Raw genomic sequence first — 130,915 nt, forward strand, 5'->3', positions numbered from 1 at the left:
CATCTGGGTTGGGGTAATGGGCAAAGCCCAAAGGCAGCAGCAGCCATTGATAGTTTAGGATTGGAATAATCTGTTGCGTGCCGTTGAGTTTTGTGAAAGGTAGGAAGAAAAGGGAAAGGGTGAGGGAGTGGGAATTGGACCCAGCTGGGCAGAAGCAGAAACAGAAGAAGAACCCAAAACAAGAGAATTCGGGGGGAAGCTGGACTGATCGTAAGTTCCAAAAAGCAAAACAATATAAAATCCAGAAACAACACGAAGCTTAGAGACTGATACAAGAAATGACAAGAATGACAATGTGGGAGCTAGACGAGGCGCGTTTTGGGTTGGGGGTGGGCCTTAGCTTGTAAAGACAAACACTTTCACTCACCCATCTTATCTCTTTCTTCTCTCTCTTCTCTGTGTGTGTGTGTGTCTCTGTGGATGATGAAGCGAGCGAGCGCATGCATGCAAGCAAAGCAATATAAGCTGAAGGATACATCACCAAAACTGTGCTTGACTGAAGCTAAGCTCTGGAGCTGGGCTGGCTGGTCATCGTCAGGTAAGGTACACTACTACAACAACTACTATAACAATTTTTTTCTAGCGTGACGACACGTCGAGCCAATTCCGATAGCATATGCTGGTTCAGGCTGCAGAAGTAACAGCAGCAGCAGCAGCAGTAGTAGCAGAACTGGATATTGGGGTTTGCATCGGTTGCATGGCAAAGTGGCGTCAAGTGAATTTAGGCATCAGACAAACAGAAACACCCTTCTTCTTCACAAACCATGCAATCTGCCCCTCTCCTCTGCCTCGGCCACAGCCACTCCTCCATCCCACCGGAACGCGTGCAAGCTTGGAAGCGTATGATGGGGATATCGCATTTAATGCTCCTTTATCTCATCTCTTGGACTTATCTCAGCCAGCTCTCGGCGGCAGACAGATAGAGATAGTAAGAGAGAGAGAGGGAGGGAGGGAGAGAGAGAGAGAGAGAGAGAGAGAGAGAGAGAGAGAGAGAGAGCGGTGGTTGAATCATCTCATCTGGAGGGCCTGAGGGGGGAGGGTGCAGGGTGGGAGACTCCAAATTTCAGCAGCTGTCAAGTGTCAATCCGTTCTGAACGCGTACGGTTATCTATGGAAGTCCGCCACAGCCCCATCATTGTCCCAATAATCAGTCCGAGAGCGAGAGACGACGACTTACAGTGAGCAGCTTAATAAGCTTTTTTTACCCATGCAACCCCAAGAAACAGACGAACCAACAAACGTCACTGATCACTCTCCTCCTCCCTTCCATTCATCCCAACTCCCAACTGAACTAACGTGCGCCACTGGGTTAGCTGGCATGAACCATGCGTGCTTGTGTATTTGGTGAGAGGGTTGATAAATATGGAATGGAATGGATCATACCCCCCTCATCATCTCAGACCCGGAGTGAATAGTCAGGCCTCGTTCAAGTAATGCGTTTTATTATCTGGTCAAATTGCAGTGTGGGTGCAGTGTTGCATGCTTCGATGCTTATTTGGGTGAAGACTTTAACGGGAGATTTTAACGTTTTTGGTGGGTGGATAAATAATAAATAGAGTATCATTTACCTAAGCATTAATTCTCTTCCGCCTCGTATCTGAGTTTGGGTACGCAAATGTTTTTTTTTGGATAATTTTGTTTCATTCAAGTGTTGATAATTTTTTATATAGAGGAGATGAGTATCATTTATTCAAATAAATTGATTATTTAAAAAAACATAAATTTTTAGAAAATCTCACATAAATCTTAAAAAAGAAACATATAAGTAGTACCTTGATAAAAAAGAACCAAAATTCTAATAACCGACTTTCCTCATTAGACAGATAATTTCAATGAAACCTATTATACCAACATTTAAACATGAGAAATTGGTCAATTACTCCGATTGGCTAATTCAACCCCTATAAGATGCGGACAAACAAACGAGGCCTCAATACTGAAAAGTGATAAGGAAATTCTAGGCCGATGCCGGTGCCATTGTGCCAAGGACCATCAACTTAGACTGGTCCCTGGCAACACGACATTTCTTGGTAAATCCCCCAAAACACGCTTGGAATTGGAATCTGCGGCCAACAATTCCTTAAGGCACGTTCTGGGCGGTTACCAAAGAATGGGCTTCTCATCTGAATGACTCGACTCCACTTATCATTTCTGCCATACCAAGGAATCAGGTACCAGCCCTACATCAGCCACATATAGGGGACCTCTCTGCCTCACTTACTACTACATATTGATCACTTCACCAGTCTACATCACTTCTCTACCAATGCCTCTAATTAGCTCCAACTTTCAACATTTTATTAAAAAAACTCATCATTTTAGACTAAAAGTTCTAAAGCTAATAAATATAGATTGAGGGGGGTTGGGAAGCTAATAAACAAGGATGGGGCCGAAATACAAAGTTCAATATAAAAGGGAATTGTGGGGAATTTGAAAGTATAGGGGGACCATGGCTCCCCTCCACCCCTGGCTCGGCCCCTGCATGTGACCAACTCCATATGGTTGGGATAGTGCTTGGATAATGATGATGATGAACCCTAGCTTTCACACAAAAGTTGAATATGACAATTTATAAACTTGTTATTATTTCATTAGAGAAAATCTATAATATCAGAAAAGGGTTCGACTATAATATGGGAAAGATATCGTATGTGATTTTTTTGACCAACCAATTAGTATCATAAATGTGATAGCTAATTAGGTGTTATTTATCAAAATTCATGGGTGGGTTTTGATTGATCAAAACTCTTCCTATACTATATCTTTCCCGTATCATAGATTTTCCCATCGGAAAAACATGATACCGGAAAAGACATTAACCGATCAAAACTCACCTTGATTGGTGACTACTTTTATGATGCCGTTTCTCCCGGGTATCATTTGTTTCCAGCATCATAGTTGAACCCATTTTATTAATATAACATTCTTCGTAACTTTCAACTGACTGATCACTATAATTTTTAACGGTTATGGTGCCATTCTTTCTTCTAGTAACCCTTTATGACTATGCATGTAACACATTGAGAATATTGTGCCATTTTGGGTGGTTCATTCAGTTATCAATCAAACTAAATACATACACAATTATGAATGTGTGGTAGGGGTGTCAATTGGACTAGATTTGGTGCAATCCAATCCTGTCCAGTGTGAGTCCATTACAAATGGACCTGGTCCAATCCAGTTCAATGAATATTTTGTATCAGTTCAGAGACTGTCCAATCTGTTCAAATTCCTATTAATTTAGATTGATTTCAACTCAAATAAGGTCCATTGACACTTATGTTTTTATCTTCTATCAATGGATCAGATAATGGCTCAATCCAATATAAATTAGTTATGAATGGACCAGGTCCAATCCAGTTCAATGAATATTTTGTATCAGTTCAGAGACTGTTCAATCTGTTCAAATTCCTATTAATTTAGATTGATTTCAACTCAAATAAGGTCCATTGACACTTATGTTTTTATCTTCTATCAATGGATCAGATAATGGCTCAATCCAATGTCTCCAAATTCAACATGTCTTGTTCGTCCATCCAATCCATCCAAATTAGTTTGGATTTGGACAGAATGTAACCCAAAACCGATCCATTGACACCCACACATAAAAGAAATTAAGACTAAATGCATTTGTAAGAAGCATAATTCAAATACTAAAAGTAAATCTATATTCTTGAACATTTTTCAAGGATGATGATGCCGTCCTTGACAGTACAACTCAGTCTTGGGTGAAAACTGTTGGATTGTGACTTTTAATCTCAGAGATGTAACACACGTGTATTGATGAGGCCTTGCTTTTATGAATCACATCCTTAGATTTTGAGACAAAAGATTCCATTTCAACAGTCTTTGTACATTATCATGAAATCTTAAATGTGCTTTCTCGTTTTTGAAGAAAGATCCTCTAAGTCTGTAATTTTATCAATTTCCTAAATGTGCTTTCAAACTAAGTCTAATCTGCATCATCTGATGAACCTAATTTAATTAACATTTAGCGACACGCTCTACTAAGGCTGTATTTCGTTGCAATGCCAATAAATTTGCACTGATGCAAAACAGATTTGAGTGTAAATCCTGATTAAATTTTGTTTCAAATTTTAGCTTATTTTGTTTGGTTGAAGTATAAATGAAATAAAAGAAAAGAGAGATATCACAAGCCTAACCTCATCAAGTATGAATTGAATTTGTAACAATTTTTTCAAAGGTTTTAAGAACCCAATTGGATATGGAACCGATTTTTTCCTTTGGTTCTTGGTTTGTGGTTCAGCCATCTGGTTCGAACAGGTCAAAATGGTTGATTTCAAATTCCATTATTTATTGCATCTTGACCATTTGATTGGGATATTAGGTTAGGCATTTTTATATTAGGGAGGAGAGAGTGAGAAGGGTTGATGAAGAAGAAGAAGAATAAGAAGAAGAAGAAGAAGAAAAGAGTAACTCCGACCTAATTAATTCCTTTCTCTTCCACACCAATCGATCAATCTTCTTGTTTATAACTTTAAACCATGAACCATTACTCAAGTTGAATGGTTCGATGGTTCAATTGTTCGTATCAGCAATTTTGTTGGAGGGAGATTCAAAATTTCAAGAATCTCTCTCCTCCCTCTCTTATTTTTTAGTTTTATCTTTTCCTCTCCCCACTCTTGAAATATATGGGAAAACTTCTTATCCCACATTGTTTGGGAAAGGAGTAGAGGTAGAGTATATCTATAGTTTTGTTCACCATATGGGTTGGGTCAGGGTGTGTGTGAGGGTGTGGGTATGCGTATGAGCGTGTGATGCATCGGATCGGGTTTGCTTTTATCGGTTTAATAATTTTGACTTTTGAATTTAAATTTTAAACAATTTTCTTTTTCTTTTTTCGCGTCTCTTCTTTTCTTGGTCTCTTTGAACAGGTGCACTGTTCTAAAAAGGTCCCTGTCTAAAAGGACACCTCTGTGTCCATTCGGGTCTGAGAACACTCTATAGAAAGAGTGTTGGTCGACCTAGTCTTCATACAACAACACACCAACATTTTTGAAATTCTTCTTTTTTGTCTTCTCTGCAAATTTGAGCATCACCTCTCTATGGTTCGTGGAGGTCTAGTAAGCGAGTTTACACTTACCGCTACCAGTGGCCTGTGGGTTATTTTATCTTGGTGACCGGTTTGCGATCACTCGGTTGCATCGTAGCGGGTAAATGCGGTTTTAAGGAGAGTGACCAAGTGGCACGACTTAACCCTCATTTTCTCAGTTTCACAGTTTTACAACACCACACTCTGCAAGTTTTCGATTTGGAAAGTGATTACCGATAAGTTTCATTTGCCTTCTTTATTATTTTTCAACAAATTTGTTGATAAAGTCAATGATTTTTTAAGAAAAATCTGGGCCATGCATAGGATAAACGAAACTTGATAGGTGTGTAGTTTTCGGATTAAGCGGTTCATCCACCCAGGTGAATGATGTTTTCATTTGCCTTCTTTATTATTTTCGAACAAATTTGTTGACCAAGTCAATGATTTTTTAAGAACAATCTGGGCCATGCATAGGATAAATGAAACTTGATAAGTGAGTAGTTTTCGGATTAAGCGGTTCATCCACCCAGGTGAATGATGTTTTGAAAACCATGCATGCATGCTTTCTTCCATAGATCTATGGCATTGGTTTGGGCCTTTCCATAGATCTTCCATATCATTTGTTTGTGACTTGACTAATGGTGTACGTAGAGATATTGGATTAATTATGAATAATTAGGCTTTAGTTTGCATAGTCAGGAAAATATATCCAATTATTTTCGAGTAATTTTGAGGCATGGGAAAAGAAGAAAAGACACCATTTTCACAGGCAATTACAATTATATTTGGAGAAGACATGAGTCAATAATTCACTTGCATAAATGATAGGTTAGATAAAAAATTCAGAATAATTAAATGCTCACTTGGGAGAAGCCATGAATGAACTCTCTAGCATAAGTGATTAGCTTGGTTTCATGCAAGATAACGCTTAGGCTTGGAATGGTGACAATGTATGTGGCACTACACCACTGACCACTCACATCAACATCACCCATTAGGAAGAGTTGTGAGGTACGACTCACATGGGTGAACCTAATACCATTGCAAGAAGCGTATGAATGTGTGGGTGAATGGGTATATGCATGCTATCATGCAAATTTGCTTATATGGTATAGGGATAGCCAAGAAGCTAAAATGTGATTTGGACCAAAATAGCTTTTCACTTCTTAGATTCTTTGAATCATTCAAATAAAATGGAGTGGATTATTTCCTTTTGAAACTAAGCGGAGGTTTGGCAAGAAAGGTGGTAGGAAAAGCCCTTCAATGGCAGAAATGCTTACTACATGTACATATATATAGCAAGTGCATGCATGGTTGAAGACATAGTTGCATGCATTTTGTAAGCATTTATGAAATGGGAAACTACAGTAACTAGTAGACAACAATTAGTGACTGTCATATATATATATATATAGGCTATGACCTAAAAATATGGTAAAGTTTAGATTTGAATCCCAATGATCAAATCATCAATAGAATATATATATCTGAACCATTATAAGGAGGAAGCCTATCAGCCTAAGTGCACACAGAGATTCAATGTTTGTGAATGTGGTGAAAGGAATTTTTGAGAGCTATCTGAATTCTGCAATCTGTACTACCCCAATAGGAATTGCCCATTTTGCAGTTGTTTGCATGTTAGTCAGTGTTCATGCGATGAGGCTAACATGTGCCACAAACAAGAGCTCTGACTGAGTCACGCAAGTTTCCAAAACAATATTGTCACGGAAGAGTCCAAAATACATGCGGTGTAAACGTGGTTTCAAGTGTCTACAGCAGACCCACAATCCCTAGCTTTTGGCATAGTGATAGATTAGACAAGTCATCAACTCACCCATTTCAAGAAAATTAAGAGAGGAGATGGGACTATGACATTTTTCCTCAATCGATCAATGAAAAGCAAAGATATGGGCAAATGAGAGCTTCGAATTGCCATTTCTACAGGTTGAAAGAAGCTTGGCCAAGTTCATGAGATACTGACCGCACGGGAAGCTTTCAGGCTTCTCAAGTACAATATCTCTTGAAACTAGCTAATTCAATACGACACTAACCAAAGACTAGTTTTTGTTTGCTGTAGTACTACTACATCATCTTGTGCCTTCCTAGCTTGGAATGTTGAAATGCAGCTATATATGGTGCAGCGGCCAATTGATGATGAGATTAGGCACTTTTGGTTGCAATGCAAAAGAATTTATTAGTTTTTATGCATGTCCCTTCCACAACACACAAAATGGGGAAGACTCGGTATAATCTTCTTTAGCATATATACTACATGAATGATTTAAAACTTCGTCACGTATCTTTGACCAGTTTTAATTTGGGGGTTGGCAGGCCTAAGACCTACACCGACCTATTTTGTAAATAAAAAAAAAATAAGGACTTTCATAAGAGTATAAAGTACTCATACACCCATTCAGGAGATTCAGAGTGTATCAATGCTTTGAACATTTTTATATATGTATCATTTTCTTGTGTGTCTGTCTGTCTATTTGTATGTATGTATGTATGTATATAGAGATTGGTTTCCTTTTAGGTTAATGGTTTGGGACCCTAAAGCTAAAAGAACCCTCCCCACCCTCTGTTTCAACACTTTCCAACCTTTACTTCTTGATGCAAACAAGGTTGAAAACCTTGACATACGCCCAACATAGGCCTTCTATATGGGATTCTTTCGTACGGATTTGGGCACCTCATGAAAAAAAATAAAAAAATAAAATAAAACTTCAATAAAAAATGAGTTATGGAGCTGATGCGGATTGTAGGAGTAAGCATATAATGGATAACTCCATAATTTCATGAACGTTCTAAATTAGATATTGTATCCCTCCACATTGTAGAAACAAGTATAGTAGAGCTACCATGCGAGCTTCACTCATCAACCTGATTAAGAAATCTATATTTTGATCACGATTTCTTGCTAAACCCACAAAAAAAAAAAAAAAAAAAATTGCTACGACTTTTACATTAAGTCTGCTTTACTTAATTTTTACTAATTCACATTTTAGGGATTATATTTTCATGCTTAACATGCTGTATTTATCATCAATTCAACCAATCAAGTCTGTTACGTTGCTGCAGATAGATCTAGTGGTGTGAATGCACCACAGGTTTTGTCACTTAAGTTCCACTTAACAATTTGGCGAATTCTCATCCAATTCTATTATCAAGAAGACTCTAACCCATCTACGGTTTTCCTAGGCAGGCTGAAGTTCAGTGAAAACCCTAAAACCTAATTTCGTCCTTTACGTGGAAAGAAGGTCATTCCATCATTCATCTAGCTCATATGATGACTGCTGGCATTATGCTAAAGACCCATTCTGGCCGATAAACCCGCCACTTGCAACCCTTTCTGTGTCTAAATTCTGCGTTTCAAGCTCTCATTAGCTAGGCAACGTCGTCTTTGACCCATCAACTCCCTGAAAGCTATCGACTTTCTTCACCAGTTGATTTGAACATTTTTTTATCTGTTCACTAATATTTTCCAAATAATAAAAATAATAAATTCTACCTACTATTATTATTATTATTATTATTATTATTATTTTGAATTTATTATCTCGATTAATTGCATTTGAACCTAGAAATCTAGAATTTCATCATCAAAAAATGTAAAATCAAATACTTAGAGTCATTACGAAGGCTTCCCTGGGTTGGTTAAGTAGCTTATCCACCCTTGAGAAGAGTATGGTTCATGATTCTAGAAAAATTGTTTTCTATGGGATCCATTACATTAACACCCAAACATGGGATATCGGTCAATTACCCAATTAACTATTTTATCCCCTACAAAATACTAATTAATAAATAAGGCCTAATGATTAAGTAAAACCATTTCTCAAACCATGAAAACAATGCTAACCCGGTTCTTACTTTTTAGAACCAACTATCCTGACTCGGTTCACATTTGGGGTGGTCTAGATACCGTCACCATAAGTGATAAATCCATAACTACTCAACCAAATACACTATGAAACAGGTAGAAAAGGCAATTTGTCCCATCCCCGTGAGGTCCTGCCATGCCCTACCCCAATCGAGGTTTGGGGAAAACCCAAAACTCTGGGGGTTGGGAATGATATTTGTCCACCCCGCCTTGATTCCAGCCCTGACCTTGTAACTATATTTTATAACATAATACACATAAAATTATTAATATATGACAATGTATATTATATTATATTATATTATTATATTATAATATAGTATAATATAATAGTCAATAAGATGTTATTTATCAAAATTCATGGATAAGTTTTGATTGATCAAACCTCTTTTCATATCATATCTTTTCTATATCATTGATTTTCTCAATTTATAAAATACAAAATAAGAATGATTAGAACGGGTGGAATAAAGTCGAGGATCCCTAATCCCTACGGAGACGAAAATAGGTTTAAGATTTTTAATCCCTCTGGAATTCGGGGGAGAGATGGGGCGGGAAATTTCAATTCGGGGTCGGTACGGGACAGGCAAAACGTGGCCCCGCCCCGCCCCGCCCCATTGGCATTATCAAAAACAGGACGGGGTCGACCGTCGAGTCAGGCAGATAGGACTCAAGCAACAAATAAGCAAAGCAGGTCCCCCACGGGTGGCCATGGTTAGGGCCACAGCTGTCAAGTGTCAGCCCTCGGATCCTTATCTGAAAAACGTCTGATATGCAGATATCGAGAAATTCGGAGCCCGTAGGGTGGGTGTTGACTGTTAATAGCCCAAGTTGGGCTATAAATATATAGAGTTTGAACTAATAGAGGCGAGCGTGAGGTAGGCTTCATCATGAGATTTGCAGCACACTTCAGAGTTCAGATCCACATAGATTTTTATGCGCACGCGTCCAGTGATGGTGCCACCATGTCCCATGTTACAGTTGGGAACCCTCCCTAACTGTTTTAACCGCTTTCCAAAAGACGAATCTAGCCCTGCTGGATTGATTGCCAATTTTAGCCCGTTGAAAAGGGCTTTGTCACACTCACACTCACACAACCAACGCCAAGTGCCAACACGTTGATGAGTTGATCCCCTCCCCCGTTCCACAGTTTTAGCAAAACCGAGGATTTTATTTTTTATTTTTATGTTTATTCCTCCTCCCTCCCTGTACGTCCATCGCCAAAAGGCGTAAATAACTAAACATCCCAACTTTGACCCAAACGTTGACCCATAACCACATTCCATGTCACATCAATACACCAATGGGTAGCTTGGTCACTTCGCATCTTCCCTCCCCCCACCCGGGTTTGGACTATGGAAATCCGAAAACGTTACGTGTTGTTCTCTCTTAACTTGCTCACCGACCCAGCCCATTCAACTGGGCCCATCAATCAACGGGCAACCCTTTTTGCTTTGATGGGACATGCTCACTTCATCCGGCAATCGTAGCCGTCAAAAATAAAACAACTGAAGACTGAAGAGTGAAGAGAGAAATTTTTCTCTATTTGCAAATTAATATATTACAGAGAGTAAAGCCAACAAAAATACATAATTTATCATGAACATCGCAAGGAGGAAAGCAGGAGAGATCTCCTCCAAAGCAAAATTGGGTAATAATTTACAAAAAAGAAAGGAAAATAAAAAAAGAGGAAAAACAAGGATGTGATCCGATGGAAATTGGTTAAGATCCGAGGACTGAATCCGTTTGAACCGCCCGAACCCGAATAGTAGCGGATCTCAATCTAATCCCGTGTGTATAGAGTGAGTGAGACAAACCCAAGAGTTCAATCTTATGGCTTCCCAAGTAGGATAATATGGGTGTTGCAGCTACTGTTGACGTCCTTAATGGGCCTCCACCGAGCAGCGATGTCTTTAGCGATTTTAACGGCGTCTGATGACGTTCCCAAGATGCCTCGCCTCGTAAATCCCACGCTATACAATCTGTTCTCTCCTTTCCAGCCGTTAGGAAACGGCGTTTTCGGCATCCCTTGTTCCGTAAAGAAATCGCTGCTCTGTCAAATTAGCAGCAAGAAGGATTTTTACTCAGGTTACACAAGTAACGAACTTTCAAATATATTCACGTAAACCTCATCTAAAGCCTAAGCAAACCAACTTCTCAAATCGAAATCTCTAAAGAAACCCTCAGCAGTAGAAAGTAGAAATTAGACACAGAGGTTCAGGTTGATATTCTCCTGGTGGGGGTGAACCCATTTGTTTATTATTTCTTCTTTAGTTAGAAGGAATAAGAAGGAGATCCTTTGCGAGAAGCATCTGGGCCATAAACTACAACAACCCAGGTTTTGATATTCAAATAAATCTCTCTTTCTCTCTCCACACAGAACAAAAATTCCATAAAAGCAACACATCAGCGGAGCTCCACGGAGTACTGGTTTTCTTAGTACAAAGTGGATTTGGCTTTTTTCTGCGAAAGAGAAAAGAGACACTTTGTAGGTTGTGCTTCCAGTAGGTTTCCTAACCTTCCCAAAATTGTTTTAGATGTACACATTATGATGCTTTAGATTAGTTGAGCATGGAAAGTTTTGCCACAAAACCCAATATTTTCATGAAAGTAACGCATCAGAATTCAGAACTGCGTAAAAAATTTCAGTTTGTAGGACAAACGTCACAACCCCACAACACAGTCTACAGAACCCATTTGATTTTTTCTAGAAGATAGGAAAGAGGCGCTTTGGCATAGATAGGCTATTTGTGTGTAAGCGTGATAGCGATGGGAGAGTCGATAAAAAGATGAGAGAAAACGAAGATGTAATATGAGAAAAAAGTTGGAGCCATGCTATATGCTGCTAACCTTGAGCCAAGAAGGGACATTGCTCTTATAGCCTGTCGCTAAGATTATGGAGTCGAACTCCTTCTCTTGTCCATTGACGAACTTGGCTCCTGTTCTCGTTATCTCTCTCACACCCTCCATCACCTGCAACACCAAAACAAACTGGTTAGCTAAAGACACGCAATATGAAGCTCGAGCTTTGACGTGAAAAACCAGGAAATATCTCGGTTTACCTTGATTTTTCCCGCTTTGATTTCTGATAGAGCTCCGACGTCCAGTACTGGAGTCTTCCCCGTCGCGTTCTTGAGCTCAATTGGACCGGTTTTGGGTCGTCGGAGGCCTAATCGGTCAGTGTTGCCTATGATGATGTTTGATGCTAGTAGGAGAAACTTGTCTACCAGCCTTAAGGGAAGCCATTTCAGAAGAGCCATGGCTATTCCAAAGGTTGATAATCCGAACATCTCTCTCGGTAAAACATGCACCTGAACCGACAAATTTCATTGAAAAAGGACGAATTGAAATCAGATAAACCCATATGAGCAGTTGAAGTATTGAACTCGAAGAGTCCAGTTTCATGGAACACCGAAGATATGAGATGGAAAGGATTCGGAAACTTACAGTGCTTCTAACTACCATATGAGGGACTGCATGGTGACTGACTAGATCTAAACTGACTTCCATGCCGGAATTGCCACACCCAACTACCAAAACCTTTTGGTTTTGAAAATCTGCACCAGATTTATAGTCACTTGAATGCATAACAGGGCCGCGGAACTTGTCAATCCCTGAAATTTCAGGAATTACAGGCTCTGCGTTCTCCCCGGTAGCGACGATGAGCCACCGGGAGAAGTACTCGATGTCCTGGGTTCGAACCCTCCAGAGTCCACAACTCGAGTCGAACTCAGCCGTTGTGACCCACTGTCGGAACCTGGGCTTGATAGAAAACTTGGCAGCGTATGACTCAATGTAAGAGATGAAATGTTGCCTCGACGGGTACTCTGGGAAGTCCTCCGGGAAGCCCAATAAAGGGAGCTCACAGAACTGTTTGGGAAGGTGAAGCATTAATCGATCGTTAGTCCTGTACTGCCAAAGAGAAGCTATGCAATCGCTCTTCTCTAGCAGAACGGAAGGGACACCGTGCTGGGATAAGCAAGCGGCGACAGCTAGACCCGAAGGGCCTGCACCGACGATGATGGGTCCGAGAACCCAAGCACATTTCATCTGTGGCTCGTTTGCTTTGCAAGAACCCATTCAAAAGCTCCCCTGTTTGCTCACTCAGGAAACCTCTGTTCTCCCCTGTTTCCAGGTAATGCGTTCGTTCCTTGTTTCCAACTTTGTATTGGGTATCGAAGGAGGGGAGAAGTTACGGATTATTTAAGAGGGGGAGAGTATGTTTGAATGAAACACAGGTGTCTGGAGACGTGGAGCGAAAGATGAATGGAGTAACGAAACTTTAGCGTATCTCAGAGCAGAAAATATAGAGGGAGGGCCTTCATCATAACTGATGAGTAGGGGAGAGAGAGAAAGGAAGGTTAATGAGGCGTGAAGGTTAAGAAAACGATTCGGTTCTCTTTCTCAAGGCTCCTCTTCAGACTCAGTGAGAGGGATGTGGACATGGGCAAAGAGATGGTATAAATATGTAAATCCTGCGGTGTTTATTATCAGAACAAATAAATAAAATAAGCAAAAGAATTGTTTATTAATTAATTTCTCTTTTTCTCTCACCAATTTTTTTGTGTAAGAGCGTTGGGCGGGTGGTACCGTTATAGTGACTGGTGAAGGCTGCACACTTGAAATTATGGACCGATGGTGAGACTAAGATGCCAGGTCATATGACACGTAAACTGTTCCATGATAGGAGACAGACGGTGAAGCAGATCGTATAATATATACGATAGACACCAACAACACACACTCTCTCTCTCCCCCTCTCTCTCTCTCTTAATGTGTACTGTATTACTCTTATCTCACACAACAGAATTTATCTCCTGCTATTCACCTTTCATATTGTCTATACAAAGCAATAGTCACATACACAGGCACATACAATCTCCCATTGGAAACCAAATATCATCCATTACTATTCATATTCATTCCCGGGGTTATTTTGTTGCCTCCAACTCTGCAACTTAAAAGTACAGGGATTGCATCCAACTAACCTTTTCGACACTTAGGAGAGTACGACTCCTCTATTATACCGAACTGGGTCTTTCACCTTCTCGGTCTCTCTCTCTCTCAAGGCATGCTTATATATGTAAGCTCACGATATCAAAGGACATATATTGATGGTGAACTGATCATCTGAAGCAACTTCACTGAGCAAAAATGGGTTACTTTTAGATTTGAGTGGTTTAGAGTGAAATTTGGTGAGAAAATCTAATGAAAAACTTGGTTAATTTCAAGTAATATAATGATGGGTAACTGTATCTGTATGAATGGTTTGTATGGAAACCCAATTAGGGGCTAGGTCTTAATAATAACAAACAGTTACAGAGTTAATCTTGGGATATTACCCAAAATAGCTAGTCTCGGGCAAGAAATGGGGCAGCACCCCTTATCATGCAAAGCAGAGCGCACGCGTAGCAAAATAAATGTGACACGGTATCCCCTAATGCGTGCATTGCGCACCCAATTGCAGTATAGAGTAGAGCAGCATAAACAAAAAAACAAATAGGATGGGTGGATAGGACGTCGTCTCGATCGTCTCTACTCTGTCTGTCTATCTATCATCTGGTGCTGGTGCTGGGTGATCGGGTCCTTTTGTTCTTCTTCTTCTTCTGCTGGTGGCTGGGTCTGTGGACTCTCTGGACTCTGGGCTGGACTCTGGAGGGTGGGTTACTGAGATTTACTTCTCTCTCTCAGTTGGGTTGGAGCCTGGAGGGAGTAAATGCCGATTTGCCGTGGGATGTCTGGAGCCCAAGTAAAAGATCTTTTCGCCACCCGAGGCCTCCAAACCCTACGGTACGTGACAACAATCACTCACGAGATCTTTTTCATTTTACGATTTTACCCCTCTATCACGTCTCCGTGTTTTGTGTGTAACCGTGTATGGTATGTATATATAGGACTATATGAGAGAGAGAGATTGCAGAGGAGCTGAGAGAAAGAGAGCGTGTTGTACGGATAGCTTTCCCACTGTCAAAAATATAGAGAGGGGAGGACGGAGGGGGAGTCAGGTTGACGTCACGGTGCACCCGACCGGACGGAAGGACGAGGTCACGTGACCTCAGCCATCGTCACCCCTGCAAGTCACGTGTCTCTGACACGATTGAATCTCGATATGCATATTTGCCTCTGTTGGTGGTGAGGGTGGGGGGCGGGGGGCGCGGGGAGGGGGGAGGGGGGAGGGGGGCACGTACGGTCACAAGTGTAGGGCCCACGGTTCTAAAATGACCAAAACAGCCCCCTATCATTCGGCGTTGATTGCTAGGAGTGGATGGGGTTTGGCGGTGGGTGGGTGGGTCAGACTGTCTCAATGGATGGTGCAGGGTATTCTCGTCATTAAGACCCTGAGAATTAGGTTTGCCAGGTATTCTTCTGCGGTGAGACCGTGAGAAAGATGCATATATGTACGTACGTAAGCAAGTATAAAAATCTAATCGGGTCTGGGCGTGGTTGCTATTTTTAACCAATTAAGGAAATGGACCAGAGTTTCGTTAACTTGACGTTTAGCTTGGCTCATAAGTAAGAACTCCAGAACTCAGAACCTCAGAAGATTTTCATTCTCCAATGAAACATTTATTTTCCATTAATTAATTAATTAATTAATTCCTTGTCAAATCAATGGATTAGGTTAATTAATAACGATTGGTCTCGCCATCTCATCCTCGTCTTTTTCATTAAAAGGAATGCATCATCGCCTTCATCATGAGCTGGTTGGAATGAATGCGATGGCTCATTTTTTATTGTTTTCATTTCATCACACAACTCGCAAGATTTGCATGTCAGATGATGCAAGCTGGGAAGTTGTATTTTGACATTTGGCAGCTGAGGTGGCAAGCAAAAGTGGTCGACCACTCAGCCTTTGCTTATTATAATTTGCCAGCTGGCTAATTTTGAGCTCTATTATAAAACACAGGGAATTGTTATGGTGAACGCAGACCGTAAGCTTTGCTCGTTGAATAACTCTTCCTTGAAAACAGGAGTGTTGTGTTGCTCGATTTCCTTCACCGAAGAAGGGGTGTGATTTTGCTGGCTCCTAAATGTTCTCCACCTGTGTCTGTGCTACTGAACCCAACCATGATGATTAATTGCTTCTCTAGCAGCTGCACTAGCTTCAGAATTGCCTATAGTGGTGCTCTCAATATCTCATGCTAGAATTCTTGCTTCTGAGTCTCTCTAGCCACGCATCATCTATTTCTTATAGGATTGACGTCGATCTGCATGGATCGAAGTCGGAGTTGATCATCAGTGGGTGGCATGTGGTCGTCCACTTCACCATCCTTTGTTTCCTTGCTCTTGTTGTTTCATCTTTCCTGGTTTACATCAATGACGTCGTAGCCTTCAATGAACTCCACTACAGTTTGTCAAGGCAAGATCATTCCCTCTCTTTTTTTTCTCCTCCACATCTCAAGAAGCTGGCTGGCTTCCCCTTAAGTCCCATCGAGTTAGGACATTGACAATTTGGTTAACGAATTCGCATTTGATTTGCAGGGTTGGAGCTCCTGAGAATATGTTCCACGCATTCAAGCTCATTCCCACAAACCCTACATTTGGCCATTTGGGTGGGCCCACTTGCATTCCCTGATAGCTTAGATATTTCTTTCTTGGGAGCTTACAGAGTAGTAGTACTTCACAGAATTAGTGCACTCTCACTTAATTTGACAAACCCTAATATATTCATAATATATCATCATCTCAAAAATAGAAAAAAAAAGAGTCACAGTTGTTTTCTTGTTTAAAATATTAACCCTATGAATTGATAAGCACAATAGGGTGCTCATAACTTGATCAGTATTCATTGTATCATCACTCCTATCAAAAGCAAAGAACGTTTTCTGGTTGAAAGGGGAAAAAGAAAGAAAGGATGAAGTAATTTAAAGAACATGGATTTGATGTCAACAAGGACACCATATGTGGGTTGCAGATCCCAAAAAAGCCTAATCTAGATATGCTTGGTTCATCCCTCTACATTACAGAAAATCCTTGTGGATCTGCATTGTCACCTTTCCACATAACACAATGGGGGTTTTTTGTATTAAAAAAAATTAAATAATGTTTGAGATCAGGGTAATATTATTGGCACTCATCTTTTTGGATTTTACCTCTCTTATCAATACAAGGAGCAATGCAATTTACTAAAAGCAGTTAAATTACTGTTATAGTTGGATAATAACCTCATCAAGGGGATGTAGGCAACTGATATTGGTCATATATCACACATTAGATGGTGATGTGGAGGAATTTGGGTCTGATGGAAAACTGATTATTGTGAACAAATCAAAACCCAACAGCTCTGCAATAACTGTGTGGAGATCCGGGTTCATGAGAACATGGGAGGAGGGCTTTGTGTCCTCTCTCCATTAACCATCTTCAATTTAAAAACATTGCAGAAAAGATGAGCACAAAAGCAACAGAGGGGGATTGAAATGCCAGCTATAGCTCCAGCGAAGTGGAAAGATGACAACAACAAATGTTCAAGCAATGAAACAGACAACTTCGTCGTGTTTGTATCTCTCACAGCTCTAGTGTCCAACTGTCGATCGCTTGAGCTGCAATGATACAACCCTTCATGTTTCTACTCAGTTGACATTGGAAAAAAACACTCAACATACATGTCGATGGACACAGTCTGTGATTGCAAGACTTTTAATATTAGTATGGCTACAAGTTGGGTCGGGTTAAGTCGGGTTGAGGTCAATTCAAACCAAACTGAGCTGTTGAATCCCCAATCAGGCCAATCGTTTGGTTCGGATTGGCCTGAACTTCTCTACTTTCCTTTTGCCAAATGTTCCTAAGCTATTTTCTAGATTCAAGGGTTGAGATCAATTCATTGTTGCACGTAAAAGGACGTGAATCATAATTATGATGCTTTAAAAAATTTACATCTAAATTTAAATTTATTGCCAATAATTTTAGAACTATTTGCAATTAATCATGGCTTTACATTTTATTAGGCTCAATTTGGAAGGGTTACAAATGCAAATATGTTAAGTGCAAAACCTTGTATTTTGTATTGTTTTGTATGTATTTGTGCTTTTATGGAAAATGGGAAGGAAAAAATGAAAATTAAAACTTAGTGCTGGACGGCTAGTAGCTTAGTAAATTATTAAAATAGAAATACAAGTTATTATCTAATATATATTATTTATTATTTATAATATTATACAGCCTAATACTTACATCATACATGCATACATTTAAGGATTTATTGTTACAATATATTTAAAAATTCCAATCTTGGCTCAAAAAATTCCAATATATTGTTACATCTAATATTATTATTAATATATATTATTTATTATCTCGTGCCAAGTATATTTAAAAACTCCAATCGTGGCTCAAAAAGTGATCAGCTTAATACTTACATCATACATGCATACATTTAAGGATTTATTGTTACAATATTTATGAAGTTAAATTGGATTTGGGTTAACTAAGGCCTCAGCCCTAACCCAACTCAAAATTAAGGCAGATTCAAATCTTTCAATCCTATTCCAAACTAGATTTTTTCCGGGTTGAGTTCGGGTTAGCCTAGCCCAAATTGCACCTTTTGTCAGTGTAGGCCTTGGTGGCAGACATACACCTATCAAAGTGATTGTAACTTTTATTTTCCTTGAATTCGACCCAAGCATAGATAGTTTGGCTAGGGCTTCGACCCAAGCATAGATAGTTTGGCTAGGGCTATCAATAGACTGGATATTGGTCCAACCCGATTCAGTCCAATATGAGTCCATTCCAAATAGATCGCGTTCAATCCAATTCGGTGAATACTTTAAATCATTCTTGATTTATCAAATTTAATGCCTAGACCATCTAATCTTTTAAATTGGTTCTAGCTTAGATTGGGTCCAACCCAAACCTGGTCTATTGACACCCGTAGTCTTATCTTTTGTTAATGAATTGAATGTTAGTTCAACCTGACCCAATCCAATATAAATCCATTAAAGATGAATCGGATTCAATCCAATCCAATAAATACTTTGGACCATTAAGTCTGGATTGGTCCAATTCATATATCTTATTGGTCAGCTCAAATTCGTTTAAATCGATTTTAATTTTAATTCTAAACAAAATCCAACCCAAATCCAATCCATTGACACCCCTAAGTTTGGCCATGACACACTGCCCTAATGACAAACCCTTTCGTGAAATTCAATACCTGGCCATCTATTTTAGGACTCGTTTAGTTAACTTTCAAAAACTCTTTTCTAGTTGATTGGGGAACAAATGGCTGGAATAGTATTTGGTCGGGCTTTGAACTTTATATTTTTATTTGAGATTAATGAGGAAAAGTTATTTTGCACTTTGGCAAGATTTGACAAGAAAGAATTTTTTTTAAATATTATATAACGAACAAATATATGATGCTTTTATAGCAAATAATAACATTATATGCCATTTAATATTATATTATATTTCAAAATATTTATTCCACAATATATATGGTTATTGAATTCTAAGTTTTGTCATTATTAAATTATTCCACAGATAAGATTATATGGCAATGGAATGGGTGGTGGCATTGGAGAAAATGCCAAAAAATCGTTGGATAAGGTGGAGTTGGAGAAGATGAATGTGGGGCCAAAGCTCGGGCTTGGGTTGATCTAGGAGAGCTCTTGAAGCCTTGATGAACTTATCTGTGGAGTGATGAAGGAGGTCGAGAACAAAAAGAGATAGAGAAATGCATGCTGGTGCAAGTGGCACTTAAGACTGCATTTGGCATTCCTTATTTTAAGGATTTATCTCCCTATTGAATACTGAGTTTTTAATTGTAAAAATGAGATATTTCCTTAAAATAAGGAATGCCAAATACAGCCTTAGAGAGCCAAAGTTGGAGAATGTTATTACCTTCACTGCTGTTGGAACTGTTGGGACATGCCTTCAAATGATGGTTGAACGGGCTATATGGAAGGGATAGAGGAATAGATGAAAGCAAGAATTTAGAAAATTTTGGTTGTTTATTCCCTTTTCTTCACTATTTTAAATTGAAATGAAATGAAAAAAAAAAGTTTAACAAAAGCTAATAGCTTCCACCTAGTCATAAAGGAAAGCCTTGAGACTAGAAAGCTTCTATTTCAAACACAAGTGGTATACTACCTTCTTAAAATTAAAAAAAGAGTATTTTGAGAGTAGTTATTTTCACTATGAAATTAAAACTTTCTTTCTCAAACATATCTATTGACTCTCTCACAAAAAAAAAAAAAAAAGAGTAATTAAATCCACTTTCAAAAGTAAAAGTGACAACATAAACATGCTAATTTAAAACATACAATTTAAATATGCTAACCAATCACAAGTGAACATGCCTGTGTTCTAAACACTGGCATGTGGGCTCCATGGGTACGATGTGTTCACTCATGATTGGCTACGTAGCAAGTGATATACAATCAAGTGAGAAGGAGATTCTGAATGAAAAGTAAACCCCACTTCAAAAGATGTAAGATCTATATTAAAAAATATAAAGGATAAGTGAACTGTAATCCACCTCAGAAATCTAAATTCCAACCCCCTCTTAGTCTACTAGTAGCTCCCCCACCCCCCCACCCCTATAAAATGTATCATACCCGTAAATTTAGCATCAATCCACGGGTAGGATTCAGCCTACCCCTAAAAATCCTAGCTCCACCCTAGGGGTAGACTGAACTATGAAAACCCCAATTTTTTTATGAATTCAAATGAAATATACTAGGTAAATAAATAGAGAACCTCAAATAAAATAGAAAAAATAGGTTATTATTTAGGAATAAAGAAACAAGGAGTGTCAAACCAAGTAAATGAGAAATAATAGAAGCGTACTTGGTATGGCGGTAATTACCTAGTATTGGCACAAGCTTGAGACTCTGCTCCACCGGTATCATACACATGTTCAACTTTGATGGGATGTAAATATTGTTAGTATGAAATTCGGATGAGGTAGCTAGGTACACTCAATAAGCACACTAGTGGAACAGGTGTTGGCAAAATGTTCATGTACTTGTTCAGTGTGCAACCGAATGTGCCTACCAGATCAGTCTCTTGTTGGTTGGTCTTTGAACAGGGGACCCGACTATATGTGAAGTTGATGGATATTAGTTAAACAACAATCAACCTAATATAGCGTCTACTATTAATTAAAGAGCTCACAACCTCTTTAATAATTCATTCATCAAGAACATACCCTTAACATTTTGTTTCTCTCTCTCTTTTCCCAATCAACATGACTTAAAAGACAAAAGCAATAAGGGTCCATTTGGTTCGCAGGGTCAAGAGCCAACCGTTTGATTGGGTGAACATTTTCATTTCTGGTGGAATGATATTCTTTCATTTGAAGAAATGGTCATTTCCTCTCCCTCTCCTTCTCCCTTTTCCTACTTTGGGAATGCGAATCCAGTTAATTCTGATTCTTGCTTGAACCAAACAGGCAGGAGGAATAGACTATTCCAATTTCGATTCCAATGAATTTTAATTCCCATTTTAACTGCAAATCAAACGAACCCTAAATCAGGCAAAGTTGGGGAGTCTATTTTGAAGTCTATTTCAACCTTAAGTCCTTAACCTCTATCTCCCACCCATCACTTCACATTGATTTGAATGGGCTCCACACGTGAGGCCGGCGGACCCTCTTCATTCCCAGCCAAAGAAAGCTGCAAGCTTTTCTAGTCAATGATTTCAGATGATCCAAGCCACCCAAACAGGATTTTTTTTGGGGGGGTTTCCTCCTAGCTTGTTTTCCTTTTGCATGGAAATTCACAAAAAGGTCAAACATGGATCATGAACAGCAATATGAAATGCATGGAAGTGTTAATAATCAGTAGGCTTATTCGGCCATGGTGAAGTGAACTCCACAAGTATTACACACTATGCTAGCACAATTGCAGGTCAGTGGGTTAGCAGGAGAAGCCATGAATTTCATTTTGGACGCAAGTCTTTGCCGTATCAGAACATAGACAGATTCGCTGCAAAGGCCTTGCTTGTGGATGAGGATGGGAATGGGGTGGCTTCTTATTGAAAGATCAGATGGAATGTTTTCAGAAAGCCTCATTTCTTTGGAAATTGAGACCAAAAATCTTGTTTCCATTTAGTTTAATGAAATACTCATCGATTGTGTACATATAAAGACCAAACCCCCCTTTTTTTTTTCTTCTGATGATCAGAAAGAAATTTGTTTGGAAACGTTTTCGACTTTCGACCACTGAAAGCTGAGCAAAAGTTTCAGAGATATGTACACTAGCTAGGACAACAGAGGCTTAAGAGGGATCCTCGATGACCCACAATAACCTGCAAAGAGATCTTCCAGTATCATTCATCGTCGTTTTGCCCCAAAAGAATATATGCATTACAACGATAGCATTGGATAACCATATTTTTCTGGGCTGAATTATTGCAGCAGGAGTTTCAGAATGATGGAAATATTCCTATATAGCTTCACTAGCTTGAGATTCTAGTGACAAACCCCGAAAGTGTGTGGTGGGATCTTGACATTCCTTGTTCTTGGACAATGATATTCTGCAATCAACTTGAACACCTCTATCATTGCAATAACTATGCGTCCGGAATTCAATTCTCTATCCAATCTTGTCAAGTCTTTTGTTCAGGTCTTCTTCTACATGGACCTTTCTTTGGTGGGTATCATTTCTTTTCTTTTTTTTTTTTTTTTCAGTCTTCTGTTTGGAGTAATGGTGTTTAGTTCATCAAAAGAAAAGAAACAACAGAACTTGATAGATGTACCCTTTAATTAGAACAGTGAGTGCTGGATGGGGGTGGAGAGAGTGGAGAGGTTGGCTGTAAACCAACCAAGCTAAGCCAGCCAGCACTCTCATGTTTGTCAGGCATCTGAATTGTACGCACCTCACCCCTCCCCCTCTTGTACTTGCCATATTCTAACTAAGATTTAGTAGGGAAATTTTCCTTAAGACTTGCTTTATTTGTCTTTACACTTAATCTGCAGAGAGAGAATAGTTGGATATATACTTGTTTGGAGGAGGATATTGATCAAAGGTCAAAGTAGAATGATAAAGTAGTCACGATAGTTTGATATCATACAGAAGCAATAGTTACTAAGAATGGGAGGCACTAAATTACAATGAACCCCATCACACAAGCAAACAAACATCATTTGAACTCCTTTTCCAAGTACCATTTAAAATTCATTGTTGCTTCCTCTCCCCATCGCAAGATCCCACTCTGTTTCTTGAAAGTGAGATGGTTCATGACATTGTGTCATCACTCCCCACTTAGCTACTACTGTTGTCCTTTCTCTCCTCTCCCTCTTCTCTTTCCACCTCCTCTCCTCTATCTCATCTCTTGTACTAGCATACTTTTAGATGCTATGGTCAATAATGCTAAAAAAAGCATCTTTCAATACTTTCACTAGTTTGAGGCTTTCAATCTCTCTCTCATATCTTCCTTGAGAGATGATAGGGGCTGCTGGCCCGAGACTTCTACATGGATAGAGGTAACATGGCCAACACATGAAGCTACCACGTTGAATATTCTAAGCCACTGCCTTGGTAGGTTAATTGGCTACATGTCCCCATTTATGCAAGAACACAGAATAGGGTGGTGATTTGGGCACCCATTATCGACCATTACTCTTTGACAAGAAAGAAGCTAGCACCAATTTCTTAATTATTGTTGTCATGAATAGGAGTTTGTTATGTCTTTCATATGGTATATGCCCCATTTACCATTGCTGGAGTGAGCTCAAAATTAACACCCCTAAAACCAATTCGGAAATAAGTATCATGTCTCCTACTTTCAATGCTTATTTTTAACTAGTTTGAGATAAAAGAGACTGAATTTTGGGTGTGATTTGGGCACATCCTATTTTTGAACAACCAGACATACCCCATAATTATGAGTGAAAAGGGGATAGTTAACAAAAACAAAACAAAACAAAATAAAACACAACAAAAGTACCCCCCTTGTCACCTTTACTATCATAAGCAAGGGAATCTTTTGTCTTTTCACTAGGGTTGTACCTGACTGTTTAAAAATGGGATGTGCCCAGATCACCACCATATATATTATTCTAACAGTATTTCTCATAAGAAAGTTCATATCTATATCTTCCAAATAAAATATAGTAGTAAATCAGCATTATTGATTTTCCTTAAATCAGGGAAATTGCTATTAAATCTGTAACAAACCAAAGCATTTAATTAATATCTCAACATCTTAAAAAAAAAGCGGATCAGTATCTCACATTATTGCTTCCAATAATATATATTATTGTAGATGTTATGATTTAGGCCCTATCTGGTTTTCAACCGGAATCGGTTGAAATGGCATCCCTCTATTTGAGGAAATGGCCATTCCCTCCCCTTTCCTGAAAATACAATTCCATTCCACCTAATTCCAATTCCTTCCTGAACCAAACAAACTATAACAGATCATCCCAATTCCAATTCCAAACGATTTTGACTTCGATTCCAACAGCAAACCAAAAAGACCCTAATTAATATTATGAATAATGAGTATCTAATTTAGTTTAAACCCATTATGGTAAGCCAAATTTTACATAGAACACTACTCTGGTAAGCATATGTGGTTTGCTACCAAATGGAACCGTTTTTCCTATTAACAGTATGAAAGATTTGCATTGTCATGGTTGTATGAATAGAAAAAGATTTTATTTTCCTTAGAAGAAAAACTGAAGTTCACCAAGGAAATATTGCGGCTACTTGTTTGGATTGCTAAATCAAACCCATCTCAGTGTAATCAATGATATCTCCTATATAATCACACATCTTCTATAGTCATGAACTCCAAAGATATATAAAGTAATTGGAGTTATTAGCTTTGCTTTATAACTAATTATATAAAAGGTTTAGCTTGAAAAACAATAGCAGAGAAAAAAAAAAACAGAAAAGTCAAAAACTCTCTTATCAATTATCATCATCTACCCTAGTGTAATTGTTTCTCCATTAAAGGACATCTAGTTCCTACCCTTTTAGGTAAAAAGAGCTACTGGATCTTTTCCCGTACTGGGAAGTGGGAATTCGATATTCCTCCTAATCATCACTTTTCTTTTTTTTGTCTATTTTGAGCTTTAACTTTCATCAAATTAGTTTATCGGTGCATCAATGGTCGCTAAACTATCGCAATCAATGTTCTCTTATTTTGTCATTAATTAGTGCCTCCTCCAAATCAACTCCCCAATATACTCATACCAAGTGTTTTTTATCCCATCCATCTTACTATATATTCTGCTGATTCTCCATTTCTCCATGGCTTATTACGTGTGAATGAACAAGACTCGTTGAAGCACAAATTTTCCATTCAACTCTAATCCTTTGGTTAATATACCACACTTGTCTCCCCCTTGCCCATCCATGGGTGAAACTGAGAGTAATTAATAAGGAATTTCTTGACCATCGACTCTCATTAAATTTTCTATTATAGCCCTAGTTAATCCAATTCAACCAATTTGAACTTGTGTTATACCACTGGAAACTAACATAGAGGGTCCTATCAATAAAATTTTTGCCAAACTCTCATGATCATTGAGCCCTTATTTTAGGCCATCCTAGTTATATAGTTGAAACAAGACTTAAATGATGATAAGCACAAATTAATTGAACCCATTCATATGTGGATGTGGCACGTCATCCATTCCTTTTCCTCAAGATTTTTGTGATTCTTTCACATACAAACTTAACTTCATTGATTCCCCAATTAATATTATCATGCGCTTAAAGCTAGTAGTTTGGTGTAGTTCTTTTGCATGGTGGGAAAACAATCTATTACCACTTAGTACCCTAGAAATGAGAGGACTAAAATAAATTAATCCACCTATGCTGATTTTGGTACATAGCATGCCCTAAGTGGACCCAATTAAAAGGTGGGTGTCAAATATCTGTCCCTATATACTGGTTTTTAGGGCTTGAGTTAAAAGCCATCCATTTTAGCCCCCAGCTTTTTGCAACTTTGCTATGACATTAATACCCCACATAACCACCATAATTATGCATGACAAGAAAATTATTCAGACCTATATGCCTCCAAGATCCACATTACATATTTATTAATTTGAACTAATCAGTAATCCCCAAACAACAATTTAGCTAGGGGCACCCTATCAAAACTCCAGTAGTGTGTTACTTGAGCAATTCGGAAGCAAAAAAAAAAGACAAGACATCATGCACTTTTATTGACGAGTGTCTCTGATGCATCATCCTTTTCACAGATGCAATGACAAAAACACCCATTCTAGAATTAGTAACTCCACCAATTTCCTTGGCATTCTCCATTTAGATTATCTTCTCTCAAGGGGTATGCTTGTGACCTTCTTGGCTCTAAATTTTACTGCCCCCATATGTTCCAAAAAGGAATATCCTTGGATTACATTTCCAGATTCGCTTCTTTTCAAATCTGGCTAGTTTTCATTTGGTGTTGTCGTAGAGTTACTTTTTTGTGTGCCACCTTTTACATCTTGTTTGTTAAGCAAGAGTGCAATTTTGATTTTGTGCTTGTTCAAGTGTTATGTAGCATGTGGTTTACATGCTTTGTATTTGTTATAAATCTACTGCTGCATAGTTATCCTAAGACAATTGGTCAAGTGGGAATAGTTTTGTATCAACAAAGAAATTTTAAATTAACTTGTGTTCAATAAAAGAGGCATTTGCAGGGAAAGTAATCCATGGGTGAAGCCACCCCCAACCCAAATTGAAAGGGGAATCAAGAGTGAAAAAAAAAATAGTTATAGAAATTGTAATGGACATGCAATATTATGACTAAAATTTTCTCACTTTGCTTTTGAAGCAAAAAAGAATTGATATTAATTGGTGTGTGGGAGTGGGATGGGGCTCAATGTTTGATCATTTGCATTATATATCCTAGGTATAATGTATGAATTGACATCTCACCTAATAAAGTGCCCCTTCAGTACCCCCTCTAGTAATATAAATAACTGAATAACTTATACATGAAAGAGGGAGTTTGACCCCCTATTTGGTAGGACTACTCCAACATTTTCTTCTCCTTTAAACCATCCTGCTTTTATCCTATTCTCTTTTTATGCCCTTCAGTCTTTGTTTTGTTGGTTCTCTTTGTCCTTGCTCTCCCTCTCCCAACATGTTTATTCATGTCAATCCTTATCAGCCAATTAACATTGTGTCTGGTGGCATAAGTGCCTTATATTTATATGAAAATCTTTTGGAAAAAAAAATCCATCTTCTCCTTTAAACCGTCTCACTTTTATCCTATTTTCTTTTATGCCCCTGAGTTTGGTCTGTTGGTTCTCCTTGTCCTTGGTCTCCCTCTCCCAACATGTTTATTCATGTCAATCGGTTCCTGATCAGTCAATTAACATCGTGTCTGGTGGATAAAATTGGCTTATATTTATAAGAAAATCTTCAGGAAAAAAAAAAGAACCATCTTCTTCTTTAGACCAATCTCACTTTTTTCCTATTTTCTTCTATGCCCCTGTGTCTTTGGTTTGTTGGTTCTCCTTGGCCTTGCTCTCCCTCTCCCAAAATGTTTATTCATGTCAATCAGTTCCTGATCAGCCAATTAACACAGTGTTTGGTGGCAAAAGTGGCTTATATTTATAAGAAAACCTTCAGAAAGAAACCCATAATACTGCACTACTTGTAGAGTGAAATTAATACAAAAGAGGTCATGGAGAACAAAGGAACTGTAGATGTTCTCTCTTTTATAAGCTTTGTTGTGGAATGATAGAACGAATTCAAAGTATTGAGACATCATATGGTTTTTTGTTGTTGTTTTCCTTTTGTTGGACTAATCATGTAGACTGGCTATTTATTTACTTCATTATTAATCCATGAGCTAAGAGTTCTTTTTCTCTTCTGTATTCGAGCCATTTAACCTCAAAATTAATAGCATTATTGCATGAACTTGACATAATGAGAAGTTTGACAAGTGGTATTCCCTTTGTTATAGCCCTTTTGGGTTTTAGGCGGCCAAAAAAGCTGTCAAATGGAATATTTTTGGCTACCCATAAATATTGCTAATGAAGCATCTAAAGTCATCCATCCCAAATAGATTGTTTATAACTAAAGCATACAGAATGACCACTTTTTCTATAATTTAGATAGAATTATGATATCCTCTTTTCTTAAAAGAACAGCACGTCTATAACTGAAAATCCTTTCTTTTGTCATATTTCTCTCTGTATGTTTAGCCCGCCCCCCCCCCCCCTAAAAAAATAAGATTCTTCATTCCTCCTTTGCATCATTTGAAAAAGAGAACCCTCAGAGTTGGCATTGCAAAAGCTGAGGCTAGAAACAGATTCAATCCTATAAATGCAGAAGGGGGATGTATCTGAGATAGAGATCTCTAGTGTTTTTGCTTCTTTAAATGTATTATGTGTTATTTCAAATAAATATTGCTTCCCAAGTCCCAACCATGGGTGGCATTAGTTGAGTATTTGTGAAATTGCACCTGCTGTCTGGCCTTCCAAATTAATCTAGTCTCAAGCTGCAATTCTTCTTGCAAATAAACTCTAATCACCTGAATTTGTGTTCTTTTATTTCTTTATATTATCTCTAAGCTACACTAAGAGGATTGCAGCTTAAGCAACAAAACAGGGCTATTGTGGGCTATTTGATTAATAAATTAAACATACCCTTCTTCCCTGTTCTTGTGGTTTGCATGCGCATTTGCTAATATTCTCTATATTTTATGATCATGATCTAAACTAGAGAACATTAGAATCCCTTTTAGCTCCACAGTTGATAAGCTAAATGTTCCAAAAATATATATGATGAAAGAAAAGCCAGGGGCATGCTTCTTGCCTTTAGCTGGCTAGCTGCCATGTAGCCTTGAACACTCACCACCAAGTTGGATGCCCCACAGCCATAGTGTTCAAAGCATTAATAGTAGTAGGCTAGCAGCTAAAGCCTAAAGCCAAGAAACTTAACATAGCCCCAGGCTTTCACATATTTGTTTAATGAGAAGGATTGGTTTATTTAATAGAATAGCAAGGCCATGATGCAGTAATGTTGGGGACCCCCTCGCATGAGTAGAACTTTTTACCACCGCTTTGGTGTCTGATAGGACATATTGTCACCTATGCGTCAAGTAGATTCTGATCTGTCGTCCAGAAAAGTTTCCCATTTCATTGTGTGGGTCCCCATTGAATCGTCACTCTGTGTGAAATGCTACCTCCACCAGGAGCTTGACTGTACATGTGTCGGGTTCCAAAAAACAAGCCTCAAAGGTTAACCAAGACAATCGCCTTTTCTGTTAATATTCTTTTCCTTCTTGGTTATGGGAATCTCACCCTGCTCCCTTTTGTAGCTGCATTACGAGCAAAAGAGGGGAGATGGGTGGGGGAGAGGAAGAAAGAAAGCAATCTGCTAGAGAGTTACAGCAGAAAGGTCAAAACATTAATGTGGCCATATATATATATATATAGCTGCCATGAACCAGATCCCCCTCCACCTGATGTGATAGTCTGGGTTGTCCAGATCAGCCCTCCAAGTGTACAGTGAATGCATCCACGTAAGCCCCAAACAGCTGTACCGTCTACTTCACCTTTCCACCTATGAATTATAACCCCATCCTACATCTACAAGAGTAGAAGATTGTTTGGGCTTTATCACAATTCACAGCCACGTTCAAAGCTTGGAATTTAGATGAACCCATCTCAGCCGTTTCACCAAGAGACTCGATTCACTCGGTTTGTTTTACCTTTTGCCCGGCCTAGGTAGACCGCTTCCCAACCTTCATTTGGACCAGGTGGTGGGACTTGGAATGGACCCATTTGACCCTCCCCAAAGGAATTTTTTCAACTTAAAAAATTGGTTGCAAAATTGATTATGCCCGGATCCTACTACACAGAAGGGAATAATTCAAGAACCGAATATAGTGTCAAGTTCAAAAGAATAAAATATACTTGGGGTACTCCAATGGGTCAATCCACTATCACACTTTAGGTTGATCTTTCTTCTGCAAGATGCTTGGTTTTGTCATTTGTAGTACTATGTGACTATGTCTTATCACTAAGAAGGCCCTTTTTCTGCTCTTATAGGAGAAGGTGGGCCATGGGCCACACTTTCGATAAAATCTAGGCCCATCATTGACTTACACGGAAATTGCACTTTAATATAATCCACATTCAGTTCACTGAATGCTATACTAAAAAGGGTTATTCCATTTTAGTGATTGTTTCTTTCACTCTTGCTTTCTGAGATCCAGAGTTCTAGAATACATCTAGCCAGGTGGAAGAATAAGAAGCTGCCACCCATGCCACGTGGCAGAAGGCAACCCTCACATGAGAGGGTCCATTTTAATATGTATCCTCCACATATCGGTCTGGAGTCTACTTAACGCTCATGCCCAACTTGTATTCAATTGGATTTGAATATCGACCCTCATATGAGGGGGGAGCACCCTCAAGCCCATACCTCACCACCTGAGAGGACCCCAGTTGATTCCTGACCCTTCTGGACCCTTGTCAAGCTTCAACTTGAAAGATTCCAGCCTCATTGCAGTTAGCCCAATCTAGGGCACCCGTACCAGGACTTTTTGGCCGAGGAGTAGTGCTTGCTAGAGCCTGAGAACACTGAAGCGACCCCGTAATGCAACAAAGGAGCTTCTCTCAATAAGTTTTCATCAGTAGATTAGTGTCGGATGGGACATATGGCTATGACAATGTGTCGATGTGTGGTAGGGTATCACTGTAAAGTGGGGCCCAATCTGACACTGTAAAAAGCTTCTCTTCATTTGATGCCCCCCCCCCCTTACAAAATCGCCAAATACCCTTTATTGAACTTTTGCCCTTCTATGGTTTACAGGGCCAAATGACCACTGAAGGTCACTTGGGCTGCCATGCATTTAGTCGTCCTAAGTTGCGGTAGCTGTCAATGACTCAAGCCAGCTCAATGTACCACTACATTGAACAATGTACCCCTAACTTGGGCTGCCATGCATTTTTCCATATCATGAACATTGTAGAGGTTGAGCTTTTCTTTTTCTTTTTCTTGTTCTTTTCCCTTCCCTTTTTCACTGAAACAAATGTGGAATTAGATTCATGTGGAAGTACTGAAGTACTTTCATATAATTGATATATAAAAGACAATAATAATGGAAGTTTTTTGACTTTGGCATTCTGGGATCGATATTAAAGAATTTTTTTGCTCTTGGGGGTCTCGTGACTGAATGGAGAGCATGGTTTGGTACTGGCCTTATGGAAGGTTAAACATTACAAATTTTAATTCACAGGACCCAAACCCTCATTCAAGTTTGTATAGTCTTTTGGATTCTCAGGATGCAGAAGCCTACTTGCTGGAGATTAAATGAAGTGGTAGAATATGCCCGCACGTTCTAGCCGTAAACCTTAGTTGCATAGTGGATTGCAACTAATAGCTTTATGGCAACTAGAGAAAAAGAAACTTTATTCTCAAGGGAAAAAAAAAAAAAGAAAATAAGGGCCTATTGAAAGGACAGACTACCCTGAGATAAACCACCAATCTGGTCTAAAGACCTTGGCCCATGCCCACAAGTCCAGAATAAACACCAAATTAGTCGATCTTCATTTGCTTCTTTTTAGTTTTTTTAACCACTCATTAAAGTAATGCACTGACCAACATAAAATGATTGTTCGAATGGTTCATAGCTTATAGATGGTCTGAATCAATGAGCATATCTGCTAAAAGATGACAGCAACAATGGTGCTGGTGGACCATTTAACAATAATCTTGGGTTTTTTTTTTTTTTTGATACTGATAGGAAGCACTTACTTCTAAAGGTCTTAGTTAAATGTAAATTAAATATAAAGATGGAGCTTTGTCATCAGAAGAATTCTAAAAAGACATGACAACTTTTCTGATAAATACTGGCATTGAGGGCCACACCCCAAGAAGTCAGCAGCAATTTTACCAGTATGACAAATATAAAATGCTAATCGATTTCAGCAGAAAAATGGCTCTTGACTGCCTCTCATTTGCATTCTTTTCCTCTTTCTAAGCCTTTCCTTACGATTCTCTTTTTCTTATATAATTCTCCATCTTGCATTATGAATAGATAAGGAAAAATATTTTAACAAATAAAACAAGGCAAAGATACTCCAATGAGAATAAAGGAATTATTCTTCACTGGGTATTACATACCCAAAACCAATTTATCTTCCTAATTCTAGAAACAGTATCTCAAATTAAACTTTTCTAGTTGACCAGCAAAAAAAAAAAGCTTTTCTACATCCTATAGTAACAATCTAACTATCTAAATGCAATGTAAATACAAAATTGTTTCCTCACATTAAAGGGGAAGTTTAAATGATATCTCCTATAGGTTGTACTCTAAGCGGAAAAGCTCTGAACTGACACATAATTTGAAACAAAAATGTACCAGCAGAAAAGGCCAAAGAATTCTCATTCCTTGAAATCATCCTTGTCATCATCTGGAATTGGACTGTTCCTCCAGAAGACAGCAAGGGCACTCCCACCAAGCTGTAAAGATGATAATGAATGAAGTGGGTAAGGAATTCCTACACATACCGGTAAATGTGAAAAAGAAAAAGAAAATAATAATTATATGTTTAATGAGAGTAAATTAGAGTCCCACCGCCATGCAAACAACACTGACAGCTGAAGGAACAGCAACAAGGGGATTTGTGAAGTGTTTTTGAGCAAGTAAGAATCCCAAGGCTGAACTCTGTAAAAATGGAATAAACAACTGAGCAACTTTTATGCTTATTTGAAGTATAGCATGAGTACATGAGTTGATAAATATTCATTTATTGTGGGCTATTTGAACTTTCTTCCTACTTTTGATGAATACTGCTCCATGGTGTTATGAATTCAAAAATACAACTCTAGTAATAACAAGAAAATGCAACAAATTGTCAAACACCCATGCTAGCTGATATTCAGTTAAATTTGTTACAAGTTTCACAAGTAAACCATCTTATCAGGATGACGTGAAAATAAAAATTAGAAACGCACAATTCATTCATGAAGTTGTGAAAACATAGAAAATATACAAGGTGGTGCTAAAAATGTTGAAAGTAATAGGAAATAGGAACACATGCTTTAGACTAGCCAACCTAACATGTGAGCATTGCTCTCATCTTATTCCACATGTTAAAGAGGAACAGCTTTAGAACATTTGCACTTTCGCATAGAATAAAATATGGGTAGAATGTAATGTATATACACAAGGATATAATAAAATAAAATGATTAAAAAAACTTATAAAAGTAGTGCTTGAAACAAGACTCGAAAATTGGGCATATTTGCACACATCCTCTTTTTGATAAATGGAGCACCCCTAATTAGTTTCCCAAAAGTTATTTTCTAAAAAGATAAGAATAATCCTGTGTCTTTACTTCTATTAGTACTAGATAGGGCCTGCATGTGTGAGGCACATAAAAATAACTAATGTTGTATAGTTACAAAAGATGAAATTGAAATGCACCAAACTGCTCTATTTGATAGACTAAAAGCTATAACATGTTGCACTAATTTAAGAAAACATCAAATACTGTAAGGCATGAGTCAAGACAAGATACTAAGAGATAAGGAAGGCAGTGTTATTAAACTTGGACTGGACTGGAAGGTCAGATATTTGAACCAGGAACAAAGGCTAAAATGGTTTTTGGGTTGCCCAGTACCTAGAAATGTTGACTTGGTGCAACTTACCCAAATGTGTTAATCGGTGTTATAATCTTTAATATTTATCGTTTTAAGCTTATTTCAATGTAAAATGATTTTAAAAGATAATCTGGAAAAATTCTGTCTTCTTTACCCATTCTTTAAGTGTGAGCTTGTCTTACACCACTGGTCCCCAAGTCCGGATAGGGGAGGAGAGTTGTGTCAGGTTGGTAACTGGTATTAAAAAATTCTGGCAAACTCTTATGGTCATGGATTCTGAATTGTCTTTTCGTGCTCATGCTAGGGAATTCCCTAGAAGTAACAGATGTGCTACACCACAAGGTGCCAACCAGCTGCTTGGTAAGGTCTCCTGCTGGTCGTAGCAGAGACTTGGGATTGAATCCCGTCTAAACCTGTGTTTGGGGGGTTATGGGTTGGGGATGGGCTACTCCCTGTTGTGTATCCCTTCAAAAGATATCAAAAAAAAATCTGCCAAACTCTTATGGTCATGGATTCTGAATTGTCTTTTCATGCTCATGCTAGGGAATTCCCTAGAAGTGACAAATGTGCTACACTATAACTCAAGTGTGGTAAGAAATGGGAAAAGGTATGCTAGGGCATTCCCTGGAATCAACACACTACAGCTTAACACAAGTGGACTGAGAAAAGGGCAGTGGTATGCTAAGCCATTCCTCGGAAGCAACATACCACAACTATGCCCATTGTGGCCAAAAATGGGCAAGACTTCCCCCATCCTTTTGGACAAGGTAGGAGTCCAAGAAACATGAATTCAATTAGCCACTTGAAATGTCCGAACATCAACAAGAAAGACCATGGAATTAGTAGACACAATGAACAGGAGGAAGTTTGACATTGCATTCTTAAAAGAAACAAAATGGCAAGGGAAAAGGCTATAGAAATTGATGACTACAAATTATGTTATGCCAAAGAAGTAAATAATAGAAATAGAATAACAATAATAGTATATAAAGATTTAAAAAATGAATTTGTAAATATAGTTGGAGATAGAACAGTTTAATTAGACTTGTTTTAGATGAGGAAAACGTTAATATAGTTAATGTTTATGCACCTCAAGTAAAGAGAATATTTTTATAGGAGAGATAAATGGGCATCTGGGAAAAAGAAGTGTGGGATATGGTGCATGGAGGATTTTGGTTTGGGGAGAGGAGTGAAACAAAAGATACAATTTTAGAATTTGCAATAGCTTAAATTATAGCAATGGTATACCCATATAAAAAAAAATGATGAACATTTAAGCCAAATAGATTTATCCTTACTAGGAGAATAAAACAAATGATGTGTAAGAATTGGAAAGTTAGGTGCATAGAAGACTATCTACAACACCCACACCCATAAGAAGAAGTGATCTGTTGCAAGCTGAAGGGACTATAAAGGCTAGGGGCAAGCCAAAAAGGGCATGGGTTGAAGTAGTAAGAAATGGTTGAAGCATTCATAATTTAATAATGGATATGGCACTGACCAAAATTGAATGGTTAAACAAAGTTCATGTAGCTGACCCTATATAGTGGGGACAAGGCTTAGATGATGATGATTTGAGTGAGCCATATGTTTGATTTGGCTGTTTGAAAGTTCCAACATCTGACCCAACGCCAAAACAAATATACATCTAGTCCAAGTTTGAGAACATTGATGAAAGGAATGTAACAAAATTTGTTTGAAAGGTCATGATTCAATAACAACAACGAGGCCAATGAAAAGAGTTTCTTAATTTGTTCTTAGTTCATGTTATATGGGGGATATAATTAGAATTAAATAGGTTCATTAGACAGAAGGTCATAAAAAAGGTCAACATAAAGGGTTTATTATTCATTCTTTTTATGTAGGTTTTATTAATAAGTATAATAGCCTTTTGTGCTTTTATAACGGGTGCACCCACATTATTAAAAATGGGATTGTCCACAACACCACCCTAAAATATTATTCCTGTTAGTGTTAATTTATCAAACACATAAATGCAAAAGCTTCCCAGAAAATGAAGCATGATAATTATAGTTAATTCCAGAGAACATAACAACAAATCTCATTTCTACCTGATTAAGAAAACATATCTTTTTTTTTCGAGGAGAAATAAGAAAACATATCTGACATCCTAATTTTGATGTGTGTCCAAAGTTACATAAATGTTGTGTTATTGTTTCATTCAAGTCCTTAACACAGTCGACATTAGAGAATTTTTTATTGGTAACTACTAAAACTTCAGTAGATAATAAAAAGAATGAAATATATGTTTAGCATCCCTAGGGATGGGATGGTAAACAACCACCTGACCCTTTTTTTTTATGCTAAAAAATGCATCACCAAATCTATTTTCTGATCTTTGAACCCAAGAGAATGTGTAACCTCGTTCCCATGCCAAGTATTTTATCTCCATAATGTGTCAATACTGCCATCGTCCTTGGCTGTTAGTCTTTCAACCAACCAAGTACCACCTTTGAGCAAGGTTGACTATGTGCCATTCAGGGTTGAGCTTCCAGGTCTATAGCTTTAAACATATAATATTTTATATTATATATATGAAATATATATAATATCTATCATATTGTAATATTTATAAATAACATATAATATAAAATAAAATAACACATACATATATGCATTATGTACATATATATAAATAAATTGCAGATCAGGCTAAAACAGTGTTTTTTTAAACCCAAACTTCACTCCAGGTGGAGGGGTGACCACCTTGAAATTTTATTGAGCAAAATCACTAATGAATTAAAAACAAATACATGGGAGGACGTAGCCTGCCTTGCCCCACACCTAAAATACAATTCTCTCCCTGAATCTCTCTATCCAAACTCAAAACAAACAGAAAATTATTTCACCCATTTTGCTCGGATCCATGGCACTCCCATTCTGTTTTCAATTAAGCACTTATTAACAGAAAGAGGTAGAGCATCACTCGGCCAGAAAAAGGAGCTATCTCTTGTGTCACAAGCATGGTTCGCCAAACAAAACAGTGTTTTAAAGCGCAAGATTCACAAAAAAGTGCAAAAGCCATTTTGCATCCAAGGTGCAAGGCGCAAAGCGAGGACTGAGCCTTTTTGAAGCAAGGCACAAAATTAAAAAAAAATCAAAAAATTTGTAAAAAATCAAACTTTAAATTTAAGCTAACTGTTTTAAAAAGCCTATTAGCTTAAATTAAAATACATAAGCATATAAAGCATATTGGAAGTGAAAATGCAAAAATAAAATAAAATATTGCATATAAAACATATTTAAGCATGTCAAACTTTCAATTTCTTTATTTTTCTCACAATTTCATTATTTCAAATTAACTAATATGATGCTAAACATCTTTCAATCTTAATTCTACAGGCCGCCTTTGTACCAAGACCCTTGAGGCAAGCCCAAACAAGTCCATGTTAGGTCTTAATGGTGTGGGCTGCAACTTTAGACAGATGTATGACTAAAGCTCAGAAGAGGCATTCAGCTCCAGGATCAGAGGTGTGTTCTATGTGGACATGGTGTTGAGGATTGCTGCCACCTGTTTATTCACTGTCCCGTTTCAATTAAAGTTTGGAACCACTATTTCTCTGCACTAGGCCTATATTGGGTGATGCCTGGCTCTGTTAAGGAGCTGCTTTGGAGATGGGATTTAAAGGGGATGCCAAAACTTGCTGCTGTTATTTGGAAAACCATTCCAGCTGCTGTAATCAGTACCATTTGGACTGAAAGGAACAAAAGGATATTCCATAATATTGCTAGAACTCAGGAGGATCTAATTTCGTATTCAGTTGGAAAATTAATCTCTTGGGTGTCGGCAACTAAAGGGATTCAGACCTCACATTCAGAGGCTAGACTGAATTCTAGTAACTTTTGGGAGTTGTAAGCTGGGGTTGTAATGTTGGGACCCTGTCAAGGTTTTTTCCTTGGAGGATCCCTTTGTATCTTATTTCAATATCAATAAAAATTTACCCTACCTTTTCTCAAAAAAAATGTTAGGTCTTAACTTCTTAATCCCCACCAAGAAAAAAGAATCTATAATTTTAATTATCTTTTAAAAATATCTTTTATTAGGATGAATGAATAAACGGCAGTAGCAAATAGGGGGTTTTGAAGCTTCAGTGAGTAAAGCCAACAAATCCCTGCCAGCTTACTAATTTCCAGTCCATTCAGCTCCAATAGTAAGATTTTAATCTTAATTCATATGCAGTAATCTATTAAGTACATTTCATAATTTCCTACTATCTATTATTTGATTTCAAGGGTTCTCACAGTATCATTTCTACACTATGGCAATGTAAAAGTAGTCTGAGGACAAAAAAAACTGCTTTACAAGTACACTATTTAACATAAATTGCTGTTTACTCACAATTTCTATTAAGTCACAGAAAACCCAACTACAGTAAGTTCTCTATTTAGGACATAACTGGATCATACTAAATTTGGGGAAAAAAAGACCCATGGAACTGAGGTCAAGGGTCCCTAGACCTCTCCTTGCAATGGTGCCCATATGCCATTATAATTGTGAACGTTCTCATCTTTCCAGGTTACCAGAAAAATATGAAAGGGATAGTAAATTGCAGAAAGATACCAGTATCAGTGATTTTCACTAGTATGGGATTAAATGAAGATGCCATGCATTATGAACATAATAAAAAATATATATATAACTGTTTTATGGTATACAAATTATTGGACACACTAACAGGTGACGAGAAAATATACAGATGATGAACAAAGACAAATACCTGCATCCCACATTCTATAGAAATGGTACGAGAAGTGGATTCACCAAATGACATTTTTGAAATCCAATAACCAAGAGCAAATGCAGCAACATGTAGAATAGCTACAGGAACTATCAGTTGTGCACCCTGAGCCTTCAAGACATCTGAAACTTGCCCAATCTTGCATATACACATGGCCAGGTCAGTTTTTTTCCACATAATGCTAGAACTACTAAGCTTGAAAGCTATCATAACCACTTCACGGTTCATTTAATAATTTCATTAACCAATAGAATCATTAACTTACAGGGCTTGCACAAAGTAATGTGGTAAGGATAACCCCGATTAGCGGTGTCACTGTGACTATTTTTTCAGTGAACTTGGGGAAGAACTCGTTCGACAATACTGACACATAAAACCAAACATAGATTTAAAATCCATGTACAGATGAAACATTCTTCAAAAGATTTATGAGCTGTATAAGCTGCATTAGAGCAATAATGATCTATTTTTTAATCATTAATGTAATTATACCGTGAAGTGAGCATCTTTTGATTACCTCCAATGACAGTTGGCACCAAAACAACTTGGAAAGTGCTGAGGGCAAGGCCCTGCAAAGATAAAACAACTGTTTTTAGCCTTAAACTGGTAGACAGAAGGCAATTATCAATAATCGGATCAAAATTGCTTGTAAGAGATAAAGGAAAGTTTATATTCCGTTAGGAAGAATGTAAGCACAGTCCACATACTGTTTGATGGGGTCCAACTAGGAAGTTCCTTACAGTAAAAACTGAATTGGAAGATTTAACAGTTTCTCTTTCTTCCTTTTCTTTCCAGTAACTGACCAGAGAAATTTGTTGAAACAATAGAAAAAGAGTACAAAAAATACAGGAAAACTCAAACTGTAAAGAAACAACTGAGCAAATCATGGATAATCTAGCTCAACCCTCAAAACATAACCCCAGAAGAGATCAACCCAAGCCTAAAGAACTACCCCATTGAGACCCCTAATACAAGTCAGATTCATGATTCATAAGCCCCTTCTATCCAAAAAACCTACTAGAGTGTTTTCTGATCCTTGAACTTAAGGCCATGATGTAGTTTCTCTGATGAAATGACAATACAAGGAAGGCTTTGATTCATGATCCACATCCACCCAATCACCTTCTTTATTTCTTTGTTTTCATTTTTTCCTCCTGGACCATTTCTAGAACTGTTTCTTTTTATTCCCATCCAAAAGAACGTTTTTATTGGATTCCATAATTCATAATCCTTTACGCGGTTCCCAACCTAATTCCTATGGCCATTCGGTAGGTTTTGATTCCGATCCATTCAACACAAAATATTAAGTTCCTCAAAGTTATTAGCTTTATTTTATACAAAATCAATACAATGTATTGAAGAACTCAATATCAAGCAATGCATGTGCTTACTGCTGCATCAACTGGAACAAGCTGACCTGCAAGAAGCTTTGTGAGGAGAGGTGTCATAACAATAGCACCAATTGTTGAACACCTACAAAATCCCAAATAGTAAAATGAATAGTGACGCATCTGAAGCTCAAATTGAACATTCTATCTGAAATCAATCAGGGAGAAAGAAATTTAGGACACTGGCATAAAAAAAAAATGCATTGTGATTGTTGCCACTTAACAAAAAAAAAGGATGATCATTTCTGCCCAAGTCCGCATTGCCTGGCCCAGAAATTTAATATCATCATCAGCAGCAGCATGAAACTAAAAATCAGGATACATGTCATGTGAGCTTGTCTTACACTACCAATCCCAAGCTTGGATAAAGGAGGGTTGTGTCAACTTGGCAGCTGGCATTAAAACTTTTGACAAAACTCTTATGGTCATAGATCCTGAATTGTCTTTTTCTTGGGAAAGCTAGAAATGATAGGGTCAGAAATGAAGTCATTCAAAGGAACAAAAGGAATGGATTCAATAAGTGATAAAATGAGAGAAAGTAGAATAAGATGGTTTGGTTACATGCATAGAAGACCATCTAGAACACCCATAAGAAGAAGCAATAAGTTGCAAGTTGAAGGAGCTAGAAGCAGACCAAAAAGGACATGGTTGAAGTACTAAGAAATTATTTAAGCTCTCATAATTTATCAATGGATTTGACACTAAACAGAATGGAAATGCAAAACAGGATTCATGCAGCCCAATGAAGCTAAGATGATGATCATTCCTAACCACAAAACAATGTAAAAACCTAGCCCGGCCCATGATCATTCCTAACCAAAAAACCATGTAACATGATGGACCAATATTAGAACTGCCAATAGTATCAGAGATCCAAATAGTACCAGAACTGCCAATATCAATTATATTATCAAGCAAACAGTTAACCTTTATACTTCTGAAGTTGTCCTTTTCTACATGTCTTGGAATTTGTCTAGCTAATCTTCCAGAAGAACACTGCCAAATCAGTATGTGCCAACATGTTTTTTGCACATGTCATGTAGGGCAAACATTGTGATTTACTCTTTCTTCCTTCTATTGCCCCCCACCCCCCCCCCCCATGCATAGTTCAATATGTTTGTCTCATGGTTTTATGAAGGAACTATAAGAACAGGTATGATTATCATAGAGGTGGACATTTAATGTTAGATTATGGGTAATGCTGATAAGTTAAAAAACATATTTGACATGGATTTGGGCACCTACAACATGTAAAAAGGCATTCCAGGTGTAAAATTGAAACTGAAATAGCCATGAATGCTTTCATATTGTAAATCTATATCTATACTATTAGAAAAAGTATGAATCCATGGTATGGAACTTTTAGTTGACCAAAATACCCCTATTATTGAATTTTCCCCTCTCCAATTGTGAGGGCAGAAAATGTAATTTGAACTACTACTGTTCACCTCATTCATTTCCCTCTCATTAAGTCTTATATTTTGGGTATTAACTCCCATTATCTTTCCTTCTCACTAAGTCTTATTTGAACTACTACTTTTCACCTCAATCAATTACCTCTCATTAAGTCTTATATTTAAGGCATTAACTCCCATTCTCTCTCATTGAATCCTATGCTTAAGCATTTTTTCTCACCAATAAATTCTATCAATTAGACCTATATCCAATACTTTTAAATTTTAACAACATAAAACCCATTTTTTTAAAATCAAACCAAAAACAAATGTGTTAATTTCTCCTAGTTGGGGTAAGCAATTCAACCACTAGGGTCATAATGGGTCAACCCATGATGTCATAGTTAAATTATAAAACTTTTAAAATAGAAATTAGCACAAAAATAAATAAAAATCTATAGAAAAATTGGGCATGTATCTAATATGTTATATTACTCATGCTAAAGAAAAATAAGTGTGATAAACAATAATTGTTTTTATTGATGTTAGGAATGAAATATGAACTTTAAAGCTGACCAAAAATGAAATTGTTTTCCTATTTTTTCACAGGTCAATTGTTCAAACTTTTGGGTCAAATGTGTCAACTCTGGACATCAGAATTAAATAATACAAATTTTTAAAAAGAGAAAACACAAAATAAGATATGAAAAAATACAAAAACTCACTAATACTTATAATAATAATAATAAAGAAAAATAAGCTTGATAAACAAGAAGTGTTTTTATTGATGAGGAAAATGAAATACAAATTAAAAACCAAGCCAAAAATGAAGTTGCTTACCAACTTGGTGGTGGGCCAATAGTTTAACCTTCTAGGACAAATGTGTCATCCTTGATATTATAATTATATAATAAAAATTATAAAAAGATTAAAAGAAAACACAAAAAAAAAATGAAGAGATATAGATATCTTAAAGGAAAATTTTGGGCATATCTCTAATATTTTATATTAACCACATTAAAGAAAAATAAGTGAGATAAAGAAGAATTATTTCTATTGATCATGGAAATAAAATACAAAATTTAAAACCAGCCCAAAAAATGGAATCGTTTTCTTCTTTGGCAATAAGAATTTGACTCTTTGGGTTAAATGTGTTAAACCTTGACGTCATAATTAAATAATAAAGACTTAAAAAGATAGAAACACCAAAAAATTGTAGAAAACATTTAGGCACATCTCTAATATTATATATTCATCATATTAAACAAAAATAAGTGTGATATAAAAGAACTATTTTTATACATGTAGAAACATAAAAAAATTATGGAAAATTTTGGACACATTATTATTATCACCATCATCATCTAAAATTGCACATAAAAAGCACATGCACATTTCCTAGTACATCTAGACCTATCCATGGGCCGGGCTTTGCCTCTATATCAATAGAACACATTCAGGCCCAAGCCTGAGCCAGGCAAGGAAATTGAGAAAAAGATATTTTTTACTCAATAACAAAACTGATTTATTTATATTAAACAACCTCAAAACCTAACAATACTAAAAGATCCCACTATGGCTTGAGAAAAGAGACGATGGACAAAGAAAACATATTATATATTATATATAATAAAATATATTTTATTATATAATTTACTATCAGGTCGGGCTCAGGTCAGGCTTTTTTGAGAAAGCCCAAGCCTAAGCTCGCAGGCCTAAATTCATGTCTAAGCCCAACTAAGAGCAGGCCAGGCTAGGCTCGCCTGTCGGGCTACCCAGCCCATGAATACTTCATAAAAGTATGAGTTCCGCTATGGTATAATGCATCATAACCAATCAACCGATATTTTCATTCAAATTCACATGAAAATTTGATTGGTCAAAATGCTTTAGGTACAATATCATTTCAGTACTATAGAACTTGTCAAAAAAAAGTATTAGCAAGAAGAGAATTTCCTTGAGCATTTATATCAAATTACAATTGAAGGCCATTGAGCATCCAGTCTACTGAAGAAAAACCAAACTGCAAGTATACAAAGTAGACCTACGTTGTCATGAGAACAGAGAGTGCAACATTTCCCTTGGATATGTAGGTTGCAACATTTGATGCCTGGCCTCCAGGGCAGCATGAGACCAAAATAAGACCAGTTGCAAGTGGAGCTGACAATTTTAGACTCTGTAAATAAGAGAGTAGATTTACTAAGCAGACTACAAATCACGTGGAAACAAAATCAAGGCAGTGTGAATTGATTCTGATAGTTCTAAGCACCATAGCATACAAGTAGCAATGGTTCATGCAGAAATTCAATCATGTGCTGTATTCATGATATTGATTTTACTCTATGCAAAATAAAATGATGGAGTACAATTCATGTAGCTAATTCCAAATAGTTGGGATGATAATGATGATAACTGTGACGGTAGTGGTCGTGAATGAAAAGAAAATGCACTTGGTAGAACTTGTTTAGGAATAACATACATTCTAATGCCTGTCATAATATGATGCCCCTGTTCTAGGGTCTATCTGGGAAGAAAAGAATTTTCAAGTCTCCAACAAAAAAAAAAAAAACTAGAATGCAGGAGGAACTGATTGATTTGATTATCATTAGATCTACCTATTGAATAAAAACGAGAAAAAAAAAAGGTTGTCTTCAAGATATGGTGTCATTTGAAACCAACAAGCAGTGATCTTTTCTTCAAGAAGATAGGATACCCAAACATTAAATTTGATGGCTGCAATCATGACAATCCATGGATATTTCTGGGCATATTGGAGTTGGCAATTTAATGAGGGAAAAGTTAGCATTAATTCTTCAAGATTGAGGTGGAAGGGGACTCAAAGGTGGTAATAGGATGCATGATGAAGTACAAGAAGACACTTAGGTGTCCAAACATATTCATACAGCAAGGCAGATTCCTTTCCAGCAAAAGGGTGAAAAGATCAGCAAATGCTTTGGCCAATATTTATGCAAGAGAAGGGGGTAAACATGGTTGAACTGTTTGTCGGGCCTTATAATCAAGAATAGGTGATGTCTATCTGTTTTCTCCTTTCAATTTTATATTAGGGGTGGCAGAGCCAGAGGGCTACTTGTAATAATGAAGAGAATAAAGATTATTATTTTATCTTGTACCAATGTACTATTATCATAATATCTAATAAATAATTTCTGATATGTTAATAACCAAATATATATATATATATATATATATATATATATGTATATATATATATATATTAATTCACACAAAAATTAATTCATTTTATCCCAGATAATGCAAAGCTATGGAAGAATAAGCTCCAGCTCCCTAGACTATTTCCAACCAGGAATTATATCAAACTATCATAATCTATACTGAAAGTGATCATATATATTATGTATGTATGTAGGTATGGAACTTGAGGAAGAACTAATATAAAATTCAGGCACTAAATAGTGTCTCTATCAAAAGGGAAAAATCAAAAGAATCAACGTATGACAGGATTCAATATCAGTATGCAGGGAAAAATGAGAGATACTAGTATGGCTAAAGGCATACCATTGCAATGATGAAGCCTAACATGGGTTTAATGAAGTACTGAGCAAGAAATCCTACACCCACCTGCAAATAGAAGAATAAACTCGTCCTTTAATGGCTGAAACAAAAAGGAGTGAGGAATGTTTTAAAAGATATATTAGTTTAACTTTAATAACAGAACTAATTCCAAGGATCTACAAAGAGAGTTAGATTCTAACAGTCCATGGATTTCTCAGGCAACGTCTGAAATCATCAAAAGTCAAGGTCAATCCCATTGAAAGCATGAGGAAACCCAAGCCAACAGTGAAAAGGTCGGTCTCCAACCAAGTAACCTGCAGGAGAATCCAAGTGATTAAGTAGCTATGCAACCTAGACTTTGAATACACAAAGTTTAGAAACATTTTCAATTAAATGAAAATATAGATTTATTAATCAAGTTGGAAAAGATATTGATAACATTACCGCAGCTGGCTTGTATATACCAATAATTGTACCCAATATGACCTGTCCAAAAATAAATAAATAAAGACAGAAATTGTCTTCACCAAACAAACCTCAAATGAAAACTGAAAGAATTGTTAAAGGAAAGTGTATGAGTAGAAAGGTTTCAAAGAAATGTGGAGTGTTGAACATACCCACAAAGGAAAAAGAGTTGTTAATGTTTCAATTATACTCTCATATTGGTTCAATCCACTGGGTTTGCTACTAGGAACCTCCCCAGATACACTTGCTGCTGCTTTGCACAAAACTCGATTGCTTCTGCTGGACAGCACATAACAAATAAATCAGTGGTATATAATGATCGTTAGAATATGATTTCAAATCATAAAGGCATTATTTCCAGCTTCAACACACAAATATGTCATTTACCATCCTAAGCAATTGGGACTGTGTGGACTAAAAAAGTATGTCAACATTCAAAATTTAAGGCAATTAAGCAAGAAATATGAACCTGATTGCAAAATACAGTAGATTTTCATAACCACTTCAATAACAAATAGGCTCAAGCATTTCATATTGACAGAGCTACAAACAACCAACATGGGACTAAATCCACAAAATAATAAATCATATAAAAAGTACAATAATAGAAAAAAAAAAGAATGTGAGAAGATCTTAAAATATCGTTGAGACTTCGTCCCAGAATCCTAAAGAGGCAGATGGAACAACCTCTGCAGACAGGAAAATGATGTGCTCTTTGTTCCTTTTTTTCTACTTTTCTTCCCTTTTTATACGTCCCCATTATATATGAACATCATGAGTTATCTCTCTGCTCTCTTTATAAGTTAAATTCTGATGATGGCTCATTGTTAGTCCTCAATGAATTCCTCTTTTCTGGAATAAGCTCTCCCTAGTTATTGAATAGGTACAATGCCTCCGATAACAGGCCACCGGTTTAATGCACAGTGTAAAAACAAAGGTGTACTACATATAAACTCTCGTGTCTAAAGCCTGTATTCCTTAAAAAAATTAATACTAGAAATGTGATGTATGCTTATGAGATCCTCGACTATAGAACCTTGTTCATGTTTTTCCCAGATACACACTCTTACAGTTCCTTTTGCATAACATCGTTGACAACAGAGTGGTAAAGTTATCTCAAGCAGGTAGGCTTGATCTGCTTATGACTTAAATTCAATAAAGACAGAGGATATAGTTTTTCATTTTGTTTCCCTTAAATTTTGTAATCCTTTAAAAGGAAGGCAAGCATCAGTTTAGAAAATGTGAAGATGAGGATATAGAACTGAAAAGTGAAAACCGTATAACATATAAAGTGGCAGCTGGCCTTACGCAATGCCCACAAAAAAGGTAAGAACTTCTCAAGTAATCCATAACATACCGCGAAGCTTGAACAATTGAGGAAGGAGAAGACAAAGCGACTATTGGACTCCGGACACTGTTTAGGACGGTCCAAGTTGCCTTATTAGATACTAAGCCGCTTCTCAGGTCTACTTGATCAAATAAAAACAAGAAAAGAAAAGAATAGCAAATTAGTATTACAATCGACGGTAACATAATCAAACAAACCCAGATCCCCAAAACAGTCAAACTAAGTATAACCCAATATTACAGACGAGCATAAAATTTGCCAACCCAGCAATCAAACAGAGCCCGCACATGAAACATTTTATTTGAGAACAAATGCACGTACCCAAATGGGATTGAAGTCTTCTGACAGGCAAACAAGAGCTTCCTCTGTAAAGGCCGCTGGGCATCTGTAATTTAGTATCTTTCTGAAGAAACCTAGACATGGAAGCCATTGAAGAAGCCATGGTAAGAGAGCTTAACTGTAAGAAGAATAAGGATGGACAAGATAATCAAACGGATGATGGGTGTTCCTTCTTTTCACAGGAAAGAAGAAATCATGGATTCTCTGCAATTAAACGAAGGTTGTATGAGATGGTGAAGAGAGAGAGGGTGAGAGATAGATAGAAGACAGTTCAAATAGCTCGAAAAATTGTAGTTGCGGATAGTTTATCAGTCGTGGAAACCAATGAACCACAAACTCATTAGCTCATACAAAGTCAGAATCACACACTTGGACTGCGAATTGTCTGTTGCCTGTTGGGACTTGGGAGTGTCATTACTGTGATCTCCGCATCAAGATTAAACGCAGTCAAGCTATAACTGCCATTGATTTTTCACTCAAAGTTGGACCCATGGATTGTGGAGCTGTGAATTGTCATTGTCAGTATGTCACTTCCAAGTTGCAATTGCCATATGGAGTAATCACGTGCTTCTCTAGTCTTTGAACTCTTCTCCTTTTATACATAGTTTTTATTCTCCTCCGTTTTGGAGTCTGGGCCTCCGTGGGCCTGTGGCACGAGACCTTGGTGAGAGAGAACGATCTTGGCCTCTTGGGTTCACGACTCACGAGTCACATGTCTCTTGTACCTGGAAGGGTACTTGGAGACAAATATAAGCCTAAATAATCCCATCCGTTGATGTACTTTCATTTCAGAAGTGGAAGAGACGACCCATATTAAAAAGATAAGGGACATTTATTAAAACACCCCTATACTTTTTGTAGATTTACTGAAACATACAATTATAATTTTTTTATAATAAATATAACTTATAATTTTGGTTTTATTAAAACACCCCTATACTTTTTATTATATTTCTAAAGATAAAACTATGTTATTTAGAAGACAAGAGGCTATATTTCTATATATAAAATTACTCTAACAGTTCTTTTCATTGATGTGGGCCTGTCAATCAGGACAAATTTGTATTTCAAAATATAAGGTTTTTCACTCTACAAATTTGTATTTATATTTTTTCCATATTGAGCTTGGAAGTAATACAAATGCAAATATGTATAGGGTAAATGCATACAAAATATAAGGTTTTGCACTCTATATATTTGCATTTGTACTCCTTCCAAACTCAACCTTAAGGCCTGGTGGTGTATGTGGTACCACCATCACAAGGGCATGCATGTGTTGCCGGTTTAAATTTGGGACAGGCAATTCAATTGAGAGATTAATAAATGGGCCAAATTAAACTTTATTACATTGTTACCATCGAATTTTTATTAAATTTATTTAAAATTAAGAAACTCTTTTTTTTTTCATATTGATACATTGGTAACTATAGGTCTCGTGGTAAATTGCTTTTCTCACATTATCAAGCAAAATTAGTCCTAATAATGAAATTCTTCATATGAAAAAATAATCTCTCAAGTGTTGGTCTAAGTGGTTTGGGGTGAAATGGAATCATGCATCTGATGATGGGGTGAAGGGCTGATCGGTCCATCCATCAAACCGGTTCGATCGATGGTAGATTGGTCCACTGAAGGATCGCTCAATAATGGACTAGTGGACTCAAACTGGCCAGTCGCTTTTTCTACCATGTGTTCATGCAAGAGGATGTCTCGCTCTCAGTACTCCACCTCCTCTCCCCTAGCTACAATCCGAATAGAGAAAGATAAAGTATGTATTGCATGTAGGGGTGTCAATTGGACTGGATTATATCAGGTCCAATCCAATATTTCATATTGGTCCATCCAATTCATCCAAATTCAATATGTCTTATTGGTCTATCCAATCCGTCCAAATGAATTTTAATTTAGACGGAATCCAACCCAAAACTTATCCGTTGACACCCCTAACTGTATATACTGCAATTAATACTCCGCAACAAAAATGTTGTACTACAAATTTGAAATTCCACCTACTGGAAAATGATCGGAGTGGCCAAATTAAACTTCTGGTCAGCAGGTATTTAGTTTCATTAATCTGCATCAACTGGCAATATCTTTTACATGAAACTCTGTAACTATCTTCAAGGAGACTCGACGTCGACGACTCGACGCTAATCACCCACGACCTTCCGCTATAAATGTATGCGGCGTATTGGCTAACTATATACACTAGAGAGTTTGATTTATTTACATTGTATAACAATTATTGGTATTATTGGCTTTAACTATGACCTTCACCGGCGGTGCAGCAACCCGAGAAAGACGGACGGTTTCAGACCTGTGGAACAGCATCTTATATATATTTCGAAAATATCACTTCTCAATATCATTTACCAATCATATATTCACAGAGGTGTAAACGGATACAATTCGAATGGGATCAGTCAATATATCCGATTAAAAAATTTGATATTCGATGATATCAAAAATTAATATTCAAATTCAAATCTGGTTAAATATTCGAACATTTGATTCGAATCAAATTCAACTAATTAATTATTTTAGGTATTTAATAAATATTTTATTTATATAAAGTATATAAATAATAAATTATTTATACAATTTAATTATTATATTTATAAATTATATAATACATTTAAAAAATTATATATTATATATAAGAATTAAATAATCGGTTGACTTTGAATATTTATCGAATCGCATCAGGTCATATTTGAATTCGAATCCATTTAGCTATTCAGTATGAATAGGATATTCAAATTTGACCGATTAAATATTCGAATTATCCGAATTTTCAAATACCGTTGACACCCCTATATATATATTCTAATCATATACATTCATATTTTTGGCTTATTAAGAAATATATATACATTCAATTATGTTGGATATTGAAACTCTGACCTTTCTGTCAAGGTTTAAGGTTTTTTAGGATTTAAGATTTAGGATTTTATCAACAACATATTTTAATTTTTATCTGAAGCCTCTCTGTGTTTGTCTTGATATTTGGTTTGTCATTATCTTGCTCTTTGGTTGGAAACTTTGAACCCAGTGGCAGCTTTTTCTTCATCATTTTCAGTTGGGCACGGAAATTCTCGTCTTAGATCTAAGTTTTGTATTCAGATAAAACATAACCCGCTTACTGAAAGTGATTTCAACACCTTTCATCCGGCAGCCTGCGCCTCTACAAAATCTTCCTTTGTATGGGTAGAGAAGAAGTTGGTATCCAAAAAAAAGTTTGAAAGTGATTTCAAATATATTTTAGGCAGAGAGCAACAAATGAAAAGATGATCAGCATTTCTCAGGGAATAAATTTTTTTTTTTGGTAAAAATAAAAAGGAAAACTTTCATTAGAGAAACGGGCCGAAGCCAAGAACCAGAGAACATCAGAAAAAACTAAAAAAGGAAGATAAAACTAACAAAGTAAAAGAAAGAAACACAAAAACAACATAACTAAACTAAGCGCAAACTAAATAAGGTAAGCAAAGTCTTCTAAGATAGAGGTTCTTAGCCAACAAGGACAAGCATCAGTCCAAGATTTAGATTGCTAATGGCCTCTCTCTTAGGCAGTGTTTGGTTTGAAGGAAAAATTAGGAAAAGGAAAGGAACAATAGGGGAACCTTTACAAATCCTGTATAAATTTCCCTACCTTTCCCTTCAAACCAAACAAGCCATTGGCCCCTCCCATCCCTCAAAGTCCTAAAAAATGAGGGATAAGAGGGGCTAAGGGAGCAAGGGACTCAACTGACCAGATTATTATCTAACACATTGTTGAAAGAATACAGTTTTTTGGCAATCCTAAAGATTCATATCCCAATTCCCAGATGACTTTTATATGATCTCTAATGCCTATTTTGGAGTGACGTTCCTTCATATGGACCTCCACATTCTACAATTTAGTACTTAATAGTTCTTGATGAAGGAAGATTTGGCCCGACCGCACAGTTATGCGACACGTGACAGAAACAACAGCTTGGCAAAAGGGCCAAGCCTAAGCCGTGAACAAGGGGACACCAGCGGGCCGAACTCCCTACGGGGGGCCCGAACTCACCATTGGCCCAAAACCAGAGTAATCCGAACTGGCCAATCTTGTAACAACTCGGGATATACCTCGCCGAACTGGCCGACCTTGTAACAGCTCGGGATATACCTCGCCGAACTGGTCGACCTTGTAACAGCTCAGGATATACCTCGCCGAACTGGCCAACCTTGTAACAGCTCGGGACATACCTCGCCGAACTGGCCAACCTTGTAACAGGTCGGGATATACCTCGCCGAACTGGCCAACCTTGTAACAGTTCGGGATACACCTCGCCGAACTGACCTGCCCTATAGAGACCTCTGAACTCAAGACTTCGCCTCGCTCACCACTCCGCATCACCTTATGGGCACCAAAACCAAACAAGTCGTACCATGCCTGACACTGAGGAAGTCCGTGCCCGAGGGCGCCGCACCTGACTGACTTGGGATCTAACGCTTGGTGGCCGCACTCTAAACGGCCACCTGCCATTGTCACTGACATCGCCATCTCCAGTTAGAGAGACGGTTAGGCAGTGACGGATCGGTCCCAACAGAAAGGACGACGGCCGAATTGACAAGCGCAAGGGTAATCATACCCGACCTGACAAGGGCCTTGGAGCGAGTGCGCGAAGTGATTATAAGAGCCCCCTGCCCCCCAACAAAGAAGGTATGCAAACTTTTGCGCTATCTGGTGTTATCTTGCTTTTAAAGGATTCTAACTTGAGCTTCGGAGCCGCTACACCGGGTTCCCCCCCCCCCAGAGCTTCCTCATCTCCTCCGTTTCAGGTTCCCTGCTACCCCATTCAGAAGCAAGGTCGTTGACAGCTAAGACCGGCCGGATCGCACTTCATCAATTGGCGTCGTCTATGGGAAACGCTTCAAAAAGCCTCCCTCCAAACTTTCATAACCCCTTTTCTTCAAAAAACCCAACACTCATGGCCTCCTCCAGCAATGCCGGACGTGGCACGGAGACAAACACCACCGGGGAACAACTTCAAGTCCCCGTGGTGTGCGTTGGACAGTTCACCATCCCCCTTTCGGTGGATGGGATCCCCAGCTTGAACGCGCCACAAGCAGTGGCGCCCGTAAATCTTCCTACCACAAGCATCCCCTTTCTTCCCCCTATTGAGACAACCTTTACTGAACCGACTGCCGTCCCCCTGGAAGCCAGCCAAAACCGGTTGGACAACCTGATGCAGTGCATGCGGGCAATGCAAGCCCAAATGCAACAGTTCCAGCAGCACCAGCTTCACCAGCACCAAGTACTACACAACATCTCCCAGTATCACTATCAACAGCAGTTCCCCCAACTACCGCTGAACCAACCACTACTTCCACCTCGCCACCTCGCTCCGAGGTCGGTCAAGGCCTCCCCGCAGGATGGACACCCCCACCAGGCGAAGGCCTCTCGGCCCCAAAACCCCCCTAACAGTCAGGCCTCGTCGCCAGGCCGAAGAGAGAAAAATATCATCCCCGCCTCGCAACTCGCAGGCAGGTCGGGAACCTCGCCTGCGAGGTCGGCACCCTGGTGGTGCTCCAAGCCCGAGTTCCCGCTCACAGAAAACCGATTCGGCGCCCTAGCGGCAGACTACCAGCATTCCAGGCCCATCAAGCTCGGTAACACGGAGGCCAGCAGCGCCAGCACAAGGCCCACTCAACAACGAATGCGCCGGCAAAGTCACCGAACTGCCACTCGTGTCTTGTCAGAGCTCAGAGTCAAAGAGATGAGCTCGGACGAGGTAGGAGTTGCCCCGACTCTCTCGGTTCCTTCCCCTCTCACATCAGAACTCCTGGCGGTCCCCTTACCCAGAAATTTCAAGCTCCCACCTCTGGACAAGTATGATGGGTCCTTCGACCCCAACGACCACGTTGACGCTTTCCCGTCCCAAATGCACATCGCTAGGGCCAGCGAATCGTGCATGTGCGTGGCCTTCGCCACCACCCTCAGGGGAGTAGCTCGCACTTGGTACAGGAACCTGGCCCCCGGGTCGATAAAGTGCTGGGCCCACGTATGAGCGGACCTAGAGTGAGCAGGAGTACTTGAGTATGCAGGAGCGCCCGTATGAGTGGTCTCAGCGTAAGGCGCCTCGACAGTTTCATGCATCGGTGGAGTCACTTCGGGCTCCCTGGGCAGATCCTCCAACGTGTGGTCTGGAACTTGGGGCTCCTCATCTAGGGGCAGCTCGGTACAAGTTCGCTTGGCGACCCACTTCCTCCTCTTCATACCTTGGAACAGACGCCCCCCACGAGTTCTCTCCGCGTCCATCACACCTGCAGAAACTAGTTCGACATCAGAAAAAATGAAAGAACAAAGCAAGCAAGAAAACCGCATAGCTAGAAACCTACCCGAACTCAAGCCAGTCGCAATAAGCTTGGCCTCCGTTAAGTAGTGATGGCACTTTAAACCTTGTCGTGCCCATTGTCGGAGGCCCTTCACCGTCTCTTTATCGAGAATAACACCTGAATCAGGAGCGGCCTCACCCCACCCTGTCTGAAAGGGCCATCCTTGTGCACTTCGCACACCGAAGTAGTCCCGCTTCCACGCCGGGACCTTATTAGGAAAATCGTGCAGAAGCTTAAAACCCTGGCGAGGAGAAAGGTAATACGCCCGTCTTCCCCCAGGAAGAGAACCCGCCTGTCTCTTGAGCATCAAGATGGAGGAGAATATCTCTAAGTCCAAGGGGAAATTCTGTTCACAAAAAAGGGAAACTGTCCCCACCAGGTTCCGAATAGAGTTCGGATGAAGTTGGCCAATGGTGACACCGAAGTGGTTTATACGATAAGGGGGTGGAAAGGAAGTCGCAACCCCGCAGCGAGCTGCTCTCGAAAAATCACGATCTCATCAGGACCGTGTTCCCAAGGAAAGCTACCCGAAGGAATAAAATATGTATACCCCCCAGAAAGGTTGTAAGACATAAGTACAGATTGAAGCCCCTCATGCGTCATGGTCTAGGGACCAAACCTGTCTAGCATCCGACCTCGGCGAGAGGTAGACGCCAAACTGCCCAAAGCGGCTCGGCCTACTGGTTCTTAGTCCTCGAGTTCCACCTCAGGACCACTGAGGCAGTTGGGGGACACGACTCGGTTGGTAGAACCTACGTCGGCCCTACTTGAAGAGTCGTTTGAGCTATCAAAGCTAGACATCGAGGAAAAGGTGGATTCAGGAAGGTACTCACCGGAAGAAAGTTTTGAAGGCTCCGGAGACGGGAACAAGCCAAAGAACCTTGAAGGCTATGTAACCAGCCTTGACACGAGCTGGAAAAAACTTGAACGCGAGCTCAGTAGACAAACCACAGAAGTGACAAATCGACTGCGATCCCCCACTATTTATAGCTACAGTAACCAAGAATCGACCATGCAGATCAAAGACGATCCGACGGCCCACGTTTTCATTGACCGCACGTCCCATAAGGTCGAGACGTGATTGGCGCACGTCTTTCCAAAAAGAGTGAAACGTCAGCGCACGCCTTCTTGAAACCGACGTCGCACCGACACACGTCTTTTCGAAACTGACAGCGCCGCACGTCTCCCTGACAGCCGCCCGCGCACGTACAGCAGTGGCACGCCTTTTTGAATGACCCGCTGTCACGTCCCAGCGGCGCGAATTTTTGAAATTTAAAATGCGCGCTGTCAGAACCATCAGCATTTATGAGTAGGCACGTTTCCAGCCTTCTCGGAAATCGAAGAACCCTAGCAAAAGCAACTCGCGCAGTCAAGATTCGAAGAACGGAACAAATCCACCTACTACCTCGCGAAACTCCCCACACCAGGGCAAGACCCTTGACGCGAGGAGTGGGGGGCAATTGATAAAGGAAGATTTGGACCGACCTCACAGTTATGCGACACGTGGCAGAAACAACAGCTTGGCAAAAGAGCCAAGCCTAAGGCATGAACAAGGGGACACCAGCAGACCAAAGTCCCTACGGGGGGCCCGAACTCACCCTTGGCCCAAAACCAGAGTAATCCGAACTGGCCAACCTTGTAACAGCTCGGGATATACCTCGCCGAACTGACCAACGTTGTAACAGCTCGGGATATACCTCGCCGAACTGGCCAACTTCGTAACAGCTCGGGATACACCTCGCCAAACTAACTTGCCCTATAGATACCTCCGAACTCAAGACTTTGCCTCGCTCACCACTCCGCATCACCTTCTGGGCACCAAAACCAAACAAGTCGTACCTTGCCTGACACTGAGGAAGTCCGTGCCTAAGGGCACCGCACCTGACTAACTTGGGATTTGACGCTTGGCAGCCGCACTCTAAACGGCCACCTGCCACCGCCACTAACACTGCCATCTCCAGTTAGAGAGACGGTTAGGCAGTGACGATTCTGTCCCAGCAGAAAGGACGACGGCCGAATTGACAAGCGCAAGGGTAATCATACCCGGCCTGACAAGGGCCTCGGAGCGAGTGCGCGAAGTGATTATAAGAGCCCCCTGCCCCCCAACAAAGAAGGTATGCAAACTTTTGCGCTATCTGGTGTTATCTTGCTTTTGAAGGATTATAACTTGAGCTTCGGAGCCGCTACACCGGGTTCCCCTCGGAGTTTCCTCATCTCCTCCGTTTCAGGTTCCCTGCTACTCAGTTCATAAGCAAAGTCGTTGACAATTAAGATCGGCTGGATCGCGCTTCATCAGGTACCTTCCTGTAATTTCCCCTCTCTTTCCTCACTTTTTTTTTCCCTCAGTAAGGGTATAAGCCAATTGCACCTACTTCTCTTTCTTTGTTTTTTTTTTTCTTATTAAAAATTTCTTTTTTGATATTATTTGCTATTTATTTTTTATTTTTCCCATCCATACTTTTGCAAATGAGTTTCTAAGTTTTTTTTTTTCTCTTATCCAACATTACTTTGAAAACATTGCTAGATTTTTTTGACAAACAAAATCTCAACATTTAGTTTGCAAAATGCCTTAAAATGAAATATAATGAATTTGGTACGTGACAAAATCAAACATTGTGTTTAATGTGAAAATGATGGAAAAAAAATTAAAAGTGTAATGACTAGAAAAACGAGGATGGAGGGTGATAGTCATTTGTTTATTTTTTTCCTTTTAAAAATGTTGGAATATATTTTCTTCCTAAATGAAGAATCAGTACTTATTGCCCTATTTTTTTAGTGAACAGAATAATCAAATAGTAAAATATTTGAGGTTATAATAAATCAGGTACCCAATTTGAAGAATGTACACTGTATTGGGCTGCATTGAAATTTTAACAAATTTTCAATTTGAGCCCGCCCAAATTGCACCCTTAATCACCATCACCAGGGGTGGCAGTTATGGGTTTGGGGGATGGGTATCCCCTTTGAGTAGCCAGATAAAATAATAAAAAACCACTAACATATAACATGTGTTGAGCGCAAATATATAAAATGGAAATCATGTTTCAACTTGAAATATACAAGATAATATTATGACATTTTTAAGAAATGCATAATGGTTTCAATTTAGCATTTCATCATCATCAACGTCCGTTTGGTTCGAATGAATAGGAGCCTATTTAATATCACAAAATATTAAATAGAAACTACTTGGTCTCAATGGTATGTTTTTTTTTTTTTGGGTACCTAGAGAATGCAAAACAAAAATGTATTGTAGAAAAGTTGGCTTCAAAAAAGAAAAAGACACCCCAAAAAAGTTGTAGTCGCATAAAAACGTTTTAACAAAGAAAGTAAAGACAATTATTCATAAAATTCAAAATTCATACTGGATATATATATATATATATATATATTGGTAGGCATGGATAAACGATTAGATATAAAAAAAAAATTAATAGACTATAAAATGCCAAACATTTCACATATCACAAAATTTGCAATTCAAGGAGGCCAAACAAGGCTCATTTCACATATAAACCAAACATAACCACCCATTTAGTTACACATACACACATGGGCGGAGCTAGGGGGACCGCCATGGCCCCCCATGGTCCAAAAACCCACCACCTATTAGTACAATTTTTTTATGTAAATTCCCTCCTCTCCCACTCTCCAATCCAATGGTTGGTGAGTTTAGATCTGCATCCCACAAAGGGGTGCCCCGAAATGCTTCATAGCACATTTCTACCGTGTATTGGAAACATTTCCCGATGATGACATTATCAGTTCTAGTACTATCATCGGGAGATATTCTCAATACACGACGGGAATGTTCTATAGGACCATTGTGGTGTGCAGATGTGAACTCATGATTGGCCTTCCTATGAGACCATTTATATTCATTCGCTCTCTCCCTAATCCACTTTAAATTTTGCCCCCCCCCCCCCTTCATGAAAATTTATTGGCTCCACCCATGCATTCACATGCACACACAATAAGTCGTAAGTTCAAACACTTAATTTGATACCAGAAGCGACTGAACTGAATGACCTATTGGTTTGTCTTCACATAAAATAAAATTGTTAAAGAGGATATGAGCTTCTTAATGATTCCTATGCCCTCACATATGAGTGTTTGTTTTTTTATTTTGCTTTGAGTTTCATTTATCTTCTTGTTTATACCATTTTATCTTGTAGCACAAGATGTGTTATTACATTAATCCAAGGGTTTTAAAATTGGATCAGATGGGGAACTGTTCTGGGTTCGGTTCCCGGGTTGAATGGTCCAAACGGATAGAAAGTTTAAAAAATCCAATAAATGTCTAAAAAGCCATTTTTGGGTCAAACGGTTTGACTGCCTGGATAACGGTTTTAAAGTTAAACGGAACTGGTCAGGTGACCACTTCCCAGTTTTTTGATCTGACTGTCCAGTCCGATCCTGTTTTGAAAACATTGCATTAATCCAGGTTCTGTTTGGGAAGAATGCGAATGACAGTTCCATACATACTTATAGACGAAATAGTTCAATTTTGCATGCATTTAATAAAATACGTTTATGTATTGAAGATGACAGCCATCATAATTTTCAAGATACGTTTATTAAAAATGAGAGCAAAGTTTGTAATAAAAAGAATAGATGTAAACTTTGCATTCAAAGCTGATCGATGTAAAAAAAAGATACCAATTTTACACTCAAAGTTGACTGATGTAAAAATGTATCAATAAAAAGTTGACTGATGTAAATGAAGATGAATTTTAATATTCTGGTTCATATTTGTATCGTACCAACCAAAGACCACTTAGTAAGACCGTAAGAAAAGAAAACTTATCAATGCAAAATTAGAACAACTTTGTATTTTACCTAAATTTGCACCCTTCAGAAACGGAGCCAAAGCAAAAATACATTCAGTAGCTACTACTTCATTTTTTGATAGAAATCAAGAGGGGCTACACAAGACAAGGGGTAACGCGTCCCTATAAATCAAACTTATTAATACAAGCTAGATTCCAAGGAATATCACTAAGATTGAGATTTACTGTACCTGTAAGGACGAAAAGGTTTGATTGGCGAGCCAATCTGCCACTTGATTAACTTCCTAATAGACATAATTGTAAACCAAATATTCGTTTGTTCGATTCTTCAAATCCAAACCATTCCATCATCATCGATATTTTGAAGGTTTGAGGGGGGGTCGATGAATCATTTCAGATAAGAAATCATGATAAAGAATGGTTTGGGAAATTCATTGCCAAGTTGTGGGCTTTCCACGCAGCCCAACCTTTTGCCAAGTTGATTGTTGTAAAACCTAAGTGATAAGCGTTGTAATCTACCACTTCACTCATGAAATTCCTAATTATGACTAGGACTCACACAACCCATTATTTAGTTGGGATGCATCAAAATTAATTTTGATGGAATCAATTTTTAGAATTTGCCACAACATATTTACAATCGACCCCGTTAATATTCAATTTGGTTTCATAATATTCCGAAAAGGCTGATAGAATTCTTTTAATCACCAATTGAATGGGCCGATATCAAACGGTAGCTACTGGCTACTACTTCACAGTTATCAAACGGCCGCTCAGTTTTAAATTGGGAAGAAAAGGACACACCAACGGTGCACCAAGGATTAACCCTTTATTTGGCGCGCTTTGTAGGTGGTTTTGCATCGGATCTCAAGGATGGTAATCCAACGGTGCAAAAGAGTCAACAACAGTATGGTACACTAACCTACCTCTAAGATCGACTGTGTAAGAACAGAGCAGAAAAAGAAGACCGAATCCAGGTGGGAACCACAAACGTACGTGAGTACATCTCTCACCCTCTCTCTCGTTCTCTCTGTGCCTGCCTGAAATCGACGGAGAAACAGAGGACTCGTCTTCGACTTGTCTCCGCAAAACCCTAAAACGTGTCGTCCGCAAATTATTGCCCACACTTACAATGCAGCGTTACAAGCTCCGAACCCTAGAAGAATTTCGCTAAAATCGTGCTTAAAAACCCTAGAACAACAAAATTCGTAGAGCAGTTCGAGCTCATTTCCTCGTTTTCAATTAACAGTTGGTGGTTCGTAGCGAAGAGTGCAAATGGTCGATAGTAATGGAGGGAAGTAAGGGCGGGGAGCAAAATGGCAGCTCTAGCGAGAGTCGGCCTCCAAATCCTCTTGCTGGAGCTTATCGTCAGTGTCTTAGCAGTAACCGTATCGCATCGGCTTGCAAAAAGTCGCTTGTTCGCCATCCATCTCTTGTAAGTTCCTTTCAAAGCGTCTGTTTTCCCAATTACTGGGTTTCGTTGCAGTTTGCTTCTTATGGGCGGAGATCAGCTTAATTCATTTTATTTGTTGTTCTTATTTCGGACCCTTTCGAATTTTAGCTTGAAATCATGCGCACTTACAAGGTTCCGAGTTCGTACTTGTAAAACAAAGAGTGGTTGGGTCCCTCCATTGTTGTTATCCTCATAATTGATTCCATCTTAGCTAGTCATGAATGATTTGACTTTCTTGTGCTAAGAAGTAATGAAAATCCTAAAAGGACCCTTGCTTTGTTATGTGATTACTATAAAAAATCCAGATCATTGATGATCTCATTTTGTCTGTTGAAATCTACTTAATTAAAAGTTTACTCCGGTTCACTTTAAGAAATTGATTTGGTTTTTATCAATTTACAGTCTGACAAAATGTCTTTATCGAAGTAGCCGCTAGAACAAGTCTTCTGGTACAGTTTTTCCATCATGATATTTCAGGCCCAGTAGCGTCAAACATATCAAATCTTGGATCATAGGGGACCTTGATACAGAAAAGGTGATAAGACATCGCTTTAAAGAAAGAGCAGCCAAGGACAAAACCAAAATCAACCCTCATCAAAGTCTAAAACGACCGCCCCCAAGACCAAAACTCGCCTCAACACACTAATGCAAAGATTGGCAACCCGTAAAATCCAAACGATCAGCCCAACCCCCCACTCCAGGAGATCCTATTCTAAAGAATCTACCGACCTATCAACCCACCATTTTCAAGTAATTCCTCTTCCATCTCCACTTCAGCTCCAATGCCAATTTTGTCAATATCATCATCCCTTTCTGTTCTCCAACTATCGAAATGCTTTTCTTGCAAGTTCCTCTCTGCTTGATGTTGTTTTAAAAGCACAATGCATCATAAAAGTGCAAGGCCTTTTAATGCCCAAGGCACAAGGTGAGGTGCACACAGTTTCAAAGCATGGAGAAAATTTTGGAAAAAAGAAAAAAGAAAAGAAAAAGAGAAACAATAATACATAAAAATGTAAAATTGAAATTTAAAAGAAACTAACTGTTTGACTAATTTTGGGAGTGTCTATTCAAAGAAACACTTATTTTGGGCTGGGACCACACGAATAAGCACTTACTTGTGTTTGGGAATAAGCCCAAATAAGTACTTATTCCTGAAAATAAGCACCTATCCAAGAAGCTCAAATTTGGAGCTTATTTTTAAGCACATATTCAGTAAGTGCTTATTTTCTTATTTTGAGATTATCTTTAAGCGCTTATTTCCTTTCTGGTCTGTCTTGGCCCGCCACATCATTTTAAAAATACCTATACTACCCCTGTTTGAAATAAATGCTTTTTCACTAAATACCCATGTGCACCTATTAGGATAGTCACCTATCTAGCAAGCACTTATTTATCAAATAAGCACCCCCAAACATGGGCTTAGAAAACCAATTAGCTCAAATTAAAATACATGAACATAACAGATTCAAAGTTACATTGTAGAAATGAAAGCAAACACATGTGGTTTGTACTAAAGTCCTTCAAGCACTCAAGAATTCAATCATGTGAAACTCTTAAAAGGATTCTTTCCTTCCATATTCTCTGTCTCCTTGTATGAAAAAGAGGTTGTCTCAAAATTTCTCCCCTTTGGCAACCCCTGTGGCACCAAACCGGGACTTTGGATTCTGTAGAGGATTAAGGGATAAAGAAATTGATTGATTACCTAACTTGTTCGGCCTCCTTAGTAAGGTTTGTTTGGACCCCTTTGAGCTAGATAAATAGGTTTGGGCTCCTCAGCCTAAATGGATTTTCTCTTGTGCTTCTTTCTTTAAGTTCCTTTGCCAATCTTCTCACCTTTAGGGTTTCCTTTCTAAGGAAGTTTGGTGCAAGCTATTCCTCCTAAGATTATAGCTTTTTGTTAGGAAGCATTTTATGGGAAAATAAACACTTGGGATAACTTACAAAAGAGAAGACCTTCCCTTTGTATTTCGCCTAATTGATGTATCCTTCGTAGGTCTCATGGTGAGGATTGCTACCACTTACTAATTTCCTGCTCTTTTACGATGGAGTTATGGGTTTGTCTCTTCTCATTGTTTGGGTGCAGGTGGAATATGCCAGCAGAATTAAGCATTGCCCTTTAACCCTTCTTTCTTCTTCCTGCCTAGGAAAAGAGGAAGGATTATGTGGAGATGTGCCAAGGCAGTTTTGATTTGGACAATTTGGGAAGGAATGAATGCTAGAATTTTCCAATAATAGGAGAGAAGTTAAGCTTTAAAGGAGTTGTGTGCTGACTAGGGTAATACACTGGTTAAATACTTTGGAGTTATTTCACCATTTCTCCTTTAATGATATTTGGGGGAATTGGTAAGTACTAGCTATCTGTTCGTCTTTAAAAGATTAGGGTATTGGCAAGTTGGGTAACCCTGTTTGGAGGTTCTTTGAAGCTGAATTTCGATGCGAGTAGTCAAGGCAGCCCTGGTCCCTCTGGAGTGGGAGGTGCCTTCAGAAATGAATTGGGTGAGGTTGTATTACTCTACTCAAGTTCTTTGGGGTTCGGGGACTCTACTAGGGCAGAATTACTAGCTTCCCTACAAGGGGTGCAGTTTGCAAGTCAATTAGGTGTGGAGCAACCATTGATTGAAGGGGATTCTATGGTGGTGGTGTGGTTGAAGAACCTAGAGCAAGCTGTATGGTGGTATGAGAATGAAATGTAGAAATTTAAGTGGCTGACACGAAATATGTATGTGCCAATACAGTGGGGGGGGGGGAGATCGGCGAACACTTTGGTTGATTGGCTAGCCCAGCAATGGAATAATTGTTTTGGGCTCAGTTGTAATATAATGTTTATTCCTTTTGTAACCTGATTGGGATAGGCTGTGGCTTGTGCCTTTCCAAGGGATGCTTGTATCAGCTTGGTTCTCCAACTTTTTTCATTACTCGTCAAAGAAAAAAAAATCAATCATGTGAAGCTTTTTGTTTATTTATCTCATAGTTGCATTACTTCAAATATCTGGTGGGGTGTTAAACATCTTACATTCCAAATCCTAGGCGATCTGCCTTCCACCTCCATAAATGCCCTTGAAGCAAAGCGTAAAGAAGTCCATGTGGATTGTGGGGTAGTTTTCCCAATCTAAATTTATGGCCTGTATACATAAAGAGATTAGTTTTGTAATTAGCAACTAATGGTGGCTCTGGCTCAGTTGGTAAGTCTTCTGGCCAGTTGTAGCTGAGCCTTGGGATCAAATCCCGTTGTCACCAAGGTCGGGTAGGTTGTGGGTATGGGGGAGAATGAAATAGTAGTTGTCTTGTTGTTGCTTCTTTAATAGAAGCTTTTATGTTTGGGATTCTATTTGCAAGAACTAAGGCTTCAGGTATTTGAAAAGTATTTGTTTTGTTTATTTTATTTTATTTTGATAATTAACATAAAACTTTTATTAAAGAAAGCACCGTGCTGCTCACAGAAGCGGGCAGCAGGCCAATAAGTATAAGTCAGGACTTCCGGAAAAAGACCTTACATAATAATATGAATAAAATACAGCAGTGGAAAACAATCATCCTTTGTTTTAAAAGTTAATAGATCATTACTGGTGTAATAAAAGGTAATTTAGACGTTGACAAATAATTGTAAAGCTGTGAATCCAGACAAAATAGCAAAAAAAAAAAAACATTTTAATAAGGCACATGCTTGGATTGAAGCGCAAAGTGCATGAGGCACATGCCTAGGTGCACCAGGTTCTTACCTTTTGAAAGGGGTTGTGCTTGGGTTCAAGTGAGACACATGCCTTAAAATGCACCTCTCTTTTGTGCCTAGGGGTGCCTTTTCAAAGTGTCGTCTGTTTGGCTATGCATTATTGGCCTGGTTATTTACTTTTATTATTTGTCCTTATTGGGCCTTTGTGTTTTTTGTTCCTTTTGCTGCCACTAATCAGGGGAAGTCTTGTAGCTTTAAAATTAGAGTAAATTGCTGAAACCTCCCCAAGTTTGGTAATTGCAATTACCTACTCTGAATTTTCTGACACTGTTGCAAGTAGACCCCCTTCGCTAGAATCTGCTAACGAGAGGCACAAAAATGTCCAAAATAGCCATGCAATTACTATTGAGGCTGGTTTCTACAAAAAAAAAAAAACAATAAAAAAAGAGAATTTAAAGTTGCACCTTTACCTTTAAGCGATTGATATGAGGGAAAAATTGGAAAATAAATCAATTTTAGAAAAGAGATTTGAAGGGTTTGAGCTAGTGATTCATATGAAGAGAAAATTTGAAAAATAAACATTTTGGTGCCAAGTAAATGCATGGGTATTCTGGACATTTTTCATGCCCCTTGGTAGAGGATTTTAACAAAAAGGGGTCTACTTGCAACTATGCCACAAAGTTCAGGGAAGTTTCAACAACAACCAAAAACTTCAGAAGAGGTTTTAGCACTTTACCCACTTGAAAGAAGAAGAAGAAGAAGAACTGTTTACTGTATTATAGGTTTGAAGAGAAGAGAGAGAGAGAGAGAGAGAGAGAGAGAGAGAGGAGAAAAGAAAGAAGGGGTTCAATGTGAATAATCTTCTGCCCCATACATTCCTTTATTTATAGCTTTTAGGATCCTTACAAGAATAGGAAATAAACAAAAATTAGAAACAATAAGGCCAACCAGTCCAACTTAACAGAAATTAGAAACTTCTAATAACATAAATTAGAAACTAAAGAAATTAGAACTATTAAAAAGAAATTAGAAACTTCTAATAACAGAAATTAGAAACTAAAGAAATTAAAACTATTAAAAAGAAATTAGAAACTACTAATAAAAGAAATTAGAAACAACTAGGTGTGGGTATGAAACCACACACACTAGAGCCTGAGTGTGGGTATGGAACCCCACACTTGTGGCTAACCAACTATTTCTTCACTCCCCCTCAAGTTGGGAGTAGATATTTATCATGCTCAACTTGCGTAGATTTGTCTCCAATTTGCCTTTTGTGATTGCTTTGGTGAAGATATCAACTAACTGCATGTCTGAGGCAATGTAAGGAAGACATATTTTTTGGATTGTGGGCATTACTAATTTTAGTTTGATTATCACAATACAACATCGGAGGCTTCTCATAATCATCCTCCAACTCATTAAGCAAGGATTTCAGCCATAACACTTATGCAACACCATTGGCCATGGATTTGTATTCATCTTCTGCACTGGAGTGAGCAAAAACATTTTGTTTCTTGCTTTTCCAGGAAACAAGATTTCCCCCCACAAATGCACAATATTCAGAGGTAGACGTCCTATCATCAACACATCCAGCCCAATCCACATCCGTATACACTTCTATTTTCATATGACCATTATTCTTGAAGAGTATACCTCTCCCTTGGACATCTCTTTAAGTAGGCAATGATCCTTTCTAATACAAGGAGATGGGTGGTCGTAGGAGAATGCATGTATTGACTGACAACACTGACGGCATAAAAAATATCTGGTCGGGATAGATAGAGATAAAGAAGTTTCCCAACCAGCCTTTGGTACATAGCACTGTCCTCAAGTAGTTCTTCACTTTCTGCACTTATCTTATGGTTAGGCTCAATGGGAGTATCAACAGGTTTCACTCCTAACTTGCCAATTTCTTCCAATAAGTCCAGAACATACTTCCTTTGGGAGATGAAAATGCCATGCTTAGATTGAGCTACCTCAATTCCTAGGAAATAGTCTAACTTTCCTAGGTCTTTCACTTTAAATTCCTTGTGAAGGTGCTGTTTTAAGGGTTTCAATTTCACTAGTGTCACTTCCTATTATTACAATGTCATCTACATAGATTGTAAGTAGAGTCGTGGAATGACTTGTCTTCTTAAAGAAGAGGGTGTGATCTGACTGAGCCTGCATGTATCTGAATTTGTCCAAAGCCAGTCTAAACCTATTAAACCAAGCTCTTGGGGATTGTTTCAGCCTGTATAAGGCCTTCTTCAAAAGGCAAACTTTCTTTCTTGCTTCTGTACTATAAAAACCAGGGGGTAATTCCATGTATACTTCCTCTTGCAAGTCTCCGCTGAGGAAGGCATTTTTAACATCCAACTAAAATAGTGGCGTAGTTTGCAGCAATGGATAGAACTCTGATAGTGTTCATTTTTGCAATAGGTGCAAATGTTTCTGTATAGTCTATGCCATAAGTTTGTGTGAATCCCTTTGCAGCCAATCTGGCCTTATATCTCTCTATAGTACCATGAGCATTATATTTAACAGTAAACACCCATTTGCATCTAACAGGTTTCTTCCCTTCAGGCTGGTTAACTAGTTTCCATGTGTTGTTCTCGACAAGAGCATCCATCTCTACTTTCATTGCTTCCTTCCATTCAGGTATCAAAAGAGGTTTTTGCACTTTTTTGGGTATAGGAATAGAAAAAATAGATGCCAAGTAAGAAAGGCACTTGGAGATGCAATGGGCAATGGATGAGGTGCAACGATGCTTCCCTTTACGAATAGCAATTGGAAGATTAAGGCCATCTTTCGATGAAGACTGAACCTCTGTAACAGTGGGAGCAGTAGTAGTGTCTGGATCTAGAGCTGTAGAAGATGTTGGAATAGGCTTGGATTGCTGTTGAGTACGAGAATCAACCTGTGTCCACCACTTTCTGTGATACACCCTCAAATCTCTGCATTTTTGACAATCTTCTTTGCAACTCCCCCCAGTAATCAGGACAGGTAAATGAACTCTTGGAGCTGAAACTGAAATCCCTTCCTCACTATTCTCCCTTTGAGGAGAAGCCTTATGATAGTAGGGCATATCCTCAAAGAAGGTGACATCCATGGGCACAAAGCGCTTCCCTGAAACTGGCTCAGAATAGCAATATCCCTTTTGATTTTGTGCATACCCAAGGAAAATACACTTAGTGGCTTTGGGATCAAACTTGGAGCGATGAGGTCCAAGGGTTCGAACAAGACAAGTACACCCAAAAGTTTTGAGGGGAATAGTGAAAAGGTTCTTATTTGGATATAGAAGACTGAACGGGGTTTGCATGTTTAGGACCCGTGAAGGAACCCTGCTAATGGGGCATATGGCTGTACGGATTGCATCTCCCTAGAAGCGTATGGGAACATTGGAGTTGAGCATGATGCTTTTGGCTACCTCTAAAATATGTCTATTTTTCTCTCAGCAATCCCGTTTTGCTGAGGTGTGTGAGGACATGTGCTCTGATGAATGATCCCCATGATCAAGGAGATAGGATGCCAATGGTTTTGCAAAGTATTCATTGGCATTATCAGATCTAAGAATCTTGATCTTGGTTTCAAATTGAGTTAAGATCATCTGATGGAAAGCTTGGGCCAGAGAGGGGACCTCATCTCGAGAGTGCATAAGATAGACCCATGAAAAACGGGTATAGTTATCAACAAATAATAAGAAATATTTGCACCCCCCCATGGTGGGGGTATGGTAGGGCCCCCAAACATCGGTATGCACAATCTCAAAAGGAAGGTTGCTTCTTTTATTACTTAAAGGATAAGATGATCTACTATGTTTTGCTAGTTCACAACTTTCACATTTTAACCCAGACACTTCTACTGATTCAAACAAGTTTGGAAAAAGACTCTTTAAAGACCCAAAAGATAAATGACCTAAGCGGTTGTGCCAAAGCATAATCTTACTACAAGACTGAGAAACAAATAATTTCCTTGCTTCACTCTGCACCCCTTGTGAATGTTCTAGCAGGTAGACTCCATTCATCTCACGGCCAATCCTAATCACCTTCTTCGTTTCTAGATCCTGAAAAATACACTGATCAAGAAAAAAAGTTATCGAATAGTTTTGATTTTTAGTAATACTACTAACTGAAAGTAAGTTAGCACTAAGCTTGGGAACATGCAAAGCTGAGTATAGGGTGATGGTGTTAGTGTTCGGTCTGCCTGTTAGACTGATAATAGTCAAGGAAGAGAGAGAGAAGAGAGAAGGAGAGAAAGAGAGAGGAGAAGAGCAGAAGAGAAACAAGGAGAAAAGATTCTGGTTCGAATGAGAGAAAAAGCACACTCTCCCATTCGACCAGATGTATTTTATATTACTAAAATAATGTGGAAAAGTGACATATGCCCCTACTTAAGTTAGGGACATTAAATCTAACATAAACTTACACATCTTCACCTAAACACAAGCACAAAGACAAAAATACCCCTACATACTCGACACTAACACCCCCCCTCAAGCTAGAGAGTATATATCATATAATCCCAGCTTGTTACATATGTAGTCTACTCTCCCCCGATTCAACCCTTTATTTAACAAACTTGCCCACTAGTTCCTTGTGTTGACATATGCAGTGTCTATCACTCCACTCAGCACTTTCTCTCTAACAAAGTGACAATCAACCTCTATATGTTTGGTTCTCTCATGAAACACCGGATTAGAAGAAATGTGAACTGCAGCCTGATTGTCACAGTAGAGCTTCATTGGAGTATCAACAATGTATCCCATCTTCTGTAGAAGGTTCCTTAGCCACACCATTTCACAAGTAGTATGTGCCATAGCTCTATATTCTGCCTCTGCACTGTTTCTTGCCACAACTGTCTGCTTCTTGCTTTTCCATGTCACCAGATTACCTCCAAGAAAAGTGCAATAGCCTGTGGTAGGTCTCCTATTAGATATAGAATTGGCCCAATCAGCATCAGTATATTCTTCTATTTCAAGTTTTCCACTACTTCTGTATATCAAACCGTGACCAGGAACCCCCTTTAAATACCTCACAATCCTTATAACCGCATTCCAATGTGGAACCAGAGGTTTCTGCATGAACTGACTTACCACACTAACTGTGAATGAAATGTCTGGACGAGTGATGGTTAGGTAGTTCAATTTACCTACCAGCCGCCGGTATCTACTAGGGTCTTCAAACACTTCACCCATTTCACTTCTTAGCTTAGTGTTTGTTTCCATAGGAGTTTCAGCTGGTTTAGCACCTAACAAACTTGTTTCTTCAAGCAAATCAAGAACATATTTCCTCTAACACAAGTTAATACCATGCTTGGACCTTGCTACTTCTATCCCCAAGAAATACTTCAATTTACCAAGGTCCTTTGTCTAAAAATGTTCCTGTAGAAAGATCTTCAACCTGTCAATGCCCATTTTATCATTATCGGTAATGACAATATCATCTACATACACCACTAATAGGATCTTCCCTGCCTGAGAGTCTGCCAAACCATGCTTGAGGAGACTGTTTAAGCCCATAAATGGCCTTCAGTAGTCGGCACACCTTACCATCCTCCCCCTGAGCAACAAACCCCGATGGTTGCTCCATATAAACCTCCTTGAGCATATCACCATGCAAGAAGGCATTATTGATATCAAGCTGATAGAGAGGCCAATCATACATCGCAGCAAGAGAAATCATAACACGGACTGAACCAATCTTAGCAGCCGGGGAGAAAGTCTTTGTATAACCAAATACCATAGGTTTGGGACTACCCTTTGGCAATCAATCTAGCTTTTAGCCACTCTACACTACCATCAGGTAAGTACTTAACCGTATAAACCCACTTACAACCAACTGCCTGCTTACTAGGAGGAAGAGTGGTGAGTTCCCATGTATGATTATGAGCCAGAGCTAAGAGTTCTTCCATCGCATGACACCATCCTGGAGAGGCAAGGGCTTCTTCGACATCCTTAGGTATAACAACAGAGGATAACAAAGAGATAAACTGGCGATGGGAAGTGGAAAAGATGAGTCAGTGAAACATAATTAGAAATAGGATGAAGGGTACAACTACGCTTACCTTTTCGCAAGGCAATGGGAAGATCAAGATCAGATACTGGGGTTGGGGCTGGTGTGGTAACAACTGTCGGATCTGTCGATGATGATGAAGCTGGAGGAGGTGCTGGTACACGTGGGAAATGTGTATACAGGTGATGGATCGATGGCCGTTCAACAGGTGGTAGCACCAGAGGCAAAAACTTGGTCATTGCGGGAACAAGGGGAACAGAGTCTACAACTGGAAGAGGAAGGGGAGGAGGTGATGGGGTGGAAGAAACATCACTGGACCCCAAGAAGAATGGAGTAGACTCAAAGAAAGTAAGATCAGCACATACAAAGGAACGTCGAGAGCTAGGGTGATAACACTTATACCATTTTTGAGTTTGGGAATAGTCAAGGAAGATGCACTTAATAGACCGTGCATCTAACTTGTCCATTCCTGGCCCCAGATTATGAACAAAACAAACACATCCAAAAACTCGAGGAGAGAGAGGAAACAGAGACAAGGTAGGAAACAATGTGGTGAATGGGGAATGACCATCAAGGATAGACGCGGGCATCTGGTTAACCAAGAAGCAGGAAGTAAGCACAGCATCACTCCAAAAGGATTTGGGAACATTCATGTGATGCATGGGGGATCGAGTTATTTCCAAGAGGTGACGATTCTTTCTCTTAGCCACCCCATTTTGTTGTGTGGTGTAGGTACATGAAGTTTGATGGATAATGCCATGTTGGTCTAGGTTGTTTTGAAATGATGAAGAGAGATATTCACGACCATTATCAGAACGAAATATTTTAACGTGAACACCAAATTGGTTGCGAATCTCAGCATAAAACTTTTGGAAAATGGTAAACAATTCACTTATTTCTTTCATTAAACAGAGCCACGTCATCCTTGAATAATCATCAACAAAAATGACAAAATATTTATATCCATTGTATGACATCACTTTATAAGGACACCAAACATATTAATGAACCAAAGAAAAAGGGGCTTGATACATGATTATCAACTCTAGGACTAAAGGGAACACAATGATGTTTCCCCAACTAAGGATAGGGATACAGGGTCCAGGTCAACATTACCAACACCACAAATGGAGGATGTGGAACCATTAACAAGGGTAACAGATTGTGATGTTGGGTAATGAGAGAGGGAAGAAAACACACATGGAGTTCCAGTTATGTGATCGGAGGCTCCAGAATCAATAATCTAGGGATGAGGTGTGGATGCCAGACAAACCATACTTGAGCGTGCGAGAGTGGCTGTGTTCGGTTGAGATGTGACCTGTACTAACCTCTCATACTCATCACGGGGAATACTCATCATCTCCTTCCCAGTAACATCTGTGAATGTAGGAGGTACCTGATCGACTGAATGGCTCTCCTGTCTGAAGCTACTATCACTGGTTACGGCATGATTGGCCCAAGTTGAAGGTGGACCATGCAAGTCATAGCAATAATTAATGGTATGTCCATCCATACCACAGTGTGTACACCTCCTTGGACCCAAACTACATCCTCTGCCACGGGCTCCCCCTAAATCTCGACCTCCAGTACGACCACCACCACAGTTATATGTAGGTCCACTACCACCACTCCGGCCATATGCTGGTCACTACTACCACTATGGCCAGACTGAGCTCCCCAGCTCCACCTCTAACACCACGGCCTCTGGGTATTGCTAGGGCTGATTTATCGGAAATATTAGGGTTCTTAGTAGATCAAATGGAAATCCTCCTAAGTAAACACATCTTCTAAGGAAAGGAGAGCTGACCTTCCTAGTATTTGAGCCCGCACTAGTTCATATTTAGATTTCAACCCCTCCAAAAACCGAGTCACATCAAGTTATTCTCTCTGTTGTTGCTGAATTTTGACATCGTAAGTGAGGGGGTGATAAACATTCAATTCATTATGAATGTTTCTCATGCTAGCATAGTACTCCTCAAGACTTTGATTACCCTGTTGTAGATTAAACTATTCCTGGTACAACTGGTTGTGTTGTCTTGATCCGAATACAACTTCTTAGCATGGTCCCACACTTCTTTGGCAGTATCAAGGAACATGAAATTTACACGTGTTTTAAAAGGAGGCGCTCCCAAAACGCCCTGAGGCGTATGCCTTAGGCGCTGGCACCTCTGAGGTGTACGCCTCAGGTGCAAGAGGCGTATGCCTCTTGCGCTTTTCTCATGAGGCGTGCTAGAGGCGTGCGCCTCTTGCGTGTGTCTCGTGCACATCTGATATGAAAATACAGGAAAAAAAAGAAAAAAGAAAAAAGAAAAAAAAGGAAAGGAAAGGAAAAGAAAAGAAAGGGAAAGAAAACGAAAATAAAGAGAAGAAAAAAAGAGAAAAGGAAAGAAAAGAAAAGTAAGGGAAGGGAAGAATAGATAAGGAGAAAGAAAATGGTTTACTCCCTGTCCCTTCGGCTGGGGGGCTTCGCCCCCTCGCCCCCTTTTCGCTTCAACAAGACCCTCGCCCCCTTTTCGCTTCAACAAGACCCCCCCTTTGAACTACTGTTATCCATCTTTATTCTTCTTAATATAAAAGATTTTTATTAAAAATAAAGAAAAAATGAGATCCTCCCCTTCCTTTTCATCCTCCTCATAACCCCCCTCCTCTTAAGGAGGCCTACGCCTCATTGTGTTCAGGAGACTTACGCCTTACGCCTCTAGTTAGTGGAATGCCTCGCATCACGCTTCCGCGTTTTAAAACACTTTTACACTAATCTTGGGTTCCATACTATTCCATAACCATGTGATGATCTGTGCATCTGCCTATTCCCAATCATCATACTCATGAGAATTGGTGCTTCACCTTATTCTTTGCCTTAAGAAAGACTTCTACAGATTTGTTCCAAGGTGCATAATTTTCTCCATTCAGCTTAATGGAGGTCATTTGAACATTCAGGTAGTCAGTAGGGACCATCACACTAGTCTTGCTATCACTGTTGTCTCCCATTGCTGAATTCTGATATCGTTGAATTTGGCAAACTGCAAACTAAATCACACTACACATTGATTTCAGCACTTACTACTGCAAATTGCACTCTTTACACCACAAACCCAACTCCACAACTGCTTGAAACTTCACAACACTGTTTGAGGAATTGCACTCTTTACACCACAAACCCAACTCCACGACTGTCTGAAACTTCACAACACTGTTTGAGGAACACCCCCCTTCGAAGCACACTAAAGGGTGCACAAACGCTAGCACACTACAATTTGAAATCCCACCATACAGTCTGATATAGACCTCTTATTTGATTCACACCAAGAAAAAATGCATAAAACCTCTTACTCGATCACCCGAAAATCAGACCACACAAGACACCCACTGCACCATATGAATCAGCCCTCTTCTCTTCATCGATTAGGGGAGGGCTTCTTAGAAACTGCAGCAACTGACCACAAACACCACAACTGGAGGCATAGAAACCTCAAAGGGAAGAGAGCGATCACTCCTTTTCAGCCCTTTCCCTTATTTCTAGCTGATGGGGAAGAAAACAAGAGAAAACCCTAGGCTGGGTGCGTAGATAACAAAATTATGGGCAGATTCAATTTGCTCAGTTCAGCTCTGATACCATGTTAGTGTTCGGTTTGCCTGTTAGACTAACAAAAGTCCAGGAAGAGAGAGAGAAGAGAGAAGGAGAGAAAGAGAGAAAGGAGAAGAGCAAAAGATAAACAAGGAGAAAAGATTCTGGTTTGAATGAGAGAAAAAGCACTCTCTCCCATTCGGCCAGATGTATCTTATATTACTAAAATAATGTGGAAAAGTCACATATGCCCCTACTTAAGTTAGGGACATTAAATCTAACATGAACTTACACATCAGCACCTAAACACAAGCACAAAGACAGAAATACCCCTACATACTCGACAGTAACAGATAGTATATGATAATTTGATGTCTCCCTTGCCAGAAATTGGTACAAGAGAGCCATCAACAATAGAAACTTTGTCTCTCCCACATGATAAACAATAGGTGCTAAATAGAGTAGATATGCTGGTCGTATGATCTGAAGCACCTGAATCTATTACCTAGGAAGGTCTAGTATTACCTGGGACAGAAGCATGACAAGCAGTAGCTCTTGTACCTGTATGAGCAAGGGCTGAAGTAGGCTGTTGAATTGATGTAGGCTGAGTTGAATTACTAAATTCATTTTCTAGCTGAGTCAGAGCAGCTCGGACTGCAACTAGGGTATCTAGGAATTCCTCTTGTGCTTGATGAAGTTGTAATATCAGTGTTGATAGTCATATTAGCATTCCCTTTCTTATTTCTGAGCTTTGCTGGAACTAGATGAGGGTGCAACTTCCAACAGGTGTCCTTAGTATGTTTAGGTTTCTTGCAGTATTCACATACTAAGGCCTTCGTAGCCTCCTTCTCCTTATCCCCTCCCGATTTAGGTCTAACTGCTACCAAGGTTGATCCGGAGAGTTGTCTGCAACATAACCTTTCTCAGTTTCTTCACTATGCATTAGGGAATAGGCTTGTGATAAAGTCACACTATCTCTTGTCAACAACTGTTGTCTCACAATGTCATATCCAGAGTTCAGACCAGCTAGGAACTTAAAAACTCCGTTAGTTTCAACCTGCTTTCTATATGTTTGTGCATCTTTTTGACATTCCCACTCAATTGTTTCAAAATGGTCAATTTCATGCCACAGGGATTTTAAGGTTGAAAAGTAAACAGAGACCTGCTTCTCTCCTTGCCTCAGATTTTTAACTTCACATTTTAGCTCATAAGCCCTAGCAACATTAAGAGGTTGAGAGTAAATTTCCTTCATAACATCCCATATTTCGTTAGTTGTTTTGGCCCACAAGTAGTTTCGGCTGTGATGTGGCTGCATAGAGTTGTACAGCCATGTCATCACCAAAAAATTTTCTCGGACCCATCTAGCACAAGTAGGGTCCTCCTTGGAGGGTTTCTTCACATCCCCTAGCAAGAAGTTCAATTTTCCTCTACCCCTAATAGCCATCATGGCTAATTGGGCCCATTCCAAGTAGTTTGATCCATCAAACTTAACAGTTGTAATCTGAAAGGTGTTTTCAGTCATGTTACTTGAACCACCAGTCCCAAAAGCATCTTCCCCTTGGTTCTTGTACTCCATTCTAAGTTAAGAAGAGGCTTTAAACTACCATGACAAGAAAAAAATTGTATTTCAAGGCTGATAACAGCCGACCTAGGACAATGATTTTGCATTTAGATAATAGTCAACTACTGTCCTGGGATTGATATCAGTCCTGAGATTTTCTATCCGTACCTCTCTGAATGAATAACAAAGTCCTTTTGAGTATCAATCTCAAGAAAAGGTACTTACTTTATGAAGAAAAAAGCCCAGAAAACTGATCGCTACCTTCAGTCTTCAAACTTGATCAATCGATTACTGTCAGCAAAAAAAAAAAAAAACTGTTCAGCACCTCCAATTTTGATCACTCAATTCCTGCTTGATTCTTCCTGATTACAAGAAGCTCTCTCCAATCTTAGGACAGCTGCTAAAGCCTTCTTGCAACTTCCAAGAATCAGCCGAAATAAGGATTTTTCTGAACTTTGCCCTAAACAATTTTCATGTAGTCGGCTGAATTAAATCCACATGAGAAACCCTAGATATAAGGCTCTGATACCAACTTGAAAGAAGAAGAAGAAGAACTGTTAACAGAGAGAGAGAGAGAGAGAGAGAGAGAGAGAGAGAGAGAGAGAGAGAGAGAGAGAGAGAGAAAAAATGTGGTGAATAATCTGCTGCCCCATACACTTCTTTATTTATAGATTTTAGGATCCTTACAAGAATAGGAAATAAACAAAATATAGAAACAATAAGGCCAGCCAGCCCAACTTAGCAGAAATTAGAAACTAAAGAAATTATAACTACTAAAAAGAAATTAGAAACAACTAGGTGTGGGTATGAAACCACACACACTAGAGCCTGAGTGTGGGTATGGAACCCCACACTTGTGGCTAACCAACTATTTCTTCATACCCTTAAAATTAATTAAATAGCTTGACTAATATGGTAGAAGTGGGGGTTCTCTTCAGCCCCCTGGATTGGATGTATTCTTCCCACTTTCTCCTCTCTTCTTTCTACTGTTCTTCCCTTCTCAATAATTCTCAGATTCTCTTGATTTTTATCGCTGAAAACACAAATAAAAGCATGCTTTTTTTATCTACATTTCCATATTTAGTTCCGGTTTTCTAAGGTTGATAACTGGCTTCTGAGTTTTGACCTTTTCAATCTGAGTATCAGACCGATTTCACAAGATAGTCACCAATGGTGGATGGTTGACTACTTATGCAAAAAATGCATGGTTGGCGACTAGATCAACAGGAGTAATTACTGTTATTTTATTTATCTTTCCTTTTCTATGAGAAAACTTAGATAATGTGGACAAAGGGAATCTAAACATTAACAAATTTATTTAACATTTTGAAGTGATGGGGGGCCAAAATCTGCCAAAGAAAAGAAGTTCTGTTCATCCATTGTGGGCTCAGCACCATGATGGGCCTACTAGCAGTTGGGTTCATTAAGAAAATTATCTAGATGTAGCTAATTAGATCCACCCAGCCCTTTTAGCTGTCAAGATTGCCAAAACCTCCTATTTTGGAAACTTGGACGAAAACTTAGTTTCTGAGTTTACTATTGAGTTGTCTTTTAGATTATTTCCTATTTTGAGTTTAATTAGTAGTATTAGATTATTGGAAATATTTGGGGATTTAGAAGATTTTTGAAGATATTTTGTTTCTTTTTTTGGCATAGAAGTCAATATAATTAGCATGTCTACTCTGAGTCTATACATAGATATACCTTTTAAAGCAGGCTTGCTTCTTTGGTTTGGTCCACATTCCACACATTTTTGAAGGGGCTAATTCCTTCAAACTATTAGGTTTGGCTCCTAATAGACTCTTTAGGTGCTGATTCTTAGGGTATTCTCTCCTTTTTTCAATTTGTTTTCTTAATTATACAGCTCTGTTTCTGATCTGATCTCTCATTGCCCTTAAACACTAGATCTGCAGGTCAGTATTGTGAGCAGCGTTGTCATACTTGGACCGTTAGGAAAACCAGAAAGGCCATCAGTTCATTGGTCAAACAGTTCAACCACTGCCAAAAAAAAAACACATTTGATCAATATATACATCAAATAAAAAAACTAAAAAAAGTGATATTATGGCTTTACAGGGACACATTAGCGTCCACCTAGGAGGGCTTTCAGGCAGTGGCTTCTGGCTTTGCAAGGTGGGCACAACAGCCTAGAAGCTATGTTTGACATACTTGTACTGATTCTCTTAGTCTCTTTATACAAGGGGCCTTTTACATATACTTTTTATTAATAACAATTATACTTTACGAAAAAAAACCGGAAAGCCCCAATATGCTCTCATTCAGTCAAAACATCAACTTTCTGTTGAACTAGTTTTAGTAGCTTCTTCAAAGTGGCTTAGTGAAAGCAGCTTAATCAAAGCTGAAGCCCTCCCAAATGGGCTTTTATTGTTTGTACTTTGTAAATGGTGTTATGACTTTTGGTAACATGTTATGGGATTTAACATGTTTTCCCATGTTCTTATTCCAAACTTATGTAGGGAAGGTGGGGGTTCCTATAACTTTCACATCACATCATAGGCTTTTTAGGGTGAAAGAAGGTGATTAAGGACAAAGAATATAGGTGAAGTAAGTAGAAAGCTTGCTGTCTGCCAATGAATGAGCAGGAGATTAGGAAGAAAGAGAAAACTCTTGCTGCCAGGGTAAACGACCAAGAGATAAATTGGGTAACATGTTATGGGATTTAACATGTTTTCCCATGTTCTTATTCCAAACTTATGTAGGGAAGGTGGGGGTTCCTATAACTTTCACATCACATCATAGGCTTTTTAGGGTGAAAGAAGGTGATTAAGGACAAAGAATATAGGTGAAGTAAGTAGAAAGCTTGCTGTCTGCCAATGAATGAGCAGGAGATTAGGAAGAAAGAGAAAACTCTTGCTGCCAGGGTAAACGACCAAGAGATAAATTGTTTAAAAGAACAAGTAAGCGAGATGGGAAAAAGAGAAACATACCTGGCAACAACCAGAGTTCATTAAACCAAACTTTTATTTATATCAACGCTTCCTTTTTCAATCACAGCAACTTTTTTTATACATTCAACACGGTACATGGATCTCTTTTATGCCTTAGTTTGGACTAAGAGACTGATCCAGAACAACTTCTAATTACTCTAGAACTAAGACAAATCCATAGGTGACCCATGGGGATACTCGAATAAGGATTCTTGCTCATAAACAACTCTAATACACTTTACTAATCTTACTAAGACTAACTTAATATAAAGAAACCAAAAGTTACCAAAAATAGTAAATAATTTTACAATAAATAGTAACTATAGGAATTCCTATAAATAGTGAGACTAACTTAATATAAAGAAACCAAAAATTACTAAAAATAGTAAATCATTTTACAACAAATAGTAACTATAGGAATTCCTATAGATGGTAAGTTTGAAAGCTACATAAATAGCACTTCTAGTGTTTACTAAGAACAGTAGATTTCTAGAAAACTAACCCTTTTCCTTTTTTTGTAAGTCTTAACCTTTTCCTTAGACATTAGCAAGCTAGAAGGGTAAGTTCAAATTTCAAAAACTAAGTTTCAATATGAAAATATCATCACCCAAAAATTCTGAGCTTGGGATAGGAATTAGAGAACTGATTTATTTCTTTGATTCTTTCCTTGCTTCCATTTCTGTTCCAGGCTTCCGGGAATAGAGAAGCCAATGAGATCTGAAGAGAACCATTGATTCACTAAAAGAGGACTGCTGAGTTGATCTGGGCAAGTTCTGTAGCCAGTTTCCACAAAACCAGAGAGATGAATCTCTCTAAGAGTTGTTCCACCAAACTTGATGAGAGCACACTTTTATTATCAAGCTGCCCCCTTAGTCTATCATCCTAATTGACATTTTAAAACTGTTCTGAAGAAATTCCCTTCCAATCTCAATATATTGAAGTTTCTAGTTCTCTTTCTATACAAATTTTAGCCTTAGTTGAAATTTTTAGCTGCAGAGACCTAAGCCACATAATCATAATACCTATCATGAGCTTTCGTCTATCTTTCATAAGCTTGCCCTAATGGTCCATGATTGACCTAAACCCCCGAAAGAATAACTTGCTTAGCTAATTTTCCTCAAAATACATCAATTCTATCCTTAGATCATATTGATTTTACATTAATTGGATTTGCATGTTTTTGAAAGGATAAGCTCCTTACCAAAATGTTAATAGGCAGAAGAAAAGACTATTAGTTTGGTGGACCTCCTGCTCTTAGGTTGCATTTGGATTAGGGTGGATTTGAAATTGGAGATGGAATTGGATCTGGCAATTATGTGAAACTCTGGATCCCGTAAAGATATCTGGATAGGCTTTCTGATGATACTGTAGTTGCAGTGCATATGCACTTGGCTCAAAATATTAGCTGTACATGTAGCAACAATAAAATTCTTGTTTGGAGGATTACACATTTGTGTTTCTCTGTTTCAACTATTTGACCATTGAGAAAGTTAATTGATACCCAGAAAAAAAGTCCTAGTGCTTGGTACCTCAGTTCTTGGAGGTGGAGCCTTATGATGGAATGGACCCCACTTCACTTTGTAAGGGAGGTGATATCCCTGTCTGTTACGATGAATGCGCACTGGGATCAAATCAACAAATGCCTATGATTATAGTCTACCTAGAGTAGGAAAGGATTGTTCTGATCTGGGAAATGCCTTGATAATCTTGTATTTGTCTCCTGCCTGTACTATCTGATTTTCAGCCATTTGCTGTTTGTACTTACCCCATGGTTTATGAAGGTGGGTGTTAAGCCCACAGCAGCAGTCAATGAGCAGTCACAAGGCCTAGCCATCTTAGTGAATGCTCCTTGTTATGCCAAGATACACCTGAGGAAGCCATGTCATCTCAGAAGGCTGCACAACACACCAGAAGTTAGTTAGAAGTGGCTGTTGCTAGAGTGACCTAATGTAAATACAAGGCAGTTATGTGTCCAAATTGGGCGAGCAATTGTATCTCAAGTTACCTCTCTTCTCCCTCTTCTCTTTCCCTTTTTTCCTACCCCTCTCTGTTCAGGTCAGACACCTTTAATTGTTTCTGAGTTAGGCAGTATCCTCACAGTAGGTCTTTTACATTACACTTTTTGTGATTTTATTACATACCGACAAGGATCAAAATATCAACATGATATGCCCCATATCGGGTGTATTGGTGCATCCAGAATCCTAGATATGCATGGATACACCAATACACATGTTTTAAAAGTTTTGGGATGATAGATCCCATGCCTCTAATACTTATAAAAATAAAAATAGTAAAAAAATTATGACCACTCATATCAAATTGATACCCAACTTAGAGTATCAGGCATATTGATATTTTGATCCGTGCATATCAAAGAATGCTTTGATCTTGTAATTTATAAAGATAAAAATTATGGACCAATCTATTACATTCTTTTGATACGTGCTTCAGAAAGTTAGGAAAATCGATCTACCAGAATTTCTTAAAAACAGGGCTTTAGGCCCTCAGTACATGATCATCTAACAGTCAGTCCAGGAAAAGTGGGTCATAAGTCATAACCTTGTTTTTAGGCAATTGTTAAAGTGTTGCCTGAGACAGGGAGGGGCCATTGTCATCTCATCTCACAATCTCTGCTTTCTAGCTTTTGTTTTTTGATGACTTTTCCCAGCGAAATATTGGTAGAATGATGGTATGGCCAGGTATTTGCTTTTTATCAGCTTCTATTTTATGCTTCACAAATTCACAGTGCCAATTATGTTTCCGTTTCTGGTAGTTTACTCTGTACTTGACATGGACTGGTACTTCATCCATTATTACCTTTTTTTGAAGAAAGGTAAGGTAAGTTTTATTAAAGAGATAATCAAGAGTACAACAAGCCCTCAAGGAACAAGTCCCTGGCCGGGCAAAAGAAATTACAATACAGCAAGATTACAACTTCCACAGGCTTCTAAATCTCAGCAATAATGCCAGGATTTGCTGCTGAAGTCCCTTAGCAGCCACAGCCGCGACCCAAGAAACCAGCTTTCCGAAAGAAAAGGAAATTAGCTCCTCCACATCCTTTGAAGTCTGGTGCAACAGTCTTCTATTTCTTTCCGCTCATACTATACTTATCACAGCAGCCAGAATAGAAACCCAGAAACAGTTTGCTAGATTTGAGAGCTTTGAAGGTATCAGTCCCACTGGTACACTGCCCATTATTACTCTTAGCCATCTCCATCATTTCTTGGCAAAAGAAATATTTTGTTTTAATCAGCCTACAGACTCACAGTATGACTATTATGCTTCTGTTTCTGGTAGATTTACTTTGTAATTGACCTGGACTGGTAGGCTACCTAATATTACTCTTACCCACCTTTTCATGACAATTTTACATCCCCTCCCAGGGAAAGGAAAAATTTATGTTTTGTTTTAATCAGCCTTGAGAGCAGCTTCATTACTTGTTTTGTGTAATGACTGTGGCTCAGATGTTGGAATAGGGTATTATGTGTCACTTGCTTCATATTAGTGCCATTTGCAGCTTATAATTTCTCTTAAGATCATTTACCGAAAAAAAATGTTGCTCTTAAGATCAACAACCCAATTATGTTCAAAACAATTATTTAGGGCAAATATTTTAGTATCATTTCCAGTATTATTTTTCTCTGCACCATTGTTCTCAACCTTTTTGGTGGCAGTAATTTATTTTTTCATGAATTCCCTGAATGCAGCTTAGTTCCATGAATTAAGCTTTTCTTTTCTATTTTACTTAATTTAATCAAGTGTAAAATTGGGAGGATATTAATAAACAATATTTTGGTTCCTGTTTGCACGTCTGAAAACCAGACTTTGTTGGTAATTTTTTTACTATTATTCTGCATTCAAGAGTGTAGCTGCTGAACTGTTACTTTCTTTTCTTTGTTTTCTCTGTTTGCAAGATTTTTTTTCATTGAATTAGTTATTACTACTTTAGCAGGTGAAGGTCAGAATGTCAGATGTTCCTATTGAGCCTGACATGACTGAAGGGGCTCGTGAAACAAATTTCATTCCAATTGTTCGCTCAGGGGGTTGGGCAGACATTGGTTTTCGTCAGAGCATGGAGGATGCATATGTTTGTGTTGATGACTTCATGCTTGATTATGGGCACGAGAATTTCTGTGAAGGGCCCAATGCCTTCTATGGGGTATTTCTCTATCTATTGATGCTCAGTCCTTATGAGAATAATCTCTCAAAGTAGAAATCTTGTGAATTCCATTTGCATGGAAAACATGTGGTACATTTTTTTTTTGTTTTATCTTTGATAAATAAGAATTAACTTGTTTGTGAATATAATAAAATGAAAATGTACATTAGAGAACTACAAAAGCCTGATATGCTTTATAGCTTCCACCTTTTACACCCAAAACATTTTGCCAATGGAAAACAAAATCCCTTTAATGGAAAGATCTTATAATTTTAAGAATTAATCCAGTATCCATAATAAGACTGATAACACTCATACAAAGCCTAGGAAGGTTTTTCTTTTTACATGGAAGATATGTCTCTTACTTTCCTTCCCAACACACCTGCTAATATCAGATAGAATCACAGACCAAATAATTGCACATCTGTTCCATGGTTTATGATAGTTAAACAAAAAGCTGAAAGGAGCAATTGTTGTACACTTGTACGTTGAGCACAATAAAAACAAATGGTGAACTGTCTGCTCCCTTCTTTTGCACATATGTCTATGGTATAGAATGAGGGGCACTCTATTTAGATGGCTGATTGTTAACACACTTAAATAACAGCCAAGTGGGGGATTTCAGTTATTCATCCCCCCCCCCCCCCCCCCCCAAAAAAAAAAAAAAAAAGAAAGAAAGGAAGGAAGAAATAAAGAAAAAGCCACATGGGAGCTTCAATTTTTGGAGGAACCCATCTTCACTCAACAACAACGGACTAAGTGACACCCCTGATAAGTGGATTAGACTTGAACTTGCTGTCATGCTCCACTCTCCAAAGTCCAAACAAGACTATCCATTCTGTTTGGGGAAACAAGAGAAGCTTCAAGTTTCTGCAAGAGGCATACAAGCATTGGTTTCTCTTGACAGCAGTGGTCTTTGAAAAGTAGGAGATAACACCATGTTCCCACCTTGGATTATATATGCTTCCATAACCAATTGGCCTTCTTGGTTTGATGCTCTATAGTGTCTTGGAGAGATCTCACAAAATTTACCAAGATCTACTCATCTTCCTAGAATTGATTCTCGTTGCCTTGTCCCATCCCCTACTAATCAATGGATGCTTGAAATTCACTGGAAACTTTTATGATCCCTTTATTAGAACCAACACCATAGGTCAGTTCCCTAGGTGTCCAGCCATGAAGGACCTCAACATATTTTGCCCCAATAATTCTTTTCCAGAGCAGGCTCCTCTCTAGGGAATCTCTATAGATATTTTCCAAGGAGAGCTTTTGTACCACCCCTCACATTCCACAGGAAGTCTCTTTGGATTTTCTCCAATCATTTGTTACAAAAGCTGCCATTTTAGGAAATAATGGATAGCAACACCGGGATATTAGCTAAAGCACTTTTAATAAGAGTGATTTTGCCTCTTAAGTATAAGAATTGATGTTTCCACCCCGATAATCTCCTCCTATCCATCCTTTATATATCAAAATCCTCAGCCTGAACTTATAATTGCTTAATGCCCAAGGGAAACTCCAGGTAAGGGCAAGGAGCCAATAGGGAACCCCAAAGTTCCAGCGTATGTACAAAGAACTATCAAACTCTCCAAGCCCATAAAAATGCTTTTGTGGAGGTTAATCCTTAATCTATTGATAAAAAAAGGGTTAATCCTCAATCCAGATACTGCTTCAGAATACCATAAAATAACTCTCAGTATCTGACCTGATCATTTGGACATGTCCATGAAAATTATAGTTCTTCTGCCTACTGGAGATGAGAGATGATTGAATTATTGTCTTTCACCTTTCTTTCCTTAATTTTGATAGATAGTATTATCTTTGACTTTGAAACCTGCTTTTGACCCCAAGTCTTCAGCTGTAAGCATCATCCTACCTAATGCCCTAGTTGCAAGAATGAAAAGTAAAGAGCAGATCAATTTACCTTAGACCTCTTCAGCTTTATAATTTTGGTATCTCTCTGCAATCTGACAGTAGTAGTGTTTTTTGTATCACTTTGTTTCATATCATTCTTATTGTCTTTCCTTCTAATGTTTCTGATGGACTATCCTAGTAATGCAATGAACTCAACAATAAGGACATAATCATCAAATTCTTTGCCCTCCCACTTATGTGCAGGATTAATCTCATCGAGTTCCTTGGTCTTGTCAGTTAGATACCCAAGTTTTCCTTTTCCTCCAATGAACATCCCAGTTGATTGACACTTTGAAGACAGTGTTAACACTTTGTCATACATCCCTAGTGGAATTAACCTCAAAACTTCTACTTGCACCCATAGGGAATGAGCACTGATGGAAGAAATCAAGGTTCAAGGGTATATATAAGATCTACTCCCAAGAACATAAATCAAGCATTGTCATCTGGTAGAATTTTTCTGGTATCCAAGGTGGTTGCCTGGTATGACAGATGATGCCAACAGGCCGTGATGATGATGAACAGAGCCTTGGATCATGTGTATGGTGCTTTGATACCAGTGTGTTATTTCTGCAATGATTTGAGTGTGAGTAGATTGCTTTGACGTTTTTTTTTAAACATAGATTGTTACACATATCTTCAGATATATCCTTAAGGTTGACTATATAGAGTTAAAGAAGCCACAAAATACTTGCCAGACATCGAGGATTGAAACTTGTAATATTGTGTTAGGATGATCATAATGCACTTGGATTTTTGGCTGATAGCCTGGACATTTTGAAAAGCAGAGTATGTGGGGTGATGCCTTGTGACCTGTTTCTTTGTATCGTCTTTTTCTTTTAATAAATTTTTATTTTGCTATACAAGAAACAGAATGACACACTTGAACAATAGAACAAGGATAATAGTTTGGTAGGAACCAATTTCATTATTTCACTTCAATTCTTCCTTGGTTTAGGTCTTTGATGGACATGGAGGGAAGCATGCTGCTGATTTTGCCTGTAATCATTTACCAAGGTTCATCATAGAGGATGAAGATTTCCCAAGGGAGATTGAGAAGGCTGTTTCTTCTGCATTTCTTCAAACTGATTCTGCTTTTGCAGAAGCTTGCTCTATGGACACAGCTCTTGCTTCTGGAACAACTGCGCTGGCAGTTCTTGTTTTGGGGAGGTTAGGTCCTTTATGTTCCACTATGCACTCTCATTTCCTACAGTCACGATTCTATTTTCTTCTTCCCATCCATTGCTATATGAGCATCACATCATTTATTGTGGCCAAAAACCTTATCTTTCAGGTGACGATGATTGCTTTCTTTCCTTATTTTCTTTATTATTATGGACATTTTTGTTCCTTAGATTCAATGTATTCAACACATCTTACAGTTAAAAAAAAAAACTGTATTATAGTTCTGTCAATACTTTGATTGTACTCTAGGTGAGCTATACCCCAGTTAAAAGTGCATGATGCCATTTAGTTGATGCCTAGGACTTAGTGGATCCTCTTAGTGATATACACAGATCTTACATTATTATGTTATCACTTAATAAGAATTATTAATGATATATAACAATAAGTGCATAAGCACACACACCACTTACTTTATTTCTCATAATTAGTTTTAAATCTCAGAAATCTTGCCTTTAATTTTGATACTATGTCTAAAAGGTGTGTCTTGTGCAACAATGATGAGGAGTCTGTTGATCACCTGTTTCTTCACTGTGGCTTCACTCACAAAATCTGGGTGAGGATTCTCAGAATTTTTGCAATAAGAAGTTGCTGGCCAAAATCTTTGGCGACTTTTGTCAACAGCTGGAATTTACAAGGCCTAAGCAAGAAAGGGAAATGGTTATGGCATCTGATTCCAGGTGCAGTGTTTTGGGTGATCTGGAAAGATAGAAATTCAAGGATATTTCAAAACAAAAGCTGTCAAGAAGACGAAGTGTGGCAGAAGATCGTGGGGAAGCTCTGTTCTTGGTCATCAACTAAGTTTAAAGTTGACAGTTCTTTTTGCAGCTCTCTGTTTAATTCTGAAAGCCTGTTTGTATCCCCCAATGGTTTTGTGGTTTGAATCTATTCTTGTATCTCTTTTGTACAGCCTCTGGTTGTACTTTTCTTTTTGATGAATTGATACTTCTTATCAAAAACATTTTGATACTATGTCTGGAATTTTGGATGAAATATGTTGGTTATTGCCCAATATAGGTGCTTCTTTGAGGGAATTTGCAAAGAAGGCCTTTATGGAAGTGGAAGAAATTACTGGTAGTTTGTTGAAGGTCCATGAGAAGGACAGCTTGAATTCTGTGGAAAAATCTACAGTTGTTGAGGTGAAGGATGTGGTTTTGACAGCAGAGCAAGTTTTTGAGAAGAATGTGGTTCTAGAACGTTTGAAAGGATTAGTGATAATCTTTGGGAGAAGAAGAGTTTTGAGGTCATTTCCAACACATTTAAAAGATTTGGGCACCAAAAAAATAACTGAATTGTGCCAGTATCAAAGGTTTTTTTGCTAGATTAAGGGGAGGTTTATTTAGGGTTGGAGTTGACAAGAGGATGAAGAAGGCAAAAAAAAGTCATGAAGAGAAAAAAAAGAGGTTAGTTTTCAAATGATGGATTGAAGTGAATGGATTTTGTTTTCTGTATATGTGAAGGGGAAGTGAATGGGCTTTGTTTTATGAAGAGTTAACAAGAGGATGAAGGCAAAAAAAAGTCATGAAGAGAAAAAAAAGAGGTTAGTTTTCAAATGATGGAATGAAGCGAATGGATTTTGTTTTCTGTATATGTGAAGGGGAAGTGAATGGGTTTTGTTTTATGTATTAGGAGGGCTGTTTAGATTTGTTCTAAGGAAAGTTGAGATGGGGGATAAGTCAGGGGCCTTGGGCATTTTCTTTTGGGCTTTTCTTGTGGCTGGCTGTGAGAGTCTTGTTGGGTCTGATTTGTGGTAGGTAGTTTTGTTAGTTTTTTGGGGTGGTTTGGTTGTTTATTGGTGTTGGGTGATGCATTATCACATTTTTGTATTCATTTTTCTTTAGTTTAATTAATTTTCTTCTTTATTTATCTTAAAAAAAATCCTACTTCAACTAGGAGTTGCTTCTGGTCTGTTTTGAAGTTTAAATTGGAGCCTATAAAGGTAGAACTAAGCCTCTAAGTTGAGTACGGATGTAGTCCTTGTAATTAAGATTTTAAAAGAAACTTATTTTGAAGTTACATGCGAGTTAGATTGTGTTCTAACCTTGAGGCTGGAAGTTCCTTTGGAGTTTGGACTACTTGATTATTGAGGTGGAGGTAGATTCACAAGTTATTGGTGTGTGAGGGCCTCAGCAAGGGGAATATTCATGCACGAAGGGTCTTACCAGAATTTCAGCCTATTGCCATCCCCAACTTTGTATTCCAAACCTTCCGAGAATAAAGGGAAAGCTTTCATAATGCCCTCCCACAGAGAACAGCCCCAAGTCTGAAAAGAATCCAAGGACTTCCAATTACCCCACTCAACACCAAATTTAGCAGCTATAAGAGACCTCCACCAAGCATCTCTTTCAGAGCCAAATCTCCAAATCTGCTTACTCAAGAGAGCAGAGTTAAAAGTCTTAATTTTTCTCACTCCCAGGCCTCCTCCTTTCATAGGCAAACAGACCTGGTCCCAGTTAACCAAATGAATTTTCCTGTCCTCTTCCCAACTTCTTGGATACCTTGGAGGAGATGGGAAAGAGGGAAAGAAAGTATGTAGGAAGGTTTGATAAAGTACTTTTTAACAGAGTTACTCTACCCCATGAAGAGAGGTATTTAGCCTTCTAGGAAGCCAACTTCTTCTCCATTCTTTCTATTACTGGATCCCAGATAGCAGAGGAGGTGCATTTAGCCCCAAGAAGGATCTCCAAATATTTCCCGAGGAGATGATTCATCTGACATGCCAAAACCTCAGCCAACTCCTCCAGATTTTTCTACTTGTCCCATTGGAAAAATCACACTTTTCCCCAAGTTTACGTTAAGCCCACACACAGCCTCAAACCAACAAAGGATGCCAAGCATAAAATCAAGCTGATCTGCAGAAGGATCAATAAAGCACAATATGTCATCAGAAAACTGGAGAAGATGAACCTTCTCCTAACCTAGAGAGATCTCAAAACCATCCCACAAACCTTCTGCAACAACCAACTTACTGAACTGAGTAAACACTTCCATGAGATAAGATGAAAAGCAAGGGAGAGAGGGGGTCCCCTTGCCTAATCCCTCTAGAATTTTCAAAGAAGTCCACCACTTTCCCATTGATTAGAACTGAAAACTTAGGGAAAGAAACACAAACTTTCATTCAGTTCCTCCATTTGCGGCTAAAGTTCATTCTCCCAAGAACAAAATCAAGATATCTCCAGTTTACATGCTCATACGCTTTCTCAATATCTAGTTTGCACACTAGATATTGGTGTAAGTGGTGTGGTAAGTCTAAGTGTGGTGATCTCCTTGAAGGACAAAGAAAGGCTAGGGGTTTCGGGTAACAGAGGTAGGCAAGGATCTTCTATTGAAAGAATCGTGTGTTTGTTATGGTCTATGCCCCCTTTTTATAAGGGGATATTTCGAGGCCTTGAAGGGAAGGAGCCAAAAAGGGGTTTGACTCCTATTTGGAAAGGGGATCTTCGATTCGGTGTCGGTTGTCAAGAGGGCGCTACTAGGAGTTCGCCACGTGTCACACGAAATCTTTCCAGGACAAAGTTTCTTCTCGCCCGAGGATTCTCCTAGTACATGTGTGCTACTTCCTTTCGTGGGTCCCCTATGTTGACATGGCATGGATGACGTTAGAGCTAATCTGATGTGTTGGCCCACTTGCTTCGTCATCGGCTGGTGGTTTTCTCACGAGTAGTTTTGGCTTGTTATAGACACAAGACGACTTAAGTGTATCGTAAGTCCGCGATGTCCTTGAGCTCATTGCAAGTTTGTGATGAGTTATGGGCTCATCGCAGATCCACGCCGGCCTATGTGTTGCCATGGGTGTTTTTGTGGTTCCAATTTGATACCTTCATTCCAATCGCCGTCGTGGTGAATGACATGTACTTACACTTAGCCCCCTACTTATTGGTGGGTTAGGTTTATCAATAAGCATTTGTGTCGTCAACACGTTTTAAAAGGCAATAATGGGGTGAGAAATTTGTTTTGAATTCGGGGATTTTTAATATAATGCGATTGCGAGTGCAAAGACTTTAACATGATGCGATTGGTTTGTATTTGTTTTGAGGTCCAACTCGGTTCTTGTGTTATTAGCCCTCTATTTCTTGGAAGGCTTTTGTTGAAAGTCATAGGTGTCATTACTTTTCGTTTTGCATCTCCATGACTTTTGATAGAAGGCTCCCTGGCAAGAAACATGTATTTGCCTGGGTAGGCTGTGAAAGTGTTTGAGTTTTCAATTTAAAAATGGTACATTGTGTTGGTATATTGTGGTGAGATTTCTTTGATTGATGGGGCGATAACCCCCAAATATTTTGGCAATGGGATGTTTGTGTCTAAGTTATTCTTAATTCATTACTGGAGGTGTGGACTATCTCCCATATTTTGTTTACACTATGTACATATGTGACTCTTTTGCCGCACATGGTGTTGAATCCTATTGTCAGTTTGAGTTTTAATAATTGAACGCTGATTGGCTGGTGGGTACGTCGGATAGTGTAGTGTGTAGCCATCGTTTAGGCTACGGATACGAATGTTCCATGGTTACATTCGAATCATAGCGATTTTAACTCTCTTCTTTTTTTTTTTATTTGGGATGTTGACGTGACAATATGTCTCCCAATGGAAAGATGATGGGTAATCCGGGCAGTCGTCACTTCCCTGTGGCGCTGTTTTGGTTATCGGATAGTCTTCGAATCATCTTTAAAAGCGGATTGGAAGGATGGTCTCTTCTCATTCATTTTCGTCTGAGTTGTTGTGCTTCCGTCATTGCAACTGCTTTGCTACCCTGTTTCCCTTATGCTTTTTGTGTTTTCCGTTCTGGGGTTCTTGCGGTGTTCTTGTGTTCGATGGCACCGTGTAAGCAATCTAAGGGTTCTAGCAAAGGTGAGAAGTCTCGTAAACGAGAGAAAGTGACAAAGGAGGTATGTCCGTTCTTGGACTTTGTTCGGGAAGTAGATGTAGTGGAGTTGCTTTTCGAATACGAGTCTGTAAGGGAAGCTGACTCGGGAAGGGGGTTCTGGCCTCCGATACTTGTGGCGATGGGTAAGGACAATACCTTCGACATCATTGAAGGCAAGGAGCTCCTCTGTTTATATGGGCGACAAACATGCAAAGTTGTCTACCGCTGCATAGAGCCTAGAACTGTGGGTTCCGATGGCTCCACCAGTTATACTTCATGGGCGTCATTTATATTGGAGAACCCCATGTATTGCAGGCTACTGCGCGATACAGGCTTGTTGAAGTTTGTTGATTGCTTCGTGGGTCTTCAAGGGGGTGGTGGTGTCAATTTCATGGAGCCATTGGTGGCGCATTGGTGTTGCCGTACCCACACTTTCATTGGTGCGTTTGGAGAGTTCGGTGTTACAATGGATGATGTTGTGGCTTTACTGGCGCTGCCTCTGGTCGGTACTGTATCAACGCGTCATCTCCTACACCTGAAAACATTCCTGGGGAATTGATTCCAATGTACGAGGAGTTGGTTGCCGAGATAGACCACTTGACGGGTGGATGGAGTACTGGTTTGAATATCATGGTGATTGTAACTTCATGGTGCGGAAGATGAACAGTAAGTGTCACTTGGCTGCTTTCATTCTTTATGTAGCCTATAGATTTCTCTTCCCTAGTGCCCATGACTATGGACTACACACCTGGCTTGTGGTGTTGGTGATAGGCTGAAATTATGGAATACAAAGTTGGGGATCCGCGAAAGGAAGTAGCACACATGCACTAGGAGAATCCTCAGACGAAAGGAAACTTTGTCCTTGAAAGATCTTGTGTGACATGTGGCGAACCCCTAGCAGTGCCCTCCTGACAACCAACACCGAATTGAAGATCCCCTTTCCAAATAGGAGTCAAACCCCTTTTTGGCTCCTTTCCTTCAGGGCCTCGAGATCTTCCCTTATAAAAATGGGGTGTAGACCATAACAAACACACGATTCTATCAATAGAAGATCCTTGCCTACCTCTATTACCCGAAACCCCTAGCCTTTCTTCGTCCTTAAAGGAGACCACCACACTTAGCCTTACCACACCACTTACAGTCAGTTAGCTCATTTGTGATAAGTACAGTATCTGACATTTGTCTACTTGGGACAAAGGCACCTTGATTCTCAGAAATCACATTGGACAAAACCTTTTTCAACCTTTCCACCTAGACTTTTGCCAGAATTTTATAAAAGCTGTTAAGGAGGCTTATATGCCTAAAGTCCTTTAGATTAACAGCCCCTAAAACTTCAGCAATGAGGGTAATAAAGGTGGAGTTCAGGATTCTTTGCAGAGAGGAGCTGCTATGAAAGGTCTGAAACACATTCATAAGATCCTGCTTAATAAAATTCTAACACTTGATATAGAACAGATTTGTCAAACCATCTGGACCAGGAGATTTCTCATTTTCCATTCTTCTAATCACCTCCTTAACTTCCTTCTTTGTGAATGACCTTTCTACGGAATCTTTTTGATCATCTGTGAGTCTTTTGAAAGGGGTATGGAGAGGAAGAGGTCTAATGGCCCAAGGTTCCTCATAAAGCTGCTTATAGAAAGAAGAAGCAATGACTTTGATTTCAGCAACTGACTCTCCCACTCATCCTCCCACTCCAACCTGCTAATTTCTTTAGCTCTGTTCCGGGCATTAGCCATCTTGTGAAAGAAACTAGTGTTTTTATCACCCACTTTCAGCCAGGTAGTTTTGGCTCTTTGTCTCCATCTAATCTTATCTTTTTTTTTGAAGGATAAAAAGGAAAATTCATTAAAACTGAAAAAAGCAGTACATCTCAGAGACTTGTTCAAATTACACTGAAAATGACTCCAGAAATTCATTGATACTGAACAAATTACACTGAAAATGACTCAAAATTACAAGGATTCAACTCTAGAGTACTCCATAAATTCTCTATCAGATCAGACTTGTTCACTTGGTCAAACTCTGGATGACTGAGAACCCAGGCTGCAATCGAGTTGCTCATCCCTGCTAACAAGTATTCGACATTCTTTGTCTTGTCCTCAAAGATCCTTCTATTTCTCTCTTTCCAAATGAGACGACATACAGCAAAAGGAATACAGCTCCACAAAATTTTGGCTTTCTTGCTACCTCTGATTTTCGGCCATTAGAAAATTTCTCAGCTGGAACCAAAGGGTGAAAAAATTCTCTCCAAACAGAAGGAGAAAAACTTCCACATGAAATTTGCCACATTGCAAGAGAAGAATAAATGGATGACTGTTTCTTCCCCCTAATTACACATAAAACAGCAATTTGTGAACTGCAGGCCTCTGGATTTCAAGTGATCATAGGTTAAGATACTGTCATGTGCCACCAGCCATGCAAAAGCTTCCACCTTTGGGGGTACTGGATTACCCCACACTCCTTTTACCTGATCTGAATCCCTACCCTCTCCCAGTAAAGTCTTGTAAAATGATTTTACTGAGAATCTACCTTCTTTGCACTCTTTCCACCATAAGCCATCTGTTGTATCTCTGGAGATGTTTTGTCTCTTCTAACTTTCCAATAGTAGAATGCATTCTTCCACTTCTTGGTCCAACAAAGGTCTTCTGAACTTTGGTTTCCAAATCACTTGATTCCCTCTCTATTCATAGCACTACTCAATGGACGCTTCATGATCTGTCAGCTTGTAAAGTCTGGGACACACCTCACACAATTTTCCCACCCCAAGCCACTCATCTTCCCAAAACCTTACCCTAAGGCCTTCCCCCACTTTAAACTTAACTAAGCCTCTGAACTCTTGATTGAAACTTATTATTCCTTTCCACACACTTACCCCACAGGAACTTATTACCTTCCTTGATTACCACCCGAATCTCACTACATATTTTCCTACTATCACCCTCCTCCATAATGCTTCCCTCTCTCCTTGCCCGAACCTCCACAGCCATTTCCCTAAGAGTGCTTTGTTAATCAATTTCACCCTTCTCAGCCCTAAATCTCCCCCTCTGCTCTACAAACCTTTTCCCATTTGATCAAATGAAATTTTTTAGACCCCCCACACCCTTCCATAGGAAGTCCCTCTGAATTTTCTCAATTTTCCTCGCCACTCCATTGGGAACTCTTAATAGGGAAAGATAACATGTTGGTAAGCTAGACAGAACACTCTTTATGAGTGTGGTTCTCCCACCCAAGGATACTTGGCTTTCCACGTATCTAGCCTCCTTCCACCCTTTCTATTGCAGGTCTCCAGATACTACTAGCTGTTGCTTTGGCTCCCACCGGCAAACCAAGATAAGTGAAAGGTAGCTCCCCTACCTTACATTCCAGCACCTCTGCATAATGCCTTACTTCCTCCACACTAAGGTTCCCAGATCCTATCAGTAAACTTTTTTCTAGATTCACCTTCAGACCCGTCAACATCTCAAAGTTGGCTAAAATAGCCCTAAGATTCAGCACTTTATTTTCTGAAGCATCTAGGAATATTAGTGTATCATCAGCATGTTGTAGGTGAGATATACACGGGCCTTCATTTTCAACTTTGAAGCCTTCTAACCATCCCCTCTGCACTCCTTTCTTCATAATCAGATTTAGAGCTTCCATAGTTATTACAAACAGCAGAGGGGAAAGTGGATCCCCTTGCCTCAGTCCTCTAGAAGCTTGGAAAAATTCTGATGACACCCCATTGATTAACAGTGAGAAAGAGGCTGATGAGATGCACCCATATATCCACCCTCTCCAAACCTCTCCTAACCACATCAACCTTTGCATTTCCTCCAAGAAACCCCATTCAACGTGGTCGTAAGCCTTTTCTATGTCTAATTGCACACTAAACCTGGCCTTCCACTTTATAATCTTGAATCTATACATTCACTGGCCACCAGCACTCCGTCCAAAATCTGCTATTCTGCTTGCCCTCTACAAAAACCATCTGAGTTTCCCCTACCACCTCCTGAATTACTTTTCTCAGCCTTCCTGCCAGCACTTTAGTCAATAGTTTATAGGGGCTGCTTATCAAACTAATCTGTCTGAAGTCTTTTATGTTCATAGCCCCACTTTTTTTCTGTAATATGGAGATGAATGTAGCATTTGCCCTCTTTTCAAGAGTTTTGGATTCCCAAAACTCCTTGTACATCTGCATGAAGTCTTCTTGCAAAAAGTACCAGCAACTTTTAATGAAATTAAAGTTGAAACCATCTGGCCCTGGTGCTTTGTCACCATTGATCTTTTTCAGTGCCTCCTTTACCTCTCCAACTTTGAGATCCCTTTCCAACCAACCTGTTGTGTTGTTGCTTAGCCGGTTTATTTCCAAGTCTCCCAAAGATACCCAACTCCAGTTTCCCCCGTGTATAGCTTTTTATAGTAAGCAGCCACTTTTTCTTGAATTTCCCTCACATGTCTATCACCTCCTCCACTTCGATCCTCCTTATCAAGTTTCTCCTTCTCCCATTTGCAAATGCATGGAAGAAAGAGGTGTTCTTATCTGCCTCTTTCAGCCATGAAGCTCTAGATTTCTGCCTCCACCTGATTTCCTCCCCCAAAATTAGATCCTCTAGTTCAGATTCCATGGTGGCCATCTCAACTTTGTTTTCTTTCCTGAACTCTCCTTCCTTTCTCACTCTTTTTAATCTGGCCAGATTTTCCAAGATCTCTCTTCTTTTTTTCTGCCCTCTTCCCTTCCAAATACTTCCTTTCTTCTTTCCTTCAACTCTTGCTTGATAGCTTGCAGCTTTTTAATCACTTTTTGGTCTACTGGTCCTTCCACTTGCAAGTTCTTCCACTTGCTTTCAACCCATTCCACGAAGTTTGGTTGGAGTAGTCAAACGTTTTCAAACCTAGGAGGTTTGTAGTCTGCAGCAGCACCAAACTTCCGCAGAAGGATTGGCTTATGATCTGACAGTTGGACAGTCAATGGTTCTTGCACCACTTCCTCCACATAGCCCAATCTCCCGAGAATAAAAATCAGTCCAGCCTCCTGAGAATAACTGGAATTTGGCCATTCGACCAGGTGATCTTCCCTCCAATCAGCGGTGGATCTATCAAGTCATTGCTGTTAATGAATTCTTCAAGCCTCCTCATTCCTACAGAAATTCTGCAATCCCTTCCCCCCTTCATTTCACTTCTTACGACGTTGAAGTCCCCACCCATACACCGAGGCCCATCCCACTTTTACCTCAGCCCTTCGAGTTCCTCCCAAAACTCCATCCTCTCCCCCTACTCATTTGGCCCATAAACATTAGTTAAACTCCATTTCCATTCACCATTTACTTCTTGTAAGCACACTGAGGCTTTGATTTGGCTTGGCACCTTTTCAGTTTTTGTTATTGAGTTAGAGGACTGGCTTCTTCAGCCCTATCAATTTCTTCACTCACACACTCAAACATGCCCTTTTTTCTGTCTCCATAGCCATTTTATTCTCCAACCTCCAACTTTTAGCTTTCTCTTTAACTACTTTCAACTTGCTTGCTAAGATATAGGAATTGGAACCAGTCACATGACAATCCGTCCACACCTTACCTACCATAGGGATAAAATTGTCTTCCTCAAACCAAGCATTCTCACATTTAAAGGGAGTTTTGCTTCTTTCATTGGAACCACACAACAGCTGAATGGGACAGTGGTTAGAGACAGATCTTGACAAGGTTACCTGTTTAAAAGATGGGAAAAACTCATCCCAATTGGAGGAAACCAGGAAATGTATCCAGTCTTACCAAAGTAGGAGAGTCTTGATTATTTGTCCAAGTAAACTTAGTACCTTGTAATGGCGAGTCCAACAACTCAAATTTGTAAATGAAATCAGCAAAGAGACTCATTTCTCTAGATCTTCCTTGTGTTTTTCTCTTCAATTGCACCATTCTCTGCCTGCAAGACCCTAAACCTCTAACATTCCAAGACAAAAGGTTCAAATCCATTTAGCTGAGCTAAAGGTAGAAACAACAGGAAATATAGCCAAAAATCACTTCTTAATATTTCTTCCCTCCCCTCAATGAGCCTTCACAACAACCCTCTTTGTCGTTTAACCCCCAAGTCATCTCCTGATTTTTTTTTTTTTGAAGAATTTCCCCCTTTTTTGTTGCTAACTCCCCCTTTCCATTAGGACCCTCTGCTCCACTACACCCAAAAACTTTATAGTGTCCTCCACTCCTTCCACTGACACCCCCCATAAATTTTCCTAGGCCCAAAAATTTTGAGTTAGCCCAGGCAGACAGGGAGGGCAAAGAATTATTAGCTGAATTACTTCTTTTAATTGGCTTTCTAGATGATTTCTTTCTCAACGCTTTTGGCACCGCCGAAGAGTCACTAGCTGGCGGCAACAGTCTAGGACTAGGCGAGCGGGCATTTTCTCCAACTCCTTGCAGAGAACCAGGGTGGTTTCCATTAACTGCTTCGACAACCATTATTGCTATCAGAGTCGCTTCAACTATGCTCTCTTCTAGCTGCACTAGTGGAAGTTGGGGAGAGTCTCTCGACGATGATCACTGGCTAACGGGCTTGTAGTTTGATCACGAATAAGAGCAAAACTTGCCTTTCCCAGATTCATCTATTAGGAATTTTAGGCTAGGCAAAGGTGAGGGCCTCGAATTGAAATGAGACCCCTTGGGGGCCCTTGGCCGGTTGGGTGAGCTAGTTCGAGCTTGCCAGGACCAGAGATTGGACACATGGTCTTGGTTCCTTGACGACTATTAAGGTTTGACCTTCCTTAGACTCAACTCTAGGATTTGGGTTCGGGGTGATGGGGCTCTGTCTTCGATCCAATAGATCCACTCCCTCCACAACCCCCACATTCGGATCTACCCTCTCACGAAAATAGCCATCCCCACTTTGTGCCACATGGAGCTCCTCAATACATTCTTTTATCAGTCTTTTTATGGAATCAACATTTAAAGCATCACCCCCTTTTTTTAAAATTTAAAATTTGAGAATCCCCCTATGCCCTCTCATCTTGACTGTCCAACTTTATGGAGAATCCCTCTATACCTCATTTCCTCCTCCCTCACCACCCTCACCCAAACCGATGCCCCTTTCCAACGTTTCCGTCCCCAACCAAGATTGATGTAGCGGAGAGAATGCTAGTGCCTTCTCCTGGTGACTACTAGAGGAGACTTTCATTTTCCTCCTCAAGGAGGATGACTGTTTTAGAGATTTCTGGCGATTGCCTCAGCATTGGATGATACTCCTCAATTTCCTTAATCTCCGGCTTCCATCTACGGGCTATTGGAAGGGCCTCCTATTAGATATGCACCGAGAACACCACCTCACCTGCCACGATATCCACTTTCTTCGGGATATTACTACCATTCTTTTATATTCAAACGAACCTATTCACAAGTTGCCAGTTCATTGGGAGAGTCATCCGTTTGGACAAAACCGCCACAGTCATCCCCAATTGCTCTTATTACATTTGGAGACCAAAGCAATAAAGGGAAACCATACCCCCTAATCTAGGTTTGTTTAGTTGGGGATCTAGTTTGGTCTCCGACTCTGGGTAGAAACAGCTTGCGCTTGCCCCCCACCAATCAAGCAGCACATTGAATCTCCCCAATTGCTAGGGACCATTCTGGATCACCCACCTTGGTTCAGATCTGAATAGAAAAACGAAGAGGAACAGGTTGTCTACTAATTTTTTCACTCTAACTCCCCTTGCTTCTCTCCATGCTCTATTAGCCCAGAAATCCACCCGCTTCACGTCAACTCCCTCAGGAAGTTGACCCACCAAGCAGTTGTGTAGGAAGAGCCTTTTGGCTTCCACACCGGCCGAATCTATGGAGATCACCGTTCTGCCTTCTACTATCTTCAAATCGACATGACCAAACTCCGGCTAAGCCCCCACCGTCGGTGCTTTACTAAAGGAAAGGTTACTCCTGACCTTACCCCCAAAATCATCTCTTTTGTACCGGTTCTCTAATTCCCATGGACACAAGTCGACCTCCTCCAGATAAGCCTCCCTGAAACATCTTCACCAGAAAGCTACACACCTATTAACCCCCACCCCCTGCAACTACCTAGGTCTTACCACCATCCCAGATCATTGACGACCATTCTATGGAGGTTTTCAGGCCAAACTACCACCACATACAGAGCATTACCGAAAGCTGGGTTCATTGACAATGGAATGGAACTCCTCCCCTTCACCTCCATTCTCACCCACCAACACCCTTCTCCCAATGAGTATCATCCACTCTTAGGAAGTCCCCACAATAGCCTCCTATCATCCAGACCACCGATGGACTCCACAAGTGTAGCGGTAGATTAAAGACTTGGATCCAACACATATTTGTATATCCCTTGTCCTCTATTACACAGTTTATTCCTGGAAGCCAGCTCCCTATCCACAGCTTGAAACCTTCCATCATCACCCCTTGGTACCATTCCCTCAAAACCCTAAACCATTCCTATTCAGATTGTTGAGTGGGCCGATTTATGTTTAGTTTGTTTTCTTTTAAATTAAGAAGTTGTTGGGCCTTGGGCCCATTAGTTTTTTATTTTTAAAAGAATTGTAAGTGCTTAGTTTGAGTTGCCGCCATACTAGGGGCATCTTTGTAATATCTCATATTTAAGTTAATTATAAATAGAATGAGGGGCTGGCGGCTAGGGTTATGAATCACTATCCTAGTCGACCTTCTCCTTTTCTTCCCTTTCCTTTGTCTATTGCTGAAAACCCCAACTTTCTCCTCTTCCTTTCACAAGAAGCTTGGTCGAATCAGCACATAAGGCTTTCTACTTGGTATCAGAGCAGGTTGAAGGTTCTTGAAGAGATTCACTCCTGCAGCCCTAGATCGGCCGACTGCATGGAGATTTAAGAGGCTGATCAAAGCTCTCAGGTAAGCCCAGTTTTTGGATTTTCTTGATGGATCTGTATGCCCTGTAGCTGGTCTAGGGTTTTTTTATCAGAATCAGGAAAAACTAGAGAAAAGGGAAGAGTCCTGATTTTGTTGGACTCTTCAATTTTGACCTAGGTAGTGGCGCCCTAATTTTTTAGGGTTCCTCTAGGTTTTTTGTAAGGGGCGATTCAAGTTCAATGTGGTTTGGAGGCTTCTAGAGAGGGTGGTGGCTTTTTCTCTCTCTTCTCCCATCCCACAGAAAAGGAATCTTTCGTGGGAAGAAAGTCCAGGACACTAAAGGAGTGTTGTTGGTTCCAGAAGGTATTCTGTTTGTTCTTGTTGCATTTTTTGTTTGTTTTCTGTACCTCTTTTGAGGGACATAGAGTTGAATATAAGCCCGGGAATGAAATGGGACTAGCGGGAGGTGCTGGAGACCCCTTCGGAGTTGGGACCATTACTACAGTTAGGTTGGATGGTACAAACTACTTGGAATGGTCCCAATCTGCAAAGATGGCCATTGAGGCTCGTGGAAAATTGGGGTATATTACTGGTGAAGAGGTGAAACCCGAAACTGGCAACTCCTGGTGGGTGCAGGAAAATTATATGGTAATGACATGGTTGTGTAATTCTATGTTGCCACATATAAGTAAAAATTTTTTATGGGCAAACACTGCTAAGGAGATATGAGATGGGGTTGCAGAAACCTATTCACAAAGGGAGAATGTTACTAGGGCTTATCAACTAAGAAATCAAATTATTGCCACAAGGCAGGGAGATAGATCTGTTGCAGCCTATTTTTCAGTCCTTAAGACCCTACGGCAGGAGATCGACCATTTAGAGACCTTTGCTTGGGAAACCACCAAGGATGCAACTACCTATCAAAGACATTTAGAGAAGTATAGGGTATTCGAATTCCTTGCTGGCCTTAACCCTGAGTATGACATTGCACGACAACATCTTCTTTCTAGGGGCAGTGTCACTCTCTCCCAAGCATATGCCTTTGTGTCAGGAGAGGAGTGCATGAGGGATGTAATGATGAAAAATCTCAGTTCTGATCAGTCTGCTATGGTAAGTGCTGTGAAATCTAAACAGAATGGCAATGAAAACAAAAAGGAAGACAAAAGGGACTTGGTTTGTGACTACTGTAAGAAGCCTAAGCATACAAGAGATACTTGTTGGAAGCTTCATCCACATCTTGTGCCGACCAGATTGAAGAATAAGAAAGGAAATGCGCACATGGCAGTTACTGGTGATACTCCCCCCTCCCTACTACAGCTGCTTTGGAGTCCGTTGTTGTAGTAAGGGCCGAGCTTGAGAGGTTTGGGTTACTTCTGAATCAGAGGGATACAACTAGTTCCAGTTTAGCCGTAAGCGGACAACAAGGTACAGGTAGCACAGGTGGAGCTCACTCTACCTCCTTTGCCCACACAGGTAGTTCACGTCACTGCAAACTATGTTTCTGCTTCAGGTAAGGAGAGATCTCATTGGATTATAGACTTTGGAGCCTAAGAGCATATGTCCTGGATGCTGTATTTTGCAGGATTTGGATTCAAAGAGGACGATTGGGAGTGGTTGTGAAGTGAATGGAATCTACCTCTTGGATGCTCCTCTTCTTCACCAAAGCCATCATGTTTGCAGAGACAGCGAGTCAAAATCTGTGGGTCAGATTATGCTTTGGCACAACCATCTGGGTCATTTATCCTTTTCTTCTTCGAGTTGTTTGTTTCCAAAACTGTTCGAGTCTGTGAATCTGTCAAGTTTGAAGTGTCAGGGTTGTTAACTTGGAAATCATTGTAGACACTCTTTTAAACCTAGTAATAAAAGATGTTCTTCTCCCTTTGATGTTATTCATTCGGATGTGTGGGGCCCTTATCATGTTCCCTCTATGGGTGGCTATCGCTATTTTCTCCTGTTTGTGGATGATTTCTCTCGACATTCCTGGATTTACCTGATGAAATCACGCGATGAAGTACCATCCTTGGTGAGGCAATTCCACTAGATGGTACTAACACAGTTTGGGACGAGATTAAAGATGTTCAGATCTGACAATGCTAGGGAATATTTTGAGAGACATCTTGCCTCATATCTGTTGGAGTATGGTGTTGTCCATCAGAGCAGTTGCTCCTATAGTCCACAGTAGAATGGTGTTGCAGAGAGGAAGAACAGACACATCGTTGAGACGGCAAGAAGCATGATGATCACAGCCACAGTTCCGGTTCGTTTTTGGGGTGATGCAATTCTCACGGTAGTATATTTGATTAACAGGGTGCCCTCTCGTGTACTCAGATTTAGAACCCCATTCAGCCTTCTTTTTCCTTAGGGGGAGATGTTTCATATTCCTCTAAGGGTGTTTGGATGTGTCTGCTTTGCACATATTCTTGGCCCTTACTGTTTGAAGCTTGATCCCAAGGCAAAGAAATGTGTTTTCCTTGGATATGCAGAGAATCAGAAAGGGTACCACTGCTATGATCCAGTCTTTGGGAACCGGTATGTTACTATGGATGTTACCTTTTTTGAATCTACATACTTCTTCTCAAAGGATCCTTCTCAGGGGGAGTGTTTTGGGGAAGTAAGTCAGCAGTCTATCCCTCTTCCAGTTCCGGTCCCTGTGTCTACTCCTATGCTTGACCACCACCCGATGTCACCCACCTTGTCACCTCCTTTGCGTTCCATTTCACAACATTACTCACGACAGAGACTCCATAAGGCGGTTGATTCCACTACAACAGAACTCACACCACTTCCTGTCGATCCCTTGGAGACTCCAGATTCGGCTGATACGGATACGGGTATTCCTCTTGATCCCATTACTATTTCAATTCCCATTGATCCTACTGACACTGTTATAGATAACCTTGATCTCTCTATTGCTCTTAGAAAAAGGAAGAGAAAGTGCACTGCTCATTGTATCTCACAATACTTATCCTACAATGGACTTTCTCCTTCCTACCGTGCTTTTCTCTCTTCTCTTGATTCAGTGTCTATACCCAAGGGTGTTAGTGAGGCTCTCTCCAAACTGAGTGGAAGACAACTATGCAGGAAGAGATGGAGGCTTTGATTAAGAATCAGACATGGGAGATTGTGGACCTACTAGAAGGCAAAGAGACAGTTGGATGCAGATGGGTTTACACAGTAAAGTATAAGGCAGATGGAAGTATAGAGAGGTACAAGGCAAGACTTGTTGCAAAAGGGTACACACAGACCTATGGCATTGATTATCTAGAGACATTTGCGCCAGTTCGGATACTCCTTTCTCTTGTTGCCTCATTCTCTTGGCCCTTGTTTCAATTGGATGTAAAGAATGCTTTCCTAAATGGGGATCCGCAAGAAGAGGTGTATATGGATCTTTCAGCTGGTTTTTATGATAATGCTGAAAAGGGAAAGGTATGCAAGCTGAAGAAGTCACTATATGGCTTGAAACAATCTCCTAGAGCATGGTTTGACAGATTCAGAAAGGCCCTGATTGTTTTTGGCTACACTCAAAACTCAATATGATCACACCTTGTTTGTGAAGCGCAGGGGATCTTTGGTGTCAATCCTAATTGTTTATGTGGATGACATTGTTGTCATTGGGAATGATCTGAGTGAGATTGATAGTCTGAAGAGGAACCTGCATAAGGAATTTGAGATTAAGGATCTTGGAGAACAAAGATACTTCTTAGGCATCGAAGTTACAAGATCGAAACATGGAATTTGTATCTCCATAGGAAGTATGTCTTGGACCTTCTCCAAGAGATAGTGAAGCTTGGAACAAAGGCAACTAGCACCCCCATTGATCAAAACCATGGAATCAGTGCATCAGAAGGTGAACCAGTGAAGGACCTTGGGAGATACCAAAGACTTGTGGGTCGGCTACTATACTTGTGTATGACAAGACCGGACATCTCCTATGCAGTAAGTGTAGTGAGTCAATACATGCATGCTCCATGAGACTAGCACTGGAAGGCAGTTGACAGAATCCTTGCTTCTTTGAAGGGACATCCAGGCAGAGGCATACTGTTTACTGATCATGGACAGTTGAAGCTAGAGACCTATACAGATGCGGATTGGGCAGGATGCCTTGATGACAGAAGATCAACTTCAGGAGTGTGCACCTAGTTGGGGGTAACCTAGTCTCATGGAAGAGTAAAAAACAAACAGTTGTGGCAAGATCAAGTGCAGAAGCGGAATATAGGGCCATGGCACATGGCACATCCGTTCTCTGTTAGAAGAAATCGGTGTACAGGCAGAAGAACCTATGATGCCATGGCACATAATCCAGTCCAACATGACCCAACTAAGCACATTGAAGTAGATGGTCATTTTATCAGAGAAAGGGTAACTTCTTCTGGAGAAGTTTGTCTTCCATACGTTTCTTCTGATCTATAGCTTGCTGATGTTCTCACAAAAGGTGTTGCGAAGAATAAGTTGGAACATGATCTATGCAAGTTGGGAATGTGTGACATCTATTCCCAACTTGAGGGGGAGTGTTGAGTGGGCCGATTTATGTTTAGTTTGTTTTCTTTTAAATTAAGAAGTTGGGCCCTGGGCCCATTAGTTTGTTATTTTTAAAAGAATTGTAAGTACTTAGTTTGAGTTGCCACCCTACTAGGGGCATCTTTGTAATATCTCATATTTAAGTTAATTGGAAAATGAATGAGGGGCAGGCGGCTAGGGTTATGAATCACTATCCTAGTCGACCTTCTTCTCCTTTTCTTCCCTTTCCTCTGTCTATTTCCGAAACCCCAACTTTCTCCTCTTCCTTTCACAAGAAGCTTGGTCGAATCAGCACATAAGGCTTTCTATTCAGATGAAACATACCAGAAGTGACCCACTCACGAGTCTCCTCACCTGCAACTGTGCTTCCACCCTCCAAACCCTCTGCAACTTAGCTTGTATCTCTTTTATAGAAAAGAGGGATCACTTCAAATTTGTCCACCAGGCACCTCCTTAGATATTGTTTTCTCAAATCGTCCCCCCAACTCTGTAACAACGTAGTCTGCAAATTTCCCCTCCATTCTCCAACTCCCTCCACTGGCCACCTCCGCATCTCTGCCGCCCCAGAAAAACTTCTACCCTCCACAACATGTGAATAGTTCTCCTAGTTTGGTGTTCACAAAACCCCTCCCCTTTTTCTTTGTGCCCACAGCCATGATGCCTAGGAGTCCATTCTCTAAACAACAATCACTCTGCTGTCTCTGGCATCACTTTGGCCAAAATCACTCTGGGATCAAACTTTTTGCATCTTGAAAAGCTAAGATTATTGAATCCCTCTTTCTACTGTCATCACCACCACCCATGGCATTCCCTCTTCATTTCTTTCCCCTAGGCAAACTTGGGGCTTTGTTGTGGGAGGGGGTGGAGAGTGAAGGCAGGACCCATAGTTGACAGGTGCCCTTCAAGGCAACAAGGCACCCTTGGTTGGGCACCTAGCTTAAACACTGTAGTTTATATAAAAAAATGTGTTTGCCTATGCAACAAAAATTACTAGGTAGGCACCTTATTGTCATATTATTGCCATGGTTACATACTACTAAGTTAATACATCTTGTCATATGTATATTATATATGCTTTGGCTAAGGATTTTGCAATTTAAAAGTTAAAAGATAAAAGATCCATGGGTTTTCAGAAAAGAAAAAGAAAGAAGGATAAAGAGTTTTCGTCCTTTTAGTCTCCCTCCCTTTCTCTTTCACACACCCACACATTAAACATAAAAAGACTCAAGCTCTTGATCTTGTTTCCTTTTCATTACTTTATTAGTAATATTATAGCCTTCTTTAGTTGCTAGTATATATTTTTTTGAAATTCAATTGCTTTATTAAACACTTATTATTGTTGTAGTATTGTGTTTGAAATATTAAGATTAATTGATTTAAAATGCTATTGTATTTTAAATATGATGGTTTGCCATGTTTTGAGAGGAAGTTAATGTTAATATCAAGGAGTATTGCTATTTCTTCAATCTATATCCATGCTGATTGGTATATAAAATCAGGGAACTAGCCTAGAATTTAGTTTTTCCTTATTACAATCATATTTCTTAGGTGATATGGGGTTGATAAATGAGGCATGTGCCTTGTACTTTTGAAGAACAATTGACAAGGCATTTACAGTTCAGCAGCCTGCCTTGGTTCTATAATTGAAGAACAAGTATGATTCTATAGTTTTAAGCCTTCTTCTGGAGGCTATTATGTCATTTTCTTAAAAAATTGGAAATATTTCCTAAGATAAAACTGTTGTTAATTTTAGCATTCATATTTTACTATCTAAAAACTAGTCTTTCATTTAATTGAAGTTGCACTTTTTTTTTGGTGCCATAGCTGGAGTGAAAATAGGTAAAACTTTTGTGAAATTTGTGTGGTACCCCTACACGTTCCTGAAAACATTTTACCTGTTTTGGCAACAGTGGTTCATGGAACATCAGGAATGTGACACACTTCTAGTGGTTAATAGCTTAATATTTACCACTAGTCTCCATTGTCAAAAACAGATCTCACTGGGTGATGGATTGGCCCCTGTTTAGCCTACTCATTTAGCATTGATAAAAGAGTTACTGTCCAGGATAACATTGATGTACACAATGTTATGAACTTATGAATGATATATTATTCTTATGAAGGATAAATTGATGTCCCTATTATTCTATTTTGCTTGACAAAGCAATAGATATTGGTGTAATTTTTAAAGCTTGTTTTTTTTTTAAAATTCATATTATATATACTGATTGTAGAGATTTCAGTACGTCTCTATTACACTGGATTGGATATTGAGTTTTATGTTTCTTTTTTTATTTGATGGCAGATCATTGTTGGTGGCAAATGCAGGAGACTGCCGGGCGGTACTTTGTCGTCGTGGCAAAGCAATTGAGATGTCGAGGGATCACAAGCCAATTTGTATCCATGAGAGGAAGCGTATAGAAGCTTTGGGTGGATATGTCTATGATGGTTACCTCAATGGCCAGCTGAATGTTGCCCGTGCACTTGGGGATTGGCACATGGAAGGGATGAAGCATGGTGGACCTCTCAGTGCTGAGCCTGAGATGATGAGTACCATGTTGACAGAGGAGGATGAGTTCCTTATTATGGGCTGTGATGGGATTTGGGATGTATTTAGGAGCCAGAACGCAGTGGATTTTGCACGACGTAAACTCCAGGAGCATAATGACCCTGTCATGTGCTGTAAAGAGCTGGTTGACGAGGCCTTGAAGAGGAAGAGTGGGGACAACTTAGCAGTAGTGGTAGTCTGCTTCCACTCGAAACCACCACCAAGTCTGGTGGAGCCTCGGCGGAGAGTGCAGAGGAGCATATCTGCAGAGGGTCTGAGGGAACTGCAGAGCTTCTTGGATGATTTGGGTGGTAAGTGAGAAGGTATGCTAGAGGCTGTAGGTTTTAGTTAGTGATTAGGATTCTGAGATATTCTTCCAACTGTAACATATGCGGCAGCGACAAAATTTTTCTTGTTTCATTAAGGATTTGATTCTCTTGCATCATTTGGGCTTATGACAAAAGAATTACAATGATATATTTGATATGGAATTGCCTTTGTCACTTGTCCCAAACCTTTTATTTATTTATTTATTTATTTTTTTACCCATGGAATCGTTGGTTGGACGTGAACTTGTTTGTCCATTGCCTTGCCACATCACAGTGACATTGACTGTTCATTGGGAGGCAACGGGTAATAAACCAAGAGCCACCCAACCCAGCTTGTTCGCCTTTTGTTTCTTTTGTCTTTTTCTTCTTTGATGGAGGAAGCGGGGCGGAAAAGATGGAAACTCAAAAACTGTTCTTGGACCTTGTGTTGATGAACCTTGCTCATGAATAGAAGGATTTGCAATTGCAGTTAGGAAGGTTGATGCAGTGATGCTCATATCTGGCTGTATGCGTTTGTATCCCTTTTCCCTTGTTGACATGTTAAATCGAGGATCCTGCTTGGATTGATACTTGTTACTCGCCTCTATCTCTCTGCAACTACATTATATTTATATATACAAGTTCAAGTTTGTTGAGGTGGATACTGGATGGAATATATATTTTATATAATTTAAGAGTACGTGTACGTCCGGCAACTAAACCATGACCTAATTCACGTGTGGAGTCGTGGTTGACGGGTTGGGCCTGGAGCCTGGAGGGTCCAGGTGGGAAAAGCCAAACTTCTTTACGCCTCACTGATGGAGATGGATGGTGTGTGGGCAATTGCCTTTCTGATTCGCCTTGTCCAGTGGATAGATAGGTCAAGGCTGCTAGGCCAACCTGATCCCTGATAATTTCCTCCTTTTTCTTTTAATTGATATCATATGATCATGATACTCCTTTAAGAAATGCAACTGGTCACCCATTTGGACGGTCCATATCAATGACCTGGGTCTTGCTGATGGACGCACAAGGCACAACAGCTGAGTTGGTCTTGGTCATGATCGGAGGCAAACACTACTTTCGCATTTATATAACAGATAATCGATAAATGAAATGACTATTGAGATGGTGCCTACTGCCTAATGGCTAGGCCACTACTACTGGGTCCTTACTCAATACCTGCTCATGGAATTAAGGGCCCCCACTCCCCTAGGACTAAGCCACTGAAGAAGCATTTGTGTGTGTGAGAGAGAGAGAGAGAGAGAGAGAGAGAGCGAGAGAGAGAAGGGAGTAAATGAAGCAGTGTTATCTCAGCCTCGGGCCCTGGTTTAGTGTGGGCCGTGTGGGTACCTTAAAAAAGTCAGGAGCCCATTTCTCCCATGTCTTCTCATCGAGAGCTGGAGCCCTTGCTCGTTTCTTTAAAGCAACAGACCTGTCTTCACACTTCACACGATGGCCACCACCATCTATGATGCCATCCATGAGTGACACGGTGCGATGTTCTGGATGATAATGGGGTCCCACATCCACAGTCAATAATTAGAGCCAGATGGGGGCAATCAGAGCCGTCCAGCTTTTATATCCACCGGAGATGATGGCATAGGGATTCCCTCGTATGATTGTTATTTGTTGGTGGGGACTGTTTCATCCAATTTGCTTCATTTAATTCTGTTTAGGCCAAGAGGGATTTGAGCGAGATAAAGATAACAATATTAATATAACCACAAATGCCTCCTCATGGAATTGAGAATCCACTTAGTCTTACACCATTCTTTTCATAATTCACAGACAGCATCCCAATCAATGGCCCCGACTCTGAAAAGACTGAAATACCCCGAGGATCTACTGTCTAGCGTCTACTGAAACGGAAGGGTCTTTATTGGACGACCATGATCAGGGGTCGACAAATTTTGAATTATTAAGTTTTTCCCTCGCTTGACACGTGTGTTACACTTGACATGCCCAATAAGAGATCACAGCTTTTAGTTGTTTGTGTTGGGCCAGCTTTATTAATAACTTGGCTTTGTTCGCTCACGGTCCAGTCCATGGGGCCCATCAACACCCAGTGGTAATTTGCTTTGGTATTCGTATTATATGTAATTTATAGAAGAAGATAGGGGCTTTTTCGTATTTTGAAATCTACCCCCCGAGACTCCATGCGGCATTCGACTCTTTTCTTTTTCTCTACCTCTCTAATCTCTAACCTGATCATCTAATCCGATTCCAATTTTTTAATGTTTTTATTTGATTGGAGAGAAACGTTTCCACTTTCCAGTTTCCACTGTTTCCACTGTTTCCCGTTTCAAGCTTTTTCGCTTTTTCTTTCAGACTCTGACGCCTGCTACTTCTACTATTACGCTTCTTCACCAACTCTCTCTCTCTCTCGCTCGCTCGCTCGCTTCCATTAGAGTAGCAGTAGCTTCAGCTTCAGCTTCTCTCTTCCTCCACACCATATGGCTCGTCGCCGGGATTCCGCCTTACAACAAACCCCAAACCGCCATTACAAGCCTCCTCTGCAAACCATCTAATAACAACAAAGTACCTGTCTCGTCTCTTTTCACAGCTCTTTTTAATGGCATTGTCATCTATTTCTGGTTTCTTTGTCCTTTTCCTATCGTTGTTCTTGCTGGGTCGTCAGGTCTACTCCGAGCCGACACAAGATAAGCAAGCTCTCTTGGATTTCATCTCTCGCACCCCTCACGCCAATCGCCTTCAGTGGAACTCCTCTGCTTCTGCCTGCTCATGGGTCGGGGTCGAATGCGACGCTAACCAATCGCATGTCGTCATTCTCCGTCTCCCTGGTGTCGGCCTTATGGGTCAGATTTCCCCCAATACTCTCGGTCGGCTCTCTCAGCTGCGTGTTCTTAGTCTCCGCTCCAACCATCTCTCCGGCGAGATCCCTGCCGATTTCTCTCAGTTGAAGCTATTGCGCAATCTTTACCTCCAGCACAATCTCTTCTCCGGTGAGTTCCCCGCTAGCCTTACTCAGCTGACTCGGCTCGTGCGTTTGGACCTCTCGTTCAATAATTTCACCGGGAAGATTCCATTTTCCGTCAACAACCTGACCCACTTGTCTGGACTGTTCCTGGAGAACAATGGGTTCGCTGGTAGCCTCCCCAGCATTAATCCCTCCGGTTTGGTCGACTTCAATGTGTCTAATAACAACCTCAATGGCTCCATCCCCGAAACTCTAGCGAAATTCCCGGCGTCGTCGTTCTCCGGCAATCTAAATCTGTGCGGCGGACCGTTGAACGCCTGCAATCCGTTTTTCGTCTCTCCGGCTCCGTCACCGACGTCGAATGTCCCAATAGTAGGAAAACGATCTAAGAAGCTCTCCACAGCGGCAATTATCGCGATTGCTGTTGGGGCGGGCATAATTCTTTTCCTCTTGCTTCTTATTCTTGTTCTCTGTTTGCGGAAGCGGCAGCGGCGGCCAAATGCCGCGAAGCCTCCGAAGTCTGCACCTCGGTCGGTGGTTACAGAGGTGGGCACTTCGTCATCGAAGGACGATGTGGCAGGTGGAGTGGCGGAAGCCGAGAGAAACAAACTAGTGTTCTTCGATGGCGGGGCTTATAATTTCGACCTCGAGGATCTGCTGAGAGCTTCCGCGGAGGTTTTGGGGAAGGGAAGTGTCGGTACTTCATATAAAGCGGTTCTGGAGGAAGGGACGACCGTGGTGGTGAAGAGACTCAAGGATGTCGCAATACAAAAGAAGGAATTCGAGATGCAGATGGAGTTGCTGGGGAAGATTAAGCACGAAAATGCGGTTCCTCTGAGGGCTTTTTACTACTCAAAGGACGAGAAGCTACTTGTCTACGATTACATGCCGGCCGGAAGCTTGTCTGCTCTTCTGCACGGTACGATTCTTTTTCTTTTTTAAGTCGGATTCCTTCTCTTTCTCTTGCTTATCTCTGGCGAACGGTATGGAAGCTCGAGCTGTTACAGTAATGGAAATTCCTCTTTTTCATTTTTTAATTTTAATTAATTATTAAAATGAAAAAAGTGGCATTTCGAAAATTGAACCAATAAAAGAATCTCTCTAAACCAGCGCAGTGTGCGCAGATATCATCCGAAATTTTCTCTGAGAAAAATTCGAGTATTATTGCTTGATTCGAACCTCCATAGAATAGTGCCAAGAAAATTCGCACCTCGGCGTACGCTTTGGAATGTGCCATTGTGCGCTCAATTTAGAGAAAGAACTAACCTGATTTCCTTGTTATATTTACCTTTTCTGCCACTCACATACTCACATACCCTGGCTTGAAACTCCACCGACCAACATTACTCATGCTCTCTCCTCATTTCCCGTTTTACCGCTGGACTAAAATTGTAATTAAGTCTGTGTTTTGGTGGTGATTTTACAGGAAGCAGAGGTTCGGGCCGTACGCCACTGGACTGGGATAACCGGATGAAGATAGCGCTGAGTGCCGGGCGTGGGCTTGCTCATCTACACGTGTCGGGAAAAATCGTGCATGGCAACATCAAAGCGTCCAACATTCTTCTCCGATCCGATCTGGGCGCATGTATCGCGGACTTCGGACTGAATCCAGTATTCGGGGGGTCCACGCCTCCTAACCGAGTGGCGGGCTACCGTGCACCGGAGGTGGTGGAAACCCGGAAGGTGACGTTTAAGTCGGACGTGTATAGCTTCGGTGTATTGTTACTGGAGCTGTTGACGGGGAAGGCCCCGAATCAGGCATCGTTTGGTGAGGAAGGGATTGATTTGCCTAGGTGGGTCCAGTCAGTGGTGAGAGAAGAATGGACGGCTGAGGTATTCGATGTGGAGCTGACGAGATATCAGAATATAGAGGAAGAGATGGTGCAGCTGCTGCAGATAGCCATGGCCTGTGTGTCGACTGTGCCTGTTCAACGGCCTGATATTCAGGTAGTATTGCGGATGATGGAGGATATTAATCGGACGGAGACGGATGATGGTTTACGTCAGTCGTCTGATGACCCGTCAAAGGGATCAGATGGCCAGACTCCTCCCACGGAGTCACGAACTCCTCCGGCTGTTGCCACACCTTAGTGGATGATTTGTTCTTATTATCCCGTGGTTGTTGCTCCCGGCACCTAATTTAGGAGGAGGGTTGAAGACTTGAAGAAAAATAGAGGAACTGGGTAGATAACCCACCGTAAGTTGAACGACCCGCCATGTTTTCTTTCTTTCTTTTTTTTTTTATTTTTTTTTATTTAATTGTTTTGTGATTTTTATAGAATTGGAATGAATTATTTTTATGGTTGGAAGTCGACCAATTTGATGGATTTTATGTTTGTTTTATATAAAAGAATTTTCTTTCATGGGATGTCAGCTGTAATCCAAGTTCAATCTTTGTTATTTGTGAAATGTGAGTTTTTAATCGAAATTTAGAATTGTTAGTGATTGGTGGGGAAAAAGTATATAAAATTGAGAAGAAGTTTGTCCTGTGGATTCATTAATTATCTTTAGCTTACGGGAAGAAAAAGTATGATTTTTCTGAAGGTGTCTCGCTTTTGTTTTTGTTGTTTTGCGTGGTCAAATTGTTAATGCGGATGCAGAACAAACACCCAGACCCGGGCCCAGGACCATGGGGGTTAATTAATGGGTCGCCGTGAGATATAGAAGCAACTGAAGCTGTTTTGGCTGTTGTACTGTACTTTTGTACCCTTATTTTATGGAAGAGGGAGAGAAATTGAAATTGAATTTGGTTGTAGGGAGCATGGTTTTCGAAACCGGACTGGATCGGAAAAACCGGGAACCGGTCACTTGGTCCGTTTTTCCCCAAAACCATATTTTCCCTCAAAACCAAAACCGTTGATTTTGGTCAGTAAACCGTTGAACCGGCCGATTAACCATTCGAACGGTTTTGACCGTTCTTTAATTTTTTATTTTTTTTGTCAAAATGGGCTGGTTGTTCGGGTCAAACGGTCAAACCGTTCGAATCGGTAACCGGACCCTGACCGATTCGTTTTTAAAAACCATGGTAGGGAGTGGGATAGGTAGGTTGGCATAGCGGGCGAGATCGGATCTGCTCCTCACACTTAGTGCCTCACAAATGTCTCACACGCACATCCTATCATGCATTGGGAACATCTCGTATTTATTAGTTATAATTCACGAGAGATGTTCCCAATGCGAGACCGGATTTGCTCCTCACACCTGGTGCCTCAATGCACATCCTACCATGCATTGGGAACATCTCCCCTACTTATTAATTATTATTCACGGGAGATGTTCCCAATGCACGGTGGACATGCATGTGAGGCGCCCTTTTGTGAGGAACATATCCCGTCTCTCTTGATGCACGGTGGATGAGCTTGTGAGGCGCCCATTTGTGAGGAGCAGATCCCATCATATGGCGGGCGTGGGTATTTAGACAATGAATGAAAATGTTGGTGCTCAACTGAGATCGGATCTGCTTCACACAGGGCACTTCACAAGCATATTTCATCATTGGGAACTGATGGAGCGCAATCTGGCCGGTCTTAGCTGTCAACGAACTCGCCTTTGAGCTGGAGCGTCGGGGAGCCTGAAACGGGAAAGAAGAGAGCTCTGGGGGGAAACCGGTGTGATAACTCCGAAGCTTAAGTCAGTAATCTCTCAAAGGTAGAGTGTAGACCAGATAGCGCAAAGTTCACATACCTTATCTGTTGGGGGTAGAGGGTTCTTATAATCACTTCGTGCACTCGCTCCGAGGCCCTTGTCAGGTCGGGTATGATTACTCCTGCGTCCGTCAACTCGGATGTCGTCCTTTTTGCTGGGACAGAACCGCCACTGCCTAACCGTCTCTCTAACTGGAGATGGCGGTGTTAGGTGGCGGTGGCAGGTGGCTGTTTTAGAGTGCGGCCGTCAAGCGTCAGATCCCAAGTCAGTCGGGTACGGCACCCTCGGGTATGGACTTCCTCAGTGTCAGGCATAGTACGACTTGTTTGGTTTTGGTGCCCAGATGGTGATGCGGAGTGGTGAACGAGGCGAAGCGTTGAGTTTGGAGGTATGTATAGGGCGGGCCAGTTCGACGAGGTGTATCCCAAATTGCTACGAGGTTGGCCAGTTCGGCAAGGCATATCCCGAACTGATAAGGTAGTCCAGTTCGACGTGTATCCCGAACTGTTACAAGATTGGCCAGTTCGGCGAGGTGTATCCCGAACTGTTACAAGATTGGCCAGTTCGGCGAGGTGTATCCCGAACTGTTACAAGGTAGGGCAGCTTGGATTACTTTCTGGTTTGGGGCCGAGGGTGAGTTCGGGCCCCCAATAGGGAGTTCGGTCCGTTGGCGTCCCCTTGGTGTTCACGATTTAGGCTTGCTTTTGTGTTGAGCTGTTGTCTTTGCCACGTGTCGCATAATTGTGAGGTTGGGCCAAATCTTCCTTCATCAATTGCCCCCCACTCCTCATGCCAAGGGTCTTGCCCTGGTGCAGGGAGTTTTGCGAGGTGGTAGGTGGATTTGTCCCGTACTTTGAATCTTGACTGCGCGAGTTGCTTTTGCGAGGGTTCTTCGGTTTTCGAGAAGGCGGGAAACTGACGGTGCGTTTTGAATTTTAAAAATTCGCGCCATTGGGACGTGACAGCGGGTCAAGAAAAGGCGCACCACTGCTGGACGTGCGCTGGCATTTGCTAGGGAGACGTGCGACGTAGTCAGTTTCAGAAAGACGTGCGTTAGCGCGACGTCGGTTTCAAAAAGACATGCGCTGACGTTTCACTTTTTTCGGAAAGACGTGCGCCAATCACGTCTCGATCTCAGGGGACGTGCGGTCAGCGCAAATGTGGGCCGTCGGATCGTCTTTGATCTGCACGGTCGGTTCTTGGTTACTGTAGCTATAAATAGTGGGGGACCCCAGTCGATTTGTCACTTCTGCGGTTTGCCTATTGAGCTCGCGTCCAAGTTTTTTCAGCTCGCGTCTAGGCTGGTTACATAGCCTCCAAGGTTTTTGGCTTGTTCCCGTCTCCGGAGCCTTCAAAACTTTCTTCCGGTGAGTACATTCCTGAATCCACCTCCTTTCCTCAATGTCTAGCTTTGATAGCTCAGACGACTCTTCAAGTAGGACTGACGTAGGTTCTACAAACCGAGCCGTATCCCCCGACTGCCTCAGTGATCCTGAGGTGGAACCCGAGGACTATGAACCAGTAGGCCGAGCCGCTTCGGGCACTTTGGCATCTACCTCTCGCCGAGGTCGAATGCTAGACAGGTTTGGTCCCTCGACCATGACGCTTGAGGGGCTTCAATCTATACTTGTGTCTTACAATCTGCCTGGGGGGTATACATATTTTATTCCTTCGTGTAGCTTTCCTTGGGAACACGGTCCTAATGAGATCGTGATTTTTCGAGAGCAGCTCGCTGCGGGGTTGCGACTTCCTTTCCACCCCCTTCTCGTCGAAGTCATAATCCACTTCGGTGTCACCATTGGCCAACTTCATCCGAACTCTATTCGGAACCTGGTGGGGACAGTCTCCCTTTTTTGCGAGCAGAATTTCCCTTTAGACTTAGAGATATTTTCCTCCATCTTGATGCTCAAGAGACAGACGGGTTCTCTTCCTGGGGGAAGACGGGCGTATTACCTTTCTCCTCGCTCGGGCTTTAAGCTTCTACATGATCTTCCTAATAAAGTCCCGGCGTGGAAGCGGGACTACTTCGGTGTGCGAAGTGCACAAGGATGGCCCTTTCAGACCGGGTGGGGTGAGGCCGCTCCTGATTCAGGTGTTACTCTCGACAAAGAGACGATGAAGGGCCTCCGGCAATGGGCACGGCTAGGTTAGAAATGCCATTACTACTTAACGGAGGCCAAGCTTATTGCGGCCGGCCTAAGTTCGGGTAGGTTTCTAGTTCTGCGGTTTCTTGTTGCTTTGTTCCTTTATTTTTTCTGATGTCAAACTCGTTTCTGCAGGTGTGATGGACGCGGAGAGAACTCGTGGGGGGCGTCTGTTCCAAGGTATGAAGAGGAGGAAGCGGGTTGCCAAGCGAACTCGTACTGAGCTGCCCCCGGAAGAGGAGCCTCAAGTTCCAGACAACACGCCGGAGGATCTGCCCAGGGAGCCCGAGGTGACTCCACCGATGCATGAAGCTGCCGGGGCGCCTTACGCTGAGACCACTTATACGGGCGCTCCTGCATACTCAAGTGCTCCTGCTCACTCTAGGTCCGCTCATACGCAGGCTGGGCCCTCGGGTTCGGGAGCTCAAGGGGAGTTCAGGAGCGTGTTGACGTCGAACTACGCTCATTAGAAGAGTAGGGAGGCTACTTTACCTGAGGAGATCGCGGCGTGGACCGATCTTCCTTTGAACCAAGTCGCCTGCCGCGCCGTAACTCATGCTATAGTGGTAAGTCGGATTTCGTGTGCCTTTTTCATTTTCTGTCGCTTTTGCTGTCATTGCTCACTTGTTTCTTTTGGTAGGTGAATTCTTCAATTCATGCCTTAGCAACCCAAGTGGAGAGGAGCTCGCGATAGGCGCGAGCTGCTGAGGTTGCCGCTCATGTTGTTGAAGAGGCTTTCCGTGCTGCAGAGGCGAATACCCGAGTTGCTGAGGCGGCCGCTTATGCTGCCGAAGAGGCTGCTCGCGTTGCAATGGCCAGGCAGGCGAGGTCTCAGCGTGATGCCGAGGCCATGGGGGTCGTTGTCAAGCACATGGCAGACTTGAAGTTGGATTTGCAGCATCAAGTCGAATATCTTCAAGAGGACATCAGGGAGAAAACACAGATTTTTCCCAAGGCATTGAAGACGCCAAGAAGAAGGCCGTTGAAAACTACATTGCCTCTCCGCGTTTTGACGATCTGATGGTGGATTCTTACAGGAGGGGGTTCAAATTGAGCCGGTGGTTGATCCGGAACACGTACCCCGACCTTGATGTTAGTGCCATATCCACTTCGCGTATAACTCAGGAGATGGCCAATGCTGTCGATGGCGAGCCGGACTCTGAAGGAGAGGCAGGGCCTTCGGGTGTTGTTGAAGTGCCTTCTGATGGCGAAGAAGTAGCTTCGGGCATGTAGCAATTTTTTTTTTAATTTTTTTAAGTGCCTTATGATGGCCAATGTATTGTTTCTTGCAACGGAATAGATAATCTTTTTGCCCGTGTTCCTTTTTCCCGAACTGTTTCTTTGTCGAGCTGATAATATGCCACTTGTTCGAGTTATTATACTTCCGCAACCTGTTTTGCCGCGAACTGATTTTTTGTCGAGCTGATAATATGCCCTTTTCTTTGCTTGTTTATGCCGATGTTCCTCTTGGCTCTGTATCGTGGCCCATAGGACCTGATTTCATCCACTTCGTTTGGCGGTTTATAGGTAGTATCGCCTTAAGTTCACGATGTTCCACGCTCGAGGTACTTGTTTGCCTTCCAAGGTTTCGAGCTCGTATGCACCCCCGAGCGCTCTCTTTACTTTATAGGGCCCTTCCCAGTTTGGTCCAAGTTTGCCCACACCGGGTTCGGGCACCATAATCTTACGAAGGACCAGGTCGCCGACTCGGAAGCATCGTTGCTTTACTCTGGCATTGTAGTAGCGAGCTACCTGCTGCTGGTAGGCCGCTGTTCGGATATGCGCGAGGTCCCTCACCTCGTCTAGTAGGTCAAGGTTGGTACGTAACTCATCTCCGTTTGTCCGATTGTCGTACGTTTCTAGTCACAATGTTGGTACTTCGATTTCCGCCGAGATCACTGCTACAGTGCCGTAGGTGAGGTTGAAGGGGGTTTCTCCCGTGGCGGTTTTTTCTGTAGTTCGGTGGGCCCACAAGACACTTGGTAGCTCTTCGGCCCAGAGTCCCTTAGCTCGATCCAGACGTGCTTTCGGTCCGCGCAGGATGGCTCTGTTCATTACTTCCGTCTGACCATTTGCCTGCGTGTGCGCGACTGATGTGAAGTTTTGCCGAATCCCCATGTTCTGGCACCACTCTTGGAACTTGATATCCTCGAACTGTTTGCCATTGCCGGAAATTAGTACCCGAGGTAACCCGAAACGACATACTATGTTCTTCCAAAAGAAGTTCTGTATGTTCCGGGCCGTAACAATTGCTAGAGGTTCGACTTCTATCCACTTCGTGAAGTAATCTACTGCAACAACTAAGAATTTTCTTCTGCCTGTTGCTAGCGGGAATGGTCCCAGGAGGTCGATACCCCATTGTGCAAAGGGCCACGGGCTGGCGAGGTATTTTAGGTCGGAAGCAGGCTGATGGTGGATATTGGCGTGTTTCTAACACTTGTCGCATTTTTTGACGAGCTCGACGGCTTCTGCTTTCATTGTTGGCCAGTAGTATCATTGTCGAAGTGCTTTTTGGGCGAGTGCTCTGCCCCCCAAGTGTCCGCCGCATAGGCCTTCGTGAGTGTCGCGGAGTACGAACTCGGCTTCGGTAGGTCGCAGGCAACGCAAGTAGGGGAGCGTGTAGGACCGTCGGTATAACCGTTCGTCTATTATGACGTATTTGGCTGCCTGGCGCTGCACCCTCTTGGCCACATTGCATTCTGCAGGGAGAGTTCTGTCTATCAGGAAGCTCGCGAGTGGGTCGATCCAGCTCGACTTTGCTTCGATGACAGGAGTAACCTCCTCTGCCCCCCCCCCCCCCCGAGAATAGTAGGCCGAGGTAAATCCTCTATGTACACGGTTCTCACGTTGTTGTGACTTGTGCTGGCTAACCGGGATAGAGCGTCGACCTCAGTGTTCTCTGACCTCGGGATTTGCCTGATGAAGTGTGACTGGAAGTTGAGCAGGGCCTCTTTTACTTTCGCCAAATATGTGATCATGGAGAGCTCGCGTGCTTCATACTCGCCCGTAACTTGGTTGACTACGAGCTGGGAATCGCTGCAGATGACCAAGTGCTTTGCCTTTACCTTTCGCGCTAAGTTCAGCCCGACTATCAGTGCTTCGTACTCTGCCTCGTTGTTGGATGCCGCGAACTCAAAGCGTAGTGCGTATTCTAATTTCGTGCCGCCCAGGCCGCATAAGACTATTCCAGCCCGCTGCCTTGCTGGTTCGAGGAACCATCCACGTGAAGGATCCAGGGCTCCTCATCCCAGTTCGCGTTTCGCCTGACCAGGAGAGATGCCACACTGGCTACTACTTCACGGGGTTCAGACTCTATTGGCTCGGGAGCTCTGGGTTCGCCCGAACTGGGGACCTCGGGCTCGACCTGTAGGGCTTCGTTGCTGAAAGTGCATTCAGCGATAAAATCTGCCAGAGCTTGGGCCTTAATTGCGGTCTGGGGTTTGTACTGGAGATCGTACTCACTGAGTTCGATGGCCCATTTCGTCAGCCTACCGGAGACCTCGGGCTTCAGCAAAACTTGTCCTAGGGGTTTGTCGGTTAAGACAACGACGGTGTGAGCTTGGAAATACGGGTGGAGTTTCCGAGCTAACATCACCAGTGCGTAGGCAATTTTTTCTATCTACGGGTACCTTATTTCTACTCCCTACAGAATTTTACTAACATAATAGACGGGCCGCTGGACTCGATCTACTTGCTTTACTAATACCGAATTGATCACTTCGTCGCTCGCCGAGAGGTACAGTTCTAGGACTTTGCCCTCCTCGGGTTTGGCTAAGGTTGGTATGGTGGCGAGGTAAGTCTTTAGCTCATCGAACGCGAGCTGGCAATCTCGGGTCCATTCGAACCCTTTGCCTTTGATTGCCTTGAAGAAAGGCAGGCAGCGGTCTGCCGACTTGGACATGAAGCGGCTTAGAGCGGCTATGCAGCCATTTAGCCTTTTGACTTCTTTTACTTTCCGAGGTGGTCTCATATCAAGGATGGCCTTTATTTTGTCTGGGTTGGCCTCAATGCCGTGCCGGTTGACAATGTACCCTAGGAACTTACCCGAGGTGACACCGAATACACACTTGTTTGGGTTTAGTCTCATGTTATACTGACGCAGAATTTGGAAGACAGAATCCAAGTCTCTTATTAATTCTCGCGAAAACTGTGTTTTGACGACCATGTCGTCTACATAACATTCGATTTTCGTGCCAATTAAAGGCTGAAAAAGTTTACTTACAAGTCTTTGAAAGGTCGCGCTAGCATTCTTTAGTCCGAAGGGCATGACCTTGTAACAGTACAGGCCGAACTCGGTAATGAAGCTGGTTTTTTCTTAGTCGGACTAGTCCATCTTAATCTGGTTGTAGCCTGAGTAGGCATCCAGGAAGCTTAGCAGCTCGTGTCCCGAGGTCACGTCCACGAGGCGGTCAATTCGGGGTAGGGGAAGCAGTCTTTTGGGCAAGCTCGGTTTAGATCGGTATAGTCGACGCACATGCACCACTTGCCATTGGCTTTTTTCACTAGCACTGGGTTGGCTACCCAACTTGGGTAATGAACTTCCCTTATGAAGTCCGCTGCGAGGAGCTTTTCGACTTCATCGTCGACCGCCCTCCAGCGCTCTGGGGCTAAGTTGCGTTTCTTCTGTCTAATGGGTCTGACTATAGGGTCAGTGTTAAGCTTGTGAGTTATGAGGCCAGGGTCAATACCGGGCATATCTGCCGCGGACCATGCAAAAATATCTAAATTTTGGAGTAAGAAACTCACCAGTTCAGTTCGCAAAGGCTCCTTGACGGAGGCGCCAATCTGTAGAGTTCGCGTCGTATCTGTAGCCGAGGTCAAGACTGCGACTGCTTCCTCAGTGGGCGAAGCTCGTTCCTCGCCCTGCTCCGCAGGTCGCTCTAGTTCGAGGTCGTCGGTTGCCTTGTTTTTTCCCTTTAGGGCGGCAACATAGCATTTGCGGGACTCGAGTTGGTCGCCCCGCGCTACCCCCACACCGAAGTCCGTGGGGAACTTCATTGCCAGATAATAGGTGGAGACCACTGCACGCAGAATATGCGTAATTGGTCGCCCTATTATGGTGTTGTATGGGGAGGGGTTGCGACCACCAGGAAATCGTGGTTGAGTCTTACCGCGCACGACCATGTGTCGACTTCCACAGGTACTGTTATTTTTCCCAAGGGCCTGACTTCCTCTCCGTTGAAGCCTACCAAAGGAGTGTGAGCGGGTTTCAAATCGCTTTTCTACAACTGCAATTGGTCGAACGCCGATTTGAATAGTATGTTCGCCGAACTGCCTGAGTCGACCAGCACGCGTCGGACTTTGAAGTCGCTGATCCTTAGCTTTATGACGAGCGTGTCATCGTGGGGGTAGTGATCACCTCGCGCGTTGTCTTCTGTAAAAAAGATCGGTTCTTCCTTTTTCGGCCTCTTGGGAGGGTTCTGCTCCTCACGGGCCGCTTCGCGAACTGACGTCTTTGCTGCTGCCGAAGTGCATCCTGCCACCATCGAACCACCCACTATCACGTGGATGGTTCCTCGGACTGGCCTTTCTTCTAGGGGAGGTCGTTGCAAGACTTCGACCGGTCTGTTGCTTGGCTCGGGGACATCCTTCCCGTGTTCCCCTTGTCGACCTGCTTTATTACTATTGTCGTAGTGTACAAAATTTCTTAAGTACCCGCGACGGATGAGTCCTTCTATCTCGTCGCAGAGATTATTACATTGCTCGGTGCTATGACCGTGATCTTTATGAAAACTACAATATAAATTTTTGTTCCTCTCGTTGGGGTTGCTCTTCAGGCGAGGTGGCCACTTTACGTAAGGCGCGTCCTTGATCGTCATAAGAATCTTGGTCCGCCTTGCGTTCAATGGCGTGTAATTCGTCCGAACTGCTAAGGGAGCTCGGGACGGCTGGCTCGGCTTCGCCTCTCGGTTATGGCCTCTTCTGTCGCCGGGGTTGGAGGGCTGCTCGCCCTCTCTTTTTCTTTTTTCCACCCCACCTTCGATTCTCTGGTTGATCTCTTCCTCTGTTCTCATAAACTTGTCCGCGAGCTTGAGGATGTCGGCCATGGTTGCTGACTGGCTGGCCACCATGTGCCATTTGAACTCTTTGTGCATCACCCCTCTTTTGGCCGCGGCAAGCTGTACCACGGGGTCTAACCGAGGGATCTGCAAACATGCTTCATTGAACCGTTTGATGTAGCTTCGGACGGGTTCTCCCTCTCTTTGGATTACCCCGAAGATACTTTCCTCGATTTTGGGACACCTTTTACTGGTGACAAAGTGCGCAGTGAAGATCTGCACGAACTGGGGCCAGCTTTTTATTGACCCGGAAGCTAGGTTCCGGTACCAGGTGCGGACCACCCCTCTGAAGGTGGTGGTGAAGGCCACGCACATGCACGACTCGCTTGCCCTAGCGAGGTGCATTTGCGACTGAAATGCGTCGACGTGGTCGTTGGGGTCGAAGGACCCATCATACTTGTCTAGAGAAGGGAGTTTGAAATCTCTAGGCAAGGGGACTGCCAAAAGTTCTGCTAAAAGGGGGGAAGGAACTGAGAGAATGGGGACGGTTTTTACCTCGCTCGAGATCGTTTCTTCCTTGCCTCTGAGCTCGGGTAGCATGCGAGTAGCAGTTCGGCGACTTCTTTGAGTGGGCCTGGTGCTGACGCTGCTTGCCTCCGTGTTGCCGAGCTCGATGGGCCCGGGTTGCTGGCCTGCTGCTAAGGCGCTGAAGCGGTTCTCCGTGAGTGGGAACTCGGGCTTGGAGCACCGAGGTGACTTTGTTGGCGAGGTTCTTGACCCACCCGCGGGCTGCGAGGCAGGGGTGATCTTTCTTTGCTTTCGGCCCGGGGATGAGGCCTGACTGTTAGGGGGGTTTGCGGTCGGGAAGCCTCTCCTTGGTGATGTCGTCCACCTTGGGGGGAGGCCTTGACCGGCTTTGAAACAGGGTGCCGGGGGGGAGCGGTTGGTTCAAAGGTAGTTGAGGGAATTGTTGTTGATAATGGTGTTGGGAGAGGTGGTGCAACACCTGGTGTTGCTGGAGTTGGTGCTGCTGGAATTGTTGCATTTGGGTCTGCATTGCTCGCATGCATTGCATCAGATCATCTATCTGGTTTTGGCGGGCTGCTAGTGGGACAACAGTTGGTTCCGTGAAGTTCATTTCGATGGGTAGTGGGAGAGGTGCCACCGTGTGTGGCACATTCAAGCTTGGGATCCCATCCACTGAAAGGGGGATGGTGAACTGCCCAATGCACACCGCCGGAGCATGAAGTTGCTCTCCGGTAGTGGCTGTTTCGGTTCCACGTCCGGCACTGCTAGAGGAGGCCATTTCAGTGTTGGAGCTTTTGAAAGGGGGTAGGTAGAAGAGATTTAGAGGGAGGCTTTTAGAAGCAATTTCCCACAGACGGCGTCAATTGATGTAGCGCAATCCGGCCGGTCTTAGCTATCAACGAACTTGCCTTTGAGCTGGAGCGTCGGGGAGCCTGAAACGGGAAAGAAGAGAGCTCTGGGGGGAACCCGGTGTGATAACTCCGAAGCTCAAGTCAGTAATCTCTCAAAGGCAGAGTGTAGACCAGATAGCGCAAAGTTCACATACCTTGTTTGTTGGGGGCAGGGGGTTCTTATAATCACTTCGCGCACTCGCTCCGACGCCCTTGTCAGGTCGGGTATGATTACTCTTGCGTCCGTCAACTCGGTCGTCGTCCTTTCTGCTGGGACAGAACCGCCACTGCCTAACCGTCTCTCTAACTGGAGATGGCGGTGTTAGGTGACGGTGGTAGGTGGCTGTTTTAGAGTGCGGCCGTCAAGCGTCAGATCCCAAGTCAGTCGGGTGCGGCGCCCTCGGGTACGGACTTCCTCAGTGTCAGGCATGGTACGACTTGTTTGGTTTTGGTGCTCAGACAGTGATGCGGAGTGGTGAACGAGGCAAAGCCTTGAGTTCGGAGGTATGTATAGGGCGGGCCAGTTCGGCGAGGTGTATCCCGAACTGCTACGAGGTTGGCCAGTTTGGCGAGGTATATCCCGAACTGATAAGGTAGGCCAGTTTGGCGTGTATCCCGAACTGTTACAAGGTTGGCCAGTTCGGCGAGGTGTATTCCGAACTGTTACAAGATTGGCCAGTTCGGCGAGGTGTATCCCGAACTGTTACAAGATTGGCTAGTTCGGCGGTGTATCCCGAACTGTTACAAGGTAGGCCAGCTCGGATTACTTTCTGGTTTGGGGCCGAGGGTGAGTTCGGGCCCCTAGTAGGGAGTTCGGTTCGTTGGTGTCCCCTTGGTGTTCGCGCTTTAGTCTTGCTTTTGTGCCGAGCTGTTGTCTTTGCCACGTGTCGCATAACTGTGAGGTCGGGCCAAATCTTCCTTCATTAGGAACATTTTCAGTACTTATACGCTATTATTCACGGGAGATATTCTAAATGCATGGTCAGATATGCCTGTGAGATCGGTGTGAGGCACCCTGTGTGAGGAGCAGATCCCAATTCTGCCCAACCAATGGAGGGCTGACTTGTTGGTGTGTTAACTGCTAACATTAACGTGGAATCAAATCCCACAACCATCACTTTCGGAATAAAGGGTAAGGGTGAAGTTATAATACAAAAAAAAAATGTTGGTGATCATTCACTTCACAACGGTAATTTGTTTGGGCTTGTAAGGCGTGGCACCGCACCATTGTCTTTTGGTACCTCCCAAGCAATGTAATGTGATTAAGTTTTTGTCGTCTCCACTCTCCACCTCCATTAGAGGAGATCGGCTTCAGTTAGTGCAAGGCCGTGCTCACACCATTTTAATAGTATCTCCCAATCTTATATCAGGAATAATTTCCCTATGAAATAAAGCATAGAAGTATTTTCAATGCAAGGCTAAGGCTGTTTGAATAAGTTTTTCACAAACTGAATATCTCCCACTACCCCAATAATATATCCCAACCGTGTATTGGGAATAGGGGTGGCAATGAGTTGAGCTTTTTACGAGTTGCTCAAATTTGGTTCAACTTGGTTTCAATCGAGCTCGATCCAATTCATCGACTTAATTATTAAATGAGCCGAGCTCGAATCTACTAGAGCTCGGCTTGAATATATATATATATATTTGATATTTAATATATATAATAAAATTATAAAAAATATTATATATATATATAATAAAAATATTATAATTCTTAATTTTTTAAATATAAAATAAAAATATTTATATATATATATATTTTTTTTCAAAATTAAGCTCGAGTTGAGCCGAGCTCGAATTCAAGGTTCTGACTCAAACTGAGCTTGAGCCTTGTAAAACAGTCTCGAGCTGAGCTCAAACCTAATACTATTCAGCTAGGCTCGGCTGGAATCCACCCCTAATTGGGAACACCTCCCTGCCAACTTGGAATTGAGAGAGCTTGGGTCTTGGAGTCTGTTTGGTTGGTTTCTTTTTTTATTGAAGGAACCGGAGAATCCTCCACTGACGATGGAGTTAGGAGACGTGGGAGACAGCTTAGCTTTTACCAGCTCTCCAGTCGTCTCTCTCTCTGGACCGCCAATCGCCATCTACCAAACCAAAAACAGTAAACAGACCAGACTTTGGAGTTGACTGACAGATTTGCCAGCCACGCATCCACCTAGGACGGGGCCCACCCACCTCTGAGCACGAGAGGGACGATTCCTTCCTGAATTCCTTGAGGAGCGTGGCTGAGGCTGACTGACCATCTACTCTCCTGCCTCGTGGTGAACTGAAATCTCCCCCCACCCAAACTTGCTATCAACTATTGTATATCTTCATGGCTCCGATTTACCTAAGCATAACTCAATTACCGAAACAATGAAACAACAGAACTATTTTTGAAATGACGGAATTGCCCTCGAACTCGGACGTTGACAGGTTAAAACCTTTTTAATAAAGGTTGGAGCTAGCAAAACAGGCAGGTGAGGTGGGTCACTTTCACTCTGAGTGGAAGGGTTAGGGTTTGTGTTAATTGGTAAAAGAAACAAACCCTTTTTGTTAGTCTGGCTTAAGTTTTGTGTTAATCTTAATTAATTAGATATAAATAGCATTAGAGCAATAAGCAATGTGATGCCATAAAATTGAGAGAGAGAGAGAGAAATGTGATTACAAAGCATGTGATGTAATTATGTAATGCTTGTCCATTGCATTTGACCTGGTGTGGTGTGTCCATTTTAGAAGAAGAGATGTAACTGGTTTTGTTGTTCTACTAATTTAGTAGTTCGCTAATTAATTGATCTTCTGTTTCTCTTTATACTAACATCACTTGTAGATGTGGACTAATTAGCCATTTATTTATTAGGGTTCTTCATGGTAATGGACTAATGGTAGCAACAAAGTATTACCGTTCCAGTTGGCAACAACTCTCTTGTCTACCTCCATAAGAGCCATGGCTTTCACTCACAGTGCTGTTTTTTCAATGGCCACTTCTTCCAATTGGGCGAAAATAACTCAAGCTTATATAGATATTTAATCTTATTATTTGGTGTCAGTTAGGTGCCATTAGTCACAATGTTATTTTCATTCTAACAAGTTTCAAAATGAAAAATTGTTTTCAAATAATTTGAAAAATGTTCAATCAAACAAGAGAGGGAACAAAACACTTACATGACATTGATGTGGAGGAAACGCCTTCAACAAATGACCCCGATGTCAAATACTACCAAACGGGTTTTCATTGATCTCACTGATTTTACCTTCACTTATACACAATATTCTCAACATGTGATTCAACCACTTGGTTGGACTGAATGACCCATCAGATGGATAGGTTTCAGGTTTCATTGGGGAGACCAGATTCAATTCTCACAAAATTTGTCTTCACACCACTTACTGCTGTGCATTTGAAGCATCTCCATACTCACATTTTCTCATTCACCCAACGCAGGGCTGCAAGTGTTGTTGACAACGGTGTGAGGACAAATTTTGTGAGGATTGAATTTGGAATCTTGATTGGGCCCATGACCTGGCTAACTGAGCCACTTAATTGTTTGACTTGGTCAGTGGGTCATATGTACAATATTTGCTACTATACTGTTACAGCACCATGCCAAAACCAAAAAAATAAAAAATAAAAATAATCAAAGCCATTGATGTGTTGATGCAGCCCCCACCTTGAATTAGATGAATTTTGGTTATTTTCATCATTTTAATAAGAATTTTAATGATTTTTATCATAAATGATTAGTTTTGATTTATCAAATTATTTTATTTAATATGATAAATATATACTATTAAAAGCATACTTAATTTTTTGCAGTCTTTTACATTTTTTGCATTTATTTATTTTTATATTTTATTATTTGATTTATGACATCATTGATCGACCTATTTGAACCACTAACCTACCATCCAGAAAACAATAATTTTGTTTCTATTTTTTTTTTAACATTGCCTATGATAATCACACCCCTCCTTAAGGCTATATTTGGTTTGAAGGAAAAGATAGAGAAACCTATATAAGGTTTGCAAAGGTTTCTATAACTTTCTCTACTTTTTTCCTTTAAACCAAATACAACCTAAAATCCTTGTCTTCTTACGTTATGTTTGGTTTGAAGGAAAAAGTAGAGAAAGGAAGAAAAAGGTAGGATAGGGAAACCTATCACCACCTATTGGCCCAAGAGAGTAGGGCTGTAATCCAGTCGGATTCAGATCAAACTCAGCCACTTTCGAGTGTGATCCAATGATTGAAAACACAAATCTGAAGCAGATTGATTTATGGGTTTCATACAGGATTTGGATTCTATTGAATTTTAGTTTTGATCTGAGTTTGTTTTACTATCTTTAAAAAAAAAAACATTAAACTATTATGAATTAATTAATTATTCTTTGACTTATAAAATGTAAAACAATTGATTTATCAATCAATAAACTTTTTATAATGGTGTTGGACTTGATTCTTGATTGGATCAAGTAGTATTGGGCCCGCATCCAATCCGATTATTATATGGATGTATTTTTTTTTTAAATCCAAATTCAATCCGGATCATCCAAATTGGGTCTTGGACTTTGGAACTCCATTGACAGCACTATGAAGGCCCTATTTGAAAAAGAAGCAGGCATCCATAACATGGATACATGTAATTCAAGCATTGGTGAAAGTGCTTTTTGCTTCATAAAGCATTGGTGAAAGTAGATATCTATTCATATTTCCCAGAGTATGGAATAAATTCTTTTATCTTCTTTTAACAAGCATGTACACAATATTGCCTTTTTCCCTGGTGATGGATACTGTTCAATTAAAAAAAAAAGAAAGAAAAAACGGCTTAAAGGCTCTTTTTGGATAATCTTTTACTTTTGAGTTTTGGGTTAAAACCCAGCTTATGGAATAAACTATTTATCTTTTTCTAGCAACAAGCATGGTCAAAATGTTGCTTTTCCCCTAGTAATGTTGTTTAATTAAAGAAAAAAAAAAAAAAAAAACCAGCTTAAGGATATGTTTGGATGAACTTTTGTTTTGAGCTTTGGGTCGTGGGAAACAAAAATGAGCCAAAAAAGTGTTCCCAGTGTTTGGTGAGGATTGCTTTAAGAACATAACAATCTAAAGTCACAATGCTTTTTAAATTTAAATTTGAGCTATCCAAACGCAACCTTACATTTATTTTTTATTTTGTTTTTATATGAGAAACATGACGAGACAGGCAAATTGAAAGTGGGGATGGGAGTTGGGTAAATTTGAGCTTCACAGATTGCAAGTCACATGCTTCTTGAAAGCACGCAACAACAAATTTAGCAAACACAATTCACAATTGCTTTGGAGAAACTCTTAATTGTTTTTTTTTTTTTTTTTGTTTTGTGCTTTGCAAGCTCCTGATTGCCCGCTTGGGACGATGAATTTTTGTTCCTGTTTGGGAGGGTTTTACTATAGTGACTCTTGGCTTTATGAGGTGGGCCCTATCGTATACAACCAATTAATGTTTCCACAAAGCTCAAATTTACTCTCCTTTACCTAAAAAAGTAGCTTTAGCTTCTTTTAGTGTAGGATTTTAGGACATGGCTTATGACTTTCTGAGTTGGGCTACACATGAAAATCTCTGTACCTTTGTAAGGTGAAAATCTAGTATATGTTTGGCATTGATGCTGCAGATATAACATCGTCTTCTTAGGTAAAACGTTTCCTGGAGCAATATCAGTTTTTTCTGTTTGGTACCAATGCTTTAGGAAACGCTTCTGGTACCCATTATTCAGTGTCACTGCCACCTCACATCTCTGTTGGCAGCAACGAGCTGCAGCTCTAGGAAATGTCAAATTCGACATTGCTCCAAACCATGCCTTCCCGATTTCTAAGGCGTGACTTTAAACACCGTTTTTATGAAAAAATAATTTCAAACAAACGCTTGTTTCCTGAAACACCATTTTTCTGGAGCAATGGCAACGATGCCAAACAGACGCGTAAAATGCCAACATCGGCGTTCCAAATATTAAAATTGTGATTGTAACACAGAGCTAACACAGTTGCTCAAACAAAGCAGCTCAGTAATACAACTCACCCCAACTGTAGAAACGGTCCCTAATGGGGCCTTAGCGGATTTTTCAAAGCAGCTCAACCAAAGTTCAGCCCTCACTAACGCAGGCCATCTGATCTTTTGTAGTTAAGATCAGCCAATTCCTTGATCAATTCATCCAGTATTAGCTATAGGAAGATGTTCTTTTTAATAATGATCAAACATGATTAGACAGTTCATAGGAAGGGATGATTATTGGCTAACTTAATCGTGGCCATTAATTCCCCAAATTCAAGTTCTGCCATGGCTGTTAAATGAATCCCAAATCTGATATTTATGAATTAACCTCTGTCCTCAGAGACCACCTTCATTGAATCATGACTCATAGCCCAATTAATTCCCTCCCCCCCAAGGTCCAATTATAGGGGTTAGGTGGGTTGAATTGAATTGGGAAAGGGATCATCATCCTTCCATTGACAACACCAACCCTTTTGACAAATATAAGAAGCTGAAAACTCAATAAATAATTTAGGAAGAGATGGAGGATGGGCAAAGCAGTAACTGTGTTTGTCCTCACTTGACTTCTTTCACATTTATTTGTACCGAGGCCACAATCCTATATTCTCTTCTCCATGGACCATGGTTAGTCTCATTCAACCTACACACACCCATTCTGTCTACAAGTACATCCGTCCACATGATAGAAGGAACAATCTCAATGCCGAATTTTAGCTTGTTATGTTTTAGTCAAATACTGGTTTGTTCTGTAGCTCATACTCATTTCCCAGTTGGATCACAAGAGTGAATAGTTAATTAGTTAACCCCAAATACTCGTTTGTTCTGTCTAGCTAGTACTCGTCGTTTATCTAAACGTGGGTCCTATAAGCTTAAACCCATCTACTGTAATCCCCCATGTTCTTCCTAGGGAGTAGGGACTCCGGACGATCCACAGCTTTATTTTTCCTTCAATGAAAGGATCTTTTTCTGGGTTCCTTACTTTAGGTTGAAAAATAATGAAAAAGGAAAGAAAGGTGTTTAGAATTTAGAAATTTACGTATGGATGAACTCAAACACTTGATCAGATGACCTATTAATTCATTGATGGTCTGAAACTTCTTGACCATTAATTCCTCATAATCCAGATTGAGTTAGCAAGTGGGGACACTGAAAGGAGAAGAAAGAAAAAAGTTGAAATTTTAAGTGATTGATTTGGATGCTACTTTGACAGGTTCCATGCATGGGATAAGGCGAAAGCAGGAATGGCATACTTTGGCAGGTTCCATGGATTATTTTACCGCCCCCCCAATCACAAGTATTCAATTATTAGTACACACGCACACATACATTAAAAATTAAATGACATTTTTTTTCGCTCATTTTAGTATATTTGGCATGATATTTTATAGCTCAATTTAATGATATCAGATTGGCACATGCGTGTATTGAGAACATCTCTCATACTTGTCATGGAGAGATGTTAATCTGATCTCCAATTTAACCTATTCTCCTCAACCCCTCATGGAACCAAAATGAGTGAAGCTTGGTTACTTCATTTTGAAGGTTAAAAGAACCCTTCAAATATAAAATAGTCTCAAAGCGCTATATGTAGTAACTTTGTGATGTTGGATCAAATTTGGTGAAGAACCCTCTTTTTTTGTAATTCCAGAGAACTTCACATCTCTATCAATTAAAGTTCTCTCTCTCTCTCTCTCTCTCTCTCTTTTCAACTTAATAATCATTTATTTCTATGATTCTGTCTCCTCTTTGGGGTTGATGGTGGGTTTAGACAGATACCTACTGAATTATATTAAGTACAAGCTTCTAAATGAGAAGAGCCCGACACCGACACGAAAATGATGCGCCTTGAGCAAATATTCAATGAATTACTGCTTTTCCGCCTTACACTTCTTGCACCAAAACAATCAGAAAAGAAATAGAAATAAGGTGATAAAAAGGTTTTTGGGAGCAAATTATATGATATAACTAATGTTTATTGTGTAAGCATAGTGATGATCATCCATTAGACGCACACAAGTGTAGGACACATACAGCAAAGTTGCATACTACCTTTCCAAAAACTTAACCCATTAGGTTGTAGGCCGTTCCTTGTATATAAATCCTTTGAATTCTTATTTCTTTTCAATGTGGGACTTTACGTTCACGTGCATCCCAACAAGGATGTGGATTACAAATACTACCAGAAGTACCATATGCATTTTAATCAGATAAGTGGAGAAATATTCATAAATGAAGACTTCAATTATCAAAAAAAAAAAGGACTAATGAGAATGGACAACCATTGATAACAACCAAACTAAAGAGACACTAACAGTAGTTTATAAAGTCATAGACATAGAAAAATAGAAAAGAAAAATATAAAATATTGCAAGTCTAAGAAAATTGTGGAGAAGAAGGATGTATGAGAGTTCAAACAGGATCAAGAATAATTTATTGAAGATTAAAGAGAAAATAAGAGATTTCTATGGATCTCTAAGTTTGCATAAAGCCCTTTGTTTGGCTATGCTGGCACAGTATGTATTCCTTCTAACTCCCCATCATCTTTACTTTGTTTTTTTTTGGTAGGATTCTAGATGGCCAAGAAGTTTCTTGTAATGGTAGATGAAAAACATAGTTAGTGAAAGAGAAGACAGTGATGATGACCCAGAACAAAGCATTACAACCAAAGAGATGTGGACTGCAGTCCAAGTAATCATAGACAAAAAGAAGGAAGATACAATTGAAAATCATGATATTCTTACACTTCTGAGAAAATTATAGGGAGAAACAATGCATGAGAAAGCCAAGCATGATCAAGTACCAATATATAGTTCAAAAAAATCCATGGTTTTCAAGTATTAAGATGAAATAAAACTCCTGTATGCTAGGATGCCTATACATAAATTTATTCTTTTTGGTAGGCCAAGTTTATATATACTTGTTTAATAGGATAGCTTGAAGTGTTTCTTTTGGAAGGTTTACTGAATACACATATGTCTACAAAAGAAGGGCCACCAAAAGAGTCACGCTTGCACATCAACTTGGCAATCAGGCTACAGAACATGACTGGTTCCGAGTCCCCCATAACTAATCACATGTCACATTTTAAGATTATCACATCAAACTCCATCTTTCAGTGGAACACTGGAACCCACCTATCAGATTACTAGGTGTTTTTGCTGAATTTGTTCGGAAAATGGATAATAAAGTTCTGTTATAGATCCTGTATCAAGCATATATCAGGCTCTGATCATTCTGATTTTGGAGACCATCCAGTAGCAGGCTGATCAAAGGCCAATTTCGATTTATGATTTATGAAGGTCCACAACATATTTTCATCCAAAAAGAAAAAAAAAATCAGGCTTAGTACCCCGCAAACCTAGGCTTTCCCGTTACATGTTATATATGGAATTTATTTTATCACCCCAATACCAGGGC

The 130,915-nt window shown here is 40.4% G+C and overlaps 4 protein-coding genes and 1 long non-coding RNA gene across 8 annotated transcripts; 3 read left to right on the forward strand and 2 right to left on the reverse strand.

The window, feature by feature from the left end:
- The first annotated feature begins 402 nt into the window (after nt 1–402).
- Nucleotides 403–1,699, forward strand: LOC148842798 (uncharacterized). Its single transcript, XR_016103664.1, has 2 exons — nt 403–543; nt 629–1,699. It is a non-coding gene; the product is annotated as an uncharacterized LOC148842798 (long non-coding RNA).
- An 8,757-nt stretch (nt 1,700–10,456) lies between these two features.
- LOC148842799 (putative indole-3-pyruvate monooxygenase YUCCA4) lies at nt 10,457–13,376 on the reverse strand. Its single transcript, XM_088957029.1, has 4 exons — nt 12,381–13,376; nt 11,996–12,244; nt 11,784–11,906; nt 10,457–10,986 (listed from the first exon to the last, which is right to left on the reverse strand). The coding sequence occupies exons 1-4, from the start codon at nt 13,011–13,013 to the stop codon at nt 10,765–10,767; spliced, it is 1,227 nt and encodes a 408-aa protein (XP_088813155.1). The 5' UTR covers nt 13,014–13,376; the 3' UTR covers nt 10,457–10,764.
- Nucleotides 13,377–31,854: 18,478 nt separating this feature from the next.
- LOC148842800 (sodium/pyruvate cotransporter BASS2, chloroplastic-like) lies at nt 31,855–47,133 on the reverse strand. Of its 2 annotated transcripts, none has more exons than XM_088958124.1 (13): nt 46,671–47,133; nt 46,359–46,467; nt 45,154–45,280; nt 44,981–45,022; nt 44,737–44,850; nt 44,540–44,602; nt 43,051–43,178; nt 39,612–39,693; nt 38,738–38,789; nt 38,486–38,583; nt 38,200–38,358; nt 32,433–32,522; nt 31,855–32,317 (listed from the first exon to the last, which is right to left on the reverse strand). In XM_088958124.1, the coding sequence occupies exons 1-13, from the start codon at nt 46,789–46,791 to the stop codon at nt 32,240–32,242; spliced, it is 1,263 nt and encodes a 420-aa protein (XP_088814250.1). In that variant the 5' UTR covers nt 46,792–47,133; the 3' UTR covers nt 31,855–32,239. The 2 variants fall into 2 exon arrangements, with proteins under 2 accessions (XP_088814250.1, XP_088814251.1); XM_088958125.1 differs by having other exon boundaries at nt 45,154–45,277; nt 46,671–47,123.
- Nucleotides 47,134–58,791: 11,658 nt separating this feature from the next.
- On the forward strand, nt 58,792–105,552 carry DBP1 (DNA-binding protein phosphatase 1). Of its 2 annotated transcripts, none has more exons than XM_088958627.1 (4): nt 58,792–59,273; nt 80,981–81,190; nt 84,063–84,274; nt 104,796–105,552. In XM_088958627.1, exons 1-4 carry the CDS (start codon nt 59,127–59,129, stop codon nt 105,355–105,357), a joined length of 1,131 nt encoding a protein of 376 aa, XP_088814753.1. In that variant the 5' UTR covers nt 58,792–59,126; the 3' UTR covers nt 105,358–105,552. The 2 variants fall into 2 exon arrangements, with proteins under 2 accessions (XP_088814753.1, XP_088814754.1); XM_088958628.1 differs by having other exon boundaries at nt 58,834–59,273; nt 80,984–81,190.
- A 2,007-nt stretch (nt 105,553–107,559) lies between these two features.
- LOC148842802 (putative inactive receptor kinase At2g26730) lies at nt 107,560–110,715 on the forward strand. Of its 2 annotated transcripts, XM_088959933.1 has the most exons (3): nt 107,560–107,887; nt 107,988–109,206; nt 109,714–110,715. In XM_088959933.1, exons 2-3 carry the CDS (start codon nt 108,162–108,164, stop codon nt 110,376–110,378), a joined length of 1,710 nt encoding a protein of 569 aa, XP_088816059.1. In that variant the 5' UTR covers nt 107,560–107,887; nt 107,988–108,161; the 3' UTR covers nt 110,379–110,715. The 2 variants fall into 2 exon arrangements, with proteins under 2 accessions (XP_088816059.1, XP_088816058.1); XM_088959932.1 differs by having other exon boundaries at nt 107,789–109,206.
- Nucleotides 110,716–130,915: the final 20,200 nt, after the last annotated feature.

The sequence above is a fragment of the Nelumbo lutea genome, chromosome 8, assembly GCF_056320005.1.
Source record: "Nelumbo lutea isolate HS-2025 chromosome 8, American lotus-T2T, whole genome shotgun sequence".
NCBI lineage: Eukaryota > Viridiplantae > Streptophyta > Magnoliopsida > Proteales > Nelumbonaceae > Nelumbo > Nelumbo lutea.

Bases quoted from the DNA above. Each gene is read 5' to 3' on its own strand.
- LOC148842802 (XM_088959932.1), top strand. From the start codon at position 107,922: ATGGCATTGTCATCTATTTCTGGTTTCTTTGTCCTTTTCCTATCGTTG. The intron at 109,207-109,713 runs GTACGATTCTTT...GTGATTTTACAG, and splicing joins CTTGTCTGCTCTTCTGCACG to GAAGCAGAGGTTCGGGCCGT.
- LOC148842800 (XM_088958124.1), bottom strand. From the start codon at position 46,791: ATGGCTTCTTCAATGGCTTCCATGTCTAGGTTTCTTCAGAAAGATACT. The intron at 39,694-43,050 runs GTAGGTCTACTT...GGGATTTTGTAG, and splicing joins CTCTCTGTTCTCATGACAAC to GTGTTCAACAATTGGTGCTA. The intron at 38,790-39,611 runs GTAAGCACATGC...TTATCTTTGCAG, and splicing joins TTGTTCCAGTTGATGCAGCA to GGCCTTGCCCTCAGCACTTT.
- DBP1 (XM_088958627.1), top strand. From the start codon at position 59,127: ATGGAGGGAAGTAAGGGCGGGGAGCAAAATGGCAGCTCTAGCGAGAGT. The intron at 81,191-84,062 runs GTATTTCTCTAT...TCCTTGGTTTAG, and splicing joins GGCCCAATGCCTTCTATGGG to GTCTTTGATGGACATGGAGG. The intron at 84,275-104,795 runs GTTAGGTCCTTT...ATTTGATGGCAG, and splicing joins GCAGTTCTTGTTTTGGGGAG to ATCATTGTTGGTGGCAAATG.
- LOC148842799 (XM_088957029.1), bottom strand. From the start codon at position 13,013: ATGGGTTCTTGCAAAGCAAACGAGCCACAGATGAAATGTGCTTGGGTT. The intron at 11,907-11,995 runs GTAAACCGAGAT...TTGGTGTTGCAG, and splicing joins TCAAAGCGGGAAAAATCAAG to GTGATGGAGGGTGTGAGAGA. The intron at 10,987-11,783 runs GTTAGCAGCATA...CTAATTTGACAG, and splicing joins ATGTCCCTTCTTGGCTCAAG to AGCAGCGATTTCTTTACGGA.